The 144,179-nt window shown below is 41.6% G+C and overlaps 1 protein-coding gene across 1 annotated transcript; it reads left to right on the plus strand.

Moving 5' to 3' along the window:
• The first annotated feature begins 7,045 nt into the window (after positions 1-7,045).
• TTLL7 (tubulin tyrosine ligase like 7) lies at positions 7,046-81,147 on the plus strand. Its single transcript, XM_054037927.1, has 20 exons — positions 7,046-7,070; positions 7,501-7,632; positions 11,954-12,075; positions 13,082-13,149; positions 20,137-20,295; positions 21,352-21,568; positions 26,706-26,870; positions 27,599-27,757; positions 41,762-41,856; positions 42,961-43,108; positions 43,196-43,269; positions 47,132-47,267; positions 48,205-48,291; positions 52,262-52,457; positions 53,526-53,734; positions 57,089-57,202; positions 61,118-61,198; positions 68,249-68,409; positions 76,332-76,505; positions 80,359-81,147. The coding sequence occupies exons 1-20, from the start codon at positions 7,046-7,048 to the stop codon at positions 80,474-80,476; spliced, it is 2,640 nt and encodes an 879-aa protein (XP_053893902.1). The 3' UTR covers positions 80,477-81,147.
• The last annotated feature ends 63,032 nt before the right edge of the window (positions 81,148-144,179 follow it).

Consider the following 144,179-nt stretch of genomic DNA (forward strand, 5'->3'; position numbering starts at 1 on the left):
GGTTGCTTAGAGGTGAGAGATGCCTCGTGCCAGTCTGAGCCATCTAGTTCCCAACCAGAAAAATTCTACCAAAATTGTACCATTGTGTACACACTGTACCACACTTCCCTTGACTTGAAGTGAAGATGTAATTAGCTTGTTATTTGGAAAGAGATATGAGTAAGGGTTCTGAAAATATTCTGTTCTGTTAAAGGGCTATCAATCATGTCAGAGTCATTAGCACAAAGTAAACACTATGGGCTTCACCTTCAAAATTTGGCACTCCATATTTGTATGTAAGACAGGAAAATGTTTAGGAACATATGCAGAGAGTGACGTATAACATTTAAAACGTGAGAATTAATACATGCATATTTATAACCATTTCTGCACCTCACAACAGGTATAAACTGAGAGGAGCAGTGCACAGTATTCAACTAAACAATTGTTTAAAGAGCTTCTATTATGTCTATGCAGATTTAGACCCTGAAGGAGTTACAAGATAAATTTGATAGATATATAAATTAAAGCATGAATGCAGCTAAAATGGCTCTAGAGATTTACTTTAGGACACTTTAGGACTTTTAGGAGATGCTCACTTTAGGACAATAACCCCAAGAAGGCAAAATCCTACAGGAACTGAGTTGGTACATAAAGTATAGTAGCAATTCCTTTTGGTCCTTGAAGAAAATAGTTTACATCAAGGTTTGAAAAATAGACTATTTTGGATTTTTGTAAAAAGATTTGAAATCTCTTACAGAAGGACCATGTCTTAGCTGTAATGGTAAAAATTATGTAATCCATAATCTTGTTATCAAACGACTTATTCTGAAAAGCAATTTAGATACTTTTTTTTGAGGAGAACTGGAGAATACATTTGTCTGGGGCTTTTTTTTTTAGATATATGGCCTCAATAGCAAATTATGCATAAAACATATTGATGGTGACCTGCAGATCTTTTCCATCAACTGCAAGAGATGTGCTGAATATCCTTAGTAGCCAGGCTAAGGGTGGCATTCAGGACAAGTTTAGCTCAGTTACATTAGGGTAACTGAGGGCAGAATCTGGCCCTTTAACTAATAAACTTACTTTTTCTCTCTTTGGTTTAGCAGCCACCATCTTGTCTGAAGATACTGACTGTTTCCTAGATGATGGTCTGGCCGCCCAGTGCTGTGATGCCATGGAGGAACAGTGATCTATTAATCTAGTAACCCAATGATCAGTAATATGTCAGCAGAGTGCAGTGTGGTGAATCTGCTGCTGTTCTTCTGGCTTTGGCTAGAGGTTGATAGGGCAGCTAAGAGGGGAAGGTTCCATGGCAACTGGGAGGACAGTTCGAAATCTGGAGCGACTGTAACTAAGGCAGTTGTTCCTGATGACTGTCTGGGAATTCTAGGTTGCCTGTGTGCAGCTGGGTCCATTTTGGTTTAAGAATACATAGCATAAACAAATTGGGGAAACTATAGTTTTAATATTTACAAAACTTGCAGAGAGACACTTATCTGACACTCCTATTTGGCAGATTCCCATGGTGATGTGTAGGCTTGGCAGAATTTGTTTTTTATTTTTTATAATTTCAATGGGTAATACCAATTTTTTGTTCAAGCATTTTTTCCCAATTTTTATCTATTTAAATTTAGTTGCATGAAATTATGGGTGTATGTGTCAGACAATTAATGACAGACATTGAAATTTAAAAAATTAAAGCTTTCTAACTGTTAAAACACAAATTGTCAACACTAGGGTTGCCAGGTGTCTGGTTTTCAACTGGAAAGTCTGGTAGAAAATGGCACCGGACAGTGTCCGGTCAGAAACACTGACTGAACATCAAAAGTCCCGTTGCTACCTGCAGCAGCAGGGGCTATGCATAGAGGGGACATGCTGGGGCAAGTGCCCCCCAGATTGGCCTGCCAGCGTGTGGAGAGGGGGTCTGTCCTTCTCCCACTGCCGCTGCTGTGGGTGGGCTCTCACGCTGACCCAGAGTGGAGCGGCCAGCGAGGGAAGTGGGTGGACCCACTCCTTGCCCGGGCACAGCTGCCAGGTCTAGAGGCTGAGTGAGCTGGAAATGTACCAGGGCAGCAGAAGACGGGACCACCCACTTCTCTCATTGGCCACTCTGCTCTGGGTTGGCATGAGAGCCCAGCCACCCAGTGCAGCAGCTGGACTGCCTGAGAAAGAGCCTGGCTGTGGGAGGCGACGGTGGCAGGCCGCAGGTAACTGGTGGGGTGGGGAGAGAGTGGTGGTTCCTGGGCTTGATGCAGGGTGGAGGGGAAAGGAGTGAGCAGAGGCCGGGACCTTGAGGGAGGGGTGGGGCAGGGCCGCAGGGGTGTTCAGTTTCCAGAAATTGGAAAGTTGGCAGCTCTGTCAACATCACATATCAAAATATACAGCATAAATAATATCCTTAAATCAAACTTTGAAGTTCTCATGTAGCATTTTTCTTATTTTGCCTGTCTGTAAACTTTAGTTATCTATGGAAATATTTTTGCCAGTTTGTGTGTGTGTACAATGAAATTGATGTTTACTGACACTGATAAAAATTGAATCCTTCCAAGCCTAGTGGTGTGACATAATAAATTCATGGAGGATAAGTCCATCAATGGCTATTAGCCAGGATGAGGAGGGATTGTTTCCCTAGTCTCGGTTTGCCAGAAGCTGGGAATGGGCGACAGGGGATGGATCATGTGATGATTACCTGTTCTGTTCATTCCCTTTGGGGCACCTGGCATTGGCCACTGTCGGAGGACAGTATACTGGGCTAGATGGACTTTTGGTCTGACCCAGTATGGCTGTTCTTATATATCTCCTTGACACCACATTGTCAACTGCTGGGGCTTCTCCTGCAATCAGAACACAAGTGAGAACTGGGTTTGCTATCCACAAAAAAAAGTAGGTATTAGTGCCTAAACAAATGACACAGAGAATATCATTTTATGTTCAGAGAGCACTTATAATGGGAAAGAGAATAATCCTTAGTCAGGATTTGGGTCAGGTAGTACTTAAAATGCGTGTGCCTCACCCATGGAAGAGTGCCCAGGCTAAAACTCCATGAGGTTCCTTGGCAAAGTTTCTTCCAAATTCTTCTGTCAAGGGGTTTTCTTCCCATGGAAGAAGCAGTATGTCCAATCTCCAAATCTCATAGGTAGCTTGAGATCTATGTGAATATGGAGGCTGGTTCTGCTGAAGGTTTCTATGCTGGCTCCAGAGCCCTCAGCAATTCTTACCAGCAGCTTGGGACATACAACTCCAACAGAGCAAAGAAGCAGCAAGGATCCCACATACAGCGTGAGATCTGCAAGGGGTGTTTTTTTCTGTGCATTCCCATGGACCCCCAGGCTACATAACAAATCTTGGTGGCACAGCCTCCACACAGCTGCTGGCTTGCCAGTCTCAAGGACCAGTAGCTTCTCAAAAATGATGCACTCTGAATGTATGTTCTCTCTTTTAAATGTGGATTCATGTCAGAAAAGAGGACCTGATAATCCATGCATTAGGAATAATAGTATGGCAGAATTTAGTGCAGATTTAATCAATGTGATCCAGGTGGAAAACACCGATGTATTGATGGTAAACTCTGGGAAGATATTTTCTGTATGTGTGAACTGGTTGGGTAGGTGTAGTTTGCCTTCTGATGGTTTTTATAAAACATATTTAATAAAGGGCTACCAACTTGTAATTAGTTGGGATTAAAACAGTATTGTATTGGTAAGGCTGGTGTTTCTCAAGAAGCAATATCGGGCTCCTTATCACTTCCCCAAATTTTCAAAGCCTTTTGCCAGCATAGCTGACGAGCAGCTACCAAGAATTTGTGTGTGCTTCTTAATTGATCAACAGAAGTGCTTCAGGTTTGTCTTCCCAGAAATGAAACTTCTCTTTCACTCTGGCAATATCCTAAACCTGAGAAACAGATGAAAGTCAGCATGTCACTGTGCACTCAGTGCTATTTTCCCTTAATAGTGGTTTCAAAGAGGCTTTTCTATTGCCCAATGTATACTGAACTAAAATGAAAAAAGGAGTGGGGGCTTTTTAATTTTTGTATGGTATACATTTGGCAATAGAATCATTGGGCCACCTTCTTGGTTGACTTCACCCAGAACAATCAATTGCCAAAGAGGCACTTTCAATCCAACTGGGGATTTTCTTGCAGAGATCAGATGGAGTAAAACTCTTTTGTGGGGTGCGAGTGAGAGCTACTGTAACTTACATCCCAACCACTTTTGCCAAAATTACATTTATATATCAAAATCTATCTAGGCTCTTGGATAAATATAGAGGCAGATCTCAGCCTTGGTGTTGGCAGGTGCAGCTCCATTGATATCAGTGGGGTTGGCTCAGCTAACATCAGAGCAGAATTTGGCCCCCAATGGAGTCTCTAATTGGGGCTGGTTATATCAATCTGTTCCTATTATCCCATTGCATTAGTAGGAGTTTTCAGGATAAATCCCCACATTGAATTGCAAGTCAACCTTTTTTTTTTTTTTTTTTGCTTCTTATTAAAAGTATCCGATGCTGACCTGTCCAGAAAATGATTAAGTACATTATGATTGTATCTCAGACAAAAGGAAGAGGACTCAGTTAATATTCTGGGCCAAATTCTGCTCTGATTTGCAGCCCGTGCAACTTCCCTGAGCTCATTGATTTCATAGGGTGTAAATTAATGCAACACTTGACTGCCACTGGTTTGCTTTTTAGTTTACTTGTGGCTTGAGGAAAGGGCAGTATCAGACTTGATTTCAAGTTTCTGATTTTGTGACACAGCCTTCATGTTTTAATATACTTTGTTGTATTTTTGCATTGCTGCATTTGTATGCCTGAGGTATAATGCATGTGACTTAATATCTGCATATTGCTTCAGCTTTAGAAATCTGTGGTTTGTCATCACATTTATCCTAGACTAGAATCAAATAAAGCAGGAGTGCTTCACATTGTCTTAGTTATTTTAAAGCATTTGTGCAAATACAACATACTTAAATTATATATAAAGCCATCCCAAAGCACTTTTAACCACATTCATAATTGCATGAAAGAAATTCAAGTACTTAAAAATTATAGAAGCAATTTAAACTATTTGTCTTTCCATGCAGAATTCATGAATTTAGGGTCTGAATCACTTTTTGGGGGGCATTTTGCCAAACAAAGCTTTTTTTTTTTTTTATTCTTATAATTTTTTCTGTGATATGGAAGCACAACTGAATGTATGCTGCCAGTGTAGTAAAATATTTAGGGCAATGTTTGATCCTGATTCAGAGTTGGTTTTTTTAAGTTTTTGCCAGGCATTTTGATGTGTTTAGGCAGATTTTTAAAAACACTTTAACATGCGAGATTTCAAATGTTATATAAATACAGTATTCCCAGGCCAAAAATAAACTAAGAAGGAGGTAAGGAAGAAAGTACATATCAGTAATATAGGGTAAAACAAAATAGTACTTTATAAGGTTGTGATTATACCCAAAATAAGCATTAAAACCCAGGAAATTGAGTTATGGTTACCCTTAAGAAATGTAAACATTAAAGTAGGTAAATGCAGAATTCAGGCACTTAAACAACCTAAACCAGTGGTGGGCAACCTGCAGCCCATCAGGAATATCCACCGGTGGGCTGCCAGACAGTTTGTTTACATTTGTACGGTCTCCCGCAGCTCCCAGTGGCCACGGTTCGCTGTTCCCGGCCAATGGGAGCTACGGAAAGTGGCGGCCAGCAAATTTTCAACGGATTACAAGTTCTTACTGAATGTGTATTTCCAAAGAGTCAGTGCAGCTGACATGCTAAGGCAACTGCTAGAAAAATGTCGAGAACAAGGAAGACTTCTCTATATGACTGCCCTAGATCTTACAAAGGCTTTTGACCTGATCAGCAGAAAGGGCATTTTTCAGTTGCTAGGGAGAATTGACTCTCCCTGCCGCCCCATCCTTAGTTTGAGTCAATCCTCTCATAATGGCATGAAGGCTACAGTCCACTAGGATGATCAATCTGAATCCGCAGCAGCATCAGACAAGTTAAGATTAATGCATGTGATAAGGCAGGGCTTCTCCCCAGCTGCCAAATGACTCATTGCTATACCCATGCTCTCTTTGATGCAATTTTATTATTTATCTTAACAAACAAACACAACAGGTCCCCAGCTCACACTTCACATCTTGAGCTCTCCCTGTCAGCTCTCCCAGCGGACTCTGGCAGTCCTGGTTTCTGCCTCTCTGTGGCTCATTCTACCTGAGCGAGTTCTTTCTCACAGTATCCCTGTTCCCTTCCAGATTTGTTCTCACTGAAACTCCCTTTGACCCTTTGTAGCCCAGAAAAAGTCCCATCCCCTTAATTAATGCAATGGGTTACACCTGCTCTGGCACAGGTGTGCTGGACCTACTTCAGTCACAGGGGCCAGTCACCCTGTGACAGCATGTTAGTGTCTGTGGTCCCAGGTTATATGAAACTGATTTAATAAACGTTCAACAAATGGTCTCACTTTTTCCCCCTCATGGTGATGGGAGCGTGCATAATATTGTACTACATTATTTAAAACCATGAAATTTTCAGTATGATTGGAACTTACCAGGAATTCAGTGCACTTTGCTGAGGATAAAAGTTCCCAGAGTTATTGAATCTAATAACAAATCATGTAAACATCTTAGATAGACAAACTGTAATAAGTGAAACCTTATAAATCCTTTTCAAAGAACAGAGACAGCTAAAAAGTTTTTATTTGCCATAGATTAAACAGAAAACTACCTTTTGGGATTCTGCATTTTGATGAATAAATTGGCATATTTTTGCTAACTTGCTTACTTTTAGAGGCTTAATCATCAGTTTTGGGTACACACATTGCCAAAAACAAAAGGAAGAAACAGTTTTAAATGTGCTTCTATACAAGTTATGCTTTATCAGTTATTCCTTTATAATCAATCCTTTTTTAATGCAGATACCTGTCTCTTCCATAATTGAGAATCACCATAATCAGAGGTTGAAATGGTATGACACAAGCTTTGAATCATTTGACTTTGAAGGCCTTCATGGTTTTCTGAGAACTTGGAACAGAATTTGGACACCTGGTTCTGTGCAGCCCGATGTTATAATGCCATCCTTGCCTAATGAAGGAGGTAGGCAAATTGATTATAGAACTCTTGTATTTTTAATATGGCTCATTAATGATGGTGTTTCAGCATGCTTGTAACTGTTAATCAATCTGAATCAAAGTTTACTAATACGTAACTGACTAGTAATTCGCATTGCTTTTGTACTATGGTTCTTTTAGTTATGGGCATTATTTTATGTATTGTTATCATAAATTGAACAATATGAATTCCATTAGTTTGTATGCTAATATTGTTCTGTGACCAAGGGTGAATTTGTACTGAAAATTAATATTCTATTTTATATGTGGAAGATTCGATTCAAAATATCATTTAAATGTATCACTTTTGTGTAGTTCGTTTAGTAATAGATGAGTTGGGGTTTGTGAAGACAAGAGATGAAGATGAGACTGCTAATTTATGTATTGTTGATCGTTACACACATTATTTTTCAAAGATAACCAAGGAACCTCTTGTCTGACTTTGAGTTCAGAACTGCCTTACCAAAGCACAATTAAAAGAAAAGTCAGAAAGAAGAAAAAGAATGGAATCATCACTGCAAACGTTGCTGGCACAAAATATGAAATTGGTAGGAGGCTACAGATTCTTCTTATTTTTAATAGCTACTGGGGTTTGTGAAAAGGGTGAAATCACACTGAAGGGGTAAAATAAAAAGTAGAATCAGGAAGGAAAGAGAACTTTCACTGGTGTAAGGCCTGATCCAAAACCTATTGAAGTTAATGGAAAGACCCCAGTGACTTTAATGGAGTTTGGGTCAGGCCCATAGTGAATTAATGCCATTGGTTTTCTTTTTGAACATAGGAATCTTTCTGTGTTGTGTTATATTATATACCTGCTGGTCTTGCATGCTTTGTGCACCCATAAATCCTGTTTGTTACTCAGGATTAAGTCTGTTATTAAAATATCAACAACCAATTAATAAAGCTTTAGGAAAAAAATCTCAATTATGAGTTTAGCTAAATAATTTAGAACTTACACCTTGCTTTACTTAATTAAGATTTTAATGTCAAATTCTCTAATCATTACATATAAGTCTCTTTAAGAAACTGATTATGTTCATGCATTTCTTACACTTGAAGCCACTATTCCATTAATTTTATACATGGCCTTCATGATGTGTGTGTGTGTGTGGGGGGGGGGGGGAATACAAAACTAGATTAGTATCAGAGGGATAGCCGTGTTACTCTGGATCTGTAAAAAGCAACAAAGAGTCCTGTGGCACCTTATAGACTAACAGACGTATTGGAGCATGAGCTTTCGTGGGTGAATACCCACTTCATCAGATGCATATTTCTTAACTTTATTTTTAAATCTGAAGCTATTGGGGATGACATTTTAGCTTTTTGGAGATGGGGGTGACCACTACTGTTACTTGATGAAAACTGAACAATGACCATGTTAAAAATATATTCTCCTATTCATGTAGCAATCTTCATAGTAGGCTTTCTCCGACATCTCTCCAGAGACAAATGGGCCAGTCTCCAGATACAAAGCATTTCCTTGCCAATGGAGGTCTCCTTAGTGAATGGCTGAGGTAGGAAACCCCTGTCTCCTTATACCTCCATCAAGCTATATCAGCATTTCAGGGAGTGGTCTAGGAGAGTATAAAATTGTTTCTGGGCCTTATAGTAATATCTGTGAGGCCCGTTCTGCTTGTTACCCATGTGGACTGATGGTCCAGGATCTTCTACGGGCCCAGTGTTTGAATTGGAAGAAAAAGGATAGTAGTGGAATTCTTCTGAAATCTTTCTGCAAAATAAGCTCCATCCACAGATGATGGTGCAAATGATCAAAATATATGTACTCTGCTGGGCTCTGTGGGCTTATTTTCCCTTCATTTGGGGTTCAGATACATCCAAGGGTTCTTCTGCATTCCTTGGGCTTGATTTCCCCCCTTGGTAGGGCTTCGGTGCTCTGCTGAGCTCTGCTAGGCATATCTCCTTGCTTAGGAAAAGTAAGATGATGTATTGAGCCAGGATAGGAAAATGAACTGTGACTCAGACTGTAAAATCTTCATAGCATGATTCTCCCTCTCCTTTCTAGCATGCTTTGGTTAGCATTGAAACAGTTGACAAATTTACTTTAGATTCCCAGAGTTCACACTTAACAACCCACTGCAGCTGCACAGTTATGAGGGCTAGGTTCACAGTTAGAATGTAAGTGCCTAACTTTCACTTCAAGTGCCTAAGTCCAACATTTAGGCATAATTGGCATTCACAAAACCCAGGGCCGGCGCAACCCATTAGGCAACCTAGACGGTCGCCTAGGGCACTACAATTTTGGGGGTGGTGACCGCGGCGGTATTTCGGCAGCGGGACCTTCCGCCGCCTCTGTGGGGGGCAGCATTTTGGGGCGGGACCTTCCGCCACCTAGGGCGGCAGAAAAGCTGGCGGCGCTCCTGACAAAACCACCACTTAGCTGCTGCCTATCCCTGTAGGTGCTTAAAGTCTCTAGATACCCACTTTTTCACTAGTAAAATCTTCTAGGTGCCTAAATTTCAGCAATGACCATGTGCGCAGCTACCTAAGTCCTGACACCTCCCAGCAGCTCGGCACCTTACTTACTTGGAGACGTTTACTTATGCTTAAGCCCCAGCCTTTGAGGCCTGCTCTGAGCACCCCTAAACCTGTAAAAAAGATGCCAGTGGTGGTGCTCCCTTTATCTGTGAAACCCCTTTTTAGGTGCCTAACTCTCCCCAGGCATTGTACAGGGAGCCTGGGAGCCTAACTCAGGGTAGGTGGCAGGGTGCCTAAAAGTTAGGTGCTGCAACACTGACAGCCCCTCTGTCCCTTTTGTGAATCTGGCTCTTCATTTAAAATAATGCAACTTTGAGTCTAGAGTACAACATGGCAGCTTGCATATGCAGTGTCTCCACATTCCATCAGTTAGATTCTTGCCTTTTCCCTGGGAAAGGAGGCCTCTCAGCTGCTCAATTAATGGTAATAGGTCAATCCTGTTTCTTCACTCCCCTGCCAATTCCTCCTTACTCTCACCAGGTATGATGGAGCCAGTTTTCCCAGCTCCCTTCTCACTCCTTCACCTTCTAACACAAACAGAGACAGACTTGGATCCCATGGTTCCCTGAGTTCTGGCACACTGCCTTCAGCTCTTCTTCAGTCTGGGCAGGCAGACTGATAAAGTCTTTGGACAGAACAATCCTCCCCCACCAGATACAAGAATTTCAACAGCAAGTAGCCCCAGTAGCATATAACAGCATATCCTCTTCCATTCATAGGGACTGCTCTTCAGTGGGAAGGAGTTGAAGTGCAGCCACATTTAGATGACTGGTTGTTAGAAGCCAAAGGTCCAGATTGCAGTTCAATAAGTGTGTTTCTCTTCTTTTATCATTGGAATTTATCATAAATCTAGAATACTCTAAAACCAGCCTAGGATCTAGTCCTTCTTTTAATTGTGGTCTTCATTGTATAAGCAGACCCTAGTTCAGCAGGGTGGATGGGAGCTGGCCCATTCTGCATTCAAGACTATTTGCAGCAGTTGGGAAAACTCTAGTCATGGACTTGTTCACCATGAGCCAACAGGATGGTTCTCATGTTAAACAGCTAATCCAAAGAAAGAGGAGGACCAACAGGTATGGATGCATCCTCTATCTCTGGTCATGATTCTTGGAGACATTTACTATGAATCAATGGGAAGGGGAAAAATAGCAGTACTCTTCCAAACTCCGCCTACTGTACTGACCAAGCTCTACTTACATCCCATACCAGAATGAGTTGCCACTCACAGTAGTTTATGTTGATGTTCAAAATAGCTTCTGAGCACTGGTAGGCTTCCTGGCCTTGACTCCCCTCAGTGGGGCTTGTGTGTACTGTGCATATCTTCATACTATGACTGCTGTCACTCTTCTTTCTTGCATGTTTTTGATCAGCAATAAAATCATTTAAATTTCAGTACTTTAAATGTTCATCACTGGGATTCAGTGTTAACACCCAGTGAGGTCAGTAGGGGTATGGTATACCTCTCAGAGCTATTGCTAAGAGTCAGTTATGCCAATTGCTGAATGAATATGAGCAGGAAGCTCTTTAAAGCTCCCTACCTGTAAATCCAGTTTCTGTAAAATGTTGATATAGCAATACACAACCTTCTATAGAATTTTCTATAGATTGCCTTGTATGGTTTTAATTAGTTAAGGACTTTGGCTGTTGAAATGATTGAATGTTTCTAATATCAAGTGAGTTATATAGACTTTTGATGGCCATGCAAATACTCAGCTGGAGCTCTGGCCACTAGGCCAAGTTTTGTCACATAGGGAAAGCTTCAAATCCAGAAACCGGACAGTCCCCTTCTGGAGAGAAGATATCAGAGCAAGTCTATTATGCAGATTGCTGAATAAACAGTTTTTAAAGAAATCGTACTTACATTTGGAGAAATGTCTTCTCCTGCAACATTACTTATGTGTGGCACATCCTTAGACTTATTTTTTTACATCAGAACAATGCATCAATTTGTATTTGTAAGTATTAGACCCTTGACTTAAGGGGCATCCTTGTCTGCTGGCTTCAGTGGCACCTATAGTCATTGTTGCTGTAAAATTAACATATGTAATAACAAAGATAATCTAAAATCCATTTGAGTCTAAGTGGATTGTTACTAAACTATTTTTGGACAATTTAGAAGCTCTTTGCAGTTCCCACTGCAGATTGCACTTTGCTCCCAGCTACAGTACAAGCAGTAATGGCACTATAATTAGTTATGCAATAGACAGATGGAGACTGTCCAAATTATCATAAATTGAACAATATGAACTCCATTAGCTTGTATGCTAATATTGTTCTGTGGCCAAGGGTGAATTTGTACTGAAAATTAATATTCTATTTTACATTTGGAAGGTTCATTTCAAAATATCATTTAAATGTATCACTTTTGTGTAGTTCGTTTAGTAATAGATGAGCTGGGGTTTGTGAAGACAAGAGATGAAGATGAGACTGCTAATCTCATATGGAGTGATTCTGCTGTGCAACAAGACAAGATTGCTGAGCTCCGAAACTACCAGGTAACATGCAGCATGCTTAATGTTTCTGAATCAGTTTTTTAAAAAACATTCCATTCTGAAGTCATGAATTAATCACTTGGTATTCCTGGGTCAGTTGAACCCATCACAAGACTAGAAGGCAGAAACACCAGCTGCACCAAATATTTTGATACTAAGGATTTTTAATTTCTATCTTGTTTTCCCAGTATGAAGTTTCTGTATTACTTGGCCTTTAGTGTCAACATCTTTTGGTGTTCTAGGAGTGCTTCTGCTTGCCAATGGCCCGTTGTGAGTGATCAGAGATGGAGTGTTTTATTCAAAATACAGAAACATTTATAGGATAAATTGGATATGAGCTTGTATATTGTTAGATAATCAGAGCCCCTCTCCCTAGTATTTGTCTGTAAGTCATCTCCTTCCTTTTTAACATTAGTTTGTGACAACTGTATTTGTTTACATATAGCTCTCTGAGTAAAAGGATCTGATTCTCCTCTCACTTGCCCTGAAGTCAGTAGAGATACATAGGAGTAAATCTGGAGGGAAACGAGAATGCAGCCCATAACATTTCAAAGTTGGTCCGCCACTTGTTCCGGGAAAGCCCCTGGTGGGCCGGGCTGGTTTGTTTACCTGTCGCGTCTGCAGGTTCAGCCGTTCGCGGCTCCCGTTGGTCGCGGTTCGCCGCTCCCGGCCAATGGGGGCTGCGGGAAGCAGCGTGGGCCGAGGGATGTGCTGGCCACCACTTCCTGCCGCCCTCATTGGCCTGGGGCGGCAAACCACGATCAGCCAAACCTGCAGACATGGCAAGTAAACAAACTGTCCCAGCCCGCCAGGGGCTTTCCCTGAACAAGCGGCGGACTGGCTTTGAGAACCACTGAAGTACTCTCTAGGATATCGAATATAATTTAGAAAATCTTTACCAATTAATGTGTAATCTGATACTAATTTAATTGACTGTTTGAAATGTTTGTCTATAATATTTGTGATAGAAATGCATACAAATACCAACATTCAAATTTTTTTTTTCCAGAGAATCAACCATTTTCCAGGAATGGGAGAGATCTGTAGGAAGGATTTCTTAGCAAGAAACATGACCAAGTAATTTACTTCTTACTAATCTAGGAATGGTGTTTGGAATGCAGATTTAAATTCTGTCACTTTTCAAACATGTTTTTTTGATGTTGTACAATATTGAATTGTCTCTTATGAGAACTGTTCATTTCTACAGGGTACAATAACAGAGCCATGAAATCATTTCTGAGGATCTCAGTAGTGTGTTGGCTCCAATCCTGCATGCTGTAGCACATAGGTAGACTTCTGTGCCTGTCCTGTTTACTTCATTGTGGCTCCACAAATGCAGAGTAGTCTGTCCACACAAGGCAAGATTGGGGCCTTACGTGTATTATAGCACGTGCTTTAAGCACACTTGCGCATACGTGATTTAGCAACAGAAACAGGAGTAGTGGGGACAAAGTATTCAAATATATTGATGTATAATAACTTAATAATATATTATCTATTTAGAATAACAAGCAGTTCTCTGTATCATGTTATTTATTTATATATATATCAAATACATAAATGTAAAGTATCTTATTAAGAAACTAGTCCTTCCCTTCTGTGGACTATCTTCTAAAATGTCAGTTGGGTTTTTTTTTTCATTATTGAAAAACATACAAGGTACTGAATAGAGATTCAGTGTAAATTGGCACTGCTCCATTGAAATCAGTGAAGCTACAATGATTTATGCTGTCTGAGGATCTGGCCCAATGAGTATAACCTATAAGAAAATAATATTAAATGGTGATTAATCAGCCTGTTACTAAGATAAAGAAGAGCTTTCCAAATGTGTACAGAAAGGTTTGTGAATATATTGATATATGTACAGTAAATTAGTTCAAAATAATTTAAAAATACAGTGTACTATTAATCTTTAGACCTAAAATTTGACCTACACTATGTCTGTTTTCTTCATGGAAATTTACATGTGTGTTCCTGTTTTTACATGCGCACTCACACAGCATACTATTATTTATTTGCATTACCAAAGCAGCCCTAGTCATGGATCAGGACCCACTGGACTAGAGGCTATACCATCACAGAACAAAAAGATGGTCTCTGCTTTGAAGGGTTTACAATCTAAGTGTAAAACAAAAAGCAGACAGAATACAATGAAGCAGTATTGGTCAGCATGATGGGCAATGTTATGTTAGTCATACTACTTCATGTCTGAGATTTTAAAAAAATGTGCAGAGCAATAAAGTGCTCAAGTTATCATGTATATTAGCAGGTTCAGGCTGAGAACTTGTGTCTCAACCTGCTGAAGCCCAAGTGTGGGACATAGTCTCAAAATGATGTCTGTGACAATGCTACAAGAAACTGTAAATAACGTGGGCTCAATTTCTTAAACAGAAATATTTTGGGGTCAAATATATCTTTGGTGTAACTTCACTGAAATTAATCCCTGCTGTAATTCTATTTATCTAGCCTATTTTCCATGACCTCAGTATTGTGAGTCAACATTTAATCTTAATAATTTACAGTAATCAAAGTGCCATACCTCAAGACCATTTTGTGAAAGAGGCAAATCTGTATCTAAAGTTAAAGGGAGTTGTGAGATATGGCTGGGAATACTACAATATGTAGAGTGGGGGCTTTGGTTCCTGATTGCTATTCTTCTGTGTTAATATTTGTGACTATGTATATAATAGTACAGAATTCTTATTTCTGGTCTCTTGCTTTTCTGCTGCATACAGACTCTTCTATTCCCTTGTTTCCTTAATTGTAGGATGGAATGATGCACAACTGCTTTTGTTTATGATCTTACCTCTCAGATCTGCTTATCTTTTTTTCAAGAGTGCGCTGGAATGTTGCTCAGTTTTTTTTTTAAATTGTTTTCTTTGCTCTATTATGCAGTTCTTTCAATGATAGTCACGCTTGCAATACAATACAAATACTGCTCTTGTATTCTGTTGAGACAATGGGGCACCAGGGCAAGCAGAAATAGAGTACTGTATTTTGAAAATAGAAGCAGCAAATGTCCAGAACACAGTATTATCTCTAAATCCTTTCTTTAAAGGAAACAAGCAAGCAAGTAAATAAAGCGGAGGAGAAAAGCTTTAGAATAAAACTTTATCCTCACAATAACATAAAGGCTTGGAGCTTAGCCACAAATAGAAAAAACAACATATTAATCTGGTAGCACGTTTTGCTAAATATGTTGCTCATAAACACAGAGAAAAAATGGTAATTATATATTAAGGTTCAGAAGAACATAGTGTATTGTTTAGGGATTTAATCATATGAAGGACAAAACAGGTCGTGCAGGGGTGAAAGAAAATGTACAATCAAATGAAGTAAAAATCTTAAGCAAATCCGCATGTTCCATAGAATCTCTATGGATAGAAATTTCATGCTCTAATAAGAATATAACATTAGGGATCTATTATCGACCACCTGACCAGGACGGTGATCGTGATGATGAAATGCTAAGGGAAATTAGAGAGGCTATCAAAATTAAGAACTCAATAATAGTGGGGGATTTCAATTATCCCCATATTGACTGGGAACATTTCACTTCAGGATGAAATGCAGAGATAAAATTTCTCGATACTTTAAATGACTGCTTCATGGAGCAGCTGGTACGGGAACCCACACGGGGAGAGGCAACTCTAGATTTAGTCCTGAGTGGAGCGCAGGAGCTGGTCCAAGAGGTAACTATAGCAGGACCGCTTGGAAATAGTGACCATAATACAATAGCGTTCAACATCCCTGTGATGGGAAGACCATCTCAACAGCCCAACACTGTGGCATTTAATTTCAAAAGGGGGAACTATGCAAAAATGAGGGGGTTAGTTAAACAGAAGCTAAAAGGTACAGTGACTAAAGTGAAATCCCTGCAAGCTGCATGGGCGCTTTTTAAAGACACCATAATAGAGGCCCAACTTCAATGTATACCCCAAATTAAGAAACACAATAAAAGAACTAAAAGAGAGCCACTGTGGCTTAACAACCATGTAAAAGAAGCAGTGAGAGATAAAAAGACTTCCTTTAAAAAGTGGAAGTCAAATCCTAGTGAGACAAATAGAAAGGAGCATAAACGTTGCCAAATTAAGTGCAAGAATGTAATAAGAAAAGCCAAAGAGGAGTTTGAAGAACGGCTAGCCAAAAAATCCAAAGGTAATAACAAAATGTTTTTTAAGTACATCAGAAGCAGGAAGCCTGCTAAACAACCAGTGGGGCCCCTTGATGATCGAGATACAAAAGGAGCGCTTAAAGACGATAAAGTCATTGCGGAGAAACTAAATGGATTCTTTGCTTCAGTCTTCACGGCTGAGGATGTTAGGGAGACTCCCAAACCTGAGCTGGCTTTTGTAGGTGACAAATCTGAGGAACTGTCACGGATTGAAGTGTCACGAGAGGAGGTTTTGGAATTAATTGATAAACTTAACATTAACAAGTCACCGGGACCAGATGGCATTCACCCAAGAGTTCTGAAAGAACTCAAATGTGAAGTTGCGCAACTGTTAACTAAGGTTTGTAACCTGTCCTTTAAATCGGCTTCTGTACCCAATGACTGGAAGTTAGCTAATGTAACGCCAATATTTAAAAAGGGCTCTAGGGGTGATCCTGGCAATTACAGACCGGTAAGTCTAACGTCTGTACCGGGCAAATTAGTCGAAACAATAGTTAAGAATAAAATTGTCCGACACATAGAAAAACATAAACTGTTGAGCAATAGTCAACATGGTTTCTGTAAAGGGAAATCGTGTCTTACTAATCTATTAGAATTCTTTGAACGGGTCAACAAACATGTGGACAAGGGGGATCCAGTGGACATAGTGTACTTAGATTTCCAGAAAGCCTTTGACAGGGTCCCTCACCAAAGGCTCTTATGTAAATTAAGCTGCCATGGGATAAAAGGGAAGGTCCTTTCATGGATTGAGAACTGGTTAAAAGACAGGAAACAAAGGGTAGGAATAAATGGTAAATTCTCAGAATGGAGAGGGGTAACTAGTGGTGTTCCCCAAGGGTCAGTCCTCGGACCGATCCTATTCAACTTATTCATAAATGATCTGGAGAAAGGGGTAAACAGTGAGGTGGCAAAGTTTGCAGATGATACTAAACTGCTAAAGATAGTTAAGACCAAAGCAGACTGTGAAGAACTTCAAAAAGATCTCACAAAACTAAGTGATTGGGCAACAAAATGGCAAATGAAATTTAATGTGGATAAATGTAAAGGAATGCACACTGGAAAAAATAACCCCAACTATACATACAATATGATGGGGGCTAATTTAGCTACAACAAGTCAGGAAAAAGATCTTGGAGTCATCGTAGATAGTTCTCTGAAAATGTCCACGCAGTGTGCAGAGGCGGTCAAAAAAGCAAACAGGATGTTAGGAATCATTAAAAAGGGGATAGAGAATAAGACTGAGAATATCTTATTGCCCTTATATAAATCAATGGTACGCCCTCATCTCGAATAATGCGTACAGATGTGGACTCCTCATCTCAAAAAAGATATACAGGCACTAGAAAAGGTTCAGAAAAGGGCAACTAAAACGATTAAGGGTTTGGAACGGGTCCCATATGAGGAGAGATTAAAGAGGCTAGGACTCTTCAGCTTGGAAAAGAGGAGACTAAGGGGGGATATGATAGAGGTATATAAAATCATGAGTGATGTGGAAAAAGTGGATAAGGAAAAGTTATTTACTTGTTCCCATAATACAAGAACTAGGGGTCACCAAATGAAATTAATAGGCAGCAGGTTTAAAACAAATAAAAGGAAGTTCTTCTTCACGCAGCGGACAGTCAACTTGTGGAACTCCTTACCTGAGAAGGTTGTGAAGGCTAGGACTATAACAGAGTTTAAAAGAGAACTGGATAAATTCATGGTGGTTAAGTCCATTAATGGCTATTAGCCAGGACGGGTAAGGAATGGTGTCCCTAGCCTCTGTCTGTCAGAGGATGGAGATGGATGGCAGGAGAGAGATCACTTGATCATTGCCTGTTAGGTTCACTCTCTCTGGGGCACCTGGCATTGGCCACTGTCGGTAGACAGGATACTGGGCTAGATGGACCTTTGGTCTGACCCGGTACGGCCTTTCTTATGTTCTTATGAGTCTCTCAAACACCATTGTGAGTTATATGCAGTTGAGTGTACCCCATGCAATTCTCTGAAAAGGTTCCTATGTATAGTCTCTTGAAGGTTTCTATTCTAAGCTTAGTTACTGACTTTGGGCAAATCACTTAACCTCTTGCTTCAGTTTGCCCATCTGTAAAATCAGTATAATACCTCCCATGAGAAAAATACTGATAGTTAGCCCTCATAAAACCTAAATAATGGACCAAACTTGCATAGTATATGCGCTAGTGCTTTGACATGTTCAGATGAAATTTCCTATAGTAGTGTAAACTTTTTATTACAAATATTCTTTTATTAAATGCTGTAGGGGTTTTGTACTTATTGGCAGTGCACAATTAAAAGAAAAAAAGATGAAGATATTAAAGTTCTAGACTGTTGTGCGTAGCATCATATGCTGTATAAATATATTTGAAATTGGTTCTCTCTAACAATTGCATTTCATAGAATATCAGGGTTGGACGGGACGTCAGGAGGTCATCTAGGATCAAAGCAGGACCAATCCCCAGACAGATTTTTGCTAGATCCCTAAATGGCCCCCTAAAAGATTGAACTCACAACCCTGGGTTTAGCAGGCCCATGTGCAAACCACTGAGCTATCCCTCTCCCCACTTATATAGCTCTACGCAGTGGAGATGTGTGTAGAGATACATAGGAGTAAATCTGAAAGGAAAGGCGAATGTAGCAGGTTTCTGTAATGTTTGTTGTATACTTAGCCAATGGATTCAGTGACAGTGTGTCTATTGTACCAATATTTTTAGTATTTTGGCTCCAGTCCTAGTCTTGCAGATGTGCTTGGTAATTCTGTCATTTCTGTTACCAAGAAACAATTAGAAGTCTCTCATGGTCTCATATAGTTGGACTGAAATGATACTTTAAGTCCACTTACATCCAAGGCATCCTGACCTTATTGCTTACATTGGCAGAGTAAGAGTATAACTAAATCTGTAATCTGTTAGAGAATTCACTGCACAATGTTATATTTATATTTTAAAAAATCAATTTGGGTCATATACTGCTGCCAATTTACTTTTGAAACACCCAAATCTTCTTTGAGTGGCCTCTGCACATTCACACTTTTCAGATGTGTCAACTTGCAGTGTGAACTGGTGGAACCTTCTAGTTATGGCTTTCTTGCATTTTTTGTTTCCCCTTCATTTTCCTCCAGTGTCTCATGACTTCCTGGTATCATTTTCTATCCTCTTTTGGGTGTCATAATTTCCAGTTTGGAAAATGCTGCCATAAACTTCTTGTGGTCTGGGTCCTCTTTCTTCCCTGTCACCACCCACACTTCTTCCTCCATCCTGGAGACATGAATTTAGGTCTTTTGGTTCCTTCTGACCTTTATTTCACTAATATATATACCAGTAATATATGAACTTTCCCTCCTTCCCCTCTTTGCCACCCAAACACACACAATTGTCAATATGTATTCTTATGAGTATCTTCAGTATAAACATACCATGATAGCATCCCAGACTGGCACAAAAATGAAATTAAACCAATGCACTGGGGATAAAATATGGCCAAAATTTTGCTACCAAAATGTGATAATTAGGAGGATGTCTCTGCCAAGGGGAGAAGGATCTATGAACTGCTATATATCTTAATCACATTGTATGCTTTAATATAGGAAGGATAGCATATCACCAAGGATTTTTATTAATTGAGCCACATCTTTTGGAGAAATGAATCCATGCATGAGGATATGCAAAAATGCAATATAGCCCATTTTATAATTCTGGTTGTTTGCATATTAATGCATCATAGACAACTATTCTTAACTGTTTTGGACTTGTTTTCTTGATACTCTATTTTGTCAATAAACTTGCTTTTCAGGGTCCCCATTCAGAATACAATTTAGTCCTGTAGACTGAAGTGTAACAGGTTTTAACTTGAAGGTTGAAAAAGGTTTCTAACCTCAGTTTTCCTTTTTGCAGAATGATCAAGTCTCAGCCTCAGGAGTATAGTTTTATTCCTCGAACATGGATCTTCCCTGCAGAATATATGCAATTTCAGAACTATGTGAAGGAACTGAAGAAGAAGCGAAGACAGAAAACGTTTATAGTCAAACCAGCTAATGGTGCAATGGGGCATGGGTAGGTTGATTGAATAGATTATTCATGTTATCTAAACAAAGGTGAAATGTTTAAAAAAATATTTTCCAAATAATGGGCAGTTTTTGAGATTAAATCTTAACTTTTGTGCATCTTATCCCAAACTACTGTCATTACCTGGAAACTCTGGTAGCAAAAGGTTTAATATGTGAATAGTAGTGTCCGTATAAGAAGGCTCACATTTTGACAAAGGCCTACAGACCAATAACAGCTGAGATAGAAGGCTAAATGGAAATGGTAAAAGGGGAACTTTGTTTTCCGTGTTACAGAAAGCTTTTGCTGATAAGGGGCTCAAATAGGACTTGAGATCAGGATTCCTTTTGTGAAAATACATATAGGCAATATGCTCTTTTATCTATGGGATGGGATGTTACAGGAACAACCAGGTGAGATAAGTATATCAGGTTTAAGTCTCAACTCTGAATTTTCACAGCTTTGTTACCTTAACTCCAAACTTTAGTATTTTTAACATAGATTTTAGTGTCCTGGAGTTCATAATATCAGTTAGCTCAGCCACTTGGTTATGTGAAACATATTAAATGAAACGTGAAAAATCGGGATTGATTCTGCCACCTGTACTCCTATTACTCTGCAAGTAGCCCCATTGTAATCAGTTTGGCAGTGAAGTGGCACCGAATCCTGGATCTGGGGCAGAAGATGAGCTGAAGAAAGTATAGGAGCCAGTCTCTAGAGCTGCATGGCAAGAAATAATCTTAAAAGCCAGTGGCTGATCACTCTGCTTAGCATTTCTGAACAGCAGAGGGAAACCCATTATTCCAACTTGTCGGATGAATAGGAGCAGAAAGTTATTTTTAAATGGTGCATTGATTTTCTTCATCCCATTGTAGCACTGTCAAGTGCAGGAAGCAATAAAAGCACGTAAGTGAATGGCATATTTCTGTACTATGCAAATAAGATACACAAATATCCACATAGATAATGGAATTAAGATAGTTCTCTGGCTGGTCAGCTATGAAAATGTACTTCAAAGAGTTGTGTCAAATTTCAGTGTTTTAAATTAACCTTTGTTTTAAACAGAATCTCTCTGATAAGAAATGGAGAAAAACTACAAGCTCAGGATCACTTGATTGTTCAGGAATACCTTGACAAACCATTTCTTATGGAAGGTTACAAGTTTGATTTACGAGTGTATATTCTGGTAACATCCTGTGATCCATTAAAAATATTTTTATATCATGATGGACTTGTGAGAATGGGCACAGAGAAGTACCATCCTCCCAGTGACTCTAATTTGGTAAGTGGATGCTAGTCCCAATGTATCACTTGCAATAATAGCACTAAATATTTTCTAAGGGGATGATTGAATGAATGTCAGATGCATAGCAAGATTAGCATTTGGAGAAGGGAAAACAAATGTCCATATTAACCTATAATTTAGATTAGGTTTTCAAATCCAGAATTAGTTTTATATTTGCTAGGCAGGACCTTTCTGTTGTTAGCTTAAAGTTCAGAATGTAAATGAGAAGTTAAAATAAAAGACAGCCTTCAAGACATTTAACTCATTATTGGCTCTGCAGTGCTAGAACATGATGACATATCATTGCTTATATAATAATCTTCAAACTAATCTGCTTCTTCTGTTGTCTCCAAAAGACGTTTATTTCCAAAAAGAGAGAAAAAGGCAACAATTATTAACCTTCAAACCTAGACCAGGGAGAACTAAAGTGGATCCCATCAATGACTGTTATATTGAATTTATATTTATTCAATACTTTGTCTGGTGGTGAGAAAGGGGCATCTCTTGCCTTATCCTGCATCAGGGAAATCTGTGAGTTTTGATTTGAAAGGGCACAGAATCAATCCCTCCAGTGTGTCAGCCAGGGGTCTGGGAAGCTGTGCAGAAGAGGGATCAGAAAATGAGAGCTGGTTCGTGGGCTGATAACGGTTGCCATTGCAGTCAGGAGTCAGAATCACTGCAAGTGAGGGGTGGTTACTGTGGGTTTAGGGGAAGGAAGTATTATCAGGACCAATGGTCTACAGGGGAATGGTTCCTACAGTGGAAGAGAGGAGTGAACAGCAGAGCCCAATAGCAACAGCCACTTCACATGTACCTGCTTGTGGAAATATATATTTGGCTGCTTTACAGTGAGACAGTAGAAGACCACCTGCACACTTGGAGGAACGCACCAAATCATGAGAGACACATATTAATTCTACTACTCACTGTATTGTGTCTCCAAGTGAACAGTAGCAGTATTCGGGCCCACTCAGTGTGACACAGAACAGAATACGAGTGGCTACTGAGAAGCAAGTAATTTTGAGGCATCCCAGGTATAAGTGATTTCAGTTCTTGCACTACTCTGTTGCATAGGGAACCTGTTGTCATGCCAGCTTCCCTATTCCCAGGGCCGGCTCTAGGCACCAGCAAAGCAAGCAGTTGCTTGGGGCAGCAAATTTGCAGGGGCGCAAGAATCCAGCATGGGAGCTGAGAACCAACAGGGGGCCCTGGGAGCTGTAGTTCCTTGGTTAGCTCCCTGCCTATAGTCAGCCCTGGAGCAGGGAAAGAACTACATTTCTCAGTATTCCCTCGGCCGCAATTAACAGGAAAGGGAGGGGGAAGGAGTGTGTAACTGAAACTTCATGCTGCAGCTTGCTGTGAATGGTAGGGACAGAGCCAGCTCTAGGTTTTTTGCTGCCCCCCACCCCAGCCCTGTGTTGCCCCAGCCCTGGACTCTCCCCTGCCCACACCCCCTGCTGCCCCAACTCTGGCCCCCACCTGCACCCCCCTGCTGCACCAGCCCTGGGCTCTCCCCCCACCTGCATCTCCTGCCACCCCAGCCCTGGGCTCTTCTCCCCCCCCCCACCCGCATCCCCTGCCACCCCAGCTCTGGCCCCCACCTGCACCTCCTGCCACCCCAGCCCTGGGCTCTTCCACCCCCTCACCCCCCCACCTCCTGTCACCCCAGCCCTGGGCTCTCCCCCAAAGAAAGAATTGGGTGGACTAAATGAACAGTGCACCTCTCTATCTGAAGCCTAGCAAGGGAGATCCCACTAGAATTTAAAATGAAAAGTAAGGGAGGGGAGGCTCTACAAGACTGGGCAGCTTTAGATACAGTACCAGGCACGTAGGAGGATTTACACTTCTGAGCCATGGAAGCAGAAATTGACTTTTCTTTTCCAGATTTAGCTAATATTCAGAAAGGGAATCTAGCACCTGCCTTCCAGATTTGAACACCCTCAAAATTCAGGAGTGCTTAAGCTCAATTTGGGCAGTTGTTACTTCATTTCTCCCAAATCAAATATACTGATCCACTGTAACTTGCTGTAGAAAAAGTAGAATAAATTGAGCAAGAAATGCTTCCCAGGGGTTATTAGGACTGGAATTGCTATTTTCAACAGCCATTGCTTTTTTTTTTTTTTTTTTTAGTTTTAGTTTTATTTGTTTAAAAGGAAGACAGTAATATTGCACTGGCAAATTCCCCATTGAAACAAAGAATGGAACAAAAGAATAATAAAGGCACCTCAACTTTTCCTCATTTATGTAGGACAGTCTTATAATATGCATCCAGATATCCTTCAATCACACAAGATGAAAATTGTTCCACTTTACTGCAGTTCTGTAATCATATGGGAACCAATCCTGTCTGTGTTCTGTGCACATCCAAAATTCCTGCTGAATGACCCGCCGTGGGTGTGAGTTACCAGTGACCCAGGGCTGGGGCGGCAGGAGGGTGCAGTTGGGGGTGGGGGGTGGGGGGAAGAGCCCAGGGCTGGGGTGGGTGGCAGCCAAAAAATTTTTTGCTTGGGGCAGCAAAAAACCTAGAGCCGGCCCTGCCTATTCCACACCCATGCACATTTCATGGGCTAAATTATGGCTGTCTCAGTATGGGTTTGCTGGGGTACTAGTGCGTTCGGAGAGTCTTCTTTCCCTCCCTGCCCTCCTTCCCCTACTCCCTTCTCACTGCTCTGGTGGAGGACATAGTTATAATTTGGCAGCCAGTGTGCTCTGATGTTAAAACTGGGATGTACAGCTGCTGCCACCAGTGCTTATGTGTGATGGATCATAATCCTGGCACTGCCCCTCTGCCCTAGGATTGCAATGGGAAGAGCACATATTGTATCTGCAGTAATTTCACTTGTCTCAGTCCGTTGGGACACATTATCCCTGTTCCTAGCCTCTGCAGGCATTGTACCTTCAGCGACCATTGCTAAGGAAGTAGTGCCCTTAGTATTTTATTTACAACAATAGCAGTGCCCTTAATATTTTGTTTGTCAGTTGGTGATCTATCTCACATTTCATCTCCTGATACTATTTTCAAATGCTAAGGCTTTGGCTATATGATTTCTTATAAGATGTTGCATGAAGTTACTTTGTGCATTGCTTCTGTTAATATTCATCAATAAATCAAGCTGCCCTCATCTCTTGCATGTAATTATCAAAATTTATATTGAGAACTAGTTGCCTTGAATATTGTTTGCATTAGTATGCCACCAATATCACTGAAATATGCTTTGTGACTGGGCAAGTGAGGTGGAGAACAGTCAGAGTTCTTTTGGTACTGCCTACTTCAGTATTCTCTTTTCTAGCATTGTTATCATGCAAGGACTTTTTTTCCTTTAGTTTGGACCTTATAAAACAACTCTTTGCTCTTTTCTGAAATCTGCTGATGCCATAATCCATCAATAACTTGAAGTGCTTTTGAGTGGCCTGGCTCATTTCTAATAATCTAAAAATCCAGAAATTTTTAGAGCGAAGATTGTTAAACAATTTAACTAATGTTCTGAAAAGGCTTTTATTTCTTCATAATCTGCAAAACAATTAACTTAGGATAGTTGGCATTTTATGGAAAGATTACATCTGTGGCTAGTCAAGACTATGGACTTTGATCTGATTCTCACAACAGAAATTAGAAACCATAGCAGAAAGCCATTTTGTATAGTGTTAACCCAGTATGTTGTCAGCTATCCTGAATTTAGGCTATTAAGTTTTTCAAATAAAAGTAACTGCGGTGAAATAAACAGTATGACAGGGGAGAGCTTGAATTGTCTCCTTTCCATCAAATCAGTATGGAATTGGGGCAGAAAGATTGTAGCAACATCTACTGGCCCTCGATTAAGCAATAAGGTAAGACAGATTGTGTGGTAGTGCAGCAGTAAGGCTGATTAATGCTTACATTGGAAGAACATGCACATAAATCAGTGATTTATAAAATGGCCTTTAAAGGAAAAGCAATATATTGTTAAATTTAGGCTCATTAAAATGGTTCTTTAGGAAACAAGTTCTGTTAACCATCAAAAATGTTACTTTGAAAATACCCTCGAATTTGTGTCCTTCTTTTGAAAGCAGGTTTTGCTTTTATTCAATGTTTTATCTCCTAGTTAATCTTCTGTGTGCCTAGTATCCCCCTCAAGCTCTCAGTCTGATCAGTTCAATTCCATTTTCAATGGCAAAACAGAATTGAAAACATAAATCAACTCCTGTTTGCATTTTTCCATATAAAATAAAAACAAACATTATTGGGCTACATGTTATTGATGTTCTGCCTTGGAACTTCGGTGCCTCTAATGTCTGGGTACCAGCCGCCAATCCTGAGCCTCACTGACAACTGCAAGGGTGAGGGAATAGAGCTCATGAGTAGTAGATATTTTTAAGGAGATAAACCGGATCTTCATCATGAGAACATTTCTCATAAACAGAGTACAGTGAAAACTGAAAGGGGGATTGTCTCAGAATGAGACAGGTGGCCAAGTACTTAGTAGCATTTTCCTGGTCTACAGACACCTCTGATAGTGGGGATGTAACCATTCTGTATGTTAACTGCTCTGTAGATACTTTTCTCTAGTCAGGGCCAGCTCCAGGCATCAGCAGAGGAAGCACGTGCCTGGGGCGGCACATGCAAAGGAGCGGCATTCCGTCCCTTCTTGGGGTGGCACAGTCTGCAGTCCGAGCGGCTTTTTTTTTTTCTTTGCTTGGGGCGGCAAAAATGGTAGAGTCGGCCCTGTCTCTAGTTATTATTTATGTATGGACATATAAAGATTGGCAACACACATAGGCCCCAGTCCAGCAAAGCAGGTAATCTTATTCTAAGTAGTCCCATTGACTTCAGTTGGCTTAAATTTAAGCATATGCTTGAGTTCTTTGCTTTATCAGGACTGTAACATTCAGTATATAAAGTCTTCCCAAGAGCTAATTATACTTGAGCTTCATGTAATGATAGTTGTACTGTGGGTTTATTTCAGTAAATGTGATATGAAACTCAAAATATGAATCATATATTTAATAGAAATAAAATAAATATTACAGTATGTCATGGTTTATATAACATTAAAAGGCTTTATTTCAGTTACTTGGGTTTTCTTTTTAAATTATTTTGAACCACATATTCTGGATCCGTATTTATGAGATATCTGTTACCTTTCCCTGCTTGCAGAGCCAGTTGTATATGCATCTAACCAACTACTCTGTGAATAAACATAATGAGCACTTTGAACGGGATGAAACAGAAGATAAAGGCAGTAAACGGTCCATAAAATGGTTTACTGAGTTTCTACAAACAAATCACCTTGATGTTTCCAAATTCTGGAGTGATATTTCAGTAAGATAAAACTAATGTGCAATTAATGATTTATGTATATACAGCATATCAATTTAGAAAATTAATGTCACCTGTCATCTCTTGACTTTGCTTGGAAACCACCATGTGTATTGCAGCGTTATTAATCCGAGCTCTCAATAATGCACATCACAAAGCACATACTGTAAAGTGGTGCTAAGGGCAAACTGTTGTTTTAAATTTTTTTTTTTTTAAGGCTTATAAGTAGGACGGCTTTCAGACTGAATTAGCCTTCTTTATGGAGAGGCTTTTTTCTGCGAGGTTAGCATTGAAGTCATTTTGCTAGACAATGTAGGACAGAGTGAATTAGTTGCAATAAGAATAGCAGGGGAGATATTGATAAATCTGGAGAAAACTCTGCCCTGACCTATATGTCATGTAACCCTTAATAAGACTAGAGTTGCCCAAGATATAAGGCAGGGCAAAATTAGACTTAATGCTATTTTCAATATCTGCTTAAACAAAGGGCTAAATTTATGCTTAAATCCCTTAAAATGGATTTGTTTATATAATTCCCTCAGACTGCTTTAAAAATATAGCAATCATTTGTTCAGCCTTTTCGTAACCACAGATGACAGATCTAGAAATTCCTCTTGTCATGAATGTATTAGAAGACTTGAATATGAAAAAAACTTGATTATGATTTATCTCAAAATATGCTGATATCATTCCCTGCAATTCTAATGTAACTTTGTGAAAAATCCCCACAGGAACTAGTGGTGAAGACTCTCATAGTAGCAGAGCCACATGTCCTTCATGCTTATCGTATGTGCAGACCAGGCCAAGCTCCCGGAAGTGACAGTGTCTGCTTTGAAGTACTGGGATTTGATATCCTGCTGGACAGAAAACTAAAACCCTGGCTCCTGGAGGTAAAGCACTTTTGTTAGACTGTAAAGTCTGCTTATACAAAACTAAGTACAGTCATGCCTAGCCAATACCTTCATGGGAAAACTTCCAAGGAAAATCCAAGCATTGTAGGAAGGGGTACTGGTGATTAAATAGCTGGCACTCATCCTTCTGAGTGTCTGTGTGCACTGCATGCTTCTTTCAGCAACAAATAGCAAATAGACATGGGTAGCCCCCCTAGCACAAGGTAAGCTTAGATGAGTAGAGTGAGTACAAACCCTACACTGCTCTCTACTCACCCAGACTGTGCCTCCCCATCTACTCTGCTATTTTTAGCAGTATAGTGTCCCATTGCCTCCCGCTGTTGGAGCCTTTCCCCGCCACAAGAAAAGACTCTGACAGTGGGGAGGGGGGCAGCAGGGAAATAACGCTCAGGCTCAGCCTTTCCCCGCTTACTTCCCACTGCCAGAGCCTTTAACTGACACATGTAGCTACACACGGCAGCATGGATGCTGCTTGCTTTTTACTGTGGCATGTAGCTGCCAGCAGTGGCATGTAGTATAGACGTAGCTTGAGCTATTACTGAATCGGTGCCCTTGAATGATCCTGGGGTTGGGAAGTTTGGGGTAAGGGAAGGATATTGTTTTGCTGCAGGTGTTGTATTTCACAAGAGATGTAAAACTAAGGTCCTGACCACTTTAAAGTTCACATACAACTTTTTGTGAGAGGAAGGGTGTAACCCTGGCTTCCTGAACACGTGCCAGCCTGAGGACCACTCTCACTCAAACGGAGTACTGTTTTCCTCTGCAAGGAGTCCCACTGGCTTCAGTGCAACTGCTCAATGTGAGTAAAGGTGGCAGAATCAGCCCTCCATTCATTAATTACATTTTGTCCAGTTAGATCCAGTTAGATGTCTCTGGCCAGTTAAGTACAAATATTTGATAAGTCTGAATGGCGTCTAGTGCAGTCCTCCCTAGCTGGAAGGACGGTGGCTGTGAATGAGTTCAGGCAGAGGGGAAGATACTGCCTTCCATAGGGTGAGGTGAAGAACATCCTCAAGCCTTTTGCACCTTGACCGCAAAAAACAATACGAATATTGACAAGTCTCAGCATTTTAAACATTACAGTTAGTCTATGGAGGAGGAGACCTATAAATCGCTTTGGAAAGATTTATTTTCCATTTCTAGTTTAGAAACTAGCTTTTTATTTTGTCAAAATATTGTCATCTTTTTTCAGTTAAGATAGAGAACACGCTTGTCACTTTTAACATACCATATAATGCCATGAATCCATTATTTTGGAGATGGCATTTACAGCTTTTGGACTTGATCCCTCCAGGTGCTGAGCACTCTGATGTGATGCAGCAAAACGTGTAAGCGTTTGCTAACTTCAAGCATGTGAGTAATCCCATTGACTTCAGTAGAACTATTCAAGTACTTAAAACTAAGCCCTTGTTTAAGTGTTTTGCTGGATCATGCCATAATGCTTGGTGCCTTGCAGGATCAAGCCCTTTAGTGAATGAACCTTTTCCCCAAGATAGGCTTTAGCTTGTCCGTTCAGAAAAGAAAATGGCACCACTAACCCTGCCCATCAGATGCAGCAGGAATTTTTTAAATTTTTTTGACTTGTAATGGTTTATTCTGTATCAGTTTTTAACAAACTGCTTGACACAGAAGTGATGCATTTTTCAGACGGAGGCAAGGTCACCGAACATTTTGTTTGACTTTAAAAGTTACTTTAACTCTACACAGCTTCTCTATCACTCTTTGCAACTTCTGTTTGACAAACTACTTTGAAGTACATAATGCAGCTTTAAGCTATTAGCACTTCCAGTTCTGCGGATGGAAAAAAGGAGTCATACTGAACAGAACGTTGGCTGTCTTTGGTAACCCAAAAGACAAACACCAAAGCAAGAATCCCTTGCACACACATTGTTGCTAACTACTTGATACACTATTTGGGCATACAAAAATCAATTGCTGCTTGAACAAAGCAACTGTAATCAGCGTAACTGGGAAGCATAGAGGCAAAATGTAGGCACGAGCATTAAAACAATTTTTCACTCCACAGTGTGGATTAGTAAAACACTTTATTAGTAGTACTTGGTCTACACCTAAAATTTAGGTCAACCTAGCTATGTTGCTCAAGGATTGAAAAATTCACACCCATGCAAGATGTAATTAAGCCTATCTAAGCCCCTGTCTGGACAATGCTAGGTCGATGGAAGAAGTTTTTCATTGACTTAGCTACCGCCTGTCGGGGTGGATTAGCAAATTGGGTTCCAGCAGTAGCTTCTTCTGCAGTAAGGCCTCAGGCTGCTCCACAGCCCAGGGAGCGTCTGCAGGTTTTCCCCTACTTGTTCAGGGTCTCTCCCAGGACTCCTGCCCTGGAGAACTTTTGCCTAGCTCAGCCTCCATAGGAGCTCCCTCCTCTGGAGCTTCCCTTGTCCTCAAGAACTTTCCTTTAACTGAGCTCTCCAACCTTTTAGACCTATTAGATTGAGGTATTTGTTACTTAATTAACAGCCTTCCATCTACTTAAGCAGTCAATTATCCCCAGGTGGACCTGGGTTGGCTCATTCCCTTCAGTATAGTCTGTCACAGGTAGGCTGGGTACCGATTCCCTTAAAGGGACAGCCCTGTGACACAGTGCAGTCATTCGAAGAAAAAAAATGCTTACTAACCTGTTCTGTACCTGTTCAAGTTGTGTTGCACATGTCCATGCTGTGACCCAACCTCCTTCCCCTCTGTTGGGTAAGAAGGAACTGAGGTGGGTCTGGAGTGGCCCTGCCCTTTACACCACCATGCAGGAGAAGAGAGTAGCTGAGGGAGGATGTGCTGCCCTGATGGGTACCACTAAGGGAAAAATCTCTGACTATGACACACTGGGCACACACACACCTGAAGTGGACTGAATATGTGCAACACACCTTGAAGCACAAGTTACAGAACAGGTTAGTAACTGTTTTATGCACTTTGTTTCCTCCTTGGTGCTCTGGAAAGGCAAATAGTTGAATTGTGGGAGCTAAATTCAGCTCATGCTATTTATTAACTTCATTTCAAATAAGGAACAGAGCATGCAGTTCAAATAAGGAACAGAGCATCTGAAAAGTGGCTGAAGTGGCATGGTGGGGATCCAGGTTTTTTGTGCCTCAATGGTTTCCATATGCAGTGTGCTGAATTTACAAGAATAGAGGTTTTTGGTTTTTATTGTGAGCCCTGCCAACTAATCCTTGGGGTTGGTGGAATAAGCTGGGTCATCTTCCAGCTCATCTTTAAATTTTGCCCTTAGTTACGCTTTATGCTGCCCTAGTGGGTACAATTCATGTTTGCCCTGCAGCCAAGCCAGTTGCACCAGAAAAAATGGGCTACAAAGCAGCCACATAGGTTCCTAGGATTTCTGGTTCCCCTGTCACAGAGGGTCTTCCAGTCAGGGCATGAAGGAGTGGTGTAGCCTCTTGGATTCTGCACCACTGCAATGGTCTATAGAATGCATTACAGTTAGAGCACGTCTTAAAGCAGCCCTGACCTAATTCTAACCTGTGCCAAAGGCAAGCCCGTAAGTACCCTGCACCTGTGCTAATGCTGGCCTAGGGATGTCTTTCCTTCATTACCTTCAAATTATGCTCTTAATAAAGATTTTGCAACTCTATTGCTGTTAGGAGATTTGGACAGGGGTAACTGATTAGAATTCATTGAACAATTCTGTTGAAGATGTAGTAGAAGGAATAGATTCCATCTCATCTTTTCTCAGCTGTGATGGCTCTGCAGTGCTATTGGTAGTGAAAAGTAATAAAAACTTTAATGACTAAAAGAAGTTACCAAGTCAGACTCTTAATACATAGGGGACCATAGTTCAGCAAAGTACGTAAAATGTGCCTAACTTTAAGTGTCTAAATCAGTGGGATTACTCATGTTCTTAAAGATAGGCACATGTTTAAGTAACTTGCTGAATTGGAGTCTGAGAGTAGACCTGTTAAGTAACAAGGTGCCACTTTTATATAGTGACTTTTCAAAGTAGAATTATACTTCAAATGGTTAAACAGAAACAATTGACAAAAGGTAGACAAGCATTGTAGAAAATCTTGGGCACTGATAGATGAAGATACACTCTGTATGTTCCAGCAAGGTCAAGCAAGAAACTTATTAAAACTACTTTGCTTAACTTAATGCTTTTAAATAATAAAATACACTTGACTCTTAAAATAAAAAAGCAGTATTATCTACAGTAGAGAGATACACAAAAGGTAGAAAGGATCCAGCTAATGTGTAATCAGAAATATATCCTAACCATATATCATGTATGGTCGTGATTATTATTTAGTTGTATTACAGTTGCATTTGGAGGCCCCAACCAATATTGGGGTGCCCATTGCACCAGGCACTGTTTCTAAACACAGTGGGAGACATTCCTAGCCCCTGAGAACTTAGGCAGATCTTCAAATGTATTAGACACCGAACTCCTATTGAAGTCAATGGGTGTTAGTGACTAAATGCTTTGAGGATCTTACAGTGTAATCAGCAGTTCTCAAACTGTGGGTTGCGACCCCCTTTGAGTGGGGTCGCCCGGGCTGGCTTAGACTTGCTGGGGCCCGGGGTTGAAGCCCAAGCCCCACTGTCCAGGGCTGAAGCCAAAGCCCGAGGGCTTCAGCCCCGGGCAGCGTTGCTCACATTACAGGCCCCCTGCTGGGGCTGAAGCCCTTGAGCTTCAGTTTTGCCCCGCCACCCGAGGCAATAGGGATTGGGCATGCTCAGGCTTTGGTCCCTTTTCCAGGAGTCGTGAAGTAATTTTTGTTGTCAGCAGGGAATGGTGGTGCAATGAAGTTTGAGAACCCCTGGTAGACAAGACAGATAAAAGGTATAAGGGGAAAGAGATTTGTCCAGGATCATACAGCAGGTCAGTGGCAGAGCCAGGAATAGAATGCAGATTTTCTGAGTCCCCTTATTCACTGCTTGTCTAGTTCTGTTTCATGAAAATAGAAAACATGCTATTTCTCTGTTGGTTCACTTCCATGAAAATAGACAAATATGCCTTCATTTCTGGGTAGGTCTGCATGAAGACAAACATATATTCAGTCATGAACACTGTTTTGATGTAACTTTAAAAGTGATATTTAAACCTACAAAACTCAAATTAAGCAATACACTAAGATTGTCTCCATTTCATCTCCCATTAGTTATTAGAAATATTCTTGAGCACCAATGTCTAGTCAGGAATATCTTCCCAGCATTCATTATTCTAAAAATAAACAGAAATCACAGCCTCCTGCCTAAACTTGACTAATTTGACCTTTGCAAAATTCACAGAAATTGCATGTGGAAGAGTGCTGACTTATTCAGACTGCCTTAAAGCAAACCACATTGCGCCACCTAGCGGATGAAAATCAGGAACATCATTTTCAGATTCTGTATTTGAACCGATCTGTGTTTTGCAGAGAAGGATACATATTACAATATACTTCATGATATATTGATAGATACTACTATACCAGTATAATTTAGAAAGAAAATTCCCTTTTGGGCATGAACTGTGTATCAGCTTTGCCTGTTGCCATATATTACATTCCAACGTTTGAGAAAGAGCATTTGAAGAGTGAGCTTGTAGGGTACTTGACTGCTCCCTGCAATATGCAGATTGCTCTCAACTTTCACTGAAGTTAAGGGAGATTTAAAGGTACAAAGCAGTTTGTAGGTTGTGTTTGGCACTTCTTAGCAAGCAACAGTAGGGCGCAAGCGCATTTCTGGGGACAGATGGCTACGTTAAGGAAATACTTTAAAGGGGGATCATAAGGCTTCCTTCCCTCTGAAAGTGTAATTATTAACCTCAAAATATTCAATTTCCTGCAATCAAGAAAGCATGTTTTCAAATATACATGCAGAGAACCATACCAATCCATACTTTAGCATGTTGCAATTACACAGTGAAATGGATGGTTGGGTTTGCTCTTCACTGAAGCACAGGTCAGCAAGATTTCCTACCATGTCAGGGTGAGTGGGCCAGTAGAAGAGCAGTGTGTTGTCCCCTCACCTAGCCCTTTGCACACAGCAACACAGCCAACACCCCGAACAGGACTATGATGTTAACTGTTGCCTGCTGGTTCTTCCTCCCTTGTGCTGCTACTCTGAGAAGATGGACAGGACCAGGCTCTCATTGCTGTGCAGTTCTTCTGGGGTGCTGTAGGAGAGAAAGAGAACTCATGGGAAGGTGCCTTAGAAATTCCTCCCAGAGGAGGGAAGAGAGGTAATTAGGCTGTTGCTTTGCTTCTCTCCTCTTCAGCTCTTAGAAGGAGCACTGCAGACATTGCCAGTGGGATTCTGTGATACTGAGGCCAGCCACTGGAAGTGAATAAACATGGATGTTGAGACCTTGTTGCTGTATGGGAGAGGTCTGTGATGCAAAGTACTCTGTGTTAGCCCAGAAAAACTAGTGCAGTTCCAGTAGAATTGTGCAGTGGGCATATATAACATACTCCGGCATGTTCAGCAGAAATATTAACAGAAAGCTGTACTTCCCTGTGGCTTCTGAGGTTTGTGATATCAAAGGAACCCCAGCTTTATATTCTAGGGCTACCATACGTCCTCTTTTTTCTGGACATGTCCGGCTTTTCGGCACTCAAACCCCCGTCCGGGGGGAATTGCCAAAAAGCCGAACATGTCCGGGAAAATGGCAGCTCTGCTCCTCCCCGACTCTTCGGCTCTGTTTAAGAGCCGGGCTGCCCGAGCGCTACCGGCTTCGGGCAGCCCCGCTGCCGCTGGAGGCTCTGCTCCTCTTGGGCTCTGTGTAACTGACACCGTGCTGGTAGCTCTCCGGCAGCCCGGCTCTTAAACTGAGCTGAAGAGGAGCAGAGCCTCCCGGCGCGGCGGCTCTGCTCCTCCCCGACTCTTCGGCTCTGTTTAAGAGCCAGGCTGCCCGAGCGCTACCGGCTTCGGGCAGCCTCGTGCCTCCAGACCCTGCGCCGCCGGAGCCCGGGAGGGGAAGTGCCCGGCCGGCGGCGGGGGTCCGGAGGCAAGGGGGCTGGCCGAAGCCGGTAGCGCTCGGGCAGCCTGGCTCTTAAACAGAGCCGAAGAGTCGGGGAGGAGCAGAGCCGCCGCGCCGGGAGGCTCTGCTCCTCTTCGGCTCAGTTTAAGAGCCGGGCTGCCGGAGAGCTACCAGCACGGTGTCAGTTACACAGAGCCACCGCGCCGGGAGGCTCTGCTCCTCTTCGGCTCTGTTTAAGAGCCGGGCTGCCTGAGCGCTACCGGCTTTGGGCAGCCCCCGTGCCTCCGGACCCTGCGCCGCCGGAGCCCGGGAGGGGAAGTGCCCGGCTGGGGGCGCAGGGTCCGGAGGCATAGGGGCTGCCCAAAGCCCGAGCGCTACCGGCTTCACGGTTTGCTGGGCAGCCTCCAGACCCTGTGCCCCCGGCTGGGCGCTTCCCCTCCCAGGCTCCAGCTGCGCTGGGGAAGCGCCGGCTGGGGGTGCAGGGTCTGGGGGCTGCCTGGCAAACCCTGAAGCCGGTAGCACTGGGGCAGCCCTTTCCCCCTGGTTGGGAGTGGAAGGGAGGAGGAGGCGGAGTTAGGGTGGGGAAGGGGCAGGGTTGGGGCGGGGCTAGGGGGTGGGGAAATGGGCAGGGCCAGGGCCCGTGGAGGGTCCTCTTTTTTTATTTTTGAGATATGGTAACCCTATATATTCCAACACAAAAATGCATTAACTTGGAGTAAATTCCATCCAATTTGTGAAAAATGAGTACTAACGAAACAGGAAATCCTAAACTTTAGAATGCATTTGTTGCGGGTTTTCATTTCTTATTTATGCTTTTTAAAAAATACAGATAGTTAATTGACATATTGTGTAAGGAACATAATTGGTTTACAGAGTTTATGGAAAACCCTTATCTTTGGATTTCCTGTATTTTAATGTGTTCTGTTATTGAGGAATGGACTTAAACAATCTTAGCCCCAGGGTAATGCATTATTTGTGCTGGAAACTGACGTGGCTTTTTTGGAGCATAAATGCAGAGTTAAGACATTGAACATATGGATACCCCCCCCAAAAAAATCTTAAAATACTGTCAAATCTGAACTTTTTTTACAGTTGTAAGTCATTGCTATTAAGGTGAAAAACTCACATTTATATGCAAAAATAGTGGGGCTCCTGCCAGGAGCCTGACAGCATAGGGCCCTGCTGTAGAATCTTGTCCCGGTTCTATAAAACGCATACTCCACTGGCTCATGGTAGTAAATGTATTTTCCACCCATAAAGGGTTTCTCTTGATCAAAGTAAGAACAGTTATGCTGAATAATGAGGAATGATTACTGAATAGTATAAAATATATTTTATCACCAGCCTGTTATCAATAACTCTCTAAATATGAGAATTTTGAGGTTTGTAAACTTCATCAGTGTTCAGCTAGAGGGACTTTAAACCCTCCCCCCACCCCAGGAAATTATTGTAAAACCAGTATGAAATCTGAAAAATTAGCAATTTTTAAATGTGTCTAACTTAAAATATTCACTGATCCATTTAACAGGTTTCAGAGTAGCAGCCGTGTTAGTCTGTATCCGCAAAAAGAACAGGAGAACTTGTGGCATCTTAGAGTCCCTTGATTAGAATGCTCCCAGTAGTTCAAGTTCATAGTCCAGAGGTCTGAGAAAGAAAGAGGCAAAATGCAGATTCTTCCAGGGCCTTTTATAGCTTCTGCCAAGTGAAGGGAAACCCATTGTTCTAGTTTGTGGAAAATTACAGGCAACAAGATGGGATTTGGAGTCATGTGGGCAAGTCACATGTCCATACATGCTTTGCTCAGTCATAGCAGAGGCCATTACCCATACTCTAGACAGAACGTTCACATGAAAGTCCATCAGGTGTGGATGGGCGTCTTCCATGGTCCATTGTGAGTTAAGTGTTCCTTGATGGGCCATTTAACTTGAATAGTCGCTTCAAGATGTGCAGACTAAATACCTGGTGGGTGTTACCACAGGAGCAAACATTTGAAATACAGGTACATAGTTAATATTCATAACTTCAGATACAAAAATGATACATGCATACAAATTAGCATAATCATATTTGGCAAATCATAACTTTTCCATAGACACCCTATTTGACATACTTTGTACAAGATTTGTTGCAGTTGTATAACAGTGGTAGCAACAATGATATATGTGGGATATTTTAATCAGATAATATGACAGTTGCTAAATCCTAACCCCCAGTGTTTTGGTTTTGTGGGTGATCTGGTTTCATTTGACTTATTGACTTCTAGACAATTAGTGTCTTATGCATTAGCCAGAGGTTAAAAACCATTCCTTTCATCTTATAAAGTCAGATCCCCTTGCAAATGAAAACAGATGAGATCTTTAGATAGCATAAGTAGCTATACAAGTTTATAGCTATTTATACTAAGAATTACAGATTTGGCAATTGTGCCATTCTTTCAAATTTGACAACAAGTATACAATCTAACTGTGTACGCCTGACTTGTGCAAATGTATGCACAACATTTGTGCAACTTTTAATTTTAGAAACAAAGTTTGAGGACTTCAGCTGGAGAAATTACAAACTCACACTGACAATTCTGAAATAAGTTTACTAACTGTTTAAAAATCAGAGTAACTAAAAAATTATTAGTATTAAACAAATTCTTCAGCAGATAGGATTGTGAGATTATAAAAATATATTCTACAAAATGTCTCAACATACTGGACTCTTGTAAGCAATAATGTGTTTGTACACATCTATTATTTACCCAGCAGTTTTTCTCTTCTCTGTGTTATCCCATATGCTTAATGACTATAAACTAGCTTGGATGTTGATTGTTCAAATCTGTTTTGGTGATGGTCTGCCCCAGGAAATCTGGAGTATGACATGGCTAGTATCTTTGTGGGATGAATCCATTTATAAATTAGCACCAAAACGTTTATTGTATAAATGACCCACCAAGAAAAGTGCTAATAGAAGCAGATACCAGGGCAGATTAGGCAGGTGGAAGAAAGGTGAAGGAAAATCAGTTTAAAAGTTTTAGTTAGAGAGTTTGTTCAAAGTAGGCCAAAAGGGCTTTTGTGGCCAAATGGCTCATATACCCATCCAAATGCAGAGTCTGTCAAACTTTTTCTCTAGTTCCCTATTGGTGAATAATTCATTCCAACTGAGGTCAGTCACTTCACTCTCTGGTTAGGTTCCCTGGCAATCTCTGCCTTGAAGAAAGACACTAGTGGTCATATTCCATTTAGGTAATAGAGTATTAGTTCTTTCTTGGCAGCCATTGGATGGAGCCTGGAAAAGGTATTGTCATGGGTTCTAAAGGCCTGTTAATGCATTGGTAGAGGCTTAAGGACTACTCAAACAGGGAGATTTCTTCCTCAGGGCTTGTCTATACTTACCGTGCAGCTGTAGTGTTTAGTAAAGACACTATCTATGCCAATGGGAGAGCTTATCCCATTGGTGTAGGAGCTCCACCACCCTGAGAAGCGGTAGCTATGGAAATGGGAGAAGTCCTTCCATAAACATAGTACTGTTTACACTGGGGCTTAGTTTGGTATGACTACATTGCTCAAGGGTGTGGATTTTCCACACCCCTGAGCAATGTACTTATATTGACATAAGTTACTAGTGTAAAACAAGCTTCAGACTCCTGTTTCCACTCCTTTCCTCCTCTGTGTGCCCAACAGCACAAGACAAACAGCAGGGCCTCTGAAATATTACATTCACATGTAGAAGCTAAATTGAGAGCTGCTTCCAAATTAGTTTCTGGAGTAAAACTTGAGAAGAAGCCCAGCCATCAGCAAAGTGGTGCTGAGTGTAGTGGCCAGGCTGGAGGAAGAATGTGGCATCCTGCCTTTGAAGTCTGGTGGCAGCACTTAGCCACAGATTTGAACTGTCTGTTTACAGTTTACAGATAGCAGGCCTCTTGCATCTTAAATACATAAAGTAACAAAGCTTATGAAAAGAAATATGTGCAATATCCTAGATCAGTAACAGAATAGGTATCCAACTTTAAGCTGATAAAATGAATAATACAAAAAAAAAATCATTTCCTTCTTTGTTTTCCTACTAAGTCGGGATTAGAATTAAATGTTTCCTTGACATCTCAAACCCCTAATGCAGGCAGTACAGCAGGCATTTGAGATGGCATCAGCTTTGTATTGGAAACCCAGAATCCTTGGCCTGAATTCGGGACTTCGTGCATAAATGAAGGAGGAAATGATTTTCCAATCTCTATTTTTTTAAATGTAGCTATTTATAATTATGAAGTCTGTACTAATTTTCTGTCACTTAGTGTGAATCTTTAACTAAAAGGTTTTGCAGATCATCTTTACTGCTTCTTTCTAAAACATTATTTGAATGCTGCATACAATTGCTTTTTGTTAGCGGTCATTTGTGTCAGAGCCATCGCGTGTGTATCTATAATTAAAAAAACTTTACTACAGTAAATAGGTCTCACAAGTTTCCTTTTTGTTAAAATGAATTTAATCATCACCTTGATCACCTTGAAAGATCAGTCCTTCAGCCTTCGTATAGATTGCGCAGATCACAACACGTCTTCCATCCTTCTCTTATCCTGGCCTTCCTTCTCCATGTGCGGCCAGGCCTTTTCACGATAAAATCTTCCCATCTCTTTGAAGGTCGGCCGAGTGGTCATTTCAGTTCTCGTGGGTACCACTCGTGATAGCTGCAGTCCATCAATTGTCAGTGAGCCTAGATAAATGCCCGGCCCATAGCATTTTACTGTACCTGCTTTCAATGACATCTCACACTCCACTCTGCTGTCTGATCACTTCACTGGGGACTCAGTGGCGGATTGAAATCTCCAGAATTCTTCTTTCCATCGCCCTCTCTATGACAAGCAGTTGTTGCTCCTCTATCTTCGTCTGTGCCCATGTTTCACCGCCATACAACATTTCATAGTAGCATTAAGATACTGTACTTTAAGCAGTGCATTTCAAACTGACTAGTGCACTTCTCAAGTAGTTGGTCTTTTGGCTTTTGACCTTGTGTCTCTTAATTTTGGAGTCTTCTTGGGTTGTTGAATGCTTCTGAATATCTATTCAGTGGTTAGAAAAAGTCAAAGAAGCAATTTTCCATCCCCTCGCTAAGCGCGGTCTTTACAGCTATTTTTTAAGTGCTAGTGCGAGCCCTACTAACCCACATCTCTTGTCCTGGGCTGGGAGTCTCAGTCCAAAATGCTGTGTACACATACCCACAGAAATCTTAGTGTAGCGTTTTGTACACTGTGTGTTTTATAATAACAAAACCACCTTCTTCCTTCATAAAACACAACTAACATGGTTATGTTTGTTCAGGTTTGCTGCAAACCTTTTTCTTCCATATCACCACTTTGTAAGAAATAAAAGGTCACTTAAATCGAATTAGTTTTCAGTGTAATAGAAAGGAAAATTCAATCTTAGATACATACAGGTCCGTCTCATCTTATGCGGGGGTTCTGTTCCACGGTTAGCGCGTAAAGCGAAAACCGCGTATAGCCAAAATTCCATTGAGTTCAATGGCAGGCGAAATCGCCCGCACTACAGGTATAGTATTAAAATTGTTATTTTTCTCTTTTTTGTTTGTTTTTTGCCAACCGCCTAAAGTTGAAATCGTGCATGTTAAATGCGCGTAAGATGCGACAGACCTGTAGCACAGATCATTTTTATAATAATGTCTGTTAATCTATATTAACATATTAAATATATTCCCCATGTAACTATATTATTCACTTGTATTACATTATTCAAGTAAAATGACAAGATATAAGATATGTAAACAGTAAAATGTGCTGTAATTACTTCTCACGTTCTCTGCAGGAATGCTGCTGTTAATGCTGCAGCTGTAATCTAAAGCATTAACAATACAGGGATATTTGAAGGCCCACAATTTCAAAAATTAGCACGAACTTCTGCATGCCATGTTCCATATTTGCACATGTGCAATCCTGTGTGTGGGTGGGCTCATGGGCTCAGGCTATTTCTATGTACTATGGGTGCATGCAATCATGACTTAAAAATTTGGTCCAAAATAGCATTTCAAAAGTCCCAAAATCTAACTACAATTTCACTGGTATCTGGGCATACAGTGTACATCGGGGTCGGCAACGTTCAGCACGCGGCTCGCCAGGGTAAGCACCCTGGCGGGCTGGGCCAGTTTTATTTACCTGCTGACGCGGGAAGCGGTGTGGGCGAGCGATGTGCTGGCCGCGGCTTCTCGCTGCCCCCATTGGCCCGGGACAGCGAACCGCGGCCAGTGGGGGTCGTGATCGGCCGAACCTGCCGCGTCAGCAGGTAAATAAAACTGGCCCGGCCCGCCAGGGTGCTTACCCTGGCGAGCCGCGTGCCGAACGTTGCCGACCCCTGGTGTACATAAAAGCCAGGAAGTTAACTTACTGGAAAAATGAATAAAACTGCCTGGTGTTTACCTTTAACTTATCCAAACATATCTAATCAATGTAGTTTTACTTTAAATATTTAAATTTTTTACATACATAAAATCTTATTTAAAATGCATCGGCCCTGTCGAGTGACAGTTTTCTGTAATATGATGTATGAGAATTGGGTTTGAGTTCTTGCCCCCAGAGGCCCATTGATTAAATGCTCCACTTCTTTCAACGTTTATTTACATGATTGATTTTAAGCATGGACTACCCTCATGCTTAAAGTTAAGCATGTGCGTAAGTGTTTGTACTATCAGGGCACTGAATAACAAAAAATCTTTGGCCCGCATGCTGCCAGAGGAGGCGAATCTATCAGACTATCTAAGAAAGATTGAGCCTGGTAAATCCTTGGATGGGAGACCTTCCATGAAGAAAGTAGCTAAACTTCTCCCACCAGGTTTTTAATAACTTTTCATGGTTTTTCTTTTAATTCCTGTATAATGATAACTTTCATTTTAAATGTTCTCTCTTTCAGTTTTCATGACATTAGCTTCCTAACATTTATTTTATTAATCTAATTATTTTCATGTCAGTAGATTTTAAAAGAAGTCTTTATGAAAAATGTGTGTATATTTCATACACTGAAGTTAAACATTCTTGTATTTTCTGTGTTTCAATTTTTCAGATTAATCGAGCCCCAAGCTTTGGAACTGACCAAAAAATAGACTATGATGTAAAAAAAGGTGTTCTACTAAATGCACTAAAGCTTCTCAATATAAGGTAAACTTGCATTTTAATCCTCACCCTAACTTTTTTTATAGGAGCGCGACGTTTACTGCCCTTTTTTCCTATTGAATGTGGGAAAATCATGGGATATGTGCAGTATGGCACATTTGTTACCAGTCTTAAATTGTGTGAACGGCAAATTTGTTACCAGTCTTAAATTGTGTGAATGGCAAAGTTTTCTTATTTACCAGTTTTACTATGTGTACATGACTCAACTTCAACTTTACTCCTCATTGGTGTGCATTACAAAAAAAAAAAAAAAAAAAGTATTGATTACCATTCCTGATTCTTGTTTTAATAATTTTTCACTCAGGTCTCAGAGTGTGGATGGTAAGTGCTGGCATGGGTTCACTGTCACTTTGGTAGTTTGATCTGATGGCACTAGCATTCACAACTGCAATCCATTTCTACTAACACCAGAACACAGAGGCGGGGGTAAACTGGAGGAAATGGTGCAGTTTTCAGTTGTAAACCCAATGGAAAATAATTACTGTAAATTAAAGTCAAGGTTGCACATTGGGTGGTAGCACAAAATCAGTACAGTACTGTACTAAAAAGCATAGAGTTATCACAGCCACAACAATTGATATTATAAGAATTCATTCTTAAGCAGTATTTATTTTTTCTCTTTTCTATAAGATCTACAGCATAGTGTGTTTGATAGGAAAAAACAGGGGGTTTCTTTTACAGTGAAAGTACCTCTCAGTTCACATGTGTTGTAAGAGGGTATGGAGTGACAACCTCTACACAGAGGTTTAATACATTAGACCCTAGTCCTGGAATTGGATTTGTGAGGACAGACCCCTGTGCCTGTGCAGAACCCCATTGATTTCAGTGGGATTGTGCACAGTTATAGAGGTCTGCCTATATGGAGTCCCATTAAAATGACTGGGGGTTCTGCACCTGTGCAGGTCTGATTGCATGTTGGGACCGTATCCTGTGACTGTGCCAGTTAAATATGTACAAAGGATTTCATTATAAAAAACTAAGAATTCAGTTATGTTTATAACAATGTAATGCAGTCATCTCCTAATCCTGATTAAAAGCTATTGCTTTCCGGATTAATTGAGTCATATTTGAATGTAATCTCTATTTTAGGACAAGTGATAAAAGGAGAAACTTAGCCCAACAAAAAGCTGAGGCTCAAAAAAGACTTTATGGTCAAGGCTCAGTGAAAAGACTGTCACCAGGATCCTCTGACTGGGAAAAACAGCGCCACACGCTAGAGAGGAGAAGAGAAGAACTGGTATAAAGGAATTTTACAAAGCTACTCCTCCTTCCCTCCCAAGACTTGTACTCAATCAGTTTTAATTCTTTCTTACTTGATTTCTAGAAAGAAAGACTTGTGCAAGTTCGTAAACAGATTTCCAAAGAAGAGCATGAAAACAGACACATGGGGAACTACAGGTAACTGTGCCCTCCCTCTTCCTGCTTGAGTCCAGAACTGAGTGATTTATTAAAGAATAATGGAAATAGGTATTGTGAGGCAATGATAGATTTTCTGCAGAAAAATTATTTACAGGAATTTATTTTAAGTATTGATGTTCACCAGATGCTGTCTTTTCCCAGGTAATAGGACTTCTAATCCAAGGTCTGTGTTTGCATCTGGCATTTATAAGGCATCAATTATATGGTCTATAGGCACCAGCATAATTACTTGAAAGATTTGGCCTTAAATCTTGAGTGCACTGAGAAGCATGGCTGCAGATAAAGGGCCTGTTCCTGCAGCCAGGCAACACTCCTATTGCTAGCAAATTGGAGGCAGATGAGCCCTATCTATGCTATGTCTTTAGGTATTTTTCCTTTGAAAATAACAAACAACAATTTTAATGGAGCAAAGGTCCCAGTACTTAATAGTATGTAGATTTTGTTATGTTTTAGATAAAGCACACCGTGTTGATTAAATACTTGAAAAGACAAAATTTAAGTAGGCAACAATTTTATTCTATCGTAAGTATCTATGGTAAATATTATATTTGAAAGTAACATCCTAAGGAATAAAGGCTGTTTTTAACATCAACTCCAGGACTGAGGGAGTACGTATGTGAGCATTATGCCACCTTTGTATAAGTGGATCTGACTCTGTACTTTTAAGATACAAGTAAATAATTGTTTAAAAATGTTAATGAAAAAAATCTAGATTTAAAAAAAGCTCCCTTACAATATGGAAAGATGAACAATCCATTACTATTGTTGCATGGCATGACAATAAATCTCATGTTTTAAATGAGAACTGCAAGAAACTTGTATGTCTGCACTGACTTCAGACCTGATTCTGTGAATGGGAGTCTTTCCATTGACTTCAGTAGGTTTTGGGTCAGTTTCTATATCTTCAGGTGTCGATTCAGCAAGGTACTTAACCATGTGCCTAACTCCAAGCACATGAGTAGTCCCATTGACTTCAGTGGGACTACTCATGTTTAAAGGTAGGCATGTGCTTAAGTACCTTGCTGAATTTGAGGGGCTTAAGGAGTGTATAGGTTTCATGTGGGTCCTTTGCAGTGGAGTATATTTTCCTCATATTGAATTATAATGCCTGTCCTTCCAATGAAATTATTATTGTTAGGCCTCTTTTAAATCAGCAGAAACACCACGTTTTTCCCCCCTTTAAAAAAAATTGATTGCTACCAAGGAGCTCTGGCCTGCTCTGCACTGAGACCAACAGGTCTGTACTTAGGGCTAGATCCTGGTCCTGTTCACTTCAATTGCATAACTCCCACTGACTTCAATTGGACCAGTATTTGTCCCTCTAAAGCTGAAACAGAGGGACTAGATTGATGAATGAGCCTTCTCATTAGCTGAACATGTGTAAATTATTTATATTTAAGCAGAGGAGCATTTCCAATCACAATAGACTGTTCCTTTGACCTTACAGTTAATAGTCTGTTTATATGTGTAAAGTACAATAAATAAATGCAATTGACAGATGTGTTTTAGACCTTTGAGTGTAATTGTTTTGTGAACGATTGGTCTCTTTATATTAGTCAGAAAGGCATATTTTCTTCTGCCTTTGTCTTGCACTGAAATAGAAAGCACTTTGGACCAGATTCTTCGTTCATTTTCACTGATCTAAATGCAACACTATTGGCGTCATATAATACCTGTATAATTGAGAGCAGAATGTGGCCCACTATCTTCTCAATGTATAAATATAAGGCAGTATCCCGAGAAGTACAGAGACTATCTATTAGGCAACTATAACTCTCACTGATTTTAGGACCAACTCCATCATTTTTACTGAAGAAGATATTGATTTGAAATTCAAATTTATTTATTTTTTTGTGTGTGTTAATGGGAGAAAATTTACCAACAGATTCATACTGGCTCAGGGTGTCTTTTTCATGAAATAAGTCTTCACACCTTATATTCACTCTCCCTCACAGTCCTCTTAACGCTTTAGAGATCCTTCAAGAAAAATGAAGTTAACATTTGTGACAGAGTGGGGAAGTTTCTACTAGCTATTTCCCTTGCCTTCTCTGATGCACTTCTGGCCCTCTAAGGGCACCCTGGCCCTCTCTAATTCTTCCTTGCTCTCTGTGGAACTTCTATGGTTGCTCCTAATTTCTCCATTGACACAGCCTTGTCTGTAACACACACACAAAGTTTAGCTGCTGCATGGTTATGAATTATGCTAAGTTTTAATTTGTTTTAGATCAGTGGAGAATTTTCCATTGGTCTGAGATCACTGAATGTTCACCATAGCATGCAAAGTGAAACTGTACAGGAGTATATCTGAACCAAAGCTACTATGTTAATTTTAAACTAATATGTGTAAATCAAGACTAATGCGATTCTATGAAAACTGAAAACCAAAAGTTTTTTTCACATACAGCTGGGAAAGAAAACCATTTGTCCAACCACTAGATAAGGGAGTGCTACAGATTGCTCTCCAGAAATCTTCTCTGGCAGATGCCTGGATTATATTAATTAAGTCTAGTGAGAGCATGACCACTCTTCCCCATCTGAGTGAAGGTCACTGCAAGAGGTAGTTTTTCAAGGAGCCAAACATTGTGAGCAGGCAAAAGGGGAGCGATCCTTTTACAAAATTCACAAGACTTAGTGTATGTCTACACTGCACTGTAAACCTCCATTTGTGGGACCTGCACTAGTGGAGTTTGTGTTTCCAAGCCTACGCTTGAGCATGCACACTGCATTGTAAACCCAGGCTTACAGTTGCTGGAACTGAATCTCTCAACTATGCTAATGCATTCACACTGTACTATGCAAATCTTCTGACTTGGGTCTATGGCTTGCGCTGGTCCACACTTCAAAATGACAGAGCTTGGACCAGGGTCACAGTGGGACTCTGCCTTGGACCCACATCCTGCTCCTGTGTGCTTGCTTACCCAAGTCAGAAAGGCTTGTGTGTGGACAGTAAGGGGGCTTGGGCTCAAACCTGAACCTGAGCCTGGGTTTACAAGTGTAGACATACCCTTAGAGACCCACTAAAATACACCAGTTACACGATGCTGACTGATTATAATGTATTTGCCCACTTAATGTAGGTTAGAAATTAGTCACCAGGTTTTACAGTCTCTGGCTATGCTTCAGTTTTTCCTGACAAGTAGATTAGGGATGATTCTCTTCAAAGCCAATTGTTTCTTTGTAAATGTGCATAAATCACTCAGTCCTAGTTTTGCATTGTCATAATCTCCCTACCCACAGTTGTAAAGAATAATGATCATAGCTGCTATAATGGAAAATCGGAGCCACTCTCCATCTTTGTTAGATAATGTTTTTCTAATAGTGAATGTTCCTGTCCATTATGTTGAAAGGGTTACTGGGGTAATGCAGTACATCTCTAAGATTTAATTTATAGCAGGCCCATAAAAGCATAGTAGTTAATCAGTAAGATTTTCAATCCTTTTGTATTGCTTTGTTTCCAAAACAAAATATTTCATACCTCTGAATACAGTATTTTGTTAATGTTTCATGCCTCATTCACATCTGAAGTTGAAATTTCAGTGAGTATTCCAAGATTCAGTCATGATATTTCTGTAGAAGAACCTGCACTGTCTGTGTGTGTGTGTCTCTCTCTCTTTCTTTTTTTTTAAAGCAGCCAGTTGCTGGCTAAAGCATGTATATGTCCACTGAGCTAAAGTTAGGTGAGAGAGTCTTATTCACAATATGCATTTAATAATAATTACAGACTAAATAAATCTCCTACATAACGAGTTTTGTGAATTAGTTACTTTAGTTGTATTCCTTGTGTGGTCAGTAGCTCAACTTTGTTTTACTCTTGTCTCCATTTCATTTTTTCTAATTGTAGGCGAATTTACCCTCCTGATGATAAGCTGTTACTTGAAAAATATGAGAGTTTGTTAGCCATTGCTTTCCAGACGTTCCTTGCTGGGAGAGCAGCTTCACTTCAGCGGGAGCTGAATAACCCTTTGAAAAGAATGAAGGTACTAGTGTGCAGAAGTATTGGCTTTAAAGTTATGTATCTTGGAATTCCATGACCCAGCATGAAGTTTTGAATCAGGTTTGAATCATCTTTGCTCCATCTTTGCTCATGTGTCATTAATAACAACATTTTACAATTTTTCTGTAGTTTTATTGTTGTTCTTCATGCAGCTTGTTGGCCAAATTCCTGAGTCTGGCTGAACTGCACTGGACATAAGACCGAGGATGGAGATAGGACAAGTGGCTTTAAGCCATTTTCCTGATCCTCTGCCTGCCCCATGGCCAACTAAACCCTGGCATAAACCCCCATAAAGACCACTCTGCCTACTGATAATTGCCTTCTTTCTCCCCCAGTAATGGTCCCAGCCTGCTCAGATATCCACTATAGCTGGGTGGGACAACAGCTGTCACAGAGCCAGCTATGGCCCTCAGGGATCTCCCTAGCTCGAGAAATTCCTAGAGATAGCCACTTGAAGAATGGATATATTTGAAATGGCCAATTTATCATGATTTAGAAGTCATTGTTCAAATTGGAGAAATTATTACAAACTTAGAGGAAATAACCTTTTCAATAACATATCAACCAGCAGTCTAACAGAAGATTATGTCCAACCATTCGCACAAATAGCTATTAACAAACTATAAGGGTCAAATTCAGCTTGCACTCTTGCAGGTGTCGTTGATTTCCACTGGAATGGCGTACATCAGAGGAAAGAATTTAATATCAAGATGTTATTATTTTATCAAAATAGTCTTTGGAAGCATGTGAATACACGTTCGTGCACACACAGGTGTTTAGTGATTATTTGATCAGACAACCACTTTTAAATCTCAATCCAAGCTGCCACTTTACCTTTGGAGGAAAGGTGGGATCTGTTTTGAATTGTCATTTTTAATGACATCGCTTTGCATTAATCCTAGACATATTCACGTTTTCAGGAGGAAGACATTTTGGATCTTCTGGAGCAATGTGAACTAGATGATGAAAAACTGATGGGAAAATCCACCAGGCAACGAGGACCCAAGGTGTTTGACTGATTTTTAAATTAATTTGTGCCAAAGATGATTAGGCTAGGCAAGCTGCAGGCAGCAGTGGATGGGTTGGATACAAGGTACATGTATATTGTTCCCCTCCAGCCTTGTGGAGCTTAAGCTCAAGAAATTTGGAGGTGAGCTCCTTGGCCCATCTGTGAGGGGGCAAACCATGACTTCAAATGGAATTATAAAGGCGGAACTACATGTGGGGATTCTTGTGGGAATTTTCTTTCTCAGAGCTCCCTTGTATAGGTTTTTTTTGGGTTGCAGCAGGGACAAAGATCTGGGCCTAGGAAATTGCGATCTGCCCAACTAAATTCCCAGGGACATGCTGCCCGCTGCTTCCCGCAGCTCCCATTGGCCAGGAATGGCGAACCACGGCCACTGGGAGCTGCGGGTGGCTGTGCAAATGTAAACAAACTGTCTGGCGGCCCGCCAGCGGATTACCTTGACGGGCCGCGTTTGGCCTACGGACTGCACGTTGCCCATCACTGCTTTATATCCTTAGTCTATCTCAAAGGGGTGTTGTGAGCCTTAATTTATTGATGTCGTTAAAGAACTTTGAGGTCATGGGATAAAAGGCACTCTGGAAGTTCAAAGTACTAATTATGATTATTATTATGTGTGAGACTTTATGTACTGCAAAAAGTGTCATCCTGCTACAGAGGATGTTTCATAACCAGAATCAAATTTTAAGTGAAATATGTATTAGTTTTAGTGTAGTTTCTGCTGCTAGTGCACAGTTCATACGAAGCCCATTGCATTAAATTCATCTTCTCACCAGTCAGCAAAGATTAATTATCGTATTATCAAGCCTAAATTATTTATTTGCCTACATTCTGCTATCCTTCTAACTCATAACTCAGTTTAGAAAAGCTCATATTTTAGGTGTTTGAACTCAGCTGGATTTGTGTGTGTGTAAAGCTTCACAGCATTTTCTGTTCCTCAGAACATTACCCTTATGTACAAATCTGGGACTACACTTCCTTACAAAAAACAATGCTAACTATAGACCTGATATTGTAGTACAGTGTTTCCCAAACTTGGGATGCTGCTTGTGTAGGGAAAGCCCCTGGCGGGCCGGGCCGGTTTGTTTACCTGCCCCGTCCGCAGGTTTGGCCGATCGCAGCTCCCACTGGCTGCGGTTCGCTGCTCCAGGCCAATGGGAGCTGCTGGAAGTGGCGTGGGCCGAGGGATATACTGGCCACCACTTCCAGCAGCTCCCATTGGCCTGGAGCAGCAAACCGCAGCCAGTGGGAGCTGCGATTGGGCGAACCTGCGGACAGGGCAGGTAAACAAACCGGCCCAGCCCGCCAGGGGCTTTCCCTACACCAGGGTTGCCCGGGGGGGGAGGGGTGCAAATGGGGCAATTTGCCCCAGGCCCTGGGACCTGTGGGAGCCTCCAAGAGAGTTTTCAGGGGCCCCCACAAGAGTTTTCAGTGGGTCTTCGGCGGCAAGTCCTTCAGTGCTGCCGAACACACCTGGAGCGAGTGAAAGACCCACTGCCAAAGACTCGGAGCTTCTTCCACTACAGGTCTTAGGCGGCAATTCGGCGGCGAGGGCTTCTTCTGCTCCGGGTCTTCGGCGACAGTTCGGCGGCGGGTTCTTCACTCGCTCCGGGACTCGCTGCCGAAGTGCCCCGAAGACCCGGAGTGGAAGGACCCCCGCCGCCGAAGAACCCAGACCCCCTGAATCCTCTGGGTGGCCCTGCCCTACACAAGCAGTGTCCCAAGTTTGGGAAACACTGTTGTAGTGGAACCTTATACAAGAGTAAGAGTCCATATAGGTGGATCTGTATGCAGGATTGGGACCTAAAAAAGGATCTATGCATACCCAATTGATATTAAAGGGATTTCTGCAAGAAACTCATTAAACTTAAAGGGAGTTTGTAAGCAAATGGGTTAACTCTCTGGCCCATGCACCAAAGATCACTCTCTAGCCCCAAGATTTCAATTCCTTTTTCTAACTGGGGGTGGATAATTTAAAAGCCTCTAGAAGGTGCCTCACACACACTGGAAGGTTTATTTCCTCATGTTCATTATGTTGCACTGTTCTTTGTACAGTGTGTTCACAAGAATAAAAAAAAATAAACTATAAAATACCAGGTTTTTAGAGGAGATTTGTAACTGTCATTTTTTTGTTCTTGTGGAACAAAACAGAATGGGTTTAAATAGGGACAATTAAGATTTAGCAATTAGGAAACATTTTCTAATAATTAGAATTACTAAGCAATGGAATAAGTTGTCAAGGAAGGTTGGTAAATCACATTTACTCCAGCCTTTAAAACTAGATCTCTTGTTCATTTATCATTGATGTTTTAGGGATGTTGAAGTCAATCTTGCCGTGATGCAGAGAAAAGGTCCAGATGATCCATAAGAGATCACTTTCAGCGCAAATGAGTCTCTGTCATTTGTGTTTTTTCTAAATTTCTTTGAAATTCTTTTTGTTTTTACTTTTCTTTGTATTGCTGAAAATCCTTCTTAGTTAATTGACCCAGGGAAGGTACTTTCTGTTTAGAAATCTGTTTTTGAAAAAGTACCGACCCAATAATGTACCTAAATTGGTCCTTGTGGCAAGAAAGTGTTACCCTCAAAACATACTTCATTTAACTTGAATAATTACCAAGACCATACAATGGCAGTACACTAGGGTGACCAGACAGCAAGTGTGAAAAATCAGGACAGGGGGTGGGAGGTAATAAGCGCCTAAATAAGACACAGCCCCAGATATCGGGGCTGACCCTATAAAATTAGGACATCTGGTCACTCTACAGTACATTTCTTCCACAGTCTCTTAGCTGGTTTGGATTGATAAGCATACCGTGCCTGACAGGTTGCTATTAGAAATTTTTCGCCTTACCTTTATGGAGAAAAGTCTTTGAAAAGAGGTGTCTATTTGTAAAGTACATGCTACCTAAGTACCATTTAATGGGGTTTGTACTGCTGCCCATAACCAAAGTATCTGAGCACTGTAAGGCATATAACATTTTAAATTCATGCTGAAATATTTTTCAGAATGACTATGACCTTCCCCAAAACAAATTCAGTTACCATGTTCTTATGTACCATGTTAACTTTTGCTTTATAAACTTAATTTGCTATCCAATAAGCGAATAGGAAGATGAGATCGTGACAATATGGTATAAGCATCTGCCTTACAGCAGTCATTGGAAAGCAGACATATAGACATCATATGGCTGTTCAACTGGGAGAATGGTTAATTATCAGAAAAAAATAACAATACGAGACCTCTTGTGGTGACAAATATAACAGAGGGGGGATTATTAGCACTGATGTTCCTGTTTTCTGTCTGCTTCATGGTTGGTGGAAGAAGGCGAATTCTCAGCCTGTGCTTACTGTTTCTACAGCTGTTTCTCAGTCTCCTGCTGGCTTTTTCTTATCTCCCAATTCTTTCTATGATAGTGCAAGATTAATTACCTAATGGTATATGATCCCATATGCATATGGAGCACCAGAGTGATACCTAGTGGAGCATGCTCTCTTCTCTCTGCTTCTGTTTTTTGTACCATTTGTTTTTATTTTCTCTTTCAAAACTGTATTGACTAGAGTTGTCTGCGGTGCTTATTGTCTGCATGTTACTGACATTGGTAAGGTATAGCTCGAGCTATTTATAAACATATGTAGTGACTAAAATCTATAAAAAATATTACATCATTGACTTATACCACCTTATAGAAATTAGATGTGTGAACTGTACAATTAAAAATCCCTTCATAACATACTGTAGTATTGTGGGAAATAATAAACCAATTACCATAACACATATTTCTGCCATCAGTGAGTGTGAGAGAGAAAGAGTATTAAGTCCCCAGTTCCGGAAAGCACATACTTCAAGTTTACTTCAGTAAAACCTGAAGCATGTGCTTTCCTGAATAAAGGCCTACGTATGCTCCTTTTGGGCAATGGAGAAATTTACTATACTTTTTATTTTTTTATATTAGCCCCTGTCTTCTATGCCAGAAAGTTCACAGACCTTAAAAAAACAGAGGAACTACAGTAGTGAGAGTAGCTGTGACAGCAGCAGCAACACATCAGAATGGGAGGAGGAAACTGAAAAGGAAGATCACAATGAGAAAAAAGAGATGAAAGTGTCATATGAGCTTGAAGAAAACAAATATAAATTATTAGAGCGATCCAGTAAGTGAATGATCATAATTTTGATTAAATCTAATGTGCACAAAAATCAGATAAGATATTCCTGTGCTGCAGAACTTAACAGTGACAAAGTCTTTATGCCTGAAAATTGATCGTCCGAACCTTGGCACTAGACTGTCTGGATTCACAAATTAGCTTGTTTAATACTTCTTCTTTAAAACCCAGTTCCAGCTTGATAGAAAAGCTGGATCAAAATAACCTATGCATGACTTGCTGCCAGGTTACTACTTACTAAAGAAAAGGATGAACATTAGCTACCAATGGATGTGTTGTGTATGCGCCTCTTTGTTTTCATTACTTCTGACAAAGTTGCCATCAAATTTATTCTTTGTTGTTGTTGTTGTTGGCTTTAATTTCTGTTGAACATGATTTTGTTTGGAAATAAAAAAATCTATCTAAGGAAGTGCAGAAGGTAAGATTTATAGATGGGTCACTCTCCAGGTAAATAAGAAGAACAATAGCTAGACAGTGTAACATTGAATATTAAAGTGCTGACATGGTTTGTACAATGTTATTTGTGTTTTGTAGTATACAGTTTAGAAGTATTGCATCGAAATTGTCATTATATAGCAATGTAGTTATGTTTGCATATGGTACTGCTGCCAAAAATTGTTTTGTAACAGAATCTTATTTTTATTATGGGCTGCAGAAGTCCTAAAAGGATCAGTGTAGTTCTGCTGTCCAGAAAAGCCAAAGTCCCTACTCCGTTCCCCCAAATCCTCTGCTTACGTTCCATCTTACTGAACCACAAGATGCATGCACCCTTTGACAAATTTATTGTACATGGGAGAGGATTTGAGCCTAACTGAAGAAGACTGATTTGGGGGCAGGAATGGGTACTTTTATGGGTTGCATAAAGCATTTATTACTGGAGAACCGTATGATTTCCAATAGACATGTTCTCTAGTCAGTAATGACAGAGGAATGTACAGTAAATGGACGGAAAGTAATTATATCCTGCATTGTCTTTGTCTTCAGGCAGATTACACTGGAAACCTTTAATTAAAAATATAAAAACTCCATCATATTCACCCTCCACATCATCCACAGGTCCTATAAGGCGTTCTGTAAGCTGTCCCCGTTCAATATCAATCTTCGCTATGCAGTCACAAGCCGCTGAGCAACGTCCCTTTTCAGCCAAACCTGCAGTGCAAATGCCACGTCCATCGTCAATGAATAGGTCCCATTCTTTAAATCGTAATTCATCTTCAGTCAGAATGTGTAATACTGCTAGTCTGGGCACAGTACACTCTTCAGGGGTAAGTTAATAAAAACATCACAATGTGTTTTATTTATCTAAAAAGTGCATTGCAGTATTGCTTTGTGTAATACTGCTTCAATAAGATTTTGAATTTCTTTCAACACAGTACTGTTGTCATCTTGGTGTATAATATTAGTTTTCCTACTACATTACTAGTTTTCTTGATACAATGTCAGAAATCCTGAGGTACTGAAGTAGCTTGTGTTTTAATAGAATCTCAGGAGTATTGGATTGCAACACCTTTATGTTCCTTAAAATTAGCTCTTGCAGTGATTCTTTCATGTTTCCAGTGCATCCATTAGATTGCAGCCCTGCAAACACCACAACTTATGGGAAAGGACTTCTTAGTCTGTGCCCTTGTGACTGAGAATCCTGAGTTCCAAACACCCTTCCTGCACTATGTCTAAAAGATGGAAGGGTTTTCTCTTCTCCAGGACAGGCTGTATGAATGGTTTGGAATTATTGATTTCCCAAAGAATATAAGGGCTTATCTACCTAAGAATTTTTACACTGGCAGAACTATGGTGTTTCAACATCCGTATAGATCCCCTACATTGCATTGGAGTAAAGGAGGGCTTGCATTAGTAAGGCTTAGGCTATATCTTCCCTTCAACAAGAGGTATGTGTATACATTGAGAAACCTATCTTGGTATAAAAACCTAGTTGACAAGGTAAAGCTAGTTTTGAACTCGATGTAGCTAGCTGAGGTAAAATCTATACCATCCACTCCTGGGATTTACCTCAACCAGCTATATAAAGTTAAAAACTACAGGACCTTGTCTCTGTTAGGATTTTACATTGAGATAACTAATTTCAATTAGCTGTCTCTGTGTAAAAAACACACTCCTCCCCACCCCCCAAATGAAGACAAAGCTTTTCCCCATTTTGAAATGCATCCCTAAGTAGACAAGCCTTAAAGCCCAAGTGGCCTAATTAAAAACAAGACGTATTTAAGAATAAACGGAAGATCAGATTAAAAGAGTTTTCACCACATATATAGTTTTACACATGGCAGGAATTAAGATAGGTAGGTTCATTGTTTTTTTGTGGTTTGTTGCAGTTTAGTAACAGCCTTACAGTCCTAGAGTTGGATTTCTCCCCTCTCTGTCCAGCCTATCTGAGATCATCCTCTTTGGTTTCTCCTTTCACAGTTCCGTTATTCCTTACAGGTTTCTGTGATGTGCTGTATGCCCCACGCATACCAAAGTGGTGTTCCCTGGGATCTGTCCCCAAATTAATTTAGGAGTATATTAATTGCTGTAGCTAAACCATTTCAATTCCTGTTTTCCAGTCCCCTTTATATCTTATCACCCCCAAATAATCCTTTGGAGATATGTCAATTAAAATGGGCACTTTCAGTCCACATATTCAATCACTCTCCCCGTCAGAGGAATGTCTGTTGTTGTGAGAAATTATTTTGGGATGCTAATTAACCTTTCTAACATTTGCTCACCCTAACCAAAAGTTTTAATTTGGCAAAAAACTCATTGCCTGCTGCCTCTGAGGCTCTGTCTAGAAGATGAAAAAAGGTTCTTTTTTTAAACTGAGTTAGCTGATGTGATGTAAAACATCCCTGACCATCTTTTGTACATGCAGTTTAACAACTTTAAATTCAGCTAACAGGATTATAAAGGTATTAACCTGTGTCTACAGACAAAGTGTTAAGAATGTTTCCCTTCACATTAGCTAATTCGAGGTTAAAATAGCTCCTTTTTATCATGAAGACATACCCTGAGAATTTATTGTTACAGGGCTAGTATAGACTTCTCTCTTCACGTTAATTCTGATCTATATCAAATACAAATTACTGAGACATTAAAATGAGTCTGTCACAGTATGCCACTGAAAATGAGCTACTCACTTAAATAAACATAAGTAAGAAACCAGATTTACTTTTTCATTGAGAAAGCTTCAACTACTGGCAGAGATCTTGTATTACAGAATATCCTTGTTTCTGTGACAAAACTGGGGTCATATTCCTTAAAATAATGCAAATAAAGTTACTTACGGAATAGCAGTGGGAAAGATTTAATGATAACTTTATGGACTGAGTTCCATGCACAGTACTGTATGATTTTTTTGCAACCAAGTATAATATACTGCATATTGCTGATAGAGTAAAAATTAAAAAGGATCATCCATAACTTTTTAATATACTCAAAATAAATTATTTGGAAAGTGTATGTTTATCAGCCCTTTGGGTAGTGAGAAGAAAGTATGTTTTTAGTGATTTATATTACCATTAATTAGATTGATTTAAAAACCAAATGCATAAAGATATGGAACCGAAATATGGAAAAACAACCTATACTTGAGCTATAAACCCAGAATTATAAATAGAAATAAACAAGAGGCCTTAGATGCCTCTTTATTTCAGAGCCAAATTATTATATATTATATGGCAAAATTATTTTGTTAAGCTTTAAAGTATCTATCACTTAATTCAGCCAAGAAAAGCCCCAAGAGAATAAGGGCTGTACTTCTCTCAAAATCCACAGATGTTAGAAAGTCTGGAAATTCTAAATTAATGTTCAACTTTTAACAAATAGAAAATCAAGCCCCATCCCAAGCCTCCAAACGTTCTGAAGTATGCAAAAGCAAAGTTATGAAATATCTATCTATCACAAACAACCTTAATTCTGCCCCTATAGCACCATCCTGAGGGAACTAGAACATCTTAGACAATCTTAGCCATCTGTCATACAGGCTTATCTCAATATTGATCAAAAACATTCATAACTTGAGATTGAAATCCTGCCCCCATGAAGTCAATGGCAACACTTTTATTGACTTTAGCAGGATTTCACTCTTTAATTTACGGAACCTGGGCATGGAAGTTTGGTATGATTTCTTTCATATGATTGGCAACTTGTGCTCAATTGAAACGCAGGACTGGATAGCAAGGGATGTCTCAGCTCGTATTGGAGGTGCAGTGGTAGAGTTCTGTGAGGTTTTGTTAGTGGCTGCATAGAGAATCCTCTTTGCTCAAAAAATAATAGTTAAATTTAAATTTGTTGTGTTTCAACTGTATATTTTAAATGGGGTATATCATAAATATATAGCAGATTTTGCTCATCTGTCTGAAACAAATTTACCTTCAGACTTCACTTCTCTTGCAGTGTTTTATAAGTTCTAGTCAATACTTATATATGTTAATGTACACATAAAGTGTATGTATTATACACCTATATCATTTACGTTCTTTTTAAAAAGTCTATTTATTTTCCTCTGTTTGGGAATAAATATTTTTTTACCATGAAAATATCTTTCATATAAAAGATACACATGAAATCACTAACTCTATACTAAATCAATTCCATATCAATTTTTGAATGAGTCTTTGCTTCAACAGAGAACAAAAGAGCAAGAAGAGGCATTGACGAGAGAGACACTGTTCATTTTCAATGATATGAGGATCAAGTTCCCAGGAAAAACAGATGAAGAGGCAGAATTAATTATAGAAAATGTAAGTATCTATCAATGAGAAAGATGCATCACAGGACACTTATTGTTTTATATTAAGCCCCTACGAACTTGGGAAAATAAAATGTACATTTAATGATTCATGAGCTCTTGCGGCCTTAGAGCTCATGGAATCCATAGATCAAAGCATTCCAAAAGCTCAGATTTCTACATTCTACCTGACCTTAAAAGAACGACACAAAGCATTTTTAGGACTCTCTAAAATGTGACAAACATTTATAATTAGGAAGTTTGAGTAACTTAAGTTTATAATTGTGGAGGTTTGTTCAAACTTTTAAGCAAGCAAAGAAGAATGTTACAATTAATTAATAGTTATGTTTCATAGAATGTGAATACGGATTGTGACATGTTTATCACTACCCCTGAATAGGCATGCTAAGGAACTAAGAAAGGTAAGGTGAAGTAGAAGCCTGAGTACAAGTGCCAGGAATACCATTTGCATTTTTGCTGGCTCCTTCAGTTTGCCAGCTTGGCTTTTCCTTTTATCTAACATTCTTCTGAGCCTTAGTAGTTGGCATGAAACAAAGAATATGAAAGGAGGTGAAAGAATAAGAGATGAATACTGTGCTTGATGCTAAACAGTAAAGGGGAATCTTAAAAGAAAATAATACCAAATATGAAGAGATACTAGGAGAGACAAAGTGCAGATTGGAAAAACATTGAAAATGCCGAAGAGCAAAGAAATAAACATCAGTTTAACAATGAAAAAAGTAAATAGCAATGTCGTGTTCTGCTCTTTGTCTGGCAAAGATGTAACATACGCATGTTAACATGTCGCAGATTAAACCAAATGTATCCTGGTTCAGTCAGGGGTCCACTTGCAGGGGAACTGAGTAGCTTTCATTGTTATTGGTAGGGGCTGCACAGGCAGTTTTCTTTGTTACGATGAAGATGTACGCAAAGCTCTTCCTGACTCCAGACACTATCCATTTGGAAATGTCCACTGCCTTCTGGGCCATGCAAATCCTGAATGGCCATTGATACTGGCTCCATATAGTAATCCAGCCTCTCTGAGGCTTGGTCTACACTACCCCCCCTAATTCGAACTAAGGTACGCAACTTCAGCTACGTGAATAACGTAGCTGAAGTCGAAGTACCTTAGTTCGAACTTACCTTGGTCCACACGCGGCAGGCAGGCTCCCCCGTCGACTCCGCGGTACTCCTCTCGCCGAGCTGGAGTACCGCAGTCGACGGCAAGCACTTCCGGGTTCGACTTATCGCGTCCAGACTAGACGCGATAAGTCGAACCCAGAACTTCGATTTCCAGCCGTCGAACTAGCTGGTAAGTGTAGCCAAGGCCTGAGAGGGCAAGATACCCCACAAACTTGCATATAAAAGAGAGATTTCTGAAACAATTTTTTAAAACTCTTTTTTGGGGGGGAAATTTCAAAATTTCCAGTTTTCCTTCTGAAAACAAAAACTTTGTCAAAATTTCTGAATTTCAAACAGAATGGAAATTCTGAGTTTGAACCAGCTCTACTGACTATAGCTCCAGGACTTAATTCCTGTGTGTGACCCAGAAGCACAGGCATCAGACAAACCTTGGTCAGTCTATGGGTAGGGCCCTATCAAATTCACAGCCATGAAGAACACGTCACGGACCATGAAATTTGGTCTCCCCCCGTGAAATCTAGTCTTTTGTGTGCTTTTATCCTATACTATACAGATTTCACGGGGGAGACCAACATTTCTCAAACTGGGGATCCTGACCCAAAAGAGAGTTACAAGGTTATTTTTGGGGGGAACGGGGTGTTCATGTTGTTGCCACCTTTATTTCTGCACTGCCTTCAGAGCTGGGCTGCCAGAGACCAGTGGCTGTTGGCCAGACGACCAGCTCTGAAGGCAGCACCCCGCCAGCACCAGTGCAGAAGTAAGGGTGGCGATACCATACCATGCCACCCTTACTTCTGTGCTGCTGCCTGCAGAACTGGGAAGCTGGAGAGTGGCAGCTGCTGACTGAGGGCCCAGCTCTGCAGTCAAGGTGGCAATGCCATACCATGCCATCCTTCCTTCTGTGCTGCTGCTGGCAGTGGCTCTGCTTTCAGAGCTGGGCTCCTGGTCAGCAGTCGCCGCCGCTCTCCAGCTCTGAAGGCAGTGCCGCCACCAGCAGCAGCACAGAAGTAAGGGTAGCAGTACCACAACCCTCCCCCAACTAACCTTGCAAGCCCTCCACACTTATTTTTGGGTCAGGACCCCTACAATCACAACACCTTGAAATTTCAGATTTAAATAGGTGAAATCATGAAATTTACGATTTTAAAAATCCTATAGCCATAAAATTGACCAAAATGGACCATGAATTTGGTAGGGACCTATCTACGGGCCATCCGAAAAACAAAATTTCCTGGTATGTGTGGGGCCTCGCCTAATTCTTGATCACTGAAGAGGAGTGCAAGGCCTGTTATGCCAATTGCTGTGATAGGAAAAGCCCCCGTTATAGTCTTAATTTGAGAGCTCCCTTTGTTCCTAATTGCTATTTGTGGTGTATGTGAGTAAGTATGCAAAAATTCAGCTTGATAGGCTCCTCTTTTCTCCCTGGATAAGCTGTGGAATGTGGCTGTGAGCCTGAAAGACTTTTTGAGCCACACGTTTCCTTTAAAACATCTTCATTGACTGTATAGCATAGCTAGTGAAGAACCTGCCTTCTACATTAAGTGAATCCCTATAACATGATTGCCATATGCCTAGTGTCAAATAGGCTGGGTAAAATCTCTGGCTTTGCTCCTGGGAAATTGGTTCACTTGGGTGATAATACTGGGTAAAATTTTCAAAAACACTTCAGTGATTTAGGAGCCTGAGTCCTATTGAAAGTCAATGGGACTTAGGCTCCCTAGTGACTTAGATGCTTCTGGAGCATCTACCTATAATGTCTAAACCAGCTTTGAGCCAAACTGGCTCTCGGTTGTTCCCAAGGCCTTTTCCAGCAGTCAGTGATTACCAAGGTAAAGGAGTGCCACATAACTGCCTCCATTCCCCTGTGAACACCCTTATACTGTGGGTTCAGAAGAGGGTGACATAGGGGCTGCAGCAGTGGTTCTGCATCACTGGATCCTCTGGTAGCCAAATCTACCAGTTTTGGGTCTGTTCTAACTGATCACAGAATCTGGCCCTTCAAAGAGAGTTTTGCCTGGATAGGAACTGAGGCATAACTTGAATAATTCACTCATAGGTTTCTCCCCCTAGGCTATTTGTTTTCTAGACTTTGAACTAAAATAAAATGCTTCTTCAACATTTTCTTCAAAATGTACTCCATCTAGTGGCACGTCCTGATATAACATTAAGCATGACAATATGCTTCCTTATTGCAAAGTCCCCTGTAAAGCCACTTAGCAAACTTCTCTGGGAAAATAAGAATCTCAAGGTTGGAAGAGGTCAGATAACAAAGTGATGGTGTGTTAGATGGCTTTGAGGCAAAATTGTTAATAGATACTGATCTGGAATACAGCCAAAGGTGCAGAATAGCAAGACATTTAAAAGATATGTTAATAGTTCATTAATATTTAGATGTAACCAAGAAAAAATAAAAATACATTAGGAAGAGTATTTTAAAGTTACATCTAATGACCTACATGAAGCACAAAACTTCATATTTACTAGAATAAACAATGGTTATATAATATTGAACTCTGTGCCCACTCCCATGCTTTTGCTTGCACTGCTAGAATGGCATGATCAGGTAGAACAGGGGCCAGGATCTGGCGTAAAGTCATTACCTCTTTTCCTAAATTTGAAGACACTCTTCCATTTCTTATAGAGAATTAATTTATTTTTTACACAAAATGCTGGGATTGTTTTTAAACGATTGAAGTATTTTACCAATGTAATATTTTTGCTGGAAATGTCAGATTCCACTCTTTATAGATGTTTGTTTTTATCTTTTGTTTTTCAACTAATTCAGATTATGGATAATTGGAAATACCATAAAACAAATGTGGCTTCATATTGGCTGATAAAACTGGACTCTGTTAAACAACGAAAGGTGAGTGATGTACACTTCAACCTTTGAAAATGCTATTAAGTAGTGAACATGCACTTAGAAGTGACTGCCATGGAAAAGTTTGAGATGTCAGAATATGGGCCACCGTGTGTGTTCTTATGTCAGTGACACCACTGTATATACAGAATAATTCCATTGCAGTTAATGGTGTTAGTTCATATTTATACTAGTGTAACTAATGTCAGAATCTGGCCATTGGATAAGATTTCCAAAACCAGGTGTTTAAAGTTAGGTAATTGTTCAGTAGGAGTTGTTGTATGTGCACCATTCTTGAGAATATGGTTACTCGTTTAGGAGCCTACATATGGATTGAGGTGCCTAATTTGGGGTACCAATTTTTTAGTATTTTAGTGTAGAACTGTATGCATAGTGCCAGGTGTTATTTGGAGTATACCTTGCACAGCTCATGTGTGGTTGCAAGTCAACATGTGGGGGAGAGAGAGGTCTTGTAACTGGAGGGTCAATAATGTGAGCCTGTGGAAAAAATGATTGTTAGAACAGTAGAGAATTGTCACTTCTAGTACAAAGAAGCCTGTGAAGCAAACTCCTTCTCCCACCCACCAAAAGAAAAGAAGTAAATATAGCTATTGGGTGTCTGAGTTGTCTGAGTCTGAATTTGGCCCTTTGAGTGTAATATCTTAGCAGATGGCTTGTTAATGACATGGCAGTGAATTGGAGGTAGAGCTACAAAGATTAACAATGTTGTAATCTTCAATTGAATTTACAAATACTGGTAATTATTCCTCTTCTTTTGCCAAATAGTTTATTCCCACAAAAGATTAGTATTGCTTGTCATGCTTTCTCCAGTTCACAGAAGTAGTACATGGGTACTGCTCTTGTTTATAGTGTGCTAATGGCTTCATTTTTAATCTCCATTTTTTAAAAATGGACATATTTTAGTCAATCTTGGCTTTGTAAACCAGTATCTCTTTTCCTTAAAATAGCTGAAATTTGATTTGGGAATAGGTCAGATGGTGTCCATATATCACTGGACTGGGAGTCAGGAGATTTGGATTCTCTTTCTGCCCTTGAAAAGAACTTGCTGTCTGACTTGGGGCAAGTCACTTAACCTGCTATGTACCTCCGTTTCTCAATCTATTTTTTTTTTTTTTTTTTTTAAGAAAACAGTGGAAAGCACTGCTGGAAGGGTGAAACATCATTATAAAGGAACAGGAGAAATATGTTGTAACCACATTTCAAATTGCCCCTACAAAATCTGCAGTCTCGTGTTCAAATTTTTTAATCTCTGTAGCGCTGAATACTACATTAAACTACTGCTCTGTTTTTGGATCTGGGCACAGACAAGCTGCTATAAAGAAAACTTGTCCATTGTGATGTGATATAATTGACCATTTGACCTCAAGTTCATACATTAGATGGAAGATTTATGCATACAGTTTTATAAAACTGGCATAGCTGTATAGAGACAAAGACATAATGAGAACTTGATAATGCAGGTTAGCTGTGAACTTAATTAAAGGTCTTCTGCAATTATATGAAGTAGCAACATAAATCCACATTTCTGCAAAGATTTTTTTAAAAAGTATAGAGTGCATGTATTGTAGTAGTAGCAGTCACCGTTGATTGAGACTGAATTATTTTATTATTTGATAGCTACTGGTCCCTCTGCTGAGTACCCTTTGCTAATTATCTCTTACCTGTTTGTAATGCACTGGGCAGGGTCATTACCCCAAGATCCAGTGCAGAGACCTACTCTATCCTTTGCAGTAGGGGCGCTCAGCTACCTCAGCAGCACTCTTCCCCATCTTTCACCAAACCCGCAGAGGCCTCTCTGCTGATCTGACAGTTGGAGTGGTGGGTTATAGGAAGAGTGGGAAGATTTGTCATGACCCACAGGTCTCAAACCTGGGCCTGCAAGATTTATGGGAGCAGCCACTCTCCAACCCTCCACCTTGCAGCCTGCTAGCAATCGCTTACCTGAGACTTACAAAGCCCAGCCCCTGCGTGAGGTCCAGTTGTGGAGTCCCAAATTGGCTGATTGGCCTGCTGGCCCTATGTAAGCCAGCAGCAGGAACAGGAAGTTGTCCAAACAACTGGGCTCTGAACTGTGGGACATGTGCCTCCTGCACCCTGCTTAGGGTTGCCAGGCACCCGGTTTTCTACTGGAACGCCCAGTCAAAAAGGGACACTGACTGCTCCGGTCAGCACTGGTCAGCGCCATTAAGGCATTGGCTACACTTGCGAGTTACAGTGCAATAAAGCCGCCCACAGCGCTGTGCCTCACTCCCTGTCCACACTGGCAAGGCACGTACAGTGCTGTCTCTCCCTGGCTACAGCCCTGCAGGTACTCCACCTCCCCGAGAGGAATAAGAGATGCAGCGTAGTGGCTACAACTCCCGGATGTCAGTGTGAACGAGGAGTTAACTTGCTGCGCTGTGATAATCCCCTTATCAAGTAGCCACTCTTTTCATTGTTGTGATCTGCTCCAGGAATGCGGAAGTGCCCTTTCAAAGCTCCCTACCAGAGAGAAAAAGCAAAGATTTTGCTGTTTGCTTTGAGTGAGTGAATGAGAAGCAGGGGGGGCGGAGGGGTCGAACTTGCAAGGCAGGGTGCTGACACACGCTCAGCACCCCAAAACCCAGTCTCTCTCCCCCCACACTCCCTGTCACACTCCATCTCCCCCCCTTTTGAAAAACACATTGCAGCCACATGAATGCTGGGATAGCTGCCCATAATGCACCGCTCCTAATACAGCTGCAAATGCTGCAAATGTGGCCACACCAATGCGCTGTCAGTGTGGACAGACTGCAGCGCTTTCCCTACTCAGCTGTACGAAGGTGGGTTTAACTCACAGCGCTGTACAGCTGCAAGTGTAGCCATACAAGAGTCCATTCAGCAGCGCAGCAGGGCTAAGGCAGGCTCCCTGCCCAGCTCCCAGATGCAGCTGGCATGTGCCCCCTCCGGCTCCTAGGTGCAGAGGTGGCCAGGGGGCTTTGCATGCTGCCCCCGCCCCAAGTGACAGCTCCGCAGCTCCCATTGGCTGTGGTTCCTGGCCAATGGGACCTGTGGGGGCAGCGCCTGCAGACGGGGCAGTGCATGGAGGTCCCTGGCCCTTCCCCCTAGGAGCCAGACATGCCAGCCCCTTCCAGGAACCACCTGAGGTAAGTACCGCCTGGAGCCTGCACTCTGCACCCCCTCCCACACCCCAATCCCGTGTCCCAGCCCTGAGCCCTGTCCTACACCCAAACTCCCTCCCAGAGACTGCACCCTCTCCCACACTCCGAACCCCTTGGCCCTAGCCCAGAACCCCTCCTGCACCCCAAACACCCTCATTCCCGGCCCCGCACCAGAGCTCGCACCTCCAGCCGGAGCCCTCACTCCCCCTCGCAACCCAATCCCCAGCCCTGAGTCTCCTCCCGCACCCTGAACTCCTCATTTCTGGCCCCACCCTGGAGCCCACACCCCCAGCTGGAGCCCTCACCCCCTCCCGCACTCCAGCCCCCTACCCCAACCTGGTGAAAGTGAGCGAAGGTGGGGGAGGAGATCAAGTGAATGGGGGGAGGGCCTCGGAGAAGGGGTGAGGGTGGGGCAGTGGGCGGGGCAAAGGTGTTCGGTTTTCTGCAATCAGAAAGTTAGCAACCCTAACCCTGCTCCTGCTTGATTTTTCTGGCATTCCAACCTGGCTTGACTCCTGACATCTGACTTGTGGTTCCTGACTTCATTTGTTTCCTGCCCGTGACTCCCTGGTATCCTCACCTGCCCTGACTCTGGTCTCTGACTTGTGGTTCTGATCTTCAGATTGTCTCTTGCTTCTGATCTCCCTGTATCCCAACCTAGCTGACTCTTGACTCATAACTGCAGACTCTGGCTCTGACTACTAGGTCTGGCCGCGTATGACCTTGTCGTGACAAGATTGCACATTATCCTCCCTTCAGTGGAGTGTACAGGAAAAAGATAATGGAACCCAGACCCCAGACTTCTCTGAAGTGGAGATCCCTTTTGCAGGGGAAGGTCAGGGTCCCCGGGGCAACTGTAGCTAGGAAGAGTCCTTGATAGCATAGATCTTTTGAACCTAGGCTGCTAGGAGTAGAGGGAGGGGACATCAGCTTGGGGTCAGAGCTGCAGCAGAGATGTGGGTTCTCTGCACGGAATCTTGGGGATTCTCTTTCATCTATCCCAACAAGGTTATCCCTCAAAAAAAAAAAAAAATGGGAAGGAATCTCCATGAAGGGAAACACTGGCAGAGGGCACACACCCCTCTTGTGGGGTACAGGGGGTGCTTAGACCTGATATGGTGTCACCACTCCAATATGTTAACAGGTATCTCAGACTGGGAATACTATTTCATTGACCACACAGTTTTCAGTTGCCCCTGGGTTTTTCTTCTTCTTCTACTATAAGAGATTCAGCCATCCAGTTTAATTTTAGCTGTGGCTTTATCACTCCGGCTGGTTTGTCCCCTGTAACTGGTGTTTTAAAAAGCATGCTAGTGGGTCCTGTGCTTTCTTTGACTGATGCTTGTGTGGCACCCAGGGCATGTACCGTATGTCAGGATAAGACAGTAGGTTATTAATATAAAATGCAGTACTGAAAATGTGGATTTCTTTCTTCATGTGACGACACCTTTGATGACTTAGGAGACTAATACCACCTGAAGCATTGGTGTGCTCTTGATATTTTGGCAGCAGGGGAAGTGATTTGCTCTATGTTTCTCTACCTTTTTAACCTCAACCCCTTCAAGCAATCAGATAGGTATTCTTAGGGAAGTAGTTATACAAATGGCTTACCTTGGAGATTGACATTGCAGCTAAGGATTTCCAAATGTGACATACGAGTACAAAGCTTTAGTGGATCTGAGAGCAGAGTGTTTTATATTCTAGCAGGGGGATGGGGGTGGGTGGGTAAAAGCAAAAAAAGAACCAGAGTTAGAGAATATTTCTGAAAGTATAAGTATGTAGTTCAAAAGCAGCTCTGCAATTATATGAAGTTTAGAACAAAAACTCGGACTATGCACTCTGGGATTACTAGGAAATTCCAGAATACGGGAAGGAAATATCCACCAAATATGCTAGGTTTTCAGAATGTCTATCCCCAACAGGTATATCTTCTCAATGATTTCTCCACTCTTGCTCTGGATAAATACAAACACCTGTACATAGCCATAATCTCTAACATCAATCAGTGATGCGTTCCAAGGACCATTATGCAGCTGTATTACCTCAGCTTGAACGATTTCTGCTGTTTCCACTGCTGGCACACTCTCTGTCTTTGACTGCTCAGTTTATTCACCCCCTTGTTCTGTTACATCTAGATGATTTATTGTGTTAGTGTAAAAGAAAAGGACATTTTCATTCTGCACAGGGAAATTAATTTGGTTGGAGCTAAATGGCTGTGCCCTTGTGCAGTGCCTGAAAGTTCTTATTTGGGTACTGCTCCCTAGAAGTATTCATTGTGGGTCTACATGCACTCCATGTGCCTGAGCCCAAAAGACTCTTCAATAGCAACGGTCATTGGTGTAGTAAAAAGACAAAGCTCATCTTACCATGGCTAAATTCTCTGCTTGGTCACTCCCTTGTCAGGTATCTTAGGGTTTGGATACCATCTTACTTGCTGAGCAGTGGGGGCATCTCCTGTCAGAAAATCACTTTAACAGACTTTATTCTGTGTGATGCTGTAGGCATTTTGGGGTCTTTTTGCTTTTGGGTGAAATTTGCCTCTGTTCAGCACAAGGCCTATATCAGTGATGGGCAAGCTGTGGTCCGCAGGCTGCATGCGGCCCTTCAAGGTAATCTGATTGCGGGCCGTGAGACATTTTGCTGATGTTGACTGTCTGCAGGCATGGCTGCCCGCAGTTCCCAGTGGCTGCGCTTTGCTGTTCCCAGCCAATGGGAGCTGCAGGAAGTGGTGGGCCGCAGGGACTTGCTGACTACCACTTCCCGCAGCTCCCACTGGCCAGGAACGGCGAAGCGCGGCTACTGGGAGCTGTGGGAGCCATGCCTGAGGACAGTCAACATCAGCAAAATGTCTCATGGCCCGCAATCAGATTACCCTGATGGGCCGCATGCAGCCTGCGGGCCGCAGGTTGCCCACCATTGGCCTATATACTACTAAAATCACACTTACGTTCTCAGAAAACATGTTACAGGCAGTATCTAATAGCCATGAGTTAGCCCACATTCTATGCTGCAATTCTGCACCAATATATCCATACACAACTCCCATTTAATTCAATGGAAGTTACACAAGTGTATTGGAGAGCAGAATTGGGCATCATGTTCTAATGAGCTACTTCCTACTCCATAGTCTACTGGTGTATGTATGCATGGAAGAAAAAACATGAGACATCGAGCTAAGATGTATATTAGATTGAGGGACCAACTTATACACTGTGCAAAAATGTCCAATTTTCTTCTTTCTCCCCACAAACAGTATTCAGATTAACAATGTATTACATTTTTAAAAAGCATTTCCTTTTCAAATGTCTCTTAATGCTGATTTTTCTTCAATGCTATGACATACTATTTCCTGCATAAAAGCCAGTCTTACTAGTGTCTTATGGTTTGATTCTGAGCAGGGCTAAGCACCTGCAACACAAACTGAAGTCAGTATAGACTGTGGGGGCTCAGCTCCTCTCAGGATTATTCTTTTATGAAGTAGAGGGTATTCTAAACATGGTAACCAATTTTAAAGTATTCAGTATTGCTTAAGATGGTATTAATCACAAGGCTCCTTATCAGCTGTGTGTGTATCTGTGTGTGTCTGTCTCTCTTTTTACTTGTTTTAACAATCTTTTTTACTTGCTAGTACTGGAAAAGGTGGGGGGAGAGATACTAATGCAATAAATATGAAAACTTGTTTTGTTTTTGCAAAATGGTTTTGATGGAAAATGATGCCATAACAGAGTTACTAAATAAAACAGCTTGTTGAAATTTAGAAGTGATGATGCTATATGATAATTCTCTCTTACCATTTTTTCTGTGTAATGAAAGGACAGATGTTTGGTTTTGAGATTTTGTCATATGTGCCTGGATTTTTTAAATGCTTTGATTTGCTTGAAATATTCTTTTCTAGGTTTTGGACATAGTGAGGACAAGTGTCCGTGCTGTTCTGCAACGTGTCTGGAGGGTTTCTGACGTTGAATGTTTACATTTATACCGTATTTTTAACCGTGTGTTTAATCGCTTACTCTGGAGCCATGGCCAAGGCTTGTGGAACTGTTTCTGTAATTCAGGGTAGGCCCAATATATTTATTATTGTAATCCTTTTAATAATTTCACAGCTATAGTTAGAGCTAGCATAGTTTAATGTTTACTTTCATTCAAGAAATTATTGTAATACATAGAACTGTTTTTAAAATCATTAATCAAAAACGTACCATGTAATTACCTATTAACATAGGCCAGGCATTTCACTAATGAGTCCATACAGTTAGGCTCTTAGATCCATCTGAAGGCATCTAAAGTAAATGATTTGATTTTTCAAGAATGCTGAGCATCCTGCAGCTCCCATTGATTTCTCTCACTGAGAGACCTTTCTGGCTCAGCACTTTTGAAAATCAGGCCAACTACTTAAGCAACTGTGCCAGGGTCCCCGGGGTGCTATCTGGATTGTGGGACCACCGAGCCTCAAAAACCCACCAGCCTGGGGTTTCCCTCACACTACAAAGCTATTGCACTTACACAGACATCCACAGGCAGGGACACACCCAGCTGAGTTACATGAATGCTTCTCCCAGCCACTCATGAACCATCAATAGAGAAGCTGCAGCCTTGCACCTCAGGACTGTACTCGGTGGCACTGGTCAGTTTAAGCTCCTTACCTAGTGGGCCACTCTGACAAAAGGGTAGTGGTCGTGCAACAGCCCTTGATAATCTGAGCTGAGATTTCCCGAGCACTTCAACCAAAACATGCTGTCTTAGGCAAAATATAAAACAGATTTATTAATTACAGAAAGATCGATTTTAAGTGATTATAAATGAAATAGTTACCTTAAGAAATAAAAATAGAAACACACATTCTAAATCCTAAACTTTTAATCTAAGCAAGCATTGAATCAAATAGCTTTTCTCACCCTGACAGATGGTGCAGGAGGTTACAGTTCCTCAATACACAGACTGGATCCTTTTAAAGCCTGTGATCAAACTCTCCAGTTCATATTCTTTGTCTTGCAGATGTGCTTCCAGATGTTGAGATGTGGTGGGAGAGAGGCCAAGTCATGATGTCACTTCCCCTCTTTTATACTTTCTTCCAGTTTGCTGGAAACATCCTTGCAGTGAGGAGGGGATCAGGCAGTCACCATTGGTCAAAGCAGTCTCCATTGCAAACATACCTTCTCTAAGGAATCTCTGGGATAGTGGATTATTTTATTGATGGGTGTTGATGAGCCATTAATGCTGTCTGGCTATTGCTGGCTGCTATTTTGTTGTAACTGAAAGGCTGGTTGTGGGTCTTCCCAACCTCACAACATATTTCAGTAACAGAGATAGCAATACTTCATAACTTCACATACAATGATAGCACATACAATCCAACCAGATATTCATGTTCAACAGATCAAGACTTTTAAAATAATACCACAAGGTATACTTGCAAAACATATAATTATATTACCATGGTGAATATGGGATTCCAGGGTGCTACTTTGAGGTACAGAGAGTCACAGTGACTTAATCTTAATGTGAGTTGGCCACTGACAAAAATCATGGCCCTATCTGTTTGATCCCTAGAGGAAAAAAAGGAGAATCAAGTAAAGAGTCCTGCTGACATTTTATACCTCAAGTATTCAGCTTCTGTTGTGTGGTTTAGAAATACAGCAGAATTTCTGAATTGGACTATATTTGCTCTTCATTACATATCTGAAACAATTATGAGAATGTAAGCGTGTGAAAAGTAAGAAATTGTGACACTGATAGGTAAGGAAATGGGTTTTTTAGGCTTGAAAATTAAGGATGCTTACTGGAAAACAAGATGCCATATTTTTAAAATTAAATCAGCCCATTCCCCAGCCCTTTACGCTCATGCAGTTGAAGTCAAGGTGACTATTCATGTGAGGAAAAGTCTGCAGGATTAGATCATATATATATATATGATTATATTATATATGTTATATATATATAACAAAACAAAATATGTCAAAGATCCTTTTCATAGTCTTCCTTATGGGGGAAAAATGTATGTACAAATATATACCATATCTGGAGAGCATATAAGTTTCTCTGTAAATATATAGAGTGAGGTGACTAATGGGATGTTTTTGATTAGCTTGCAAAAGAGGATTGAAAAAAGATTTATTGAAAATGAGCTTCAACAAATATACACATTATGATGATGGGTTTCATATGTACAAAAGGAAATAACTCATTTGTCACTTGTAGGGAATGCATGCACTACATTTACAAATGTAATCAGAAACCTTACCTGTATTCAACACAATGATAGGAAAAGGGAGATGGAAAAATAGATTATTAAAAGCAACAGTCTCAGAGTGAGAGATCCTCTGCTGGCATAAATTGGCATAGCTCTATTGATTTCAATTGACTTTAATGGTTTGATGTCAATTTATACCAGCTGAGGATCTGACCCATAGTATGATTGATTCTTTAAGTGCTTTCATATGTCCATTACACTGTAGGTGTGGGATCCTAACCTTAGCATTGTACCTAGTGGTACCTTTTTCCAGTCTTGAGGGCCTTTGGAGGAAAGGGAGCCTATACTAAGGTCCCCAGGGTTCAAACCTTGCATGCATTGCAGAGAGCCTATGTCTATGAGTGACCCTCATTCACACTGTCTGAAGTGCTTGGAATGAGGGTCATGTTACAGACAAGTGCTCCATTTGTCATGGTTTCAAAACCATGACAAAGAAGGTGAGGGAGGAGCGCCTCTGTTACATCCTTCTGGAGGCTGCCTTTAGACTGGCATCAGATCCTGCCCAGTCATCCAAGGGAAGTTCTTTGGTGGCTCTTTCCCAAAGTGCTCCATTATCTTTCCCACAGACATTAGCAGGAGGAGATCCCCATCAACAGGACTGTCTTTTTCAAGAAACACAAGAAGTCGTCTGCATTGGGCTCTTTGAAGTCCAGAGTATGGGACTCCTCCACTGAAGGTCGATCAGAGTGAGGCATTTGGCTTGCCACTACCTAGTACTGGCTCGTATAGACAGAGTTGAGCTGTTGATTTTGGTGCCCTCCCAGAGGCCATTGAGACTGGCTACCTCTTCAGCTGCAACACAGCAGTTATCTCTGAGTACTGCAAGACAGCAGCCCATGTCCCTTCTCACTATGCCAGAGGCCTATGCCACAATCAGGAACATGCTGTGCCTATCATGACCATGCCTTACTTCAGGCTGAAGACCTTTGTTTGGCCCTGGTGCAGCTGCTGAGCTCATTGGCATTGGATCACTCTAGTCTGGGGCACCAGCTTTGGGTTTGATACTAGCCCGTGCCTTCTCTCTAGAGCCAGTATCTGCTCCTCCACTCCAAATGGTATGGCAGCTAGGAAGCCAGCCATGCTTCCTCCAAGACTGTGTCCACAATGCAGATTGATATCTCAGTCAGCCCTCATTCCCAGGGTCATTCTTATGCTCATGTAAGTTCATGATAGAATGATTGGAGGTTTTTAAGACGAGGTTAGACAATCTCTTGTCAGGAATGGTCTAGTTATTACTTAGTCCTGCCTTGAGTACAGGAGACTGGACAAGATGAACTACTGAGGTCCCTTCCAATCCTACACTTCTATGATTCTATTATCCTTATAGCTTCAGTCTGGTTGAGACAAATCTGGTATTCAGACTTTCACAAACTGTCCACTTGGGAACCTTTGCTGTTATCGATAACTAGAGACCATATAATTCAGAGCTGTGGCCAGGCGCTGCACCTGAATCATCAAGTGCTGCACCTCTTGGCATGGTTCATAAGTGGTTGAGTGCAGAGGAGGCATATTGCTCAGTGGCAGTCCAGAAAGTGCTCCTTAACATCAGAAGACCTTCCATGAGATCTGCCTACCTGAGTAAGTGGATGTGTTTGTCAGTCTGGGAGGCCTCCCACAATGAATCTCCACCTCAAAATAGAATTGCTTGAATCTTAGCCTATCTTTTGCACTTTAAGGAATCAGGTCTAGCCCACAGCTCCATTAGGGTGTATCTGGTGGCCATCTCAGTGTTTCAACCTTGCATACATAAGACTATTTTCACTTACCCTATCACACCCAGATTCCTGAAAGGTCTAGATAGTTTCCACCTATCAGGCACCCAGTGCCTTCTTGGGATTTGAATTTGATGTTGTCTGCTCATGTGGATCCTCCTGTTGAGGCTTCATCATCATACTCACTTCTATACCTTTCAGTGAAGGTAGCTTTCTTAGAGGCCATCAGCTCCGCTAGAAGGAGGGAGAACTGAATGCACTGGTCACTGATCTGCCATACAGAGTTATCTACAAGGACAAAGTTCAGCATAGATCATGCCCTAAGTTTCTCTTAAAGGTGATATCTGATTTTTTACCTGTCAGTTTTCTTCCCAAAGCCTCATACTTACAAGGACGAGTGAAGGCTCCATACCCTGGATGTCTGTCGAGCATTGTTTGTTTTTTTGCCCGGATAGGACAAAGCCCTTTCGAGCTTCTTCACATTCCTTTGTTTCTTATACAGGGGTGTGTGAGAGATCATCCAATCAGATCTTAGACTCACTACATGGATTACCAGCTGCATCATGATGTGTTATACTGCCAAAGGGATAGTGCTTCTGATAAACTCACAGCACACTCAACCAGAGCACGTGCAACCTCAGCAGCATTTGTGGCACATGTCCCGATTATGGACATCTACAGGGCAGGGACATGGTCTTCCATTCATATGTTCATCAGACACTATGCACTGTCAGTAGTGTCAAGGGAAGATGGTAATGTAGGTAAAGTGGTCCTACAGTGCCTCTTCCAGTGAGACTTCCAATGAGACTGCTGCCTGGGTTATCAGCATAGGAGTTACCTACAGTGTAATGGACATATGCGAGCACACAAAGAAGGAAAAAAGTCACCTCCTCTAAGTCTCACCTTCACTTGTTCTAAGAAATGTTATGTATGTCCATTACACGACACATCCTCACTCCCCAGTGCATTGGAGCCTGCTATCAACTTCTGGTGCAAAGTAACCTTGCTTCAAAGCATGAGGAACTCATTTGAAGGTGGTACTGAAGATGGTACCTCTAGACTCTAGAGAAAACTCTGTGGCACTGTTGCATTGGACAGATGCACACACCCACAATTTAGTGGACTTGGGTCAGTGTAATAGAAAAGGGCCATATTTCCCCAATCTTAATTTACTTCCTTTATGTAGCCACTTAGAGATGTAGGGACGCACTTCATGCCCCCAAATGATTTTTGGACTGCTGATACAATAATCCCTTAATTTTTAGTGTTATATAGTATTACAGTTAGCATTGCTTTACACAAGATGTATGTGAACCTCTTGCTTTTAATATTGCTTTTTAATATTTTTAACATTTAATATTGTTTTAGAAGCTTCAATTTGTGATGATTTTTATTTTCAGAAATCAAACATTTTTCTACGAAAATGTTTCTTGTTCAAAAGTTGATCAGGTTTCCTGTTCAACTGATTCAGGAACACAGCACTGGAGCCCACTGAACAATTCAGTGAAGAGCAGGATCTTTGATATAGCAACAGCTCCTTTCACGCAGAACAGTGCCTTTGTCAGAGAGCCCAGCTGGATCAGTAGGGTTGTCAACCCTCCAGGATTGTCCTGGAGTCTCCTGGAATTAAAGATTAATCTTTAATTAAAGATTAGGTCGTGTGATAAAATCTCCAGGAATTCATCCAACTGAAGTTGGCAACCATATGGCTCAGGAGTCGAGCTGAAGTCTTTGACAAAATTCCTGTTCCTTGTTAAAGGAGTTATTGCTTTGTCAAACATCCTTTTAAAAAAAACCTAGGAAACTAATATACGCAAACACTTGGGGGGTGAAGGGGGAAGTGTCACTGTGGGGTGTTGAGGTTGCTCTACATGCAATATACCTAATACAGAACCTACAAAACAAGGAAATAGAAAGTTATGGCTGTCAGCAGTACATAGCCTCTGTTTTCTCCAGCCAGAGACATACTTTACCACTAGCCCAGTCACCATACCCCAAAGAGAACATGCTGGAGCCTTAACTTTGCCGCGTAGGGTGTCTGAAGTTTTACAGAAGTGAATAGTAGGGACACTGGGGGAGCGAAGTTTGGTGCCTCTGTGGTAGAGGTGGGCAGATGGAATTTGGGGAAGAAGATGCTGGTTTCCCTACTAAGGCAGAGTTAAAGTTGTGGTGCATTCTCTGTGGTGTATGGTGGTGGGGGCTAGTGATAAAGTGTCTCTCTCTGGGCAAGGAATAGAGGATAGTTATTGTTAGTAGCTTTAACTCGTCATGCCCTTCCCGTCATTAGGTTTTGTGTTAGTTATATTAGGTGTATGTAGAATGACTTTAACATATGCACAAAAAACACTTGTGTATTAATATATGGTATCTGTATGGTATAATCTAGACATAGCTAATTAATTAATGATACATTTGCTTTAATTACCTGCACAAAATCAAAAGGAGTACTAGAAAAGTGATAGTACCAGTTTGATTAAAAATCAAATTTCAAATAAAGGCTCACACATGATTTAGAATATTGCATACTCCAGCATGGCCTTCCCTTGTTGTCTTCCTGTATCCCCTTTCCATGGTGGTGTGCCATGCCAAAAGCGAATTAGATATACCCCAAATTACCTCCGATTTTACTTGTCACGTTTCCTGTTCATGCACTGATATAGCATCAGCCCTGAATTTTCACTAAGCCCAAACAGACATCCTATTTTATGTCTCTTATTCAAACCCCTATGTGGAGGATAAAATCCTGGCTCCATTGAAGTTTTTGGGAAAAAACTACCATTGACATCACTGAGGCCAAGACTTCACTCTGGTTACACTTCCAATGCTTAGAACCTGGAGGAGGGATGCAAGGATCCCTCCCCCCACACCTCTCCCGCACACATACTGTATGAAATGAGTATTTCATTAAAAAAAAAAAAATCAAACCCAAGCTTGCCGGCCATCTAAGTCATCATACAGGGCTTTCATTTTTTTATAGGGAAAGGGGTTTCAAGTACAAATTTTGCCTTTGGACACCCATATAGTTCTCTGTAATCATATCTGAATATTCATATAGTATTCATGTATGAATATTCATGTAATATTCATATAGTAAGTTGTGCATAAACACAAATACTGAGTGAGCCCTGTGCACAGGACTAATTCCTCCTTACTGTGGTGAAATGCACCTAGTTAGACTAGCGAGGTAGCCTTAAAATTCTGTGCACTGAAAAGCTGAAGGGACTAAACGATTTTGGAAATAAAATGTTAATGGAAACAAAAGTACCAGGTGTGTGGTTATTTCAGATGGAAAAATTTACCAGACACAAACTGAAAGTTTTAATTATACTTCTCTGACTTGATAAAGAGCAGTCTCCCCCGCCCAGTTACAGCAATGTGCTAATGTTCAAATGGTCTAGACTGAGAAACTCCCTTCCCATGACGTTTTGAATAGTTCTGGTAGAGAAATGAAATATGAAATGCTTCCATTTATCTATCTTTTTGGAAATGTGAAACAGAGCACAGTATTTTGAACATTTATATTCAACCGTCATATGTATCATTTGTTATTCTTTTCATGCTTAATATCATGGACTCCTGAATATGACTAATTAATGAAAGTATTAGCATGCTATATAATTACTTTGGCAACACAGACTATTCAGATAGTAGCTTGTTAAAAATAAATCAGTATTTTGTGTGTCTCATGATGTAGAACACCATTTAAAATTACATGGCAGTAAATCTTTATGTGCTAAACCTAAACAATGGTCCTATAAATGCTTTAGGGGACATACTGAATGAAAAATGGGTTGTGATCATTTTGCAATATGAAGATTAATTTCTTAATTTGTATTTTATATTCCCACCATCTGTCAGTACATGGGTTAAATAGCATAGGCCTTTCCTGTAAACAGGCAAGGTCACACTTTATTTCTCTTACTCCTCCACTGCTAAATCTCATGTGCAGTAGTAAAGCTTTTAGATTGCCATTTGTAACAGAAAATATGAGGTCATGTCTGTTTCCATGCCAACAGAAGTTCTTGGGAGACCATATTCAGTAAAAGGACAGAGGTGGTGACTCCTGAACAACTCCAGTGTTGTCAACGAATTGTACAGCTTTGTAAACACTGCCTGCTGGTGGCTTACAAATATTCAGCAGATTCAAGAGGATCTCTTACTGGAATTAGCCCTGACTGGGATGATACAAGGTATTTACTTTCATATTTCTAATTATGAGACATATTGGAATGTATGATCAGATTTTAAATTATATGCGTATACTTCCCTCTAGGCTAGTGGTCTCAACCTGCAGCCCATGGGCTGCTTGTGGCCCAACCTGCACATAGCTACAGCCCATGTGACCTCCTCAGTGCCATACAAGTGTATAGATATTGTGTGGATGTGGCCCATATAACAAAGAGAGAGCTGCATATGCACCCACAATGGTAAACAGGTAGAGAACCACTGCTCTAGACCAGGAAAAAGCTACAAGAACTAGTTCACTGTCTGCAACATAAAGGATGAGCATTTCCTTCCAGCCCTACTTCCTGTCATTATGATTTCTATAGTGCGGTAGTGAACGCAACAAGAATTATCCTTGCTGGGTTAAGAGGAGATTTACCATACTCATTTTATTTGAAACTAACTTATTAAAAGTTTTGTTTGCTTAATGCCCCAATAGCCAGGGTAAGAAAGGCATTCTATACGTAACTGAATTGAAACTTGCCTTTCTTCCTTTTCTCAGATTCCTCAGAGTAATTGATTCCTGGTTTGCATTCCTAGGAGTGCCCTAACATGTATGACTTTGCTGGCTTCGCAACCACTATGGAATCCCCCAGGAGCATAGCTCTAGGCCATGGTCAGGTAAGTGCCATCTGACTTACTGTGTTGCACAGTTTTGCAAAGTTGACTTCTAAAAACTGCAGACATGAAAGTTTTTCTTATTGTTTTTGCCAAAGGGTATAAACATTTTGTTAAAACCTTGCAAAACAGCACAATATAGTAAAAAAAAAATATTTTGGCACTTACCTGACTCTCCATGGGCAGGGTCAGTTCTTCAGCAGAGTTATAATATTGTCAGCATGCTGACTCTTACTGAAACATCACTAGGAGTGGGGAGCCAGTGATCTGTGACGTAATGGTCCTGAAATGCAGAATTAAAGGTAAGTTTCAGATTTATGTTCTGAATGCTTCTCTTACCCTAGTAATTTGGATCATTCAGTACATAAACCTACAAATGGTTTGTTCATTTTAAAAGTCATGCAGTTCTCTGCAAGGGCAGTGTTTATTCCTTAAAATAGCTACTACTATGTCATGTAGAAAATAAACTCAATATATATTATCAGTTAAACCTACTGTATGACTTAATTGCTTAAGCAATATGTCTTTAACTAGTTATTTGATATATTAAACTTTCTGCTATTGTCATGTGAATGTTTCAGGGGCTCTAACATAATTTAATACCAGCTGGAAACAGAAGGTGATTGTTCACAGCAAAAGTAGAGGTAATTTAGCCACAAAATGAACCATATGCAATATTCATATACAAATGAGCTTATAATAGTAGAGTGGTAAAATAAAAAAAGATGAAACAAAGTAATTCTTACTGCCATTGTTAATACAGGAGGTAATTTTTTTCAATCAAAAACCAGCCATAACTGTTCAGACCAATCAAATCACTCTAGAGTATTGCCTAGCTAACAGGCCTGCTTTGGCCATTTTCTGTGACTATTGAAGTCTCAATGGAAGTATAATCATGGATTTCAAATATGAGCAGAATCTGGCCCTCTGTTTTAGATAAGTGCATAGCAGTTACAAAATAGTAACTTTTATATCTGTAGCAGCATAGCTGTCAGGATAACTTTGATTAAAAGCTACAACCAGTCTGCATTTATCTCAAAAAACATTACATTTATACACTACACTACACTACACTACACTAACCAATATGTTCTGCATAAAGAAGGGGCTTCCTATTTTCTTTATGGGAAAGAAACCCTTTTATATCAACTGGGTTTGCTTTTATTTGTCCAGTCAGCCCTAATATGTACAAGGTAACAGTGACGTTATTTCCCTTAAGAGTAATCACTACACAATTTCACGTTGCACCTGGGTTTGTATTTTTAAGCTATCAAGGAAATTATATTAAAGGATTTTTACTGCTAATAATAATTTTGTTGACTGTTACTGTGATATAGTATGAACAAGACCCTGTAAACTGCAGCATATGGGCAGAGAGTCATTTAAAGCTATTTTTTTTCATAACTCTGTAACGTTTCATTTGTATAGCTCTGTTGGGCTTTCTTGAGAGGGAAACTATTTTCGGGCTACGTTTATGTGCACTTTTTTGGCAGCTTTGTCAGATACATCTCCAGTTGCAATTGGCTATTTGTACGTATTTGGCACTTTACACATTACTGTATGTCTAATTCCCAGTGATACTGTTCCTGATGGAAAACCAGTCATTATTTTAACTTTATTGCATAGAACAAGCTCAAAAATTGTTAAACATATTTCAAAAATAATGTTCACTATACAGTTCAGTAGTCCCAGAGCTCTGTTATCAGACATTATTGGGAATACCAAGGTAAATGATCAATTATGTTTTCTTCACAGACCTTCAAAATAAAAGTAAAAATGCTGTGAAAACACAGCCAGACTTCTTTTCCAGTCAGGATACTCAAATCTCGTAACACAAGCTTTTTTTAAAAAAAAGCCTCTGACCTTTTGAATCCTAACAACATTCACTTCTAAAAGAAACTTGAAGGAATGTGGTCATCCCCAACCCCTCTTCCCCCTGCTGGTTAGATCCTTAAACTTTTCCAAACAAGCATAGATGTAACATCTCATACTTCATCAGAACTGCTCAGATGTTCTGTGAGATACTGAGCACCTCCGCACAAAAGGTGCTTAGCCTCCCCTAAGATCAGGCCCTTTGTTTGTAGCAAATTGATTAGCCTTTGGCAATAATGGCCTTCCTTAGGGCTTAAACAAATCAAACATTTACACTTTCTCATAGAGCAGATGTTTCCTATTAACAGTCATGACATTTCCCCTTTCCCTGTGATTAGTAGGATTAATCCTCAGAACTCTTTCAATGCACTTGCTCATCATTAATCAATATGATTCCCTAGAATGATGCTACACTTTTTAAACAATACATTATATAATCTGTGGTGTATGTAATCTGTTCGGGCATTGCCCATCACTCATGAAATTTTGATTTAATGTGGATGTTTTGTATAGTTTTTTGTGCTCATCTAATGACTCCTCCAATTAATTATAAGAACTGGTAATAAGAAACAGATTTAAAAATGAATATTAAGAAACTGATGATGAATGAATGTTCGTAATGTTGTCTGAAATAGATCCTTAGCTAATCTGATTTAAAAAAAAATAACCGAGTCACTGATTAATGATGAATTAGTAGATTGCAGAAATCTGGGGTGTTTGCATTACTTGGATAGTGGTGATGGCATGCCCATATTTAAAACAGCTAGGGATAGTCAAATGATTAGAGCAGAAAACGGGGGTTCAAAACTATATGTATTTTTTTGCCTGTCTTTGCCACTGAATTACTGTTTCATTTTTTATAGGTCAGTTAATCTCTTTAGGTCTCAGTTTTTAACCCATTTTTAATCTGGGAAAAATAATACTATTCTAATTGAGATCCTTGGGTGACAGGTTAGAAATAGCTTTAGATAAGTGACTGGTCTTCTTCCCCCCCCTCCTTCACCCCCATAAAAGGCTGGCTATTGCAAGCATTTAACATCTTTACCATTAAGAAATCAGTGGCAAAATATATGACCCAAAGTAGGCTGCAGTTTTGCTATGGCTATCTATAGGTTGTAATAATAAATAAATGATAATAATAATAAATAAATGTTTATTTATTAAACCATTTCCTTTGTTGTCTGAGGCAAAGGCCTGCCACACAGTACTCCATGTGTGAATGTACAAAAGTCTGACATACCAAGATTGTGAGGCACATGAATGACTAACTCCTTTGCCTTTGAATGTAATCTTTTCAGTTAAATTCCACTTTTTTAAAATCATTTTTAGGTATTTACTGCCAGGACCTTCACAGTTCATCATGAAAACATCCTCCAACTTTATCTGCACTTCATCCGGAATACCTCGCTCTAACATTTTGTTTACACCCAGGTATAGCCACTTGTGAAACAAAGACAAGGGTGCCATGCTTGATAAATAATGGCAGTCCATTTTTCCAGTTTAAATTTGTGAGGGATATAAGCACTGTTATATATTTGCCACAGTACATAAAATAAAATTTAGCTGAAATCCTACTGTAAAAGCAGAGACTTTCTGGAAATGTAATAAACCTTGTTAAGTTGTTTACACAAATATGTGAATGTCTAGATCTTGCTAGGTTTATAAGTAATTCCTTCCTACTAGAAATGTTATTTTTGCTGCAATATATAAAATGGAATTAATCTTGGAGATCCTATTACAGTGTTAAATTTAGGTACAATATCTTTTAACTTGAAATATATTTATTGTAAATCATACTGTTTATTCTCTCCTAGATGATAAAAAGCCTGTTGTAGAACAGTAATAGTAATTAAATATAAGTAGTCTGATCATTTCTATAGCACATTTTAAAACATTGTAGAAGCAAGATCTAATATACAGACATATTTGTATTTCTCCTATGAAATTACAAGGTATGTGTAATAATGTTGTTTTTCAGTAAGGACATAAAGTATCTTTTAGTCTAAATGAAGACAATCCAGAGGGTAAATATTCAAATATACCAGTCCTGGCAAGTAGCTTCTAGTTGGAACCTTGTAATAAACCAGAAGGTAACGGTTATTGTCAGATCTTCCTTCAACCTTCTTGTGTCTTGTGCCTTTCAGTTTATTTGAGGTCAAGTAGTAACCTACAGCCTATAAAAGAGCCATGCATATTTTCTTCTGTTCTGCTGCACAAGTGATGAAGCAGACATTTTTCAGAATTACTGCAGTTTCACAGTATCCTCTCTAAACTTCAAAATAGTATGTTTTGGTTTGGTTTTCACTGTAAGGTGCATTATATATTGTATACTCTAATGGACAGTATTTTCTGGACTTGCTGAAATCCTAAGAAAATGGTCGAAGACACAATTAATTAGATTTGTTACTCAAATTCAGCTTTGCAGACCTGGCTGAGTGACACAATAAGAATTTGATATGGCCATGAGCCAGATCCTGCAGGCAGAGGTGATCTGAAGTGTGATCTAGAAACATAATTTTAAGAGTCTCTCAGTATCCACGTTTGTCCCATTAATCCCTATACATCAGAGGCCCCCAAACTGTGGGACACGCTCCCCTAGGGTGGGGCACCAAGGAACTTTCAGAGAGGGGTGTGGCAGGCTGGGCCAGCTCCCACAGGGGACAGGGAGGAAGGGTCACTGAGCCCCGTCCACAGCTCTACTCCAGCTGCGGCCTCAGCTCCTGGCCCTGTGCCTGATCCCATCTACAGCCTTGGCACGGCTCCGCATCTGGCTGCAGGCTTGGCTTCGAGCCCCCATTGTGGCCTGGCTATGGCCCCGCTCTGAGTCCCGCCCCATCCTCAGGCCCAGACCCACCCCCAGCTGCAGCCGCATCCTCTGCCCCATACCCCTGTCGGCATCCCCTCCCTTAGCCGTGGCTCCACTCCTGGCCATGGTTCCAGGGGGGTGCAGACAGAGAGATGGGGGCACGACCCACAAAAGTTTGGGGACCACTGCTGTTCATGTACATCCTAAGAAGTAATTTTAAAAAATGAATCCAGTTTGTAACCAATTAACTGCCTTGTTCCCGTTTGGTGTCAAATGCCTGTTCACTCACTGGTGAAAGTGGTTTTACAAATTTCTTTTGTAGTTATTTTCCAGAGACAATGTAATAAATAGGGTGATAGCCTAATGGCCCTTCTGACAGAGCGTTACATGCCTTTTCCTACTCACCGACTGGGGACATTAAAATTTCTCTGGGATGGATTTTTGAAACCTTGGCCAGAGCCTGCCAAATAGGGAATTTTGACACCTGTGCTTTTGCCTGTCCAAGTTCCATACCTGTAGGATGACCATTCATAATAGCATGACTGTTCCCTAGATACGTTTTTTAAAATGTATTATGCTTTTAAATTTGACTCTGAGGCTGGTCAGATACAGGCAGTCTGCTAGTCTGGTAGAATCTCTTCCTCTTCCATGTTAATGCTGGTTTACTCACACAGCATGCTACCATCAGTCCACTTGATGTATCGCTGTGGGCTATACAGTGGTGACAGCCGATAATGCAAATTACATTGTGATTACCTGTAAAACCTAACAAAATCTGTAAATCCGTCCCTCCAGGGAGTGCTAATGTACAGTAGTCTCCACAGTATTCTGCTTTTGGCCATGGGGAAAATTTGGATCAGTGTCCAAAGGTGCTGAGCAAGGGGACTGGGCTAATTCTGCCAGCTGTAGAATTTTTTAAAATAGGGCATTAAGTACAGATATGCAAACTAGGGAAATCAAGGATATGTGTGGGATGTACACAAATGTATCAAGTGATTGGTTTAAGTTTTCAAAAATGGTTTTAGTTTCTGGCTGATGTTATTTCATTGTGTTCTTATTTCTGATGAGCCATGCTGGAGTGGTATTAATAGTTATAAAATCAATATTTCAACAGAATATAATAATCCTAAATACTTTTTAATCTCTTCCACATGTACGGGCTGTCTACTCTATAGTTAAAGGGGACTGTGTCGGGGGACAGTTACAATCAGGTTCCATATGGTAGTATAAACCATCTCACCAGCCAGTGCATCAAATAAAGCTCCCAACAGCAGCAAAATTTCAGTTCCTTTCTTCAAGGATAGGGTTATGAGTCAAAACCAAGACAGTCTAACTTAAATCAAACAAGTAAACCACATCCTGCTGATTAGCCCATTTCAAAGTCTTTTCCCTTCACCCAGGGCCTCTTGCAGATCTCTGGGTACCCGAGCTGATTTCTGATCTTTTATCTGAGGAGGAGGTAATCTGCAGGCTATCACCTGATTCCTGACCTCAAACCCATCCCCTGATAGGCAGCTAATTAATCATAGGTGGAGCTAAGCCTGTCCCCCTTAAAGGGCCATCCCAACCTGTGAGCAGGACCACAACTATATTTCCAAATTGTATTAGAGTCTTAGACATGTTTTAACCAAAAGAGGGGGGACGTGGTTGTAATTGCACTAGCGATAGGCCGTACATGTACAACGAATGACTAAAATAAGACTAGTTGTATATAACTTATAATAAGTTATCACAAAGAAAATGCCAAATGATATAAAAATAAGATTTTGCATAGCTTTAGTATATGAATGCTATATATTTTAGATTAATACAATGTTTCCAAGTGTGTGGATAGACCTCCACTATAGCCCTTAGGGAGGCTTGGGAAGGGAACCATTGGAGGCAGGGAAAACTGCATTAGCCTGGATCTATTCTAACTGGCATTGCAACTCTGAACGCATAATGAACAGCAACGGCCCACATTCTCCTTCTCCTAAGTAAAAGTAGTCATTTTGCTCAGCCCACTGTGTGAGAGGGTTCACAGGATAAGATACGCTAATCACCACAAATAAACTGCAGATTTCATTTTTTTTGAAAGTCCTGGAGACAGCCACCTTGCTAAAACAATAAGTCCCTTGTTGAGGGACAGACTAAGCCTTTTGCTTTAGTAACTTTACAATCTTGAAAAACTGCTGATATTTAGACAAAATAATACCTCATGATACCAGAAGCAAAGTAGCACACCTACTGACCAGCACCATAGTTAGGGATGACTGTGTGGACCTAATGGGGCCCTCTAGAGTCGGATAAGCATCCAGGCTTCAGGATGGTGTTTCCTCACTCGTTCAGTCAGTGTACTTTACACGGCTGTGTCTGTGCTTTTGTACAGGGCTGTAGCTTACACTGTGAAAAAATATTATTGCAACTATTGATGCTACATCCCAGCACATTGTGTGGGGCAGAAAATGTAGGATTTGTCCATTTCAGTGTTATAGCAGATGCTCAATGACCCAGTGCCCTACCATCCATTGGAAAACATAACTCATAATCATAGCTTCCACCCACCCTGCCAAAATCTAGCCCATTATGTAGATTTTTGGACTGATAGGAGAGCAGATGTTTAAAAAGTCTGAAACTGTCTGCTTATTCTCTCTCTCTCTCACGTTCCTCCTCCCCCTGACCCTTAGTTTACCAGAAAGCAGACACAATCCTCAGGTATCTGGAGGCTTGTAGCTGTCAGATACCTGGGGGCTGACTCTGCACATGTGTTTGGCTCCCATTCTAGACTATCCCTGTTACATGTGCTCTCCGGCTTATTTGGAGAATTGTTCCTGGAAATGATACTTACTCTTACAGCCTTTACTGGGAGAAAATTCCCATTGAAGTCAGTAGGTGTTTTGTCTGTATGGATTGTAGAATTGGCTTCCAGGAGTGAGCAAAACAGGTGCAGTTTTCCTTAATGGAAAACCTACTGGTGCAAATATGTTAATAGTTTGAGTGTTCTAAATAAAGCACTAGGCCCACCCCGTAATTTGCCTCCCTAAAGAAAGTGCAATATAAAACTGCTTCTGCAATTCTTGGTCATAAGCTCAGGAGTCCAAATACAAAGGCAGAACAGCATAGAAGACACTATATTTTAAAGCATTACTTTTCCTAGGTAATGTAAGAAAAGAACCACTTGGTGGACTTTGGCCTTCAGGGTAAAGTTCTGTTTGGAAATGAATTTCTTCTCTTCATTATAGAAAAATCAGTCTATGCTATGGCAGTTACTTTTCTGTGTAGAAAAATGTACTGCTAAAATCTGATGTGTAAGTCAGACTGAATGATTTCTTAGGGGCACGTCTTCACTACCCACCGGATCAACGGGTAGCAATCGATCTATTGGGGATTGACTTATCGCATCTAGTGAAGACGCGATAAAATCGATCCCCGATGGCTCTGCCGTCGACTCCAGAAATCCACCGCAGCAAGAGGCGGAAGCGGAGTCGACGGCGGCGCGGCAGCGGTCGACTCGCCGCCGTCCTCACAGCCAGGTAAGTCGACCTAAAATACGCAATTTCAGCTGTGCTATTCACGTAGCTGAAGTTGCGTATCTTAGGTCAACCACCCGCCCCCCCGCCCCTCGTAGTGTAGACCTAGCCTTAGTCAGGACAAAGACTTCTAGGAAAGTTTTTGTTTTTGAATAATAAGGTACAGATTGAGTTTACGTTTTATCTCTTTCCATATCTTCTAAATGTAAAGATTGAACTGTATTGGCGTTACATAACATCTAATTTAGGTATATCATATGAAATATTGAAAAAGTATTAACTTGGAGTTCTTGGATTTATTCCCATTTTCAGATAAAGTTAATTTTTAAGAGTTCTGTTAACTTGAATATTTGTCACTCTTTTGACTTGCTACTATTTTTATTGCATTTTTTCTGTAAGAAAGTTTTCCTGCATTAATTGTTGTTCTTCATCTAAGTTCTTTGCTCTGTAGGGGGTCACCTCAGGCAGAAGGCCAATACAAAGTCTCTGCACAATTTAAATTCCTTATAAGCCCTCAAATAGTGCCTTTAGTGAGACGTAATGGAGCATGAGTTTATGCTAATCCTCAGCTCAGGCGTGAATTTCAATGTAGTTCAAGGGAAAGGGGCAGTTAAAGGAGAGTGTTCCCTCAAAGGTAAAGAGTCTGATCCTTTGCTCCTGTAGCCAGATCCTAAAAGGTGCTGAGTTCCTACAACGCTAATTGATGCCAGTGGAAGTTACAAGTACTCAGCACCTCCACGGAGGTAGCTTATTGAATTCAGTGGTAATTTTGCCACTTATGTCAATGGGAGCAGGAGCAAGAGCAGGCTCTAATTGTGAGGATGTGTGGCTGGAACTCTTTTTTTTTTTTTTTCCCTCTCCACTGTTCCTACTTTCAGAAAAAAAGACATTGTGTGTTGAAGAGAAACCTAGAAATATTTTAGTCAATGCTGCTAACGTTTGTATTTATATTTATGAAAATTTTCTGATAGGACATACTGAGAATGGTGTCAGGGTCCTGCTTAGTATCTCGTTACATGGGTACAAGCACTGTGGATACTAGACGATATTCTGATTAATGATTTGGATAATGGATCATAAAGTGTGCTTATAAAATTTTCAGATGGCACCAAGCTGGGAAGGGGTGCAAGCACTCTGGATGACAGGATTAGAGTTCAAAACAACCTTGCCAAATTAGAGAATTGTTCTGAAATCAACAAGATGAAATTCAGTAAAGACAAGTGCAAAGCCCTTCTCTTAGGGAAAGAAAAATCAAAGGCACAACTACAAAATAGGGAATAACTGGCCAGTACAGCTGAAAAGGATCTGGGGCTTACAGTGGATCACAAATTGAATATGAGTCAACAATGTGATGCAGGTGCAAAAAAGGGTAATATTCTGTGGTATGTTTAGTCTTCAGAAGATTGAGGGGGGACCTGATAAGTCTTCAGATGTGTTAAGGGATGCTGTAAAGAGGATGGTGATCAATTGTTCTCCATGTCCAGTGAAAGAAGGATGAGAAGTAATAAGTAAAGAAGTAATCTGCAGCAAGGGAGATTTAGGTTAGATATTAGGAAAAACTTTCTAACTGTAAATGTAGTTAAGCTCTGGATTAGGCTTCCCAGTGAGGTTATGGAATCCCCATCATTGGAGATTTTTAAGAACAGGCTGGGCAAACATCTGTCAGGGATAGTTTATGATTACTTGGTCCTGCCTCAGAGTAGAGGGCTACACTTAATGACCACTTGAGGTCTCTTCTAGCCATACATTTCTATGATTCTATGGATTCCTGGAAGCAGCCCTTACTCACACTATTCCAGACTCTCATAGGCTCTCTTGCACTGAGCAAAAGTCAACTCCACCTTTTAGACTGTAAGCTCTTTGGAAGGGACTGTCACCTTCTATTTTTGTTAAGTTACACAAATAGGGCCTCACCCTGTTTGAGGCCTGTAAGCGGTTCTCACAGTACAAATGATAAATAACAGTTGAAACTAGTTTGCCTAGCTCCTTAAACACCCCTGATTATTTCTAATGTGTTTACAGCTGTGTGGAACAAAAAAGGGGACATACTGTTGAATGAAATTGGCTCTGGCAGATCCCAGAACAATTATTTAGTATTTTACAGTGGCTCAAATGGCTGCATAGCAGTCTTAGTCACCCAGAGAACTTACCCCAGCCAAGAGCTAGACTAACAGCCACTATTATGAAGTAGAGGCCTGTAATTGAGTGACGCACACCTGCCTTCTCCTTTCCAGTGCATTAGTCAAACAGCTGAGCATTGTTGTTGTAGTAGAAACAACACAGGATCATGGAGACTGCAAGATGTGGAGTTTGTTGCTGAGCATGGTTTTGTACAACTCACAGCTGCAGCTTTGTGTTTTAGCAGCATATGCACTGATGTAATGGTAGTAAGTGCAGTGATGCTGCCGTGAGGTACTGACTTCAATGAAAATTGAGGGTGTTCCCAGGATCAGGTCCTAAGTGGACAAGAGCTGTCTGGTGTGCCAGGTGCATCTTCTTGGATCTCTGTATAGCATTTTCACTTAGGTCTATTCTTGTTCTGGACACATGTATGGTCCAGGGTGAAAATCCCTCAGTAAGGCATGGAAGACACTATTTCTTAAAGCCCTACTTCCCTACATAATGCAAACAAGGAGGGGGAATAAAACCAATAAAACTAAGACCACCTATTAATGGGCAGGGAAGTATGATTTTCTTCTACCCCCAACTGACCTCTCTTAGTCAGCTCTGATTCTTCTTTCCCTTAGTCAGGCAGCTTCAGACTGGCATGCTGTAGAGCAGGATCACTCCTTTCCCTGGGAACTGGAGTAAGTTCTTGCCCCACACTAATGTAGGGCGGGCCTCTTGCTTTCTACTTTCCTCACTCAGAGTGTCAGAATACCTCCAGCCTGACTGAAACAACAGAATATAGGGAAGTGGGACAACCATCCCATGGTTTAAGGTCAGCCAGATTGTTACCAGTTGCTGCTGTTTTTAACGCAGTACACAACCAAAGACACCCCAGAAAACATAGGCCAGTTTGGGGGTAGATCCACAGACTAAGATGATCTGATATTTGTAACAATTGTTTTGTACCAGTGATGCTATTCTAAGCCTGTTTGCACATCCTCCTGGTCTTCTTTTGTTGACTTGTTTTATTAGTGGTAAGGTCAGCAGCAGTCAGAGCCGGGTCCAGGGTTTTGGCCGCCCCAAGCAGCCCCCCCCAAAAAAAAAAAAGCCGCGATCTACGGCAGCAATTCAGCGGAAGGTCCTTCGCTCCGAGCGGGAGTGAGGGACCGTCCACCGAATAGCTGGACCTGCCGCCCCTCTCTGGAGTGGCCGCCCTAAGCACCTGCTTGCCAAGCTGGTGCCTGGAGCCGGCCCTGGCGGCAGTGATATCATCAAAACCATGTATTTGGGTAACATTTAAAATGAACCAAAGCCTGCACCTGGCATGTGCCAAGTGTGGAGTAGCATAGAGACCCACATGTGGTCAGCAGCCCTTCCAGCACACTCTAATGTCTTGCTGTCGTCACCCCCATATCCTCCTTTCATCTTGAAAGCAGAACCCTGTAAAGTCAAACACACTGACTCAAATCTGTTGGCAGCTGTTGACTCCCTATTTTCTCCTCCCTGTTAACACCAATGCCCCAGGCCTGCTAATGAGAAGCAACTATTCCCTTCACTCCACAGATATACGTCTAAGGGTCACTGGAGTCTGGCCATGCACCAGGTGTCTTTTCTTTGCTCCACAGAAGCTAGGGCCAGACCGAATTATAACTATATATTTCTGAAAAAACAATGTAAGAACTAATCTTTATACTTACTAGCTTACAAACAACTGACATCTTATTTGCTCAAGTTATTACAACTTTCAGAGTACTGTGGCTGTCTAGCATGACAAAGGAAGGCAAAGATGCCACTGAACGTGCTTTTGGAAGTGCAAATATATTCAGACCTCCTTTTTCAGCCCGGTCAACGCATGCAAACAGTAAATATTGTATATGCTGTAACCTCCAAATATTAACTGGATTGATACAAATTTGGGGTTTGAGGATAAGGTTAATAATAATGAATTTGCTAACATGATTCAAACTGTCTTCATATGCTTTCCTATCTGTCTTTGAATGCAAATGTTGTTACAAAGAAAATGCTTGAAATGTCAACATAATATGCAATTTACATTGTTTTGTCATGGCCCTGTATATATGACGCTTATTTCAGTTACTCAAATATGTATAATAATAAAAAAAACTGTCTAACATAAGAAGGCTGCAGTATGTAATCAAATGGCTATTTTTGCTTTACAAACACTCACATTGTTTTAGCAGTGGAAAAAGCTTAGCTCCCAATTAAGCTTTCAGAATGATGGGATATATTTCACAGTAATTGTCGTCTTCTGCACTGACTTCAACAGCACTACAGGGATGACTTTACCAGCTATTAAAGTCAAGTCAAGTAAATAAAATCTGTATACATTTTTGTTTTAGTTGGCGGTAATATAACCTGTTCTAAAATTCTAAAAGGGCGGTTGTATATCTTTCTTTTTTTTGGATCAAGCATTATAGCAACACCCAGTAGTGCTAAGATAGCTAAGGTTGTGTCAGCATTTCTGTTACATACAAGTTTATACCTTACTTGGATTGCAATTTAACACACAAAATCTCAGCTGGAAGTACAATACCTTTACTATGGTCATTTAAACAACAATAAATTTGGCAATTTTTAAGTTTTGCCACTGTGGTTTTCCTTCTTTAAAGAAACAAAACAAAACTGTTTGATACTTGTCTGTGTGTGTGTGTGTGTGTGTATGTGTGTGTCATTCAAAAGCAACTTTGATTTCTTTGTATATTAAGTGATGAAGCACTTTGTTTTTTAATATAGTCCAGGCATTGACCGGGCCTAGTCTTGTTGTCTTCATGCAGCTATACTCCTATTAACTTCAGTCCACAGTTTTATTCCTGTGTGTGAGCGGGATTTTACATGAGGGACATTTTAATTTTGAAAACTGGCTACTGTACAACTGCTGCTTTTTGTAAGGAATCTTGCTACACGTGCTCGTAATGCATTTTTATATGGCAAACAGTAATAGCTCCTTGGTGGCCACTATGGATAGAAATATGGTTTCTGTCTGTCTTGTCAACCCTTCCTTCAGACTAGTTTTTTTTCATTTTGCCATCCTTTTTAATATTTAAAGATAAATGAAGCACAAACAAATCTCTTAAAAGATTGCTGAAGATTGGGCTTAAATGGACAATGTGGAACATTCAGATATTTGAGATCTGACAGTGTTGTTCATTAACTTGCTATCTTGTGCCTAGATATTGTAAAACATGGCAATTACATTGATCACAACTGTGCAGTAACGCATAAGGATAGAGATGGTAGGCAGAAGGCAGGTCCCAGGCCACTTAGCGATTTCAGGTCACATCCTTCTAAACTTTACCTTAGAACCCTAAGGAAACTAGTCCAGATCACAAAGCACTAGTGTATGTGCTTGCAGTACATAACCTACAGACTTAACTGCCTAAATTGAGCCAGTTAGTTCTATGGTGATCATGGTGGCCATAAAACTGAGAGCTAACTCAGAAAAACCATCACCCATCGGAATGTTAAATTTACTATTGGCCTCAGTGCCTCCAGCAAAACAAAATGAAAGGGAGTAGGGGTGCGCCCATCTCAAACCCTGGAAGCCAAATCAGAGGGCACAGTCCAGAAAGGGGGTCTCCAAAAGCTTTGCAGAGTGTGGCCCACCGCTTAACAGAGATTTGCTTGTGAACACTTCCCCTCTCGTTGACAATCATGCAGGCCGCCTCGCTTCCAACTGATAGTTGAGTACCGTCCTTGTGGCAGCTACAGCTGTCACTTAATGGAAAATTAATATTAGGAAAGTATTTAATCTATTTTTAGCATCTTTTAATGCAATTTAGTATGTGGGAAGGGGGGAGAAAAAAAATAGCCAGCACCAGCTGACCAGCCAAAACTGCGCGGATCAGCTTGGTGCAGAGGAGGTATAGAGGAGGCCTTAAACAAAGAACTATTCACCACTCCTTAGCCCTGGGGGGCTCTTGCCCCTCAAACTAAAAAAATAAATGAACAACCCCCTGTTGTGATATCACTTTCTGAAAAGCTTTGTGAGTCTGTGAAAGCTATAGGTAGTTAAGCTGCTGAAAAGGCTGGTTTCAGCAGCAGGTGCGAATGGGTTTAAGGCTTCAATATTAAGCTGGCAGGTTGTGATGAAAGCTGTCATGATGGATTCTGGAAAAAACCATATGTCTTGAATCAAGTTTAGTCAGGCTCGACTGGGCTGTAATATTGCTGAGGCTGAGCAGTTGCTAACATTAGGATAAGATGACTTTAAAAGGGTCAAGGGCTGAAACAAAACGCATTTCATGTGCAATAGGCTGGTAGCAGTGAAAATGCTAATATTGCTTCTCTAGCTTTGGTTGTATGCCAAGCTTTGAGAGAGATCAGAAGCATGAAAGCTATAGAGCCAGCTCCTGTCTGGTCCTATGAGAGTGCATAAGGAGTGGGAAAGGGCACATGTAGGCTACCCCTCTGGGTACAATCGCAACACAAGGACTGGTGGTTTCTAGTGCCAGCCCTAGGACTTCCCCCCAAAAGATACCAAAACATTTGCCTTCCCCCAATTTGCACGGGCCTGGCACAAGGATGGCACATCCTGCATTCTTTCAAAGGCTGTGTAGCACTGGTTGCAGAAACTTCAGGAGCTTCCATTGGGCACCATGGGCTGTGATATTGATGACAGTACCACCACTGTCCTCTGTATCTCTCTCCTCAGAGCCTTGCTCTGTTGACACAATCTCCAGCTCAGTGTATTCCCAAGTCTAGGGCCTATTTCCTGGGTGAGCAGATTATTCTCCAACACATCTTTTCTCTGCATCCTTGAACTTTCATCTTTCACTGGTCACATGCCTAAGAAGCCTGTGTGTTTTCCTCAAATCTGCTATATTTTCCCCCTCTTCTCAACAGGCCTCCTGTTTCCATTTTTGCAATACTCTTCAGATCTACACTTATCTTTCCTCTCCATCTGCTGCCAGACTCGCATATGCATCCATTATCTTTCATATGCATTAGAGCAACTTCACCTTGCCTGCTCTCCCAACTGTCTCCCAACTAAGTAGCCCATTTCCATCAAAATATGTATGCTTGACTATCACGCCAACCTTTGCTTCACAAGTGAATACAGTGTCACATCAGCGTACTTGTACCACTTCACCTTGCCTTAATTGTGATCATCCTGCTTTTTCTCATCTGTGTTCCCTTTCCAGTCATCTTGCTCTAGCCCATTCTCAGCTCTCACTGTCCAGCACTTTGCTCATATTATCCTCACCCTACTGAGCAGGCTTCCACCTGAACTGTTTCTAAGTGAATGTTTTGACTTTTTCTAGTCCTGTCAAAGGCCCTGATCCTGTACCATTCATATTGAAGTCAATGGCAAAGTTCCCATGAGTGTATGTGATTGGGTGTGCCTGGCCTTTGTGGCTCCCTAGAGGAGGCCCTGCCATCCTACTACACCCTACCCCAGGAAAGGAGCAGTGAAGGTGGATCCTCCAGGCCTGCCTAGAGAAGCCTCACGGAAACAGGCAATCAGAGCCCAGCAGACTCAGACAAAAAGAGCTGCAGGGCCTTAGCAGGTCAGTTCCTGGGTGGGACCAGAGGGGCAAGGAAAGCTGCTCCTCGCTGGCCAAAGGAACTTGAGGGATAAATAGAGATTTGTTCTGGTTGCATTTGCTTAAGCTGGGGGAGAGAGGACCTGCTTTGAACCCTGAGTTAAGGGGCAACGTGGGAAGATACTCAGGGAATAGCAGCAGCAAATGTGAGTGATATGTGGCTGCTGTTTTTATAGGATCCCTGGGTTAGAACCCAGGGCAATGGGCGGGCCCAGGTTCCTGCTTGGGTTGCCAGGCATCCAGTTTTTGACCAGAATACCCAGTCATAAAGGGACCCTGGCGGCTCCAATCATCACTGGTAAAAGTCTGGTCGGCGGTGCAGTGGGGGCCTGGGGCTAAGGCAGGCTCCCTGCCTGCCCTGGCTCAGTGTGGCTCCCAGAAGCAGCCGCCAGGTCACTTTGGCCCCTAGGCGCATAGGCGGCCAGGGAGGCTCCACGCGCTGCCTCCGTCCCAAGTGCCAGCTCCAGAGCGCCCATTGGCCGGGATCTGCGACCAATGAGAGCTGTGGCGGTGGCACCTGCAGGTGTGAGGGCAGCATACAGAGCCTCCCTGCCCGCCCATGCGCCTAGGAGCCACAACTAGTGGCTCCTAGCTGCTTCCTGGGAGCCGCAGTAAGCACTGTGGGGACCCCACAGCACCTCCCGCACCCAAACTCCCTCCCGGAGCCTGCACCTTCCCACACACCCCAACCCCTGTCCCAGCACTGAGCCCCCTCCTGCACCCCAAACCCCTCATCCCGGCCCCACCCCTGAGCCCACAGCCCCAGCCAGAACCCTCACCCCCCTCCCGCACCCCAACTCCCTGCCCCAGCTCAGTCAAAGTGAGTGAGGGTGGGGGAGAGTGAGCGATGGAGGGAGGAGAGATGAAGCGAGTGGGGGGCGGGGCCTTGAAAGGACAGGACAGGATGGGCCTCAGGCAGGGCAGGGGTGTTTGGTTTTGTGCTATTAGGAAGTTGGCAACCCTAGTTCCCCCACTGGTAAAGTGGTGTGAACCCTGAGAAGGGGGCAAGCAAAGGACTGACTTTAAAGGGCCAAGAGATGGGGCTGAAGACCCTGGGGAGGGCAGATAGTTTTGTTGGACTTTTGTTACAGCAGAAGGGGTTCACTTTGATTGTGTGATCCAGCTGGAGGGCTGAGTCACTGAAGACCCGCTGTTGGGGGCACCAGGAGCAGGAAAAGGACTGTGGTACCCCACACAGCAGCAGAAGGGATTAGTATCCCGAGTTAGTGTACGATCAAGATCTATACAAAAGTTGAATGATTTTTTCTAATTAACAATCAGTTAGGGGGGAAAACACTTCTCAAGTTGTCATCGTCCCCCTCCCACACCGGGTTACTTATTGCAAACTAGTGATTGCAATTAAAAACATCAAATAAATTAATAATAAAATGCTTTTTCTACTAATATAAAATCTCCAAAAATCCAACAAATTTTTAATTAACTGGTAAACTGTAATATTTATCAACTACAGAAATATTGGAGTTACAGAGCAATGGCGTATAGGCCAACTTGGAGCTTTTAAAAATCAAAGTTAAAATAATTATGAAAAAGAGAGAGGCTACATATTTAATTTCAATTTTAAGCTGTACATTTCAATATTTTTTTTCTAACTAGTATAGGTTAGTGGGATTTGTATTTAACCTCGCATTAAAGTGATGTGCTGTGTCTTAGAAGGCTAAAATAGTTTGCCTGATTTTTAATAAAATCCTAATGGTTACTGATGTGTCAGGTGTTATCAATCCATGTCTTGTAATTTGCAACTCCATCTGCAGACACACATACATCAGTAAGGTGTGGCTGCACACTGGAGAGCAGCTTTGCATTTTCAATCTTGAGGCCTGATCCAGAAAACAGTTGCTACTGACTTTGAGAAAAGAGCTTTCTCCACTGGCACTACTCACATGATAGTAAGTACTATTCTTACTAATATGGTAAATGTTTACAAGATTAGGCCTTTAGGTACTGCAGCTCAACTTTAAGACGTGCTTGCCGGCATTTCACAAATGACACAATGATATATGCTCACAGACTTGAGTGTAGGTGAAGGTCTATTCTCCCATCAGTTTGTGAGGAATTTATATATTTTCCCCCTATATTGGCACCTGTGTTCTGGTTAGTTCAAAAGTGATTGCATAACCCCAGCCAGCTATCTACAGAGAGCATTCATGCTGAAAGCACAAATAATCAAAGTGCAGGGCAGTAGCGTAGACTGGATTGTGAGTATATGCTCAAATGCATGGATTATGCTCCATAATGTTTCCATTGAGCTGTATCCTGTAGTGTCCCTCCAGGGCTTTTGCAAATAGAATGTGAACTCCCGGGTTTTGGAAGTAGCAGGAAGTGGGTACAAAAATAAAACCTCACTTGGCCACCTTCTTGTGTACGCAGAAGAGGTGGCCTAAGTTTTGCCACTAAGGAACCTGATCTCACAACTACCTCTTTGTGGATGGACCCTTGCACCTGCATGAGGTCCACTGAAATTATAGGGCTTCAGCTGGAAGAAGTGGGGAGTGCCTAAGATGGGCAGTATTAAAAATATTCTCAAAGTAGCTCAATACTCCTTGTAAGAATTCTGCTTTTTGGGCCAAATCTTAGCTTAGTGTGTTCTTCTGACATCCGATTTGTATTTGATTTAATCAGCAGCTACTGTAGTTACTGATTTTTATCTGGTGCATTTTTAAAACTATTTTGCCATCTTGCATTTTTAAATCAGATTTTACATTGTATTTAAGTGTTTCTCATATACATCTGCTCTGATTATTTATTTAGCATATAGAGAAGATTATATTCCCATTGTTCTTTGCTGTGTGATAATTTCCCCTTTGTGTGTTACTGATATGATCATCTTTCTCCTTTTCTGTCAATAACATTCTAACCTTAATCTTCTTCCATGACCAGATTTTTATTCTGGTGCTGTAATGATAAATAAGCAGCTCCATCTGTTTTCTGTTATTATAGCTTATCTATATTCTTTTGCTCAAATACACTATTGCTTTATTTCTTCTAATTGTATACTATAAAGAAATACATAGAACAATTAATTAAAGTATCTATATTTCTGTCCCAGAGGTCTGGTACTGTTTATAAATTTCTCAGCTTATGCAGTCTCTGTTCATGACTTTGGCAGAATCATTTGACTGAAATATGGCTCAATTAATCTTTCTCCATTTTTATACATTATAATTAATTCATTCATTTTAAAATTTCACTCACTAGGGTAGTCACATTGAGGTATAACAACTCCATGTGAGTCCTGGTGGCAGCAGCCATAGCTGGAATACTAATCAATCACACAGTTGCACAATAATTCTCATCCTAATGCAATGTGCTGTGTATAATATAAGGTGCAGCAACTAGACCCTTAGCATTGCACGTACACAAGGACAAGTTCAAAAGGTTTCTAAAAAAGTCTCAGCTACTTTTACTGTTTCCCTGGGATGATTCCCACTGAGCTAATGAGCAGGCAAATACTCCCAGATTGTAAACTGTAAATGGGGCTTTAATGGTTGGAGAAAGATGTTAATCAAGGTTTTCACCTATCCTAGTGGCTTAATTGTCTATGTCAGTGGATCTTGTAATGCTGAGTCAGTAGCAACCTTTTCAAATCCTCATGAAGAAACTTTGTCATCGTTTATGTTGTTCTACAGAACTTTCAGGATACAATGTTCAACTTCAGAATAAATTAGGCACCCAAATCCACCTTTAAGCACCTAAGTAAAAGAGGCCTACTTTTTCAGAAGCACTGAGCACCTGTAATTCCCATTGAAGCCCACAAGAGCTGCAGGTGCACAGCACATATTAAAAAAATGCCACACTTATTTGGCTGCATAAATATCGGTTTGGATGCTTTACTTTAGGCACCTACATCTCCAAACTTTGGTGTCAAAGTATAAGTCTTTTCCCCTGCATTTTCTGTACATGTTAAAAAGTCTCTACCTTGTTTAAATACAAATGAACCCATTTGCTCACTAAGAATTAATCATTCGTTTAGGTTATTTGCCCTGAGTGGAAAAATAGCCTGGAGGCGATTTCACCCTATTTAAATACCACATGGAATTGGTTATAAACATGACTGGAGCACAGGTCTGAAAGTACTGCACAGCCCAGGAGGAAAGGACAGGGGTTATTATTAAACATTATTATAGCACGGCAGAGGTACATGCAAGCAGTCTAAAGAGCAGACAAAACACAGGACAGCAATTCAGGATAACAAGGATGTAGAGAGATCGCTGCTGAGAATATCAGTGAGGGAAGGATTTATGAAAAACTTGGTTTAGAGGACAAAGGCCTTAGTGGTTAAGAAGTGAGAGGTTGTATCAGATGTATTAGGCTATGCGAAGAAGGGTTACAATGGATCACTTCAGTATGGAGTGTGTTAGTGCTGAGGAGTCCTCTGTGATCTAAATGCCTGGTGCTTGGAGCAGTTTGTGTGATGCTTGGAGCATCCTGTGTGTGCTGCAATTAAAAAATCTTTTATTTACAGTATGTACTGCATTGTATTTTCTTTTAATTCCCCCCCTTCCTTATAAAGGACATTTATAATGGGGGGTGGGAGGGCAGAAAAGTAATCACACACAGTTAATGAAATATTGATCACTTTAAGAAAATCATGTACGATATATCAGGTACTGGCTAACCAAGGATCTAGTGAACAAAGCAACTAACTTTTTGATATTTCTGGATATTTTGAAGTAAAAATATTTACATTTGGAAAGATAAGAATTATTTGAAACAAATTTTAGGTTTGGAATTAATTTTTATTTGCCACATTTTGTCCTCTCACATTGAACGAATTAAAAAATAATTGGATCAGTACTGCATTTTCACCAAGAGAGAGCAACATAAGCACATTATATAAACTTAGTAGCAAGTAGCCATTTTACATTGTAAGCAGGAACATATTGTCCGTCTATTATTTTACCTGCCTCTGAATTTGATGGATGTGATGCAATTATTAGTTAGGGTTATGGCTGTTGATGATGTATGTGTTATGGATCATATTGTTGTCTTTCAGATGTTTTTTTTTTTTATGTACAATATGTTTCCTCGTTCATAATGATTTCATTTAGGAAAAATGTTTGTGTTTGCTGAAACACTCTGCTGTTCTTCCTGTCAAAAACTTCTTTCAGCAGGAGACTTTGTAGTGATGGATTTTCTTCATCTAATGTAATTAAACCAATACTGAAGAATTTCAAGTTTCTTAACTTTTTTGGAATGAAACCAGCTACATTTCATTCACTTGAATTGAACTAATGGTCCTGTAAGTCTAGGAATGTGTTTGGGGAGTTTTGCTAGTGTTAAATAGAATGACCAGAACCCAGTAAGAACTGAAAATCTAGAGACCATGTTTCATTTGACATTAGACATTATCCTGTTAAGCAGCTGTGTTAGATCCAAAGATAATACATACACTCATATCGTACAAGGGCATTTATTTAGTTAAGAATGGGCTGCTTTCTCTAGCTCTCTTCTGAACGAAAATATTTAAAAATGTGTTTAGTTTGGCCTAACAATTAAATTTGTAAACACAGCTTTTATAAAAGCTAAAATCAACAGAAAGATTTCCAAAATGTAAAAATAAATTCCAATGCAAAGTGTTTTAAACAAGAAAAATTCCTCTGCAGTGTTTGAGACCTAACATTTCACTTCTAAGAACCTGAAAGTGGAATTGAGTATAAAGAAGTCAAACTGAATTCACTGGTCTTCGCTGTACAACTAACTTGGATTTAAAAAAAAAAAAAAAATCTAAAGTGTTGTTAGTGACATCGGTAAAGAAATATCTTTGTCTAGCACATATGGGGCTCCTCCATGACTACTCTCCTACAGCCCAGCATAGAGGACATATTAAGGGGTTTAACCAGCTTGTTACTGTATCCCACAATTATCAACTGACAGTGCCCTCGAGCCACTTGGCATAGTTTAGAGCATCCCTTTGGACTGATCTAGTGGTTAAAGTAGACTGAAACAGCAGGGAGCTCTCACCAAATCAGGCAAGGAGGAGTGGGATCTGTGGGAACACTGCTTCCGCAGCCCAGAGGAGGGGAGCTGTCTTTCTCTCCTTTTAAGCTGAGGAGCTGTTTTCACCATCGTCTTCTTACTTTAACTCTTGGGCTGCTCTAAACTATGCCAGGACCAGGGTTGGTGTGGTTACAGCTCCTTTGCAGTCCCTCCACCCCCTTCTGTTGAACCCACTGGAAACTAGGTGCAGGAGAATGTCTAATCCATGACTTCTAAATTGTGTCCCTTTAAATATGTATTTCTTCTATACAGCAGTGGGAGCATAAGCCCAAGCAGTACACTGGTTACACCACAGTAGGATCTGTGTTTGAAGAGGCGATGCTAGTGGCTGTGACCCAGTTGCACAGGTACCTGTGGGGGAGAGGAGTCTATCCCCTCCCAACTCCAGAAAAATGTCCATGGGCTAAGTGATTTTACTAGGACTTTACCCATGGGAATCTGGATTCTGTGTTAAAGCATTAGATGAATTACAAGTGTTTTAAAGACAGAGCAGAAGAATATGCATATGAGATGCTCAGCTCTCAATCTTCATGGGCCATACCACATCGAGAGAGAGAATGAAGGAACAATAACAACAGAGTTTAGTAAGGAACATGGGATGAATTTCGGTAGTACGAATTACCTTGTGACCCTCAAGGTTATGATTCACCGTTTCTGATGTAAATTATTCACTGCAATAGAAGTAAAAGAGCAGGTTTTGTGCAGGATAAATCTAAAATGAGGGCCATCTATTGTAATGACTGGGACAGATGAAAAATGTGTCTAGAGACCATGCTAATTACTGTATGTTTTTAAAAATTAAAATCCTTGATTTAAAGTCTCTCTGGAGCCAAGGAATAGCTAGGAAAGGGACTATTGGAGAGGAACCTCATCTTGGAATCTGATGATTGGAATTTTGGGGTTTTTATATATATATATGTCTATTTGTTTTGTATTTAAAAATAAAAGGAAATATTTATTTCAGAGTTGGCTATTCTGGGAAATTTCTTTGAAGGGAAAAAAGGTCAGTTGTCTCGGATGCTCGTTTTGGGTGTAGGAGGCAGTATGGAGAGCCAAGCAAAGATACAGCAGGTAAATTTGGCTCTGCCCGAGGTTTTGAGCATGTGTTTTGCTTATAGTGGTGTCTTTCTCCATACCTGTGGAGTGAACCTGTATAAGCCAGGCAGAAAACTCCCCTGTGGAGCCACTCACACATTTCATCGCCAGTCACGCTTCAGCTTTAGGCTGATCCTGCTTCTTCACTGCCCCTACAAGAAGATATCTGTATAAACAGCCAGAAGGGTAAGGAGAGGTCGAATTGGGAAGAGGGAGGGGAGACACAAACCTGGAAAAGTTTAAATTTTGCCCAGAAGACTTTAAACCTGGAAAGTCAGAGAGATGAGAATATGCATTTTCAAAAATACATAATTCAGATTAGTAGTAAGATTTTCCTTCCAAACATTTTCACACTAATTACGTGTTATGACAATTGCACAGGGTAATAAATCCATAGCTACCTAGGACTTCAAGCTGGCTGCTTAAGAGCTGCACAGTGAAAGCAGGGATAGAACTCCAGTCCTCCAGTTCCAGGCTTTTACAGGGGAATCTCCACTAACTTTCAGCAGTATAGGGACAATGACACATTCAGGAGGTTCTAATTCCATCCAGTAAATGAAAAGTGGTGCATGCATGCACACACAGTAGCTATTACAGATTGTCCTGCTGGGGGCAGGGAGGGAGAGGGGCTCTGTCCTTCTCTCTTTGCACCTTTCCCCTGGCACGTTCAGTCGCTTTCCCTGGTAGTGGGCAGGGAGCGGGACAGAGCCACTTCTACCTGAGACAGCCTGGCTGGGAGGTGTGTGTGTGTGTGTGGGGGGGGGGGGGAGCGTTCCAACCAGGCCCTCTCTGTCCCACTCCCCAAGCAGCTTCCAGGGAGAGCAGACAAATGTGCAGGGAGAAGGCACAGGGAGAGGAGGACAGAGACCCATTTCCCCCCCCCACTCCACAGGGTAATGTGGGGTGGGGAGAGCACTGTGGTCCTGGTCATTTGGCCAGAGAGAGAGAATGACTATCTAAGCTGATGGCTAGAGCATTCACCTGGGGGATGAGGGACCCAGGGTCCAGTACCCCTGCTCCAATGTGCAGCTGGTGGAGGAAATCCTGGCAGTGGGGAGTTACTGGTGTTAAGACATAGAAAGGAGTTGGACCGAGGAAGCTTCTGACCCAAGTTCTGGGTTAAAAAGTGGGATCATACTAGTTAAGGGGAGGGGTGTGTGTGTGTGTGTGTGCACTTGCATGTACAAGTAAAATAATGTGTACCCTACCATCTAGAACAGCCCCACAAGCATCTAGTCTCCCGCTATAAGAGTTAGATGACTGACTGAAGACAATATAGGCATGAAAATGAATGGACCCTGAAGATCAGAATGACACTGTAGAACTCAGAGCCAATGGCTCGGTATTTAAATCTGCATCCTCCACACTAACTACTGGCTATAGGTGATAGGTTAGGACAGACTTTGACTCCTCATTAACATTTTAATAAAAGCTGCAGCTTTTCAGCCATGTTTGAGGTGGGTTCCATGACATGTCTTTACTCTGGCATGCCCTCAGCAACAGAACTTGAATACTAAATACTCTTGACAAAACAACTGCCCTTTATGGTAAATGTACAGATGTTAGCATGAATGGACAAGTGTGTTACATGCTGTTCTTGACATCAATTGGTCTTTTGCTTTATACTGAAAGCTTTCTCAGGATTAACAAGAAGGTAAAATGTTTTATGCATATTATTGAAATACAATGTGAATTACCATTTCATATTTTACCTTAGCTCTTTGTACTCTGTTGGTGATCTGCAGGTCTAAATTACAGCTACATTGGTCCAATACTTGTGTACAATCTGTCTGAATATTAAGAGCATGTCTGTTCTATAATCCATACTCATATCACTGGGTACTTTCTAATCATGATACTGAACATAACTTGTTGTTGGGGTAGAGAAATTAATCTAGCCGTATTTTGTATAACAACTTGCCTACAGCAGTGCAAATATTGTTTTTGTTTTAGTATTCTTGTTTAAATTTTTAAAAAATATTCGACAGTAGGGGCTGGACCTGTGGAAAACAGCAGGAGAGTTTTCTTACATAATGATCTGACAGATGTCATGGTATCTAATCCCCTTAAGCCCCCAAAGCCCTTTGATAGTGGATGTTCTAAAAGGCCAGATTGGAAAGCATGCTGCTCTTTTATTGAGCTTTTGCCTTCAATGTTCATACCATACTCAATCGCTTTATTTTGCTAAACCAGGATATGTGCTAACCTGATGCTTACAGAAAAATACATAGCAAAATAGAGAATGAAAAATGCAATTGAACAATGATTATTGCAAGTAAAATAGCCACATTTAGATCCAGATCTCCTTGTTTAAATCCCTCTTCCAGACGTGCTGCTTCTGCAATTCCCTCGAGAAGTAAATCAATAATAATTACACAAACAAAAATGACCACCAGACTTACAATTGAACCATCACAATGTTTATGTTCCTTAACTGTGTAACCATGTAATCATATTACAGTAACCCTTGTCTCTTCTCATCTCATGCCTTTCCCACTTTTTATTACCTCTGTTGTGTGTCTAAAATTATGTTGTAAATTCTTCCAGGCAGGGATCCTATCTTCTTATGTCCAGAAAATCACCAAGCCTACTTCTGGGTGGTGACATTTCTCCCTCTTAATTCATGGTAACCTTACATACAGTACAGCCTTAATTATCACAATATCATGGGGTACTGTAGCGAGGTGGTGGGATACCACACAGTGCCGCTGAGGGCTGAACCTCCCCTAACACCAACGGCGGCAGAGCCACCGGGTCTGGCGCCCCGCCCCGCAGAGGTCACGGCGCCGACCCAGAAGTATAAAAGCCTGCCTGCAGAGCTCAGTGGAGGACAGGCTGGCGGAGAGAGCAGACATCGGTGGCCAAGCTCCCGCTTGGGAGACAGCCGCAGGCCGCGACCGGCCTGCTGACTCACCAGGCCTGCCGAGCCTGCCCCCCGTTCCAGCTACCCCGAGGAGGACTGGCCGAGCCTGCCCCGTTCCAGCTACCCCGAGGAGGAGCCGAGCATACCCTTCACTACCTACCCAGAGGAACCAATGCTGCTGGAGAGCACTGAAGACACTAGGACGGCCCAGGTACCCTACGAGGGGGAGTGTGGAAGTAGCCCGGGGGCAGCCGACCCCAGTCTGGCTGCAGCACTGCCAGAGCCTATGTCAGTATGTTGCGGCCAGGATCCCCACTGACAGCAGCGAGTTTCGGCCGCTGCTAGGGCTCTAGGCTAGGACGCAGTGGAGTGGGAGGGTCTGTGTCCCCCCTGCCACCCACTCCTTGGGTGGCAGACTTCCCCCTTTTCCCTGGCCTAGAAGGGCCTGGGTTTCTGACTGACTGTTTGATTGTTGCCCCGCCCTGACCTAGGGCCTGGGCTGCTATAGACATTGCCTCAGCCCTTGCTTAAGGGCCTGGGTTCCCAAGCTACTGACTCAGCCCCTGCTTGAGGGCCAGAGCTCCAGACTGGGTGATTACTGCCCCGCCCTGATCGAGGGCTTGGGGCTCTTTTCTGACCTATTGGCTCAGCCCCTGCTTACGGGCCTGAGCCCCCTAACCAAGTGTCTGCTGTCCCAGACTGCCGCTGGACCAGAACTGACGGCGGACCAGAGCTAGGCGGTGGGATACCCCACAGCCCCGCTGAGGGCCGAACCTCGGACGAGACTGCTACAGGGACATTAATTCAGATGATCAATTGTTTAGTTAATCACATTAAAAGTTCCCTTGATTATTAGATGTCACAACACACAACCTGCTACCTAAAATAAGGAAGTTTTGGATAACTGATATTTGGATATTCATACTATACTATATATGTAACTATATCAGTGTTCTACATATTTTGTCATATTATGTGATGCATATGCAATTGAATCTGAGGTTAAAATGATAATTTCAAACTGGCAAATTATTAGAAGGAAAAACTGACATGTTTGGGATCTTTGGAGTATTGCAAGAGTACGGTATTTGCTTAGGTCTAGATGAAACTTGTAGAGCATCTTTTTATTTTTGTAAGTACTCCTAAATCTACCATTTCTTCTTTTTCTTTCAAAGAGGTTTCTTTCTTGTTACCAAATTGTAGCTTTCTGATTTCTTTTTTTACCAGGCTGTTATTTAGAACTTATTTAAAAAATGAGAGATCACCGAGACATCATTTAATAAGAGTATAAAAGATTTTGGGAAGTGACTTTCCTAGACTGATTTCAGAGTAACAGCCGTGTTAGTCTGTATCCGCAAAAAGAAGAACAGGAGTACTTGTGGCACCTTAGAGAAGAAGTGGGCTGTAGTCCACGAAAGCTTATGCTCTAATAAATTTGTTAGTCTCTAAGGTGCCACAAGTACTCCTGTTCTTCTTTTTCCTAGACTGAGAAACTAGTCATTGTCTCTTTGACACAAAACATATTTTCTTTTTTGCATGGGTGCAGTAACTGACCTTGACTGTACACATGGCTAGTTGCTAAGTTTCTTATAGCCTTAAAAAACAGCATTTTTCAACAGACTAATCCTGTAATGCAGGGACTTGTTTTCCAAGAAGGATTTCTTGATGATTCTTAGTTCTGTACAAACTAAGAATCTTTATATAACCAGATGTCTATACATAAGATGTAAGATAGAAACAAAGGATGGACAAGAAATGAAGTAAGATTAGGTACAAGGGCTTTGAGACTAAAATGCTTCCCTTTGTCTAGCAAATGTATAATGCTATATGTAAAATAATAAAGCCCACTTTATTTAGATGCCACTTGTTGAGTTCCTCTCTAGATAACAACATTCTCTAGAGATGCCCTCTGTGTTTCTTGTGCATCTGTTGTTACTAGAGCTTGGTTTATCCAATACATTTCTCTTCCACATATGGAATAAAAAGTTTCCAAACATACCAGATTTCCGTTTCTGAATACTTTACTTCTGGATTTCTACCATATAGATCGAATCACTTTGCTTTCAATAGCATCTTACGCCTTGAGTAGACTCACTTGTTTCAATGAGACTTTCTGTGGAGTAAGGGTACCATTCAACATGTATGGGGACATCAGGATTTGGCCCATAATAAATAGCTTCCACTCTTTCTCTGGACTTTGACTACTCCTGCGAGAGTCTTCACATAGATTGTAACTGGGCACATATGGGGGGCTAGGAAGAAGGATTCAACCCCCTCGAGCTGCTCCATAGGCTTCAGGCTACAGTAGGCCCTGCAGTTGCTGTGTTCCTCCTCAGTGAATGAGACTGGCTTACAAATCCATCTTCCCATACCCCTGTGTGTCTGGGCATGTGAAGCCTGTCACAAGAGTGCTGCAGTCTGTACAGGGTTAACAGAATCCTACGCAAAACATGGCTGCCCAGGACAGAATATAAAAGGAAGGGGAAGCTGAAACTAAGAAGCCTAGTTCAGTTGATTTGATTTTGTTGTCTGTCTTGTGGACAATAAAATAAGTCCTGAGGAAAGGGTCTTGAAAGACTAAGGGCTTGTCTCCACAGGGAAATTGTATTTTGATCAGCTGTTTTGCACTAACTATTCTGGAATAGCTTCTTGTGTGGATGCTCTGTTGAAGAATACAAGTGACTTTATTAATCATTGCACTTTGGAAGCTTACCAATTATTCCAGAATAAGGAGATTTTTATTCGGAAATAGTGTATTCACATGGGAAGTTATTCTGCTACAGCTATGCTGGTCAATTTCCTCACATGGACAAGTCCTAATGCTTGAAACTTTATTTCCTTTCCCTGGGTGGTAATTCTGCCCACCACGATACAGAGCTCCATGTTAGGCAGTGGGTTGTGTGGTCTTCCTGAGTTCTGATTCCCCTCAACTCAGGGAAATCACATTAGATTCCAGGGTCTAGAGCCCTCCAGTATCTCACCTGACAGGCAGGGTGAGATTGTCCAATAGGTTTTAGCAGAGTCATTCTAAAGTCAGACCTGATATGCGGTATGCCAGAGAGAAATGTGAGTAGGGCGCTAGACTCAGACTTGGGAGATGGACTCAGTTGTCTGCTCTGCCACAAGTTTCCCATGTGGCTTGGACCTCTGGGCCTCAGTTCCCCATCTGTAAAAAGGGGATAATAGCACTGCCCTACCTTGTGGGGGGTGTTGTGAGGATAAATCCATGTAAGATTGTGAGGCATGCAGATACTGTGACAATGGGGGATGGGGGCAGATTAGTATCTAAGATCGATAGGTGTCAAATGGACTCCCTAAGACAAATGCAGATCCGGGATAAACTGGCATAACTCCACTGTCTTCAGTGGAGTTGCACCCACTTATCCTGGTATGATTTGGCCTCCTGAATCTTTTCAGATTGCAATTCAACCCCATTTCTTCTCCTTGGTCTATGGTTCTGTAATAAAGCAATTAAATCCTACTCCCTCGGCTTCCAAGTTTGCCTGTCCTCTTTTTCCTGATACCTAACCATGAAAGCCCTTCTGGTATCCAATTTATAAAGATCACCTTCAACCTCCTCAGTTTAAATACATAGTCCTATGGGATATGCATTGTTGTTTGTAGCTGAGTCGGTCCCAGGATATTAGAGAGACAAGGTGCCTGAGGTAATGTCTTTTATTGGACCAACACTTACATAGAGCTCTTCTTCACATACTCCTATGGGAAGTAGTTGATGAATGAACAATGCTGTGTTTTGCTTATATAATTGTAGCTTTGGAAGTGCTCACATTTTCTTTCAGGTCTTGGTGTGCTGATGCGCTCTTTGTGAAACATTTTGGGTGGAGTATAAAAACACTCTCCACAGGATTAAGGAGTTCTGCTCTGAAAAAAAGACTAGTAAAAGGCATTGGGGGCATTCCATATTTATTGTCTGGTAATGATTTCTGTACCAAATATGCTCAGTTTACAAGTGTAAAGACTGTGGGAGATATCTGTTTTACTTTTACAAATACAGTAACTCCTCGCTTAACATTGTAGTTATGTTCTTGAAAAATGCAACTTTAAGTGAAACGATGTTCAGCGAATCTAATTTCCCCATAAGAATTATTGTAAATAGGGGGGGGTTAAATTCCAGGGAAACTTTTTTCACCAGACAAAAGACTATATTTTTGTGTGTGTGTGTGTGTGCGCGCACACACTATAAGTTTTAAACAAACAATTTAATACTGGTACACAGCAATGATGATTGTGAAGCTTGGTTGAGGTGATGAAGTCAGAGGCTGGGATATTTCCCAGGGAATACCTTACTGCTAAAGGATGAACTAGCAGTTGGCTGAGCCCTCAAGAGTTAACTCGACGTTAATGTAGCCAGGGATGGCTCTAGGCACCAGCAAAGCAAACACGTGCTTGGGGCAGCCCATTGGCAGGGATCCAGCATGGGAGCTGAGAACCAACAGGGGGCCCTGGGAACTGTAGTTCCTTGGTTAGCTCCCTGCCTATAGAGCCAGCCCTGGAGCAGGGAAAGAACTACATTTCCCAGTATTCCCTTGGCCACTACCAACAGGAAAGGGGGAGGGAGTGAGGAAGCTGAGACCTCATGCTGCAGCCTGCTGTGAATAGAGAGCTGCACTGTGAGTAGGGATTCCATATTTTAACATTTCAAAAAATAGGACACTCCACGGGGAGGGAGGGTAGCCCCAACCTGCCCCCATCCACTCCCTCCGACTGCCCCCCACAGAAACCCCAACCCATCCAACCCCCCCTGCTCCCTGTCTCCTGATCACCCCCTCCTGGGACCCCTGCCCCTAACTGCCCCCCAGGACCCCACCCCCTATCTAAGCCCCAATGGTCCTTGTCCCCAACTGCCCTCTCCTGAGACCCCCCCCAACTTCCCGCCTAGGACCCCACCCCCTCCCTGTTCCCTGACAAACCCCTGGGACTCCCATGCCTATCCAACTGCTGCCTGTCCCCTGACTGCCCCCCGAACCTTTGCCCCATCCAACCCCCCTTGCTCCCTGTCCCTTGACTGCCCCCCTGGAACCTCCTACCCCTTCTCCAACCCCCTTACCATGCCATTCAGACCAGCATGTCTGGCTTTGCGCAGTACCAGACACGCTATTGCATACATGCCGCCGTGCTCCCCTGCAGAGCCACAGGCCCCCCGCTTCTCCCCCCCACCCCCAGCACCTGCCTTCCAGATTTGAACACCTCAAAATTCAGGAGTGCTCAAGCTTAGTTTGGGCAGCTGTTACTTCATTTCTCCCAAATCAAATATACTGATCCACTGTAACCTGCTGTAGAAAAAGTAGGATAAAATTGAGCAAGAAATGCTTCCCAGTGGTTATTAGGACTGGAATTGCTATTTTCAACAGCCATTGCCTTTTGTTGTTTGTTTAAAAGGAAGACAGTGATATTGCATTGGCAAATTCCCCATAGAAAGAAAGAGTGGAACAAAAGAATAATAAAGGCACCTCAACTTTTCCTCATTTATGGAGGACAGTCTTATAATATGCATCCAGATATCCTACAATCACACAAGATGAAAATTGTTTCACTTTACTGCAGTTCTGTAACCATATAGGAACCAATCCTGTCTGTGTTCTGTGCACATCCAAAATTCCTGCTGAATGACCTGCCCTGGGAGCGAGTTACCAGTGACCCAGGGCTGCGGCGGAAGGAGGGTGCAGGTGGGGGGGGAGTGAGCCCAGGGCTGGGGCGGCAGAAGGTGTGGGGGGGGCAATGGTGGGGGCATAGGGGGAACCCAGAGCTGGGGCAGCAGGGTGTGTGTGTGTGTGTGGGGAGAGCCCAGGGTGGGGCAGCAAGGGGGTGCAGGTCGGGGGGGTGAGAGTCTAGGGCTGGGGAGGCAGGGGGGTGTGGGTCAGGGGGTGCGAGCCCAGGGCTGGGGAGGCAGGGGGGTGCGGGTGGTGGAGAAGAGCCCAGGGCTGGGGAGGCAGGGGGTGTGACGAGGAGCCTAGGGCTGGGACGGGGGGCAGGCAAAATTTTTTTTGCTTGGGGCGGCAAAAAACCTAGAGCCGGCTCTGAATGTAGCCTGACACTCTACAAAGCAGCATGAATGTGGCGGGAGGGGAGACAGCATGGCAGACAGAGACGCACACTATGTGTGTGAGACAGATGTGCATTGCCCCTTTAAGCACACTGACCCCACTCTAAGTACGCTGCCTTTTTAAGTAGATCAGCAAGTTGAGAGGGCAGCTGCTGCCAGGAAGCTCTCTCCGTCCTGAGCCCTGTCGTGCCCCCGCCCCTTGCTCTGTGGAAGATGAGGTAAGCGGGGGGCAGGAGGACACCCTGACATTAGCCCCCCTCTCGCCGCTCTCTGCACAGCAAGCAGGACGCTCCCAGGAGCAGCTCCAAGGCAGAGGGCAGGAGCAGCACAGGGCAGTGAGGGGAGGGACAGCTGAACTGCCCAGCAATTGCTAGCTTGATGGGCGGCTGCAGCACAGGGAACTTAGGGGAGTGGGGAGCTAATAGGGGGGTTGCTGGTCCACCCTGGTTCCAAGCCCCCACCAGCTAGCTCCAATGGGCTGCTCTTCCTGCAAGCAGTGGACAAAGCAGGCGGCTGCCAAACGACGTTATAAGGGAGCATTGTGCAACTTTAAACAAGCATGTTCTCTAATTGATGAGCAACGTAATAATAAAACAACGTTAGCCGGGACAACTTTAAGTGAGGAGTTACTGTATTATGAATACCTCTGTTTATTAGATTGATTTTATGCTGCTTGCTACATGGGAGAGCTCTCGCTTTGGATAACATAGTCACTGGTACTTAACTGACAATCCAGTTTGGAGCCTTTTTGAAGTTTTGCTCTGACCAAGATGGCCCCACACTCCTAGCTTGGGACAGAGGCGGGAGCCTTCATGAGGGAAACATGAAACAAAGAACTTTAGAGTACATAAGACCTGGAGGGCCTGAGCTTCAAAAAAGGGAGCCAGTGTCTGCAGGGAAGCAGATGCCCAGGCCTGGAAGTGGAGGTCCCTGGGATGAGTTGGACCAAGCTAAGCTTGGAGGGAAATGTTAAGCTTTAGGTAAGAACATAAAAATGACCATGCTTGGTCAGACCAATGGTTCATTTAACCCCGTATCCTGACTTCTGACAGTGGCCAGTGCCAGATACTTCAGAGGGAGTGAACAGAATAGAGCAATTTATTGAGTGATCCATCCTCTGGGGTCTAATCCCAGCCTCTAGCAGTCAGGTTTAGGGATACCCAGAGTATGGGGTTATGCCCTTGACCATCTTGGCTAATAGGCATAGATGACCTCCCTCTATGACTTTATCAAATTCATTTTTGAACTCATACTTTTGGCCTGCACAGCATCCCCTGGTAATGAGTTCCACAGGTTGAATGTGCATTGTGTGAAGAAGTACTTCCTTTGGTTTGTTTTACACCAGCTGCCTATTAATTTCATGGGGTGATCCTGGTTCTTATGTGAAGGGGTAAATAACACTTTCTCCACACCATTTATTTTATAGATTTCTATCATATCTCCCTTTAGTCATCTCTTTGCCAGGCTGAACAGTTCCAGTCTTTCTAATCTCTCCTTATATGGAAGCTGTTCCATATCCTTAATCATTATTGTTGCCCTTCTCTGTACTTTTTCCAATCCTAATATTGAGATGGGGTTATTAGAGTTGCATTCAATATTCAAGGTATGGGTGTGCCATGGATTTATATAGTGGCAGTATGATATTATCTGTGTTATCATTGATCCCTTTCCTCATGGTTCCTAATATTCTGATAGCTTTTTTGACTGCCACTGCACACCAAACAGATGTTTTCAGAGAACTATCCACTATGACTCCAAGATCTTTCTTGAGTGGTAACAGCTAGTTTAGACCCTATCATTTTATATGTATAGTTGGGATTATGTTTTCTAATGTACATTACTTTGCATTTATCAACATTGAATTTCATCTGTTGTTTTATTGTCCAGTCATCCAGTTTTGTGAGAACCCTTTGTAACTCTTTGTAGTCCGCTTTGGACAAGACACGTGTATGCTTGTTTGTTGTTTCAAACCTGTCTCTTGGATTACTATGTGCTTCTGGAGAAACAAATAATACTTTTTGCTCTGGAGAAGCTTTTTCTGAGTCACTGCATTTACCTACTGGTCACAGCTCCAGAAGGGAAGTCTCTTGCAGGTGCCTAACCCAGTGGGACCTTCTGAGGATCCCTGGGTGGTAAATATGAGTGCTGTAACCTGGAACCTAGTCTGAGTATTAGAATCATGGGATTCTGTCCGAGGACTGGAGAAGGCAGCGGTCTGATACCTGAGGGGATGCTCTTCAGAGAGGCCACTGAGGAGTCAAATGTGCAGCTTACCCTGTAACAGTAATAACTTTTTTTTCCCTTCAAATTGGCAGCTATGCAAACTCTACTTGAGAGTCAAACTGACCTCTTTCTTTTCTTGTGCATCACTGGTAGTAAAGACTCACCAGGCCATATTCTGCCATCACTTATTCCTACGCCAATGGGTTACACCAACAGGTTTATACAGGTTAGGGTGACCATATGTCCCGATTGCTGTCTGGTCACCCTAATACAGGTGTAACTGAGTAGAAATTACTAAACTTTGTAAACAATTTTACTGATGATTCAAAGGATGAGAATCTGCAGCTCATGGTCACTTTACTGGGTTAATTGCCTTTGCAGAGCTAACAGAGGTAAAAGCAGTAAAACCTTTTTTGTCCCTAATGTCAGCAGAAATTACTCAGAATACACACAGGGAGCGGATCAGTTGAGTAAGAAGGTAACTTTTTTTTACACGTGCACTTTTCAGAGTGAAGCTACACTGGTTTTGGCTGAAACTTTTCAAAAACATTATTTGGCAGGAAAGCTAGAAATATTAAGTTTAGTCTTAGTTTCTGACTCTCTTTTTGTTACCTAATTGCCATGTTGTTGGCCTGCAGTGCATTGGGAAGGCACATAACGTAACAGCTATCAATGGTATCTAGTTTTGAAAAACCATCATGTCTGCTGAATGTGGGACTTGGATTATGACACTTTGTGGGGTTGTTTGAGGACAAATTCTACCTGAAAGGGTGGAAGATATGAAGTTACACAGTAGTCACTTTCCAAGAATCAGTTAGTAAAACTGCTCTTTAATTCAGTGGAATGGGCACTGTAAAGTCTTGTTTACACTACAGTTTTTCTTCAGCCTCCCACTGCTGCATTGTGATTGTTGCTGCTTCATGGGGGCTAGAGATGACGGGAATTGTAACACAGAATGCTTGCTAACATTTTAACCATTATGTTTTCTAACCCTGTTCAGACTAAGTTGAGTAGTTTAAAAACTTGGAGGCCTGCAACTGTCTGTCTATGCTAGTATATCCCCTGTTGCTGCTTCTGCTGATAGAGCAACAGAGGGAAACCTAAAGAAAAATTCTATGGTAGACAAGGCCTAGCTAAAAAGCTTTAAACCTGGGTTTAAATCCCCAAACTGATATTAACAAGTGTGTAACAAATAGACCCTGCTCCTGCTGTAGGGTTTTTGCAGTCAGACCCCTGCATCTGAGAGAATCCTTGACTTCGGTGGAGCTCTTCACATATTCAGCTGTCTGGCCCTGTGAAGCTCATTGAAGAACTGAGGCCTTAGATGTCATTAATTTAATTATGAAAGATTAACAATTAGAAAATTAATATCTTTGAATGGTTTAAGTGCAAGCTATGTAAATCACTTCAGCAAATTACATAGAGTACCTACTTCAAAAGGATTAGAGTAGAGATACAGCATATAGAATTAGGGTTATTTCTTAGCACATTGAAGAAACAACCTACACACCTAATGCAGACAAATTCCAGATTATGACTGGGATTTTCAAGACTGCTTTAGGGGTTTGTATTGCCATTAAAATTCCCCAAGGTGGCTATGCAGATATTAGCCTGGTATAGTAAAATTGCTGAGTGGCTGCCTTATAGTTTATTCTAGAAATAGTACTGTTTGTTTTAAAAGAAAACTCCCTCCATGTGATTTCTAATACCAATGGGCTCTACACAGGCATCCAACCACATGGAACTCATTGCAGGATTAGGGTCCAAATCAGGACCACTGCCTATTTTTATTAACAAAAAAAATTGGGATGAGAAGGTAGGTCAGTTGTATCTGACAGGATTGGTTTGTCTTTAATCTGTTATGCTGAAATTTTATATACATAAAGACAGTTAATCCTCTTAACTGCTGTAGAGACACTATGCTTAGTAAATAAGTGGCTTTGTTAATCGATGCAACAATGTTTACCTGTTTAAACCAAAATGAAAGTAAAGAGCTACCCTGGGCTATGATGGAATCTTTATTAGTGCAGTGCAGAAGAATCTTCCCTGCTAATTATTTTAAAGAGCTGTCTGTTTTGTTCAGGCTGTTAAGACAATGACTGTTTCTTATAGTTTCAACACTTTTGAGATCAGAGATCAATTCCTGGGTCAAGCCAATTTGAGTAAGATATTTCAGCACTTGACTATTAACCCGCATGTCTGAGAAGTGCATATTTAACTTCCCTTTTCTTGTTTGCTGAAATCTTGTAAAGGTGTCTCTCTCAGTTGGAGGGCTTGTTATCTTTGCAATGTGTACAGTAAAATAATTTTATAGAGCATCTTTCATCCTGGAGGATCACAAAGTGCCTTACATACTGTATAACTAGGGATTACTTACTCACCAACCAAGCACCACTATTTTCAGAGTGGAATGTGTGGTCGACATTCTATACTACTAACACTATGTAATAGTTTTTAGGGCAAGATGTGCAGAAAACCTTCTCCACTTTTAACTACATATCAAATTTTAGGCTGGAACAAGGTAATCTGGAATTTGGTTGGGATGGCAGGGTTAACACTCTTACTCCGCTGCCTACTGAATGCTAAATTGGTGAAAGTTATCTTACTTTACTACTTACAAATATTTTCTGGCTAGATAACACCCATATAACTTACTCCAACATTTAACTTCCCTTTCAGTTTGGCCAGAGGGGTTAATAGATTGTAGATAATATGATGCTGAAGGAAAGAAGGTGATGATTTAGAGAGGGAGACCATTTCAAAGACACAACCCGATTAAAACAAGTGATACATTTCTATTTTACAGCAAAACCTAAAATCAAATAGTTTAGCAAAAAAATATTTTGCATCGCAGCAGGTAGCACCTCCAGCTGAGCAAATGCCCCGGTACTATGTTGGGGCATCAGCAAAGTACAGATTACATAGCCACTCCGGCCACAGGTGGGCTTTCCTGGAAGGTGTCCCATCTAAACAGCAACCTGGCTTGATACTGCATAATTTTAAGATCTGGTGACTTCATAGCCCAAGACAGTATAGCTGCAGGCACAAACAAGTATGCAATTGTGGTGAATACGCCATCCCTTCCTAATTAAGAAAGGAATATTCTATAATATCCCCCAAAATATTATCTATTTTAAGGACAGAATCTGAACATATTTAATAACCTTGCTATGAGGTTCTTAATTTTTTAACACAAGATTTTTAAGGGCAGTGGTCCAACTATGTAAATTATTAAATAGTTCTGAATTTTTTATAGGCTTCCCCAGCCATGCAGAGTGGATTTTCCTGATCTATTTACACTCCCTAGATATACAATGTGGAGAGCAATATTGCACATCCAGTATTGTTTATTTCACAGCACAAAGGATTAAAGTGGACTACCTCACCCTGTTTCTTTAATTCCTATGTGATGGGACAGGAAGAATCCAAGTTCATTGCTTGATTTGGGCTTCTTGAGTAATAGAGCCATAATAGAGCTTTGGATCAGACCCTTAAGGCTAAGGCCTACATTAGCCCCATCCCATCACCACAGCAGAGCTTCTCAGATCTGTGCTTGAGCACACTGCTAACCTGAAAATCCTTTACCAGCACAGATTTGTGTCTTCCTAAAGTATGGATTAGTGAAGTTCTGCTTGTCAGAGCAGAATAATAGTGCAGAGTTCCTTTCAACAAAGCAAGGAGAGGTCTGGCTGAGACATCTTGGGATTGTAATGTGTATTCACTAGTAAATTATCCCTAAGAAAGGAGCAGCCTCAGGGAGCCCTCTCTACTAGTAGGTAGCAGTAGAGTACTGGAGAACTGCTGATATTGATTCCATTCTGTGGTGAGCACTCGTTGACCGTGACAGTCCTGGGTAAATTCCAGGATGGAGTTTCTTGCCTACTGTGAATGGCCCTGATTGTATGTTTTATTTCTGTGTAGTGTCTATGTAAGTGATTGAGACTGTGGCAGCCAGGTGGGGGGAGTGAGAGCCTGAACAAGGAACAACCCTTATCAAACACTTGGCAACTTGAGAGAAGAAATAGTCTGATGCAGGCTGCATGCTTATAAAGTATCTAATACAGGGAATGAGACGTTGCCAGATGCATCTGTGACTGTGAATCGCCTGGAGAACTCTTTTTCCAAGAAACCCATAAAGACCGTTAACAAATCACACCACATCCTCACAAGTGACATGTAGTGTGGCTGAACTGAGCTTCCCAGGCTGGATGCACAATTTACAGCCTGTATTACTTTCCCCCTCATACCTCTTGAGTAGAGGGGATTAACAACTGTGAATGCTGGCAGCTTTTTTGTTTTTATTTACTAGACAGAGTGCAGGCAGTGATTCTCCTCCTCCTCCTCCACCCCCTTCCACTAAGAATAAATGGATTTTCCTGGTAACAGCACATAACTAGGAGTACACAGGCTATTGATCGTTGGCGGGATATTACAAACCTACAGCCAATCACAGCATGTTTGCTACAGCAAAGGGAGGTTGTAAGTCCTAATGAGCCATAATTGCTAGTGCAAAAGTTTGAACTGGACTTCAAGCTACTGCTCAAGGGAATTCTGAGCTACACCTCCTGTTTTTCTAATGTTGTTTTCTTTACACTACAAGGAGAAAAGCTGAATTGGGAACATTGGCCTTTAAAGCAGTAATCCTGCTAGATGAACTGCAGCTCTTTGCTACAGTTGTTGAAATTCCCAGACTTGTTTCTCTTCCCCACAATAAATGTGTCTGTCCTAGCTCAAAGAGTTGCCAGGTTGAGACCATTGTTCAGCAGAATTAAAACAACAACAACAACAACAAAACGGGCTTAATTCTAAGGTTCAGCCTGCATCAGCCCATTGCTGACAAAGTAAAAATGTACACTGAGTCTTTACAACAATAACATCATTATTTGCTTGGACTTTGGATCAGTCTTGTAACAATCTGTTTGGGGTCTCCTTATCAACAACCAGATCAGCTACATAACTAGCTCCTACTAAAGCAGTAATTAAAACCACAAACACCCACATATACTAGACTTTCACTAAAAGTAAGGAGCAAGCAATTTTCTCTCAGATTTTCTAGATGGAAGATTATTAGAATGTTTGATTATACAAATATTCTGTCTCATCCTGATGACACTTTGAGGAAAACTAACTAAAATGTAACCATTTCTACTCCGTTCTGAGAGTCTCTTTATATTTCTCAACTTATTTGCTATTTATCTGACGTAAAAGCAAAGGACAGATTGAAAGACAGTGGGCACAGGGCCAGGTGTGTGTAGCAGTGACCTGGCCAGGTGAAGCATCCTGAATTACCATGACAACATAGTACATGACAAGTACATCCAGCCTGTCAACCACATGACCAATACCAGACCAAGTGGAGCAGAATCAAGAAGCATCATATGAGGAATGCTACCCCCACTGAAAATGGCCCACAAAGAGGTGAGAGCGCACAGAGCAATCTGCCTGTTGCTGCAACACAGGCTAAGTGATTCAGCAGAGGGCGCTGTCCCTCTGTCAGTGCTGACCCCAATCATAGAATCATAGAATATCAGGGTTGGAAGAGACCTCAGGAGGTCATCTAGTCCAACCCCCTGCTCAAATCAGGACCAACACCAACTAAATCATCCCAGCCAGGGCTTCATCAAGCCGGGTCTTAAAAACCTCCTAAGGATGGAGATTCTACCACCTCCCTAGGTAACCCATTCCAGTGCTTCACCACCCTCCTAGTGAAATAGTGTTTCCTAATATCCAACATAGACCTGCCCGACTGCAACTTGAGACCATTTCTCCTTGTTCTGTCATCTGCCACCTCTGAGAACAGCTGAGCTCCATCCTCTTTGAAACCCCCCTTCAGGTAGTTGAAGGCTGCTATCAATTTCCCCCTCACTCTTCTCTTCTGCAGACTAAATAACCCCAGTTCCCTCAGCCTCTCCTCGTAAGTCATGTGCCCCAGCCCCCTGATCATTTTCATTGCCCGCTGCTGGACTCTCTCCAATTTGTCCACATCCTTTCTGGGGTGTGTGTGTGTGGGGGTGCTTATAAAATCTGTGGATGACACCAAGGTGGGAGGGGTTGCATGCACTTTGGAGGACAGAAATAGAATTAAAAATGGCCTTGACAAATTGGAGAATTGGTCTGAAATCAACAAGATGAAATTCAATAAAGACAAGTGCAAAGTACTGTTAGGAGGGAAAAATCAAAGGCACAGATACAAAATGGGGACTAACTGGCTAAGGTGGTAGTACTGCTGAAAAGCATTTGGGAGTTATAGCTGATTACAAATTGAATATGAGCCAACAATGTGATGCATTTGTGAAAGAGGCTTCTATCATTCTGGGGTGTATTAACAGGAGTGTCATATGTAAGACGTAGGAGTACAGTATCCAGTTCTCTGTGCCACACTTAGAAAACACGTGGACAAAATTAGAGAGAGGCCAGAGAACAACCAAAATGATAAAAGTTTTCAAAAATCATACCTGTGAGGAAATGTTAGGGGAAAAAAGGGGGAGGGGCATGTTAAGTCTGGGGGGGAGGGGAGAAGACTGCGGGGACCTGATAAGCCTTCAAATGTTTTAAAGGTTATTATAAAGAGGTGATCAATTGTTTTCCATGTCCACAGAAGGTAGGACAAGAGGTAATGGGCTTAATCTGCAGCAAGGGAGATTTAGGTTAGCTAGTAGGAAAAACTTTCTAACTATAAGGATAATTAAACAATGAAATAGGCTTCAAAGGAAGGTTGCGGAATCCCCATCACTGACTTTTTTTTTTTTTTTTTTTTGTAAAGAACAGGTTGGACAAACATCCATCAAGGATGGTCTTGTGTACATGGTCCTGCCTCAGTGCAGGGGGCTGGACTTGATAACCTCTTGCTCTACAATTCTATGATTTCTCATGTCTGTATGACTCTGAAATACAGAAAAGCTTGTGCATGTACCCTTTTAATTCTCATTTTTGTCAGGAAATTTTGTTGACCTACCTACATTTCTTCTTTATTATCCTGACTGTTTGCATCTGGAATACGCATTAGAAAGGTGGATAAGGAGAAATGAAAATTAAAGAGAATTTTGAGAAGACATACCTGAGATAAAACTGTTTCACTGCTATGACGTTACTACTTATGTAAGCTTAACTCTACAACATATTCATAGCAGTAAATACTATGATCTTCAAGACAGTGATTCAAATGAATAACTGGGATTTTGTTCTCATTTTGCATGTCTGACAACAGGCAACGTTCACATTCCAGGGATGTGACCGTATATATCTTTTCCTCTGATTCATAGCCTTATGCTGCAGCACAGCATGGGTCATGAACATGTAACCTTTGGGCGGGCTAGAGTGTACTTTGCTGCCCTTCTCCTAATGCCTAAAAACAACTTTCATGGAAATCACGTGGAGACCCAGAATCCAGTCATTGAGTGTTTTCAGCAAGGATTGGACAGGGACAACCTCTCTACAATCAAATCCAAAAAGAACAAAGAGAATTAACTTAATTCTTAAGCATGAACTTGATAATATCTTATAATGATAAAAGAAAAATAACTTAATTTCTACAGCATAACAAGGCTACTTTATAATCCACACACATTATCTTCACAGTTAAACACAAATAAAAGAAAACAAATTAAATCTAAACAGATCAGTCCCCATAGAAACAAAGTGAGAAGTAACTTGGAGTTCCCAAAAACTTTAGCTGAGTTTTCACCTGAGTCTTTGATCACCAAATCTATACAGTTTGAGACCAAAATACCTTCCCTCCTCTTGCTTGCAGAAATCTCCAACTGGAATTCATGCAGGCTCTTTCTCCTCCTCTGCTGAAGTTGCCCAGTTAGCTAGTTAGCTAACTAATTAAGCAACCACTCAGATTAAGTATACCAAAAAACAGGGTGGGGGTTACAAGGAAAATACAAATCTGAGAATAGCAAAATATAAATGACTCTTTTCCCCCATCATCACCTTTCAATAAGAAAAAAGTTGGTGAACCAACACAGTTTGGCTAAATTAAATAACACGCAAACTATACAATTAAAATGAAAGAAATTAGTTTTCCCTCCCACTTTCCCCTTTCTATAATTAATACCGTCAGGGCTTCCCTATTGGAAGGTTAACAATATCACTAATCTGCTGCAAAATGCTTCAGAATTAGGGGGAAACAGCCTGGTTTCTACTCCTGCAACTCAGCTTCCCCAACCCACACAGGTCGCATGGCCTTTTGTAAAGCAACTGCCCTGACTACTTGCCTTATTGGGCATGCCCAAAACCACTACATCCAATTCTAGTCATTTCTGGATGTGGAGTGCTTAATTGTGCATCTGCCTACCAACAATAACCCAGATACAATGCATTCCTCCCCACCTTCTCTACAGAGCTCTTAAAAAGGTATCTTCTTGTTACACACTTGGATAACATGCACACAAAAGTGATCACTCATTATGCCTCAGTCTTTTGGTGTTCAACTTGAAACACTGATGTTCAGAAGGGCTGAGCATGGACAGCTTCAGCTAGTCAATGGGACCTGTGGGTGCTTGGCTGAACTGAAAATCAGACTCAGATTGTCTCAAGTTGAGCACCCCAAATGATTACAACCTCTTGAAAATGTGTCTGTAAATTAGAAATTCTGCATGGAGGTGTGTTCATAATGGGATAGAACCCTCTGCCACAATGCCTGCCAGCCAAAAGATGTGCAAAGCATGGGGTCTTCTCCTATTATGTATTTGTTACAATTAATTGATTATAAAGCTAGAAGGGTCCACTGGGATAATCTAGTCTGACACCTGTATAACACAGGCCATAGGACTTCCCTGAATTAATTTCTGTTTGAACTAGAGCAGATGTTTTAGAAAACCATCCAATCTTGATTTAAAAATTTGCCAGTGACAGAAAATCTAACACAGCATTGGTAGGTTGTTCCACTTGTTAATTAGCTCAACTGTTAAAAATGCGCATTTTATTTCCAGTCTGAATTTGTCTAGCTTCAACTTCTAGCCATTGGATCATGTTATACTTTTGTCTGATAGACTGTAGAGCTCATTATCAAGTTTTAGTTTCTCATTTAGAGACTTATAAACTGTGATCAAGTCACTCCTTAACCTTCTCTTGCTCAAGCTAAATAGATTGAGCTCCCTAAGTCTATCAATATGAGACATATTGTTTTTCCAGTTCTTTAATAATTCTTGTGGCTCTTTTCTGAACCCTCTCCAGTTTATCAACATACTTCTTGAATTGTGGACAGGAGCACTGAACGCAGTATTCTGCTAGCAATCACACCAGTGGCAAATACTGGGCTAATATAACTTCCCTATTCCTATTTGACATTTCCTGTTTATATATGCAAGGATCACATCATCACAGTGGGAGCTCATGTTCAGCTGATTCTCCACCATGACCCCTAGGTATTTTCAGAATCGGTGCTTCCCAGAATAGTCCCCCATCCTGTAAGTATGGCCTACATTCTTAAATATATCACTTTACATTTGGCTGTGTGTAACACACATTGTTGGCTTGAGAAACTGGAGGAATTAAAAAACAGGAAAGTAGCTCATTTGGGTGGCAGAACTGAAGGGGAGCAGACCTGCGCTGCTGGAGCTGTGGGCTGCAGAGCAGAGGGAAGCCTAAATGCTCTGACACAGCTACCCAAAGGGGCCTCCCAGAGACAACCAGAGAGGGAAGTATCCTTTGGACCTTGGACATTGGTAACTCCCTCTTACTTACTTTGGTTTGGATTTCCCCACCAGGGGAAAGCCTTGGACGAGAGGAAGAGGCCCAGGGAGGACAACCTTAAGCAGCCTTGGTTGCTAGTCCACTGGTAGCCCAAAGGGCTCTGGGTCAGAGCCCAGTGGAATGGGAGGGCCCAGGCTCCCCTCCCCACAACCCCTTTTGGCAGTCAGGTGTTGTGGCTGTGGCTAATAGGCCACACTCCCCAGCCAGACCCAGAGTGAGGACCATTACAGGAAGGAAGGACACTTTAAGTTAGTGTGCCATAGTACACTGGTTCACAGTGATTGGAGTCCTGAAGTGCATACTGCAAATGTGGAGCCACATGAGGCCATCTTTACCAGGGACCTTGATGTTGCCTTTAGTACAATCTTCTCACATGGCAAAATGCTGGAGCTGGTATCCCATATCACAGAAATGAATAGGACACTGCTGAAGTGCATGGTGGATACAGGTGCTGAAATTTCATGTTCTCTTCTCTCAGTTCATAATCGGGGCATTTGCCTGACTACAATGGTTATAAAAGCTTGGAATTTGTATCCTTTGCAGACAGTGGGTGAAGCTGTACACTGTGCTCTACAAAGGCATAGCCTTGACTGTAAAGCTTTAGATTGTTAAAGGGACTGCTGCGGATGCTGTCTATTATTGTCCTATAGTTTGTGCTTACAGCTTGGCATTGTGCATGAACTCATACAGGACACTTTGGGTGTGGCTACGTTGGCTAGAATAGAAGGGGATACCCAATGTAAGTTATGAGACATCATGATTTATTTCCATGGGATCTGCATATTCTCTGCCATTGGATTCAAACGCCAAATCCTTTGCACCCCCTTCACACCATGTATCTCCTGCACTTGTTGACAAATCCAGACAGAATTTGCAGTGGATGAAAGCTAACGGTATCATTTTGGAATGTGGCCAGGTCTTGGATTGGCGCTCATGGTGATCATATGCAAGAAGAAGAGTTACATTCGACTGTGTGTAGATTTGCGGGTACTTAATAAATATGTGAAACTTGAGCAGTTTCAATTGCCAACCTTCAAGTGCCAACCTAGAGGTGACATGCTAGGTAAGTGGATCCTGGGTTTTCTCTGTGTTGGTTTTCCGATCTGGTTATTGGCAAATACCTGTGACGGAAAGTTTGCAGTTGTTACTGACTTTCAGTATGTCATATGGGAGGTACTGCTTTCAATTATTCCCTTTTGGTTTAGTTTCTACTCCTGACGCATTTAGGGAATGGCCTCAGATCCTTGATAATATCCAGGGCGCACGTTGCTATTTGGATGATATTCTCATCTGTGCTAAAACTCTTCCTGTCCATAATGCCATTCTGGACCAGGTGCTAACCTAACTCCAATAAACTGGCATAAAGTTGAATGTGGCTAAATGCAGTTTTGCAAAAGATGCTGTAGAGTTTCTAGGGCACTCTCTGTAGGTCAGTGGTATGAAACTTGAATGGCTACAAGCTGTTGCTTCGCTACCATTACCCACTGATGTTAGCCACTTACGTTCATTCCTTGGCCTAGCTAAATATATAGGAGTCTTGCTCTGCCCCGTTTTAGTACCATTGCCAAGCCACTGTGAGATTTAACACAGGGCCAGTTGGTTTGGACTAAAGAAGCCAAGCAGGGTTTTGAAACTCTGCATCAAACCCTCTGTCAGATCCAATCCTGTGCTTATTTTGATCCAAGGAAGCTGGTTCAAACTGATGCATGCAATCAGAGACTGGCTGAAATTCTGCTCCAGGAGGGTTGCCCAGTTACATTTGCATCCCAAACTCTCACCTGACAAAAACAAAGTATTCCCAGATTGAGCTAGAATTTTTGGCGATTGGGTTTTGCTATTGAATGCTTCAAAGTCTACTTAGTGGGAAGACATTTTATATTAGAAACTGATCATTTTGAGCCTCTATCATAACCCTATCGAGCGGCTGAGTGTACGGCTGCAGCGGCGGGTTATTCAATTGCAGCAGTCTGACCTTAATTTGGTACATATTAAAGGAAGGCATAATTCACTTGACAATGCTCTTTCAAGAAATTCTGCTGGGTTGGCTGCCTTGTATGCAGAAACAGCAGAGCACACCATATGCTTTTTACTGAAAGATATGCCAATTGACTTAGGATGGACTGCTGACTCCACTCTTCAAGCTGCTGAACTGTGCAAGGAGATATGTGCTGTACAAGCAGACTGGATGGACCCAGTCCTTAAGATAACTTTGTCTACATTCTACAACGTTCATTCCAAGCGCACGATGACATGTGCTACTCAACATGTCTTATGCAGAGGAGCTCGGGTGCAGTAGTATTGCAACAACTGTCCTGGACGTAGCTCAGGCAGGACATTTGGGAGTTATGAAGATGAAGGTATTTCTGTGTAGTTATACTTGGTGGCCAGAGCTGCACTCAGACATTGAGCATTGTATGGAAGCAAGCTCGGCCTGCACAATGCATAGAACTACTGCTCCTCCGGCCCCTTTGAAACAGGTGGCCATAGACAGACCATGGCAGGGAATTGCAATGGATATTATTGGCCCCTCAACAGCACTGCATGGCTACACAGTGTTGACTGTTATAGCCTATTACTTATGTTACCCTTTTGCAATCATCATTTCACAAGGATCCTCAGACAAGCTCATTTCTTGCCTCGCCACTTTATTTGCGATGTTTGGCCTACCAGAGACTTGTTTCAGATAATGTATCAAGAGAGTTTAAAGGCTTTTGGATGAGTATTGGGATAGTACTGCTGTGTACCATAAACCTGCTGTGTACCATCCTCAAAGAAACGGGATAGTGGAGAGACTGCACGGGCTCTCTGAAAAGTGTGTAGCTCACATACTAGAGGAATGTCGAGATACACCCTTTCCTACTGGATTCAGTCATGGTTTGTATGCTATTTGGAGTACATCTCATGAAAGTACTGGAGAAACCCCTTTCTGTCGGCTGATCTTATTTACTGACTCTAATTAAACTAGATTGGTCTATTATGTTAGATAGATTAGTGCTGCTCTAAGTGTGTTAAATTGTTTACTGCCTGTCCCCCTGCTCCTTTTATTTAGTAATGCTCCTTAGAAGGTAACCAGATTAACCCAAGCTCTGATATGTCCATTAGTTTTCAGTTGCCTTGGTTTGTAGGCCCTATGTCCCTCTAATACAATGATTATACTGATCATTTTACACATGCTGGTCTCTGGAAGGAACAGGGGGTGGGGAGGGCGTATGGCTTTTCTGGATTGGGCTCAGTCACATACTATAAAGGAAATCGTGCATTCAGAAGCCTGCCAGGGGAAACATCATACGTAAAATATTTTCTCTCATTATGCAGCTATCCAGTACAATAAATAGTTCCGCAGATTGTGGATCAGATATTTGTGGTGTCTGACACAGAAGACTTATGACATGACTTTTCAGCAAGCAAATAGGAAATGTCCTAAAACATTAATACAACCATTTAAAATAACAATTTTGGGGGATGGGTGATTGTTGATGAAGTACAGGCAGGGTAGGAGAGAGTCTTCAGCCGGGGAGTCCAGAGTCTATTAAAAGAGGAGGAAGTTTTGTAAGTAAAGACTTTGTTTATATATTTCCTTTTGTGTTGGAGACCTGTCAGTGAAGGCTCCTGTCTCTTAGCAGACCAACAAAGGGTGCATGTTCTCCTCCACTTGAAGGAGGAGTTAAATTAAGGAAGTTCCCTACTCACTCATTGGTCTAGTGATTCTGAAATGCTAGCCTTGTCCAGTTGGAGAGATGGGCTTTTCCAGCATTTCCTGAGGAGGGTTCCTGGAAAGCAATAACTGTAATATTAAAAACCACTAAACCACCTTTTCTTTTTACAGTAAATAACACAGCCTCCTTGCACCTATAGCTGTATTTAATTACACACACATTCTTACAGGATTACAAGGAGCAAGTAGTCTCTGTGAAAGAAGATTGAGAGCCTCTGGACATGGAGGCAGGAGATGGTTGTGGGACCTGGGTTGTCTAGAGTCAGGGCTGTTCAGGGTTTTACCTGTGTTAACTGCCATATTTTCCAGTTTCATTCCTGAAAGTAACTACTTCAGAATATATTTTTTGTTACAAAAATGCTGTAATAGCACCAAAAAATAATTTGTTTGGGTGGGGCACTTGGAAGCCTGTTTGTCTACCACATGCCATAGCATCTAGATGTAATTAAAAATAATCCTCGTTTGTTGTTTGAGGATGGACTATCCTTTCCCCTCCTCACACAGAGGGAGAATATCCTGTGGAATGTGCAGGGTGCACATTTAGGGGCAGGAATAGTTTGATCCTCCTGCAGTGTCTCTCTGTGTGTAGCCTTCTTGGTTGTGGGAAAGCCTTTGCCTCTCAACATGTATTGTGTTCTAAAATAGGCTCTTCCTGAACTCCAGTGTGGTGTGTTCCACCCTTTGCTGAATATGCCCTTCCCCTCAGATCCAGATTTATCCTGCCTCTCTTTGCATCTCCCAGATTCTGGGGATGCCAGAGGCTGCTTCCATCTCGGTGATGGGGGTGTTCACCCCACCCCACCCTGAAGGGGTTAAGGGGGCTCAGAAAGGTCTATTTCCCCTGGTAAGCTGCACCTGAGGGAGGGTGATTTCAACTAGTGCTTGTCAGTCAAGTTTAAATGAAGCCCCTCGGGGCAGGCGTAGACAGGGGCTGCAGTGTCAAGCCATGAATTGAGAGCAGAAGGGAGCTGCAGTGCAGAGGTTTGCATCACACTTGTCCACTCTGTATTCTTGGGGGAACCAGGGCACAGTATCCAGCTTGTCTGACTCACAAAGGACACCCCCCCTCACCCCCAGCCTCTGCTTGAACCAAAACCAATCAGAAGAAAGACTTACAAAAAGCAATGAAAAGGCAGTGGGAGAGACACCAAAATCCCTCTGCACATGGGCGACAGGATTAAGGCAACTCCCCTAGCCTCATTTGCATTGAAGATGGGACAGAGAGGCATCTCCATTAGCATACAGAATGGAGAACAGAGATTCCAAGGCAAGAACCACACTGAACTCTGGGACCAGAAAAGCAGGGAAGCACTGCATCATGGGGGATCTCTGCTCCAGATGTTAATGAACCCATGCCTGCACACACCCAGCTCAGTAGTTATCAGACCAATTCTAGTAATGAATCCTTGATTGATATCCAAAATACTGAAGCTGTCTCATTGCATTGTGAGCTCCCTCGAAGGAACATCGCCCATAGCCTGGCATGATCAATTCCTATTGTCTAGCCTGAACAAAGCAACTTTGGTATATTCCCTTGAGCCATAAACAAATCTAGTGTTCTCCCTTGAACCATTGTTGTTTCTCTACAAAAACCCCTAGCCACGCTCAAGTAAGTGTTCTGATGCCTGGATCCAAAATCTGCATCAGTTCCATTGGGACTTCATCTTCTCCTGACTGATCGTGCTGGGGGCTCTGCCTGTCTCCAGCACTCTGGACCCTCAGCAACCACCACCTGGGAACCCCAACTGGTTCAAGCTTCACAGAGTGGTGAGAAATGCCCCACGCCCCTGTGGTTACGCCTTCTCCCCCCCAATCTAGGTATAGTTTTCTAACCCTGACTTTTGTAATCAAATTTAAGGTAGATTTAATATTGTAACTGTTTTATTCGTTTGGCTCTCGTTGTATGGTTATTACCTGGCAATAAATAACTTTTCTAGTTAAGCTGGTTGCTTCTCTCTCTCTCTTTTGTGTTTTTTGGCTTCCCCATTTGCTCTGCAGCAATCTTACCTAAGCTAAAGATCCCTGTAGCACCCAAAAATCCTGTGGGGTTTGCTCATCAAGTGGGTTACTACCAGAATAATTGTAATGTGAAAGTGGGGATAGGGATGTGCTGAACCTATGGCATAGGAGGGTGGCAGCTTGGAAGTGCTGCTCGACCCAGCCTGCTGAGTCCAGGGGCATATTAGGGTAGCAGCTTGAGAGTGCTGATTAACAGAGCCCATCTGAGTGGACTGGGTCAGATTCTGTGTGTGTGTGTGTGTGTGTGTGTGTGTGTTCATCTGATTCTGGGCTGGAAGAACCCAGCCCTGGGGAACCTAGAGGTCCTGCAGGATAGCTCCATTGGGAGGGAACTTGCAGGAGAGGTAGAGCTCTGTATGAAAACACAAGTGACAAGCAGTATATTGATAGAATGACAGACCCCCCCTCCCCCGCAGAAGAGTAACCCCTAATAAATGAGAGTACCCCAAAGTAATGGGCAAATCTGGTAACACACTCCAGGCTTAGTGAGGAGAGAGAAAGAGGAGATCTTGGGGGGATCAGAACCCTTTCTGATCCTGAGAGAAAGGGTTACCCAGAGATGGGGAAGGAAGCTTGAAGAGGATGGAGTAGGAAAGAGCCCAGGGAAATGACAGCAAGAGTTGAGACTGTGGAGACCATGGCTACTGATTGTAAAATCCCTGTTGAGACTTTGATACTCCAGAAGGGGAAAACTGTATCACGGCCTGGCTGGAGGGCCAAGCCACAAAGAGGAAGAACTGCGACTCCTAGAGAGCAAGAAGGGCCATGATGTGAGTGACTGAAGGCGGGGCTGTCAGGCCAGGCAGAGCTAATCCCCAGATGCAGCCATGAGGAGGTGCCCCAATGGTGAGTTGCCCCAGTGTAAATTCCAGTAGCTCCAGGGACTGAGCCAAATAACTGCCTGCTTGCAGCAGTCTCCAAGAAATCTCTGGTAGCCCAAATGGCCAGAAAACAGAGTGCTTTGACCACACGTCCCTGGGCATACTACTGGCATGCCCTGTTGTAGGAGGGGGTGATAAAAGGCCATTCCATCAGCCCTCTGCCACCAGAGAGTACCCTTCACACTGGAGGCATTCCCCATTGGGGAGATCTGGCTGATCTCCACTGGCAGCATAAATGGGCTGGGCTGCAGCTCAGAATATTGAAATTCCAGGCCCCAGCAGCAGCTCCTAACTTTTGCTCTTCCTGTCATGCCCCATTGTGAGGGAGAAGAAAGTTGAGGTTGTGCAATGCAGGCATGTCTTCTGGTCATTCCTCCTTCCTTCCCATTGCGCTTTGTCCGTCCTACCAAACAACGTGTCTTTGAGTATCACTTTAAGGCAGAGCCCCTAGGCTGCCGAGCCTCCTCTTTTTAACTGAAATTCACTGTGCACTTGGCAAACAGTTCAAGGGGTATTTTTTATAGTCCATAATTTTAAAAATTGCCACACATTAATAATAGTTTTCCTTATTGTTTGTAACTGCTGGCAAAAGTGAATGTCTGGGGAGACGGGGGCTGGCTGACACTTTTGTCATTATGCTGCAAGAACATTTTTGATAGGTTTTCAACAGCTCCAGAGTTTGTTAACATCACTGTGTGGCTTTTTAAAGTTCTTTTCTTTAATAGGTCCCAGAACCCATAAAAACATTCAGGTCAGTTGTTTAGTATCTGAATCTTTCCAAGCAATTAGCAGGTAGAATTACCTGCTAGCAGTCAGTATTTTGCCTGTAATCCGTGGGTAGAAGCTGCAATGGAGTAATTGCTATCTCTAGTGGCCCTACAAACGTGTCTAATTTAAAGTGTCAATAGGGATTTTCTTTCTGTTTTTTTCATTTTTGATGCCGGGTTGTGAATTTTCCTTTTCTGAAAGCCAAGCTCAAAGTGAGACAGATGTATTGAACATGTGGATTTCAAGGAAATGTTTTTCCCAGCAACTGAAAATGTGTAAAAGTATTCAGAACCCATTCCCCTATCTGCACGACTTTTCAGCAGGTTACATACATATGCATAGCAGAAACAGATACTCAGCTGTCCTGTCTGACACTTATTGAAGCAGAGAAATGTTACCAAACATTGATGCACCCCTTCCGCAATTCCGACTTGTTTGGGGGTACTCCGGCATGCTCTAAGGCTGACCTGATGATAATATCAGCTATTGCTCACTCACATTTTCCAGTAACCCGAATCAACACATGTGCCAAAATACAGGGCGTGCATATACTGACATATGCAGGATATTTAGCAACAGATTTTTCTATGAGCAGTTCTACATCTTGGCTGGTTCTGCTGGTAGTTTTGCAACTACCTTTGGGAGCAGTCGCGGTGCTGTGGGGTCTGCCTGACTGCTTTATCTCAATAAATGCCCCTTTCTTTTTACCTTTGGGAAAAATTGTTTCTTGTTGTAAAGTTCACAACAAGGTCCTGTTCTTTTTTTCATGAAACCCATAAGCAGAATAATCTCTAATGATAAAAGGGATCATTCCCAGTAAGGATGGACAGGGGATGGATGGACAGACACGTACACTGTACAAGTCTATAGAAAGCCATTAATCTATGCGCATCTCATTGTGTTACCTTCTGTTTTTCAATGGAAACCACAGCTTCTCTGGGATTTTTTTATTTGTCTGTTTTATTTTTACAGCAAACAAACCAAATGAGTTTCTTTGAGAACAATCCTCAATACCTACAATGCCATATTATTTTATTTCTATTACTGTAGCATCTAAAATCCTGGCTAGGCACTATATATACATAATAAATACTGGGCTAGGCACTTTAAACACATATATAAAGTCCTTCCTGCAAAGTGCTAATAGGGCCAGATCCTCAGCTGATGTAAACTGGTAGGCTGCACTGAAGACAATGAAACTATTCTGGAGATATGCCAGCTGATGATCTAGCTCATTGTTCTTGATTCCTTCTGAAACTGTAATCAATACAGATTTGTGACAGTAGGAGTACATTGTGGTAAAGTTGGTTCTAATGATTTGCTTGCTTTCTTTTGAATGTCATTTTAAAATGGATGCTTTGAAATCTAAAATACAGTTGGTGGTAGTTAGCATTTGCCTTGATAATAGATTCAAGCTAAATAGACAGAGAGACAGAATCTACAGTGAGCACAAGAAAACAGAACATGCAGCATATGCTAATGAATTTTCAAGTTAAGATTAATTTCAGGAAAAAGTACTTTATAAAATAACAGTGGAATGTGCTACTTTCTTGAATTAAAAACAAAATTGGGAGGCATCCACACTTTAATATTAAGGGAAGCAAAAATTAGTCTTAGGGCAAGTTCTGGCATTTCCTCAAGTTCTCTAAATCTGTACAATGTGGTTACAATTCAGGATCATCCATATTAGAAGCAAGACCTAAACTCAGTGTGGAGAACTCACTCAAAACCATTTCCCCAACAATATGCAGCAGATTAGAAAATCTAGGTCCTTCTTCAGTTTAAACGACAGTCAGCAAAGCCACAGATAATCCTTGTAACTTTTTGTATAATATGATAAAGAATAGAAAATGTTACCAGCGTATCTGTAATATAACTAAGCTTCAATGCATAACTTGAACTGGGATGGAGATTGTGACTTAGTCAGTGGCGACCTGACAGATGTGTCACAGTGACTAATCCCCTTAAACCCCAAAAGCTCTTTGAAAATGGATGTTTTAAAAGACCAGTTTGGAAAACATGCTGTTCTTTTATTGATCTTTTTTCTTCGGTGCTTATACTGACTCCAGTGTCTTCTCCCTGCAAAGTTTACCATTCTGGATATGGACTAACTAGCCTTATAGAAAAAAAATTATATGAGCATAGTAAGACAGAGTATAGTACAATTGTATTTGCTCATAGTTTTAATGGTGTATTTGTGAGTATAAAAATAAACACGGGGTACTTCAGTCTACCCTTCCTTCCCACCTCTCACACTTAAATGTGGTGTGGCTTTAAAAAATAGGAAAAAATAGAAGTCATAGCAATATGAATCAGTTAAAAAAATGAATGCAGGGAGAGTCTTTGAAATGGCCGTCACAGGAGAGAAAATAAAACTCTACCTGATTTAAAGGGGGGTTTGAATAAAAAACCCGAGTTAACAACTGTACCTTTAAATGCAGACACCACTTTTGGATCTGGCAAATCTGAGGGCTGAGCAAATAGTTATGCCAGGTTTAAGGGAGGTTTCATTGAAAATCTGTGACACCCCCTGAATTGTGTTCAGTGGCTTTTCTGTTGTTTGGATCTCATCCACAGTTGGTAAAAGGAGAAAACTGGGCCAGTTTACATTCTGTTACAGACCAGCCTCTTGGATGACAGAATTCTTTCCAATCAGAGTGTCATAGATTACTCCCTGTTGTAAGCTAATAGGGTGCTAATTAGCATATTTCATTTATTTACTTAACTGGGATAAAAACCATTGGGCACAGGTCCCACTTACAATGGCTTCCCAGGGAAGCCACAAGCTGCTGTAAGTGTTACAGTGCTGCATTAAAAAGATACATGCTCACGTAAACATAACACCCAGACAGAATACAAACATGTACGGCTGTCTAATCACTTCACACCTTGATAATGGTTTAAAATATTAACTAAAGTTGCTCTTCTATTTTCCAGAGTTTGCCTCAGCGAATACTTTTGGCAACAAGTCCCAAATTCTCTTTGCAGCTGACATGTTACATGCTGGCTCACCTGTTCTCTCTTTAATTCTAGGATACAGTAATCTAGGGTCTCCCTTTCTCTATTTGGCTCAGAAAAACAAATGGCTACTATATGAAAACACACCATCCCACTTCTGGGCTGCTCCAGGGAACTTGGGTGGTCCCCAGTCTATTTGAGAGTAGCCAGGAGCTTCTCTGTGTTACAGTGCACCTGCACAACTACAGATGTTTGCTCAGCAACCCACAGCAATTCTTGAGAATCCCTCTAGTTGCATCAAAGCGGTAGCTTTATGACTCCTCTCTTAGTGCCTGGATATGCAAGGGCTTGCAAAGTTGCTTGAACATGGCAGCATATGGTTATCCTACATAGTGCCTGAACGGTGAGAAATCTCCCTAGGCCAGCTAGGGGGCTTCTATGTACACTGTACATCACTGCAGCAGCTGATGGGGAAGATAACAGGAGGGAAAATTCCCTCCTGTTTTTTATTTAATCACAGGCCCTTTCAAGACTTTATCGGTGTTATAAAAATGCATTTTGCAAAGTTCTCTCCTTTGCTGAAGAAGGAGGTTACTTTTCCCTTTCCACTGCAATTTATGTTTTGCTGAGTTATAAATCTCCAGTTTTGCCCCTAGGCAATACAGTATCTATCTATTGGTCCTGCTTTGAGCAGGGGGTTGGACTAAATGACCTCCTGAGGTCCCTTCTAACCCTGATATTCTATGATCTACATCAGGGAAGCATCAGCATTAAATGATTTGAAAGGGGGACTTGTAATCAGGAGTCCTGGGTTCTGTTCTCAACTCTTCTACCACCTCGCCATGTGACACTGACCAAGGCACAATCTTTCCACTCCTCAACTTTCCCCATCTCTAAAATGGAGAGAATAGTATTTTTACCTGCCTTTTATCAAGTGTCTTGAGAGTCTCAGCAGAAAGGCACTCTATATCTGCAGTATTCTCTTTTAAGTATCATTGATATGAAAAACCTAGAGATGGGCACCAGAGTTCAAATAAAATAAGAAATGACCCAAACTGTCAGTCAAAACAATCTAAACGCATATTCAAAGATAGACAAAAGTAGACAATTTTCAGGCGTTTCCTGATTGTACACCAACACTGGATGAAAAATCACCAAAACAATGCCGAAGCGGCATTAATGGTATTTTTTGCTTAACCAGAACTAGGCACTCTGGCAACACAAATTTTTAGTCCAATTCCTACATCGGTACACAAGAACCATTTCTACCTACTCCAATATTGGTATCAGGATTGACTCTTCTACCATATCTTTTGTTTCCAAATTAAAACAACTTTTGGACTGTTATAACATTTGCAAGTTATCATTATCCTATTCCAACCCCTGCATTACTTTATCCAATGAGACGTATCTCCCTATCCATGTAACAGCCCTAGGTCTCCTTTTCTACTAGTCAGTTTTGCTCTTACTTTTCCCTGTAAATAAAACAAACCACCACCACTACCCTGGAAGAATCTTGTTCTCCCTGAACAGTGCTGGAAATCAACTGATTCAGTGCAACACTTCCTGTATTGTACGGAATGAGTTATAGTTCTAAAACAATATTGGCCTCTCTGCACATTCTGGGAGTACAAAGCAGATTTAAAGCAATCCAAGGATAACAATTTATAAACCAATTAAAGTAAATAGAGATCTGAGCACTGGGAGACATTGCACCTTATTTCAGCCTAATAAGACTTGTTCCCCAGGAGACACATTTTTTTGTGTTCTTTGTGTTAAAAGTAATCACACATCCAAGAAAAGCAGCTTTTTCTTTAGACCAAGCTCTATTTAATGCCTGTCCTCTCCTTGGTTATAGAAAAATTATTCAGCTTTCCCATGCTAATGTACATATTTTTAAGGTGCAGATTTTGCAAAAGGGTTTGTCCATATACAAAAATGGTAAATATGATATATTTGACGGTATATCTTTTTTAGACATGCAAAGTGGACAACTTTTGAATCTTGCATGTTCATTTTCACGGCGTATTCTGCAGACACTACTCGAGGCTTTGCCTTCGACTCCTGTCAGTGGATCCACTTTTGCTGAGTCCTACATTTAACAGGATTTAACCAAGAGGAAAAAAACATTCCTTCTTTTGTTTTCCCTGGGCCTCTTTTAGAAGCAATTGGGGTCTCTCCAGGGAGGCTAGTGCCCCAATTTAAGAAGCTCTTCCCCAGACTTGCTAGCCAATCAGGTACACCAGGGTGAATTCAAGTAATAATAGAATGAACACAAGTCCAGAAACTTGATTCTTGAGCTGCATATAGAAGAGATCACTAGTCAACTTAGCAAAAGCTGTTTGGGTTGCATCTGCGGCCAGAAATCTGGTTGTCAGTCCCTTGTAATTTTAGAATGTACCATATCAAAGAGTTCATCAGTGGTGAATGAAACAATTTTTCAGCAATCTTTATCACAGCAGGTAAAATAGAATGGGTCTGTAATTTGTAATCATTACTTCTTTGCCTGGGATTAATCCTGGATCACCCATGGTGAAAAGAGATACCTGTTGACCTAGGGAAGGACCATTTGCCATTCTATAGGCCAGTGCAGCTTTCTTTTCACAAAACTCACTTTGTCTGACCAGCTTTCTTTATGTTAAATCAACTTTTATCTATTTTCTGCCTTTTCCCTACCACTCTGAATACTCCAGATCCTTTATATAAAGAGATTTTTCTCACTTCTTAGTGTTCTTCAAAAGATTTTATATGGGAGAGAAACTTTGGAGTTTCTCTGATTTTTTTTTTTTTCCCCTCTTCAAAGGGGACAAAACCCACTGACATAATGCATGAGTAGAGAATGTGCAAGGCCATAGGAATGACCTGTGTTACCTTAAAAGAGCTTGTTCTTACTACCATGCAGATATCATAAGGAATTGGTGTAAGAAGATATTAACAGATAACAATGCACTACATTTCTCAAGCTCAATGGTGGATAATAAGAGCAAAGCATTCAGGACAAAGCATCCCAGTTAGTCTGACACTCTACTAAATAGTCTAAAACCCATGAATTGGAAAACCTCCACTATTCAAACTCCTGCCTTAACTGACCTTTTTAAAGACTCCCCAAGGTTCCTTGTACAATTTTGTTCACTTTTTAGGGATGTAAGCAGAGTCTGAATGAGCTCTCCCCTAACATCAAGTAGTGAGCTGTGGAAAAGGACTTCAGGAGCTGGTCTCATTTGCATGGGCACACCCACCCCGCCTGCATGTTCATCATAATAGGATTGCTTGCCCAAATGGTCACTTTTGGCTGGTGTGGGATCCTCAGTCTCCCTGTTATTGGGGGCAGGAATAATAAAGGGTTGTTATCCTTGTTGTGTGAATCAAGGGCAGCAGAACTGTACTTGGCATTTCCCAAGTGAGGGATTCCCCTTCAACTAAATAGCATTCACTAGGCAGGGGACATGGGTTCCACAGCCCAGTGAGATGAGAGAGGGTGGGGACAGGTACTTGTATCTGGTGGTGTGGACTTTGCCTAAGGGCTCCGGACACCATTTGACCCATCCTCTCTCCACTGTGTAATATCAGAGCTAATTTAGACTCAATTGAGAGTCTTGTTACATGCTTCAGAGCTGAAATCACCTATGCATAGGTCTAAGAATTAGACCTGCTTTGGGACAGTGTCTCTGATGCAAGAGACTGCCCAGTGTGCACCAGCAGTGAGGCTCCCCCACTAACAGCTGAAATCACCGAGAGCTGAAATCACTGAGAACTGTTAAGTGTGTGTGTGGGGGGGCCCTGAAGACATCTTGGTGCTGGCAGAGAGGTGTGGCTAGAGGCATGCAAATGCCTCAACCTGTTAGGTCACATGGCAACACATACCTATGTAGTGCAATACACCAGACTGCAAGTCAGGACACAGCAGACATGGCTAGCATCAGTATATTTCCCAAATCGTTCACCACGTGGACAAGGTGGTTTAAGTGTCAGAGCCACTCCTGTTGTCTCTGGATTGGTGGACAGGCCCTCTAAAAGTTTGTGTGTGAGTTCCCTTCCTTCCCACGCTGCCAACACTCACTCTACTCACAGACGTATCATCTCTAAGTTGAGGGGCTCACATTTGGGTATCTGAAGACTCAAGGTCAGGCCCACCGACAGCAATTTGGGGCCCCAGGGACATCCCTAGGAGGGTGTGGGGCCCAGGACAGAAGTGACGAATCCATCACTTCCGGGACCGACCCGTCACTTCCAGGACCGATCGTGCTGGCCAATCACGCCGGCCTGTAGGACCCCCCAAAGTGCAGGCCCTGGAGTGGTCGCTACCCCACATGCGCCTAGGAGCCCTGCAGCCCGCCCGGGAGATTTAAAAGGGCCCAGGGCTCCCAGCCACTGCTGCTGCAGCAGCCGGGAGTCCTGGGCCCTTTTAAATTGCCAGGGACCGTGAGCAATTGCCCCCTTTGCACCCACCTCCCCCTCCAGTAAGTGGGCCTACTCAAGGTCTTTGGTTGTCTCAAGACTGAGAGGCTCATGTACATGTCAGGGAGTTCAGAGCAGTATGTGTACCCTGCTTAACCTTTGTTTTTCACTGTGTGGGACTATGATAAACAACTCGGTGACCATATTTTACATAAACAAGCAAAGAGGAACACTGTCAAGTCAAGTCTTCCAGAAGGAAGTTCATCTCTGGGACTTCTGTATAACTCACTTCATTCACCTCAAAACTGCTTACCTTCCAGGGAAACGAAACACAGTGGCACATCAGCTGAGAAGATACTTCATTGTTCAACACAAGACCACAAGTGGTCATTATACTCAGACATAGCCAGGTCCATCTTCTAACTCTGGTGGATTCCCCACGTGGACCATCTTGCAACAAGGACCAACAGAAAATACTGTTGGTTATGTTCCCATGGGCGGCAGGGTAGTCTTAGCCCAGGCTTCCTAACTGATGTCTATCTTGGGAGAAGTGCCTTTTTATACACCTTCCCTCTGATTCCTTTGCTCCCCAGAGTTGTATCCAAAATAAAAACAAACAAACATGCTCATCTCATCCTTATAGCATTGGTGTGGCCCCATCAATACTGGTACTCAGCCCTATTAACACCATCTATTAAAACCTTCTTTATCCCTCCCATTGGATCCAGACATAATTTCCCAAGATTGTGGCCACAGTCTCCACTGCAGCCTCCCGCCTCTCCATCTCACAATATGGATGCTCCATGGCCAAGGCCCTTTGAAAGGTCCTGCTTAACAAGATGTCCAGAATGTATTTCTCAATAGTAAAATTTCTCAGGTAGGATCACTTACCTGGCTAAATGGAAGTGTTTCTCCATTTGGTCATGTGGGAAAGGTGTGCTGTCTTCTAGATCTAAAACTGAGTCTGACAATTAGTTCTGTAAGGGTGTATTTAGTTGTTTTCTCAGCTTACCATATACAGATGGATAATAGGCCCCTTTTCTCCAACCTCATTGTTACTCAATTCCCAAAGGTCTTGGCCAGATTATACCCTCAAGTTTGGGACCTCGTCTCTCCTTGGGTTCTCAGCTGAGTCCTGGCAACTCTAATGGGGACCCCCTTTTGAGCCCCTGATGATTTGTTCTCTCCTGTACTTTTCTCTGAAGGTGATATTTCTAGTAGCGATCACCTCAGCCAGAAGGGTTGGTGAATCCCTTATATAGTTTTTTGTAAGGATAAGGTTTATCTCTGGCTGCATCCAAAGTTCCTTACAAAAGTAGTCTCTGGTTTTCACATTATCCAAGCTGTCAATTTGCCCACATTATTTCCAAAACCCCAGCACCCTGAATATGAAGAAAGACTTCACTCATTGGATGTGAGAAGAGGATGAGCTTTCTACCAAGAGCGTACTAAATTGTTCCAGACTTTTACACAGCTCTTTGTCACAGTCGCTGACAGAGTTAAGGGCAATCCAGTTTTCTCCCAGACAATCTCCTCCTGAATCTCTTCCTGCATCTGTTTGTTACCAGCAGACTAACACGACCCTGCCAAACTAGAGTACTGGGGCATTCTACTAGAGCACAAACAGCTTCTACAGCTTTCCTGGCTCTCATACTAGTTGACATTTGTAAAACAGCAACTTGGTCTTCAGTCCACCCCTTCACTTCTCATTATGCTGTTACCTGTCAGTCCAGAGACGATGCCAGTTTTGTACAGGCGGTTTTACAATCACTGTTCAGATAGACTCCAAACCCTCTTCTGTAGCTGTTTGCTTGTGAGTCACCTACAGTGGAACTGAAGTGCAATCACTCGAAGAAAAAATGGTTACCTACCTTTCGGTAACTGTTGTTTAAGATGTTGCATATATCTATTCCATGACTCCCCTCCCCTTCCCTTTGTATCAGAGTACATCTGGTACGAAGGAAGTTAGGGGATTTGGTGTGGCTCTGCCAACACACAGTGGTGCATGGCAGTAGGGGGTGCTTGAGCCACCCCAATGGGTACTCCTGAGGAAAGAAAATCTCTGACATCTGTGCATGAGGTGCACACACAGCTACAGTGGAATGGACATGAGCAACACATCTCAAAACAGTTACGGAAAGGTAGGTGACCATTTCTTATGTTAATTGAAGGGTGCATTCACATCTATTGGTCTCAAAGCGGTTTTAATTCACTCCATGACAAGGTTTCACCCAGCTCATAACACCTTGCATGTTAATGGTGTGATGGTTTTGCATGAGAATTCCGTGCTGGCCATTGTGTTTGCCTGTCAGGCACTGGAGAGAGACAGTTCAGGGAGAATGGAAAGCTACTCCTGGCTATAGGAACTTATCAGCTGCATATGTCTATTTCTTTCTTTTGAAAATAGGATCAAACTGCTCAGAGGGGGCAACCGACTCTCCTGTGCTGGTGCGATCCATCTCTTTCAGCTTCTCTGCACACAAGAGATGTACTCTGATATTTTTACTTCATTAATTTCTTTGTTATTGTCTCATGTGCTCTGTTCCCCTGTTATATAATCAATCTTCCTATTTTGAATTTGCTTCTTCTGCTGAAACTGATAGGCACAAAAGCTGTAATAGAGCTAGTTGAATATTTGGGATTTTGGCTCAGTGATTTATTCTAATGTGAACTGAATATATTATTTTCTTAGCCCCTTTACTCATTACAGAGGATTTTTTTCTTAAATGTGCAAAATACTTTTTAACCAAAATATGTAATAATAAATTAATCCTTGTGGCTTATTTCTGGATCTGAAAATATAATCGTTTCAGGGACACTGAGTTAACTATAGTTTATCAGATTAGAAATTGTATAGATAATAAATCCTCAAAAATAAAACTCCAGCATCCCCTTTGACTAACCCAGCAGCACAGTTAAAATTGAAAATAACTGGAAAAGGCAATGGTATTAGTTTTTAAAATAAATCTGTCAACTTCCTGGTATGGAATAATATCTTCATCTCTCTCTCTTTTAAAACTAAATCTATGTATGTTTTCTCTTGGTTTTATTTTGCAAAATCTGTAAGGCAGAGGAGCTTTCTTCATCCTCAAAGAGGTGTTGTGATGAACTCTTTGTGGCATTGTAAGGAGGCAATGTCATATACTAGATAGGGCAGTGGTCAAAGACTAAGGGCCGGTCAACATGGAGACCGTATACAGCAAACTGGGATGAAAATCTGCATTGCACTTGCCTGCCGCACACTAACTTTCTGTGTGGAGCCTGCTATCATGGCCTATAAGTTCTGTAGTGCACTTTGATATACTGCTGATTGTAGTAGGTCAGAATGCATTATGGAACTTTTAGCGTGCAGTAGCAGCATCCACATGGTGGCTTAGTGTGTAGCAGGCTAATGTGCTATAGATTAACATCCGGCTTGTCACACACTAAGGATTTGTCTACCCAGCAGCTGGGAATTGTAACATGTGCTAGCTCTGCTCCAGCTAGCATGCTAAAAACTGCAGTGTGGCATGAGCAGCGGCTCGGGGAGGCACCTGAATACAACCCCTTCCAAGGTCCTAGTCACATACTCTGTCTGGCAGCTAGCCCAAGCTGCTGCCTGTGCGACTGCAGCCACACTACTAGTTTTAGTGCACTGCTTGAGCAGAACTAGTGTGTTTATGTCTATCCTTACCTTAGTCTCCGTGTGGAGAAGCCTTACGAAAGGCCTGCTTCTATTCCGTAAATCACTTCACCTCTCTGTGCCTCTGTTTTCCTCCCACACTTTGACTATCTTTTCAATTTCGATTTCAAGCTGTTCAGGGCATGGGCTGTCTCTTACTATGTGTCTGTAGAGTGCCTATAGGGCCCTGGCCTCACTTGAGGCTTCTGGGTGCTACTGTCATTCAAATAGTAACTCGAGGTTTGTTTGCTAGTATTATCAAATAAGAGTGTTTCAATGGCTAACTTTTATGTCACTGTTTAAAACATATGAATCATGTACTGAATACTAGTTGCAAGTAGTTCACATAATAGCAACCCCTTCAGCATTCTAGGTAATAGGTGTTTTTTTTTTTTCTTAAGAGCAAATGCTCTCTGACCCTGGCAATGCAAAATGAGATTCCAGTTTTGCCTCAGTGCAATAAGTGACCTCGACTTACAAAGTGCCAGGAGTTGACATCATGATTCTGAGATGTAGAGATTTCTATAGCTCATACTTTAAATAATACCCTATTCTTCATAAGGTGATGTTTCTCAGCTGCTTATATAAGGATCTATAGTAATGGTTCCTTTTCTATATCTTGGATTAGAAAACTTCACACATCTTTTTGTAAATAAGTAAAGTTAGAGAAAGAAAAGAGAAGCTACAAAGAGACTTGTTGAATCACACTTACAGTGCTTTGCCAAACAAAAGAAATTCAAACTGCATTGTAGATTTGGATTAGGAAGGGGTAATTTTAAATTGTTGGCTCTCAAGGAATTTTATTTTTAAAATTACTAAAATATTTAGTGTAAAGAAACAATAAATGTGGCCAGCTTTTAATAACTGTTTTTCTTACTGCCAGCTCAGGGCTGTGACTCCCACTTTTTTAGTCACAGGGGTCCTTTTACATACTTCAGGGGGCATAATCATTAAAATGAAGCAAGATAATCACAATTATTAACTATGGCTATTTTATTATTGAAAAGGGAAAAGAAAACATTAAACCAAACAACACAAATGATAGAACATAAGTGATAAACCAGTTACCTCCTATTGCAATCTCTTCTGTATGTCTCTCTGTGGAGAACTCTTAGCAGAGATTATACCTCTAGAAGTGGACCACCTCTGGGGATGTTCCTCGTTGGATAAATTAAGACCAAAATATAAACATACAGAATATTGTTTCTCAAATTTATAGTAAATCCTGGCTTAGCATCTTATTAGATATTTAAAACTGTTTATCCATGGACAGAATAATTTAAGGGCAGGTGAAACCAACTAGTTTATAATTGGGCAAAGTAAGTAATCTTAACTAAATTCTATGAAATTCAAGAAAATACTTAAATCAGAATCCCTTTAAAAAGCTGTCTTGAGACAGGGAAATTACAAATATTAAGACTCTTAAATTCCATTATTTCTCTTTTTATTAATGTTTGGCCCCTATCTCCTTTCTGGGAATAGACAGTCTAACCATTTAGTGATTAAAAGGAAAACTGTTAGTATCTTCAGTTACAACAGCACTTTTATATCACAATACAATAATTACAATAATTTTAAAGCTAATCCCTTGGCAGTGTCTTAGTTAACTCTTTCACCAAACCATGTTAAAGTCTTGGGGAGGTTTTCCTGGGGTTGATTTCTTCTTGAGTTTTCTCTATCTTTTTAGGAGTCTTTGATAGCGTGCTTGAAGAGCTGGACAAGGTAAGTTAATGAATGCTATGTGTTTTTGAGCAGTGCAGTTGTATGTGTGTGAGAGAGGAGTGCTCACTGCAGAGGCTTTTAGCCAAGACTGTTGCAGGCTCATCAATCTTTAGTGGGTCTAGCTGCCAGCAGAGAGGGACAGAGTGCCACACCAAGCAGGCATGAGTTAACACACTTCTCCTAGCTGAAGAAAAACATCCCGCGCTTCAGAGACTTCAGTTGATATCCTGGAGAAGCCCCTACTTGTAATACTGACAGACCCTGGTCTTTGACACCAGGATCAAACCTGGCACCTCTGGAGTTTAAAGCATGAGCCTCTACGGCATGAGCTAAAAGACACATCTCATTTAGCCACGGCTGTAGCAGGTTCATCAATATCTAGCTGGCTTAGCTACCACTAGAGGAGGACAAAGTGCCATACCAAGCATGCATGGGCTACACAAGCTTTCCATATAGAATAGGAATGCTTAGTACAGTTAACGTTTTTAGTTCTCAAACAGTCTTTTAATATTAAATAATTCTTAAATAGTTACTACAGAAGTTGTTGATTTACTAACAATTTTTGGAGAGAGGAGATGATTCTTCTCTTTCTGAGTTGGGCGGGGGAGTTGCTTGAGCGCTGCCAGTAATTAACTTCCCGTTAATAAAAATACTCTATACTTAAATGCTGCTTTTATTAGTAATCACTTTAGCAAGGCCATTAGATTCCATTTTGGTACACAAAGCATTTTACCATTAACATAGCAATGACATTGGGAGCTAACATATTTGCAAGTCTACATTTCACAAAGGTATTTGCCATTTCAACATTTAAGAAATAAACAAAAGGTTTAGAACATGTCCAATGTCATGTTTTTCCTAGAGGCTTTTCTTTGCAGGGAAGGGGCAGGGCTCCATTTATGGCCTAGGTTTATTGCTTCAGTAAAACTTTCCTATGTCCTTTTCACAATCGCGTCTTCTCCTAAAGCAGGACTGTTTTTCAGGATTTGTTTTCTTGAGATAAAGATTATTTGTACCAAATTGGTATCTTATACAAGAGACACCCTGGTCTTGGTAAAGCACTATTGATTTAGTTGCTGTGATGAGGTGTACCAACCTTCACTGGGCCTGAAGGGGCTAATGAGTGCCTGTGGGTGCAATGAGCCTCACCGCACTACGCCTGCAGTAGGTGGAAGGAGGCGTCAAAGGGGCTGAACCTGGCTCAGTTAAGGAGGAGAGCATATCTCTGCGTCTTACTCAGTAACAGACGCCTGCGTGGAGGCAGGGAGCTGAATGGGACTACTGGCAAACAGAGCATCACCAGAGGAAAGTACATCTGCCACAGGTAGCCTAAGGTTGTTGGGAAAAAAAGTGGCAGGAACTGAGTCCATCCAGGACACTGAGTGCTGGTGGAGGGTCCTGCAGGAAGACTCCAGCTGAGTAAGGAACTGTCCTTGCGAGGGGAGTGGCGAAATCTGTCCGGCGGCAGAACCACCTAGGTTTCAGACAGTGCAGTGAACTGGTGGAAGCGGCTAAGAGCATAGAGTTGATGTGTCAGGAACTTGGGAAGAGGTTGAGGCACAGGCCCAAGACAGGGCAGATAAGAACTGGTCCAGGCAGGCAGCAAGAAGTCTGTATAGTCAGGCCATGACTGTCTATTCAACGGTCCCTGGACCAGAACCCAGTGAAGAGGGAGGGCCTAAGTTCCCTTACCAGCCCTCTGCCTAAAATGGAGTGGAATCGCTGCTCCCCTTGCAATGTGGATTAGGATTAATGAAACCTCCTGATACTAGGGGTAAGGACTTGGACTGAGGGTCCAACATGAAGCTGAAAGACTATTATTGATTGGACTCTTGGCCCACCCTGGAAGAGGTGGGATTATATGTGATCCAGAGAGCTGAATTGCAAGAAGAAGCAGACCACCACAGGGCTAGAACAGCTGACAGTAGGAGATGACAAAGGAGGAGAGCCTGCTGGGGGTGTGCCAGCCAGTGAATCACACGTGTTTGTTACCTTTTAGACCAAATGCTGTTTTTCAGTTGCAGTATATAATTTGCAGTTAAAAACTCCTATTAAATATTCTATACAAAGCCCCAATCACAAACAATTTTGAAATATAAAGTTAGAGGAAAATGAAGTTTAAAATGCAGCTTTTCTGAATTTGTATAAACTCTCTTAAGGGTAATAAACATGGTTTTATAGCTAAGGATGGCTATTTTGCTGGCATTTGCTTGTTTTTGGAGTACCAAAAAGCAGAAGCCCCCTGGAATTTCTTTAACCTCCCTGAACATTTTATAGTATAATGAACTAAAACATACACAGTAGTGTTATATTTTTCAAGCATCCTGGCTATAACACACTTGTAACTATATCTTAATAGTACTTAGGCACCAAGTGATCATGACTCGATCACAATTATAATGTGAAAGCAGAATAAAGTCCAGACCACTGATATATATATATGCCTGATGCTTTAATAGAGCCAGTTTCACAAAGCTGAAAACAATTGTGAACCAAGTCATCTGGGAGGAAGAACTTAAGCAGAAAAATGTGAATGATAATTAGAAATCATTTTAAGAATGCCTTATTAGATGCCCCAAAAGCCATAATTGCAGGAGAAGGCTGTTCTGTTTTTTAAAGCAAACAAACAACCTGGTCAAGAGCGGAACTGAAAGTAACTATAAAAATGATATATAACAAATGGGGAAAAAAGGAGGAGGTTGGTAGTAATGAATATATAGCAGGAGATAGGAATTGTAGAAAACTGATAAGGAAAGCAAAAGGGCCAAAAGTAGAAATCTATGGCTAGCAGAGTTAAGGACAATAAGGAGGAATTTTAAAAATATATTGGGAACAAAAATAATCTTGAAAGTGGTATTGATCCATTATTAGAAGAAAATGGTTGAATTATCAATAATAATGCTGACAATTGCAGAAGTGTTCAATAAATATTTATTTGTTCTATATTTGGGGGGGGAAAGAGATGATTTATTCTCATGATATGGTGATGATAATACTCTTTCCACTAGTATCTGCAGGGGATGGTAAACAGAAGATACTAAAGTTGGACATTTTAAACTCAATGGGTCCAGATAACTT

Source organism: Malaclemys terrapin, chromosome 8, assembly GCF_027887155.1.
Source record: "Malaclemys terrapin pileata isolate rMalTer1 chromosome 8, rMalTer1.hap1, whole genome shotgun sequence".
NCBI classification, from domain to species: Eukaryota; Metazoa; Chordata; order Testudines; family Emydidae; genus Malaclemys; species Malaclemys terrapin.

Bases quoted from the DNA above. Each gene is read 5' to 3' on its own strand.
- TTLL7 (XM_054037927.1), top strand. From the start codon at position 7,046: ATGCCATCCTTGCCTAATGAAGGAG. The intron at 43,270-47,131 runs GTAACTGTGCCC...TTCTAATTGTAG, and splicing joins AGACACATGGGGAACTACAG to GCGAATTTACCCTCCTGATG. The intron at 57,203-61,117 runs GTAAGTATCTAT...CAACTAATTCAG, and splicing joins CAGAATTAATTATAGAAAAT to ATTATGGATAATTGGAAATA.